The 140299-nt window shown below is 37.3% G+C and overlaps 11 protein-coding genes, 5 long non-coding RNA genes and 6 pseudogenes across 27 annotated transcripts in view; 10 read left to right on the forward strand and 12 right to left on the reverse strand.

Moving 5' to 3' along the window:
• Positions 1-6749: 6749 nt before the first annotated feature.
• LOC148914917 (uncharacterized) lies at positions 6750-7156 on the reverse strand. The gene is made up of 3 exons (XR_016122838.1): positions 7086-7156; positions 6891-6977; positions 6750-6793 (listed from the first exon to the last, which is right to left on the reverse strand). It is a non-coding gene; the product is annotated as an uncharacterized LOC148914917 (long non-coding RNA).
• Positions 7157-7565: 409 nt separating this feature from the next.
• On the reverse strand, positions 7566-10351 carry LOC148914918 (uncharacterized; annotated as a pseudogene). Its single transcript, XR_016122914.1, has 5 exons — positions 9837-10351; positions 8980-9114; positions 8842-8904; positions 8684-8746; positions 7566-8592 (listed from the first exon to the last, which is right to left on the reverse strand). The product of XR_016122914.1 is annotated as an uncharacterized LOC148914918 (transcript).
• A 10230-nt stretch (positions 10352-20581) lies between these two features.
• LOC103339212 (uncharacterized) lies at positions 20582-29864 on the forward strand (annotated as a pseudogene).
• A 6472-nt stretch (positions 29865-36336) lies between these two features.
• Positions 36337-37583, forward strand: LOC148914919 (origin of replication complex subunit 1B-like). The gene is made up of 4 exons (XM_089043245.1): positions 36337-36409; positions 36918-37013; positions 37085-37152; positions 37278-37583. The coding sequence occupies exons 1-4, from the start codon at positions 36356-36358 to the stop codon at positions 37282-37284; spliced, it is 225 nt and encodes a 74-aa protein (XP_088899371.1). The 5' UTR covers positions 36337-36355; the 3' UTR covers positions 37285-37583.
• A 1443-nt stretch (positions 37584-39026) lies between these two features.
• Positions 39027-40826, reverse strand: LOC148914920 (uncharacterized). The gene is made up of 3 exons (XR_016122772.1): positions 40730-40826; positions 40356-40607; positions 39027-39342 (listed from the first exon to the last, which is right to left on the reverse strand). It is a non-coding gene; the product is annotated as an uncharacterized LOC148914920 (long non-coding RNA).
• A 2818-nt stretch (positions 40827-43644) lies between these two features.
• Positions 43645-45718, forward strand: LOC107881858 (uncharacterized; annotated as a pseudogene). The gene is made up of 3 exons (XR_016122804.1): positions 43645-44403; positions 45382-45531; positions 45621-45718. The product of XR_016122804.1 is annotated as an uncharacterized LOC107881858 (transcript).
• A 973-nt stretch (positions 45719-46691) lies between these two features.
• LOC148914921 (uncharacterized) lies at positions 46692-47344 on the forward strand. The gene is made up of 4 exons (XR_016122469.1): positions 46692-46788; positions 46915-46999; positions 47107-47202; positions 47287-47344. It is a non-coding gene; the product is annotated as an uncharacterized LOC148914921 (long non-coding RNA).
• A 620-nt stretch (positions 47345-47964) lies between these two features.
• Positions 47965-49181, forward strand: LOC148914922 (elongation factor 2-like; annotated as a pseudogene).
• A 1724-nt stretch (positions 49182-50905) lies between these two features.
• LOC148914923 (uncharacterized) lies at positions 50906-51504 on the reverse strand (annotated as a pseudogene).
• Positions 51505-55191: 3687 nt separating this feature from the next.
• Positions 55192-57215, reverse strand: LOC148914924 (uncharacterized). The gene is made up of 3 exons (XM_089043338.1): positions 56555-57215; positions 55819-55917; positions 55192-55556 (listed from the first exon to the last, which is right to left on the reverse strand). Exons 1-3 carry the CDS (start codon positions 57213-57215, stop codon positions 55192-55194), a joined length of 1125 nt encoding a protein of 374 aa, XP_088899464.1.
• A 1344-nt stretch (positions 57216-58559) lies between these two features.
• LOC148914925 (uncharacterized) lies at positions 58560-60324 on the reverse strand. The gene is made up of 3 exons (XR_016122867.1): positions 60032-60324; positions 58912-58954; positions 58560-58767 (listed from the first exon to the last, which is right to left on the reverse strand). It is a non-coding gene; the product is annotated as an uncharacterized LOC148914925 (long non-coding RNA).
• Positions 60325-62021: 1697 nt separating this feature from the next.
• Positions 62022-66034, forward strand: LOC103339197 (uncharacterized). 3 transcript variants are annotated; one of them, XM_008242480.3, is made up of 7 exons: positions 62022-62172; positions 62378-62748; positions 62916-62968; positions 63353-63417; positions 63520-63598; positions 64686-64982; positions 65481-66034. In XM_008242480.3, the coding sequence occupies exons 2-7, from the start codon at positions 62405-62407 to the stop codon at positions 65636-65638; spliced, it is 996 nt and encodes a 331-aa protein (XP_008240702.1). In that variant the 5' UTR covers positions 62022-62172; positions 62378-62404; the 3' UTR covers positions 65639-66034. The 3 variants fall into 3 exon arrangements, with proteins under 3 accessions (XP_008240702.1, XP_008240701.1, XP_088899654.1); XM_008242479.3 differs by having other exon boundaries at positions 62400-62748; XM_089043528.1 differs by lacking the exon at positions 62022-62172 and adding an exon at positions 62248-62266 and having other exon boundaries at positions 62400-62748.
• Positions 66035-72959: 6925 nt separating this feature from the next.
• LOC148914926 (receptor-like protein EIX1) lies at positions 72960-77142 on the reverse strand (annotated as a pseudogene).
• Positions 77143-79639: 2497 nt separating this feature from the next.
• LOC148914927 (protein FAR1-RELATED SEQUENCE 5-like) lies at positions 79640-80998 on the forward strand. The gene is made up of 2 exons (XM_089043339.1): positions 79640-80557; positions 80666-80998. Exons 1-2 carry the CDS (start codon positions 79640-79642, stop codon positions 80996-80998), a joined length of 1251 nt encoding a protein of 416 aa, XP_088899465.1.
• Positions 80999-93361: 12363 nt separating this feature from the next.
• Positions 93362-97561, forward strand: LOC148914928 (uncharacterized). 2 transcript variants are annotated; one of them, XM_089043195.1, is made up of 6 exons: positions 93362-93967; positions 94135-94187; positions 94579-94643; positions 94746-94824; positions 96091-96410; positions 96884-97561. In XM_089043195.1, the coding sequence occupies exons 1-6, from the start codon at positions 93528-93530 to the stop codon at positions 97079-97081; spliced, it is 1155 nt and encodes a 384-aa protein (XP_088899321.1). In that variant the 5' UTR covers positions 93362-93527; the 3' UTR covers positions 97082-97561. The 2 variants fall into 2 exon arrangements, with proteins under 2 accessions (XP_088899321.1, XP_088899322.1); XM_089043196.1 differs by having other exon boundaries at positions 93366-93967; positions 96091-96387.
• A 930-nt stretch (positions 97562-98491) lies between these two features.
• Positions 98492-107571, reverse strand: LOC103339195 (Ubiquitin-associated (UBA) protein). The gene is made up of 8 exons (XM_008242477.3): positions 107356-107571; positions 107122-107222; positions 104363-104503; positions 102140-102206; positions 101234-101385; positions 101019-101120; positions 99917-100039; positions 98492-99045 (listed from the first exon to the last, which is right to left on the reverse strand). The coding sequence occupies exons 1-8, from the start codon at positions 107378-107380 to the stop codon at positions 98878-98880; spliced, it is 879 nt and encodes a 292-aa protein (XP_008240699.1). The 5' UTR covers positions 107381-107571; the 3' UTR covers positions 98492-98877.
• A 3817-nt stretch (positions 107572-111388) lies between these two features.
• On the reverse strand, positions 111389-114803 carry LOC103339194 (F-box protein At2g26850-like). Of its 3 annotated transcripts, none has more exons than XR_016122887.1 (5): positions 113934-114803; positions 113735-113814; positions 113449-113621; positions 112515-113256; positions 111389-111933 (listed from the first exon to the last, which is right to left on the reverse strand). XR_016122887.1 is itself a non-coding variant. In XM_008242475.2 (5 exons), exons 1-5 carry the CDS (start codon positions 114606-114608, stop codon positions 111746-111748), a joined length of 1191 nt encoding a protein of 396 aa, XP_008240697.1. In that variant the 5' UTR covers positions 114609-114783; the 3' UTR covers positions 111389-111745. The 3 variants fall into 3 exon arrangements, 2 of the variants coding, with proteins under 2 accessions (XP_008240697.1, XP_008240698.1); XM_008242475.2 differs by having other exon boundaries at positions 113182-113256; positions 113934-114783; XM_008242476.2 differs by lacking the exon at positions 112515-113256 and having other exon boundaries at positions 113934-114794.
• Positions 114804-118389: 3586 nt separating this feature from the next.
• On the reverse strand, positions 118390-125150 carry LOC103339193 (pre-mRNA-splicing factor). Of its 4 annotated transcripts, none has more exons than XM_016796491.2 (7): positions 124853-125150; positions 124471-124618; positions 123190-124080; positions 122942-123100; positions 119514-119614; positions 119076-119144; positions 118390-118946 (listed from the first exon to the last, which is right to left on the reverse strand). In XM_016796491.2, exons 2-7 carry the CDS (start codon positions 124604-124606, stop codon positions 118464-118466), a joined length of 1839 nt encoding a protein of 612 aa, XP_016651977.2. In that variant the 5' UTR covers positions 124607-124618; positions 124853-125150; the 3' UTR covers positions 118390-118463. The 4 variants fall into 4 exon arrangements, with proteins under 4 accessions (XP_016651977.2, XP_088899323.1, XP_008240696.2 ...); XM_089043197.1 differs by having other exon boundaries at positions 119076-119168; XM_008242474.2 differs by having other exon boundaries at positions 118522-118909.
• Positions 125151-125194: 44 nt separating this feature from the next.
• LOC103339192 (pentatricopeptide repeat-containing protein At1g80270, mitochondrial-like) lies at positions 125195-130888 on the forward strand. The gene is made up of 3 exons (XM_008242472.2): positions 125195-125395; positions 126150-126726; positions 129411-130888. The coding sequence occupies exons 1-3, from the start codon at positions 125361-125363 to the stop codon at positions 130656-130658; spliced, it is 1860 nt and encodes a 619-aa protein (XP_008240694.2). The 5' UTR covers positions 125195-125360; the 3' UTR covers positions 130659-130888.
• Positions 130889-133219: 2331 nt separating this feature from the next.
• On the forward strand, positions 133220-138283 carry LOC103339190 (uncharacterized). The gene is made up of 8 exons (XM_008242471.3): positions 133220-134567; positions 134697-134829; positions 135132-135347; positions 135680-135835; positions 136098-136350; positions 136883-137283; positions 137720-137836; positions 137925-138283. The coding sequence occupies exons 1-8, from the start codon at positions 133552-133554 to the stop codon at positions 138258-138260; spliced, it is 2628 nt and encodes an 875-aa protein (XP_008240693.2). The 5' UTR covers positions 133220-133551; the 3' UTR covers positions 138261-138283.
• On the reverse strand, positions 134897-138888 carry LOC103339191 (uncharacterized). Of its 2 annotated transcripts, XR_016122883.1 has the most exons (4): positions 138675-138888; positions 137889-138050; positions 137198-137303; positions 134897-135360 (listed from the first exon to the last, which is right to left on the reverse strand). It is a non-coding gene; the product is annotated as an uncharacterized LOC103339191 (long non-coding RNA). The 2 variants fall into 2 exon arrangements; XR_514653.3 differs by lacking the exon at positions 137889-138050 and having other exon boundaries at positions 138675-138867.
• A 294-nt stretch (positions 138889-139182) lies between these two features.
• Positions 139183-140299, reverse strand: part of LOC103339188 (DNA gyrase subunit B, chloroplastic/mitochondrial) — a 12278-nt gene continuing 11161 nt past the window's right edge. Inside the window, exon 21 of the mRNA XM_008242470.2 lies at positions 139183-139641. Within this exon, the coding sequence (XP_008240692.2) occupies positions 139573-139641 (69 nt within the window). The 3' untranslated portion in view covers positions 139183-139572. The remainder of the gene's footprint in view (positions 139642-140299) is intronic.

Here is a 140299-nt window from a genome sequence, read left to right on the forward strand (position 1 = left end):
GGATGAACACTTTCAATTTGGTGTAACTTATTTTGTTTATTCGATTTTAGTATAAGCTGATGAGTATTATTTTTCTAGTTTAATATTGTTTCCCTCCTTTCAGCTGAGTTACTGTTACTGAAGGTTGAGTTTTGTTCTGAAGAATTTTATGACAATGTGCATACAAAGTGAGTTCTTGAAGTTTGGAATAGCAAGTTGCAATTCCACATCTCTAACCTCATCAATTCTTGAGAAACAGTCCCAATATCAATTCCAAGTGTTGAAGTGTATTATAATTCATGTACTGGATTTCATTTGTATATCATTCAAATATTAGAGCAGATCTGATGGTTAAAGCATAAGTTCATCTATTTTTTAGAGTTATCAAGGATTGATGTTAAATTCTCTCTTCAAATAAATAGTTCCTGAAGATCCCTTTGCTGCAATTTTTTCGACTTTGTTAGCCGAATACAACATCAAAATTTCATAACCTCTCCTATATATCTTTCATTTTCCAACACATCAAACCATCATTGAGTTCAATGTGCCATCAAATTTCAAAGTTCAACAACCAAATTTTGACAGGCCTACTTACCAGCCTGCATTGAAGTTTTTACAGTTCAAATAAATAGATAGTTCTTGATGATCTCTCTGCTGCAATTTTTACAGTTCTTGACGTCCAGTTAATTTTTCCATAACACACAAGTTCAAACTTGGGAACATGAGTTACTAATCAAAATAATAACACAGAATTCCAGTGTTGCTGCAGACATAAAGACTTGCGGCAAAAAGCTTTCACTACTACAAAAATCTTGAAGATATTTTTACAAGAATTGTGCCAAATGAAGCCTAGTTCAAATTCAATGACTAAAGCAGGATACAACTAATACGAAATTCAGAAGCATTGATGACAAATTTCCCATCAATGGGGTTAATTTTTCATTCTTCAATTTCCCATCAATGGGATTAATAATTTTTCAATGTCACCAAAATTAACATATTAAAAAACTTTAGTTGATCACTTGGTGTCAAGATTTCAAAGAGACAGGCTAGCAGCCCACACTCAGTATGTGTGGAGTTTTATTACAAAAGATATGGGTTTATTTATAAATTTGTATAATATATATATTTTATTTTATTTTGTCAAGATTCCAATGTGGGATTTTTTACATTCTTCAACACTTGGGAACATTTATCTCAAATCTTGCCAGTATGAATACAAGCAGACCGGCATGGTTTCTATGAGAAACCCATTGCCCATGCGGGCTTCATGCTCAATTGTCATGACAACGACTATTCTATGCTTATACAATATTAAGATTCAATCAGCCCTAGGGAAGCCAAACTCGCATACCCACCCCCATTGTTCGATTCACTTGCCATCAATATAAAAAGGAAATTAATTATCTAGTGATTTTTGAGGATTTAACATTGCAAATCACACATCTTCCAAAACACTTTTATTTTGGAAGCCAAGTGAGAATAAAATAGCAAATACGGTGTCCAAGGCAACCTTTTGATAATTGGATTTAGGACAATAAAAACAAAGGAAAATTAGGTATTAGACATAATTAAGTTTACTAATTAGGAAGTGAGATATTAGGTATTTTAGTTTGGGTTTTAATACTTAATAAAAAATAGCTATTTTAGATTAGGCCCAAGGCTGGCCCAGATTCGTTGGGCCAGCTTAAAAATGTCAAATAAAAAGACAATTCTACCATTTTCTCTTAAAAAGCCTGGCCCATCTGTAAACCTACAAATTAAATGACGCTTTTGCCTCTCAACGTTTAAACGACGCGCGAGTTCTTCTCTTTCGTTCGTTTTCTTCTTCGTTTCAGAGCTGGGTTCTGCCATTGGAGCTCAATTTTCTTGTAGGTTTTGCTTTTATTTTCTTCGTTTTTCTGTCTTCCTTGTTACGCTACGTTTCGTTCGATTTTCATGCTAAATAGTATCGATTTTAGGTGATTTGTTCTCTTTAGTTCGGGTATTTCGAGCTCAGTTTTGTGGCTCGATTTTGCGGCGCGATCTTGTGGCGTTCAATGCTAAACCCTATATTCTTCGTTTCGTGATCAGATTTGATTTTAAGCTGCTGTTTGGTTGTGGAGATTTTTGGCAGATCCTAAGTTTTGAGTATGAGTACTTTAGAACTGTTTTCGATTATATCGACTTGTATGTTTATGGAATTTAGTTTTAGTACTTTTATCGTGGTTTCCTTTTGGTTTCTATTCGAATTGTTTTGATTTTCTGTCATAAACTACATCATCTGCAGATTTCTTGTTGAGACGAAAGCTGCGATGCATTCTTGTTCGATAATTCAATTTAGAATAATTTTGCAAGTATATTGGAATGTTACAAGCTGCTGACCTACTTAAATGTGATTTGATATTAGTTTTAGTAGTTTGATTATGCCTTTACCTTTTGGCGGTGATGCAGATTTTGACGAGCTATGATGCAGTTTCTTGTTCGAGACCAGCTGTGTGATTTCTTGTTCGATAATTCAATTTCAAAATAATTTTGCAAGTATATTGGAACATTACAACTGCTGACCTACTTAAATGCGTTTTGATATTAGTTTTAGTACTTTGGCAGCGCATTGCAGTTTCTTGTTTCATAATTCGATTTCGGACTAATATTTGGAAGTCTATTGGAATTTACAGCTGCTCATGTACATTATTCTTGATTTAAATTGTTTTGTTTTTGTTTGTTGTTTTGTTTGCATTTTCAAGGCTAATGGAGGTGTGTGTCATTGCCAAGTGCACATATAAGTCGGAAACCATTATGTTTTCAGTTTCATCAGAGTCATCCATGGTTGATATTTTGAAGACTTTGTGTCTAAGGTTTAGGGTTTGCGGTTGGGTTGTTTTACGTTACGGTATTATTGCTTGATTATCAGAGTTGTTTTCTAGAAACGGATAGCGATTTGGACATGATGAGGTCATTTTTGTTTGTATCAAATGAGAAGAGTGTTGATATTTTAGTGAAGGATTTATGCGGGAGCAGTGAATATAGTGGTGATTTTTGTGCAAATAAGGAGTTGATAGCATGTGAAAAGGGCGAGTCGTCGTGTTCTAGTCTGTCGAAGCAGAAATGAATTTTGGGCAGGTCGAAGAGAGCAAGTGCTAAGCCTTTGTTGTCGAATGAGTGGGAGACGTACATACATCATGTAGGGCGAAGTTTGACGGTGGTGCAGAGGAGTTCCGTTTGAAATTGTGCAAGTACGCTCTTGAAGTAGGATTTAATTTTTTATATGCCGGCAATGACAAGAAGCGGGTGGTTGCTATTTGTTCGAATAAGAAATTGGAGGGTTGTAGCTGGCGTGTTTATGCTTCTCGTTGTGAAGCTACTGGCTGTTTTGTAATTCGGACATTAAATAATGTGCATACATGTGTGGGTCGGATACGGGAATCAAAGAGTAAGATGATGAAGTCTCGTGTGGTGTCTTCCCTCATTATGGACAGAATTCGTGCAAAACCAGAGCTGAAGCCAGTTGAGATTATACACGAGTTCAAAGATTATTATGGTATAGACATTTCATACTACCATGCATGGTTTGGCAAAGAGTTAGCTAAATTGAACGTTCACGGTGATGAGTCGAAGTCCTTCAACGAGTTAGTGTGGTATGCGGCGCCGTAAAAAACTAACCCTGGTTCTCTCTGCACTCTTGAATGTGAAGCTGGAATTAATCGCTTTAGACGGTTTTTTGTGTCGTTTGGCGGTTGCATTGCTGGATTTCAATATTGCATACCCTTGTTGTTCGTTGATGCTACGTTTTTGAAGAGCAAGTACAAGGGGCAGCTTCTCTGTGCTTCCGGAAAGAATGGAAATCAAGGTATGAGTTCTTGTAATGTATTGCGATTCCATTTGTTGCAATTTTTAGCAGACTGCATTGCAGTTTCTTGTTTCATAATTCGATTTTCTTAGTAATTTTTTTATGACTGTGGGAATGTTGCAACTGCTCATGAACTTAAATGTGTTTTAAACTTAGTTTTAGTACTTGGATCATGGATTTGCCTTTTGGTTTCCTTTCAAATTTGAGCAGATTTGTTTTCAAAAACTGCACTGCAATTTCCCTTTTTTGCTTATACTTGTGCTCTTGGTTTTGTTTTGCGAGGTTTTATCCTCTAGCTTTTAGGTTGTTGATTAGGAGAGGAGGAGAATGGACTTGGTTTCTTCAACATTTGGCTTCTATTTTGCTACCTATGGGAGAGTGGTGACCTTTTTCGGATCGCATAATCAAGGTTTGTTAAATGCTGAGGTTTGTGTTTCTGGATGGCCTCATTCTTACTATTACTATCACCTCAAACAGAATTTGATATGAAGTACAGAAGTCAGGTTATGGAAATTGCTCGGGATCGTGTTATCAATTTATTTAGTAGGTGCATATCTTATTCTGGAGGAAGAGTTTACGGTAGCAATGGAGAGTTGGTGATTGTTGGAAGTTGAGTAGAAGACATTTATATCTGATTTGTCTAGAATCACTATCTGACGCATATTTCAAAGGAATGCGGTATGGGGAGATGGCAAATAGTTTAGCGGAGTCATTTAATAATTGGGTTGGTGTGTTTCGAGATTTGCGGTGCTACCTTTGATAGAAGGGATTCGACAAAAATTGATGGTATTGAATTCTCAGCGACGAATTGAAGCGGAGAAGTGGACAACAATTTTGTGTCGGAGATGGAAACTAGGCTGTGGGAAAATCACGGAGGCGGTAGGACTTGGGTAGTTCGTCGTTCTAGTTTCCTTTATTTTTAAAGTATTTCTTGATTATTACTGTGATGGTTGATCTTGAGCAAAGGACTTGTTCTTGCCGTCTTTGGCAAATTGACGGTTTTCCTTGCATGCGGTAGCTGCAATTCTAGCAAAGAAAGATTCAATTTATGATTCGTGAGTGTTACTATAGGGTGACTTCTTTGAAAAGCCTATGAGAGTCCTATTTTCCTATTCGGATATTGGGAAAGGCTTGGCAGCATGTTTGCATTTGGTTGTGCTTGCCAATTACAAAGAGGCCGGTAGGAAGACCACCAACAAAGAGGATCAAAGCTTTTGGTGAATTTAAAAGGCCATTGAAATGCAGTCGGTGTAGTGTTACTGGGCATAATAGGAAGACTTGCAAGGCTGTGATATGAACATTCCTTCTCAGTTGACGATTGCTTACGTTAGATATGGTTTAGTGAATGTATAGTCAGTTTCTGCATTGCACTTTTTGCAGAACCTGCATTGCAGTTTTAGTTGCTTTTAATTGGCTACACAGCTTCTAATTGGATATTATGATTGTTTTTTGAAGTTAATGAAAATTATACAATTGTTTCATGAGTGGATATTCGTTTTTGACTGCCATTGAATGCTTGTTTTCAGATTTGAGCGATTTTGTTGAAGAAAGCGCTGCTGATTTCTGTTTATTTATTTGTTGCAGATTTTGAACAGAACTTGTCCCATAATTCAATTTCAGAATACTTTTTGCTAGTCTATGTTGTGATTTGATATTAGTTTTAGTACTTTGATTATGCCTTTACCTTTTGAGCGTGGTGCTGATTTTGACAGCTGCGTATGATTTCTTGTTCGATAATTCAATTTGAATAATTTTTGCAAGTATATTGGAATGTTACAACTGCTGACCTACTTAAATGTGTTTTGATATTAGTTTTAGTACTTTGATTATGCCTTTACCTTTCGGCGATGCAGATTTTGACCAGCTAGCGCAGTTTCTTGTTCGAGACGAGCTGCGGTAGCTTGATTTTGTTCGATATTTCAATTTCAGAATAATTTTCAGAATAATTGTTGAGACAGAAACGCCTTGCGATTTTAATTTATTCTGATATTTGACCAGAAAATTCAATGCAGTTTGTTGTTTCCCTTTCGTTTTGTTGCATCCTATTCCAAGATTATATTACAGTTTATATGTATAGGAAATATGTTCTTATATACCATAATTAGAAATATTTACAAACATCCACAAAATTAAGATACATATTGTCTTGAGTTAACGAAGGCAAATCACTAGAGCGATTAATTACAGTGTTTGTGGTGTAGGAGTTTTGTGACATATTGTGCTCGATATTCATTCATGAAATTCTTGTCCACATTTTTTGGAATGGGTTGTCCTTGTGCTATTTTATCCATGTAGAACATAGCGAACATGCGCATAATCCAACTTGCAAATGAATACGAGATTAGCTTTTGGTTTTGAATGATTTCAAATTGTAATGAATGGTTGAGTAGACACAATTCTTACGAAGCAATTTTGTTGAGCACATTCATGTCATCCTCAAATGGAAAGCGATATGGATTTTGTAGAATCCAATTTAGAGTGAGTTCTTCATTTGGGGACAAATCAACCTGTGCAGGTGTAGGGGGCCCTTCTTTTTGCTTCACAAGTTTTGGTATTGTTTTAGTTTCTAAGAACTCTTGTGCTTGTGGTCTGATATATTATAGCCACCCTTCCACAATATTAACTTTGTTTAAAGAAGAAGAAAAAAGAGAAAAAGAAATAGTGTCGATTGCATTGCATATTATAGTTTTAATGCGAAATCGAGTTTCTGTTTGTGTTTGTGCTGAGAAATTAAGACAGTTTCATTCCACTTACAAAATTTTGAGCAATGTCAATACACTTTTCTTCTTTTCTAGATCCCAACGATCTAAGTGGATTGTAGTGTCTCCACTTTCGTTCCATTTTGTGAAATGTGAGAAGTGTAAAGTGGAACTCAGAACTTGAAATGATCGGGAAGAAGAGAACATTGCATTTCCCGAGTTTTCAAGTAAGTGTTCATCTGAGGGCCCTATGCCAATTTGGTTCTAGAAAGGTTTGCATGTAAGCCTGCCATCATTGAATGGCAATTTGTTAGTATATATTTTTCGAAAACTGCAGTGCCGTGTCTGTTTAAACAACTTTGAATTTTCAAAATAATTCTTACCCAAGTCCATGTAGACATGTACTGTGGACTATCTGTCTGCATGGGCCCTATTTTCTCCTCCTCTATTTGGATATAGGCCTCAATAACCTGTTTCACATTGATTGGAGAAAAATGGAATTATTAACGGGTAATATAGGTAGCACAAATAAAAAATGCAGTGCAGTGTGTGTTATAGAATTAGTATTTTATACTTACGTTTTGTGACAGTTCCAGGTCCCATACAATATCTTTGATATCATGGTTTGTCACTTTCTCATTATCGAGTCACCTTGCCCAAAAGCTATCACTGCGGATTCGAATACATGAAATTCACAAGATTAGTTTTAGTTTATTGTAATTAAAAGATGAAAGAGTTGTTCTTTTGGAATAGAGATATTACCTAGGTTGAGTACTTAAGTAGTATTCTTGAATTCTGTCCCTGTCCTCCTTTGGAATTTTCTGCCAAACCCTCTTTTGACCCCATCCTAGTTTTTTCTTTGTTGGCTTTTTTTTTCCTTCATCTTCATCATTTGATTCTTGCATACCTACAGGTATTGAATCATGAAGGCTCGTTCCTTTTGGGGGATCAGGAATTGGATTTGTGGCATCGGTGAGATGCCTCTTGTATGCTGCATGATTGAAAGAAACTAATTAGAAACTACATTTGATAAAAGAAAGCTGCAATGCGATTTCCGTTTATAAAGTAAGCGCAATGCAGTTTGCGTTTACATAAGCGAGATAACACTGCATTGCGATTTCTATTTGTTCTGATGCGAAAGCAGAAAAGCAGCAGCTTGAGCTGCAGTAATTGCATACCACCTTCTGATTTTGAGGATCCTCTTGTGTTGATTGCTCCTCGGAAGAGATAATCTTGAATTGTGGTAGTTCTTCATCATCCTTTTTTGCCTTCTTTTTTGGTTTCTTATTTTTTTCGTACACATAGCAAGATGCTTGAAACCTCTTTCTTTCTCTATTCTTCAGCCTTAGTACTCTTGAAGGAACATCAGGTTTTGGAGCATCTTGCTTCTTCTCTTCTTCTTTCTCTTCTTGTTGCTTCTCTTCTTCTTTCTTGTCTTCTTCTTTCTCTTCCTCTTCTTCTTCTTGCTCTTCAACTGGTTTGTGTTGGTTGTGTTGTAGGCAGATCCATCTCCATTTCAAAGACTGTTGGGTCTGAGAACAAGCTTTCAATTTCTACCTTGTACTTTTCTTCAATCTCCTTTTTCTTGGCAATCTTCTCCTTGTCAATACAAGTTTCCTTGCCTTCCAATTCTGCAATCCTCCTTTTTAGATTTTGTATTTCCTGAAGCTGAACTGTAGATTCCACTGTCATGGTGGCAGTCAAATATTCTTCATTATCTAATTTCTCTACGTATGTTGCCAACTTCGCTTCCAACTCCTTTGATCTCTTTTCTCCTTGGATAAATATATCCCACAATTCCTTCATTTTCTTCTCACTGTCTTCATTTATTTCATCCTTCCACAGTTGTAATCTTTCTGGGCAAATGAAGGTAGGATCTTGACGTTGGCGATAGTTGATTTGGTCTGTCATGGACTTCACCAAGAGGTCTTGAATTGCAAGAGGTTCATTTCCAGCTTCATTCTCAAACATTTTCTTCTTTCCATCCTCTTTTAATTCTGGAGTTTGATCAGCATTATCAGGTTTTCCTTGGTCTTCTGCTTCCTCTGCTTCTCTTTGTTGTCCTTCATCTTCTTTTTCTTTTTTCTGCATATTGAGCGGAAACTAATTAGAAACTGCACTGCATTGGAGAAATGGAAACCGCAATGCATAATTCTTTGTTTAGAGATTCTTATACCTTGTCAAGAGGGTCTCCCTCTTCTCTAGTAGTTTTTCTCCTTTTATATGCTTTCAAAATACCCTGTACAATGAGATTGAATGATTCAAAAACTGCATTCGATAAAATGACTGCAATGTAGAAAACACAAGCGCAATGCTGTATCTGATTTTAATTACCTTGTCAACAGTGTCTTCCTCTTCCCTGGTAGTTTTTCGCTTTTTAGGAGTTTTAAAAATACCCTGTACAATGAGAATGATTTAGCATGGATTCACATTCAAGATACATTAAAGTAGAACATGCGATAAATTGCATACCTCGATGTCATTCAAGTCCTTTATTTGGTTGAATCTTGTGTGGAGTTCCACAAGACTCCATTTAAGAATGGCAGGAGTTTCTTTCTCCTTGCCCAGGATTGGTTGTATTATGTTTGTCCTCTCACACAGTAGAAACTGCACAGTTCAAAAACAAGATATATCATAAAACAGAAACTACAGAAGAACATGGCGTGAAATGAGCAACATTCAAGAAGCACAGAAACTACAATGCAGTTTGTCTTTCACTAAAATGCAAAAAAGAGAATACACCAGAAAATATGCATCAACTTGACATGAAATTGAAAGATCAGCATAGCCAAAACAAGAACTACAAAACATAACAGAAACTACATAACAACATGGCGTGAAATAAACAACATTCAAGAAGCACGAAGCGCAATGCAGTTTGTAGTTCACACTGTCTGATTTGTCTTTCACTAAAATGCAAAAAAGAGAATACACCAGAAAATATGCATCAACTTGACATGAAATTGAAAGATCAGCATAGCCAAAACAAGAAGCTGCAAAACATACGAAACTACAGAAGAACATGGCGTGAAATGAGCAACATTCAAAACCTGAAGCGCAATGCGGTTTGTAGTTCTTTACAATCTGATTTGTAGTTCACTAAAATGCAAAAAAGCAGAATATACCAGGAAATATGTATCAACTTGACATGAAATTGAAAGATCAGCATAGCCAAAACAAGAACTACAAAACATAAACATGAAATTGAAAGATATATCATAAATTAGGTTGGAAACTGCTTAGGATAAAAGCAGAAACTGCATTGCACTAAAGGGAAACTGCATTGCCTAAAACTCAAAATGCATTGCATAAGCCACTTGTTTACTTACCAATATTAGGATAATGCAACCCGAAACAGCTCCTATAGAGCCTTCTCCACCCTTCTTTGCTTTTGCTTTTGCTTTTGCGACCAAGGATTCATTCATGTAGGCTGAAACAGCTCTTGCCCAAGAATAGCTTGAAAGTGTGTGTAGATTCACACAGTGCTCAAATACTTTCCAATGCAAAGTAGATGAAGCGTTGGCAAAAAGGAATGTCATGCAGAGGTGAACCAATACTAGGCTGACCACCTCCTTGTCGTAGTCAACTTCTTCTTCTTCTTCTTCTTCTTCTTCTTCTTCTTCAGCTTCTTTCTTTTCTTTTCCTTTGTTCGTTTTCTTCTTTTCCTCTGCCTTGGCCTTTTCTTTCTTCGGTTGGTTTGCCAAGGAAATTGTCTTTAATAATTCTGCTTCTACCTGATTTTTTGATGGTTTTCCCTTTTCTCCGAAGTGCCTTATTCTGAAGGTAGAAGTGTACTTATCATTGACAAGTTGGACAGATTTTCCTTCATTTGGCAGTCCTAGAATCTGACTCACTGCATTGCTTGTGATCTTGAATGCTTGATTGCCAAATTTGAAGGACTTTGTATCCGGATCAAATTTCTTGAGCAGCTGTACTAAGTCAAGGTCTGACTTATTCATGTTATTCATGTCGATTCTCTGGTTGTAAAACAACTCAATCAAGTTCCAGAATGGGGTATTCTTGAGAAGCTTCTTCTGCCTTTCATTGAGCTTGTCTTTTACATCCGTAATGATGCTTTGTTGAAAGCGTTGCAATTGCACCGAAATTGGACATAGTCTGGGTGCTTTGCTTTCCGATCATAGTTTGGCTTTGACTTTGGCTTTGGTTTACTCTTTTGAGCCATCATTTTGAATCTTCGCTTTGGTTGGGTTTTGAGCTTCCTCCTTTTGTGGTGACATTTCTTGTGCCATTTGTGATCTGCAACAAGAAGGGATGAAAATACTATTAGGACAAGTAGAGATAAACTACAAGCAAAAGAAGCGCAATCCGTTTGTAGTTCAACAATCTGCTTTGTCTTTCACTAAAATGCAAAAGAGAATACACCAGAAAATATGCATCAACTTGACATGAAATTGAAAGATCAGCATAGCCAAAACAAGAACGCAAAACATAACGAAACTACAGAAGAACATGGCGTGAAATGAGCAACATTCAAGAAACACTGAGCGCAATGCACTTTGTGCTTCATTGCAATGCAGTTTGTCTTTCACTAAAATGCAAAAAGAGAATACACCAGAAAATATGCATCAACTTGACATGAAATTGAAAGATCAGCATAGCCAAAACAAGAACTACAAAACATAACAGAAACTACGAACAACATGGCGTGAAATGAGCAACATTCAAGAAGCACGAAAGCGCAATGCGGTTTGTAGTTCACAATCTGATTTGTCTTTCACTAAGATGCAAAAACAGAATATACCGAGAAATATGCATCAACTTGACATGAAATTGAAAGATCAGCATAGCCAAAACAAGAACTACAGAACAACATGACGTGAAATGAGCAACATTCAAGAAGTACGAAGCGCAATGCGGTTTGTAGTTCAACTACAATGCATTTGTGGTTCACTAAAATGCAAAAAAGCAGAACATACCAGGAAATATGCATCAACTTGACATGAAATTGAAAGATCAGCATAGCCAAAACAAGAACTACAAAACATAACGAAACTACGAGAACAACATGACGTGAAATGAGCAACATTCAAGAAACAGCTGCAATGCGGTTTGTGGTTCACTAAAATGCAAAAAATAGAATATACCGGAAATATGCATCAACTTGACATGAAATTGAAAGATCAGCATAGCCAAAACAAGAACTACAAAACATAACAGAAACTACAGAACAACATGACGTGAAATGGAAATAAGTATAAATAATTTAGCAGAAACTACAATGCAGTTTCTGTTTTTGTTCGATCTGCAGTTTTGATGCTCTTTTTCTTTCTTTTGTGATTTTTACTTTTAGAGGTTTTCAAACCAAAACTAAACCCAAAACCTAAACTACATTGCAGAATGAAGAATGAACAGTAAGTAAAATTTCAGAACCCTAAAATCGAACGCAAATTTGTGTTAGGGTCATTTTCTTACGATTTTCCCCAAGAGAGTGCTAAACCCTTCAATCGTCGTCGTTGCTGGTAAGTCGTCGCTCGTCTGGTCGCCGTTTCAGATTTTGGGAATAGGTTGGGCTAGCGTGAGAGAGAATGAAGAATCGGCTCCGATCGTTGGTGGTCTTCGATGATGGTCGCACGAATGGGTTTGTGGTCTTCGATGATCGTTGGTGGTCTGGAGGTTTTGGAGGTGAAGTTGCAGAGGTTTCTGGAGGTGAAGTTGAAACGTCGCGCGAATGGGTTGTGATTCAATTTTGGTTTCGGTTGATGTCGTTTTGGTTCAGTTTTGGCTTGATGTCGTTTTTCAATTTTGGTTTAAAACTAAATACTGAAAATGGCATATGTTGTAATTTTCATATTTTGTAATGGTATTTTTGTTACATTTTGGTTTTTTGCCTTTTGCTAATTAGACTAAATTGTATTTCTTTCTACTAAATTAGTAAACTATATTATGCTCCCTAAAAACAATTACTTTATAAAAAGGCAAAACATTACTTTTGGTTCCTGTGGTTTATCACCTTTACTATTAAGGTCCCTGTGGTTTCAATTTGAACAGTTTCGTCCTTGTGGTTTCAATTTCAAGTAATTTAAGGACAACTCTCCATTTCTATTCAATTTTTTTTAACTTCTGTTACTTGTCAAGGGGTGATTTGGTCAAATTATTAAAAAATTCATTTCTTTTCAAAATAACAAATACAAAATGAAAACATTAATAATAAATAACAAAAATTCATTCCTTTTTTAACTCTCGTGCTCTCCCCCTCTCTCTCACGTGCCCTCCCCCTCCCACCATAACCACCATCTAACAAGTCACTGCCCAATATCACCCACCCAGCAGCCAACCCTTATCACCCTCCCAACAGAAAACTTCTCAAGACAAGACAACCCACCTATCTCTCTGTTTCTCTGTCTCAAGTCTAGCCCAAAAATTCAGTGCAAGCAAAAGACCACATTGCTCAAAATTTATTACAATATAGCCAATAGATCTACAAAAATAAAAAATAAAAAATTATAAAAAATCGCTCCAACCCAACCCACCCACCAAGAACTACTCCTATTTCAATTTTATTTTCACTTATTATGGCTTATTTGATGGTGTTTTTGAGAAACAGAACTTGAAGTTAGGAAGGGTAAAATCTATAGCTATCTCCAAGTTATTAAAAATCGATTGATGAACGAAGCTGTATATTGAAGAATATCTAGTTTTAGGTTATGATGGTGGTGGAGGGATGATTAGCGGGCTGTGGTGGGGTGAGGTGGAGGGCCAAATCGGAGAGAGAGGGATGAAGGGGGTCGGTGCACTAGTGTTGGCGGTAGGGATGGGGTTGGGGTGGGTCACAACTAGGGGTAGGGCTGAATTTGGGGATAGGGTGCTATCGGGTAGTGGAGAAATGATGAGGAGAGGCGAAGATATATTTTTCATGTATTAATTTTTCCATTTTGCATTGTTATTTTTAAAAGAATTAATTTTTTAATAATTTATTGACTAAATTACCCCTCTAACAGTAACCGAAGTTAAAAGAATTTTGACAGATCGAGGATTTTCCTTAAATTGTTTGAAATTGAAACCACGGGGACAAAAATGTTCAAATTGAAATCACAAGGACCATAGTGATAAAAGTAATAAACCATAGGGACCAAAAATGACTTTTTGCTTTATAAAAATATGCAATTTGAAAATTAAAATATTGTTTTCACTTTCCTTTACAGTGCATTTGGACGATGAAATTTAAAAGTACAAAGGATTTCATAAATGACAGAATTTAAAATGACGAAAATTAATGTTCTAGAATTTGTAAAGTTTCTTGTTTGGGTGACGGATTTATAACACGGAATTTGACATTTATTTATAAAGTCATCTTTTTTAAAAACTCAATCTCTCTTGGAATTTTAGAAATGACGACTTTTAGATAGAATTTAAAGTTGGGATTTATGATCTCCAAATTCCATGTTTTTTCCCACGCGGAATTTCTAAATTTTTATGTTTTTTTTATTATCCAAACACGGGAATGGTTCATGTCAATTTAGAAATTCTGACTTTTTTCAAAATCCCAAGTTTATTTCCCTCATCTAAACGCACTGTTAATATGTGACACCATTTTTTAAATTATGGAAAAAAAATTGAAAGCTCCCATTTAGTTATATTTCCATACACCTCCCTTTTCCTGTGTGCAAATTTTTTATGGAAGAATGTATTTTCTACCAAAAACAAAATCAGACCCTCTCTTCCCTATAAATGTAGAGCATTTCTCCATTTTCAGACACCATGTGCATCTGATGTCTTCTCTCCTTTGTTTTGCCTTGTTGCCTCCATTCTTCCTTATTTAGTCATTATAACTCTTTTTGTTTGTTTGTTAAAAATAGAGGATTATGTGAGGTTAGCTCTTCAGTGACGTTAGAACTCTCTCGCTATCTCTTTCTCTTCTTCAAAATATCTAGGAGTGCTTCACAGATAAGCATTTCATCGGTACTCTCTACCTCCATACAAGAAAAGGTGCCATTTGTAGCAAGTGAAAATAATCATTCACATAATTTATATAGAGATGTTGCCAATTTCTCATAGGTTTTTTGAGTGACTTATTGGTCTGATTCGTGAAGCAAATATAGTGGGAATAGTGTTGTGGAGAGATTTCTAAAAACTCTACAACCAAACTTTGAGAGTATAAATCACCTAGCAAGTCATATCTAATATGAAATCAAAGTAAGAGTGAAAGCATTAAATAAACTAGGGATTTATGCAAGTCTCATTTGGTCCCAATCTTTATAAGTCTATGAAAGTGTGCACCAAAGACTCTCTAAATCCTATTTGAGAGAAAGATAAGATGTTCATACCCTTGGAGCAAATCTTGAAACCAAGAATGGTGTTCAAGTAGAGGGAGTGGTTCTTTTGTCGTTGGCTCTCCCTTTGATCTTGATTCTCCACCTTATAGCTCTCCAAATAGGTACAAAGTTATGCACCTCCCCAAAGATCTTCACCAAGGATTGAATGGGATGAGAGAATGAGTAGACAACAAGTACAGAGTGGTGCTAGCACCTCACTTGATGTGATAGATTGAAGGGGTAGGGAGAGAGAGCTTGTTGTTTTCTCTCTTCCAATTTCACCAACCTGAAAACCCTAGGATGACAGAATTCCATAGCTACACACTTTATAGGATCAAAAATGTCATTAGAGTGACCAAAATGCCCCCAAACCCTAGTGTAGCCACACCCCCCCTTTGTGTGTCATCTTTTGCTATCTTGATCTAACACATTAATCTTATAATGTGTCACTAATTTGCCTAAGTCCATATGGTCAAATTCTTCTTGAATTTCCAAGTCACATGGGACCTGTAATTAAAGTTTCATAACTTTAATTGAATAATTAAATTAATCTAATCAATTTAATTACTTTAGTGACTTGACTAATTCAAGCACTCACTTGTCTAATGAGTGTTGGTCCCGGTTATCCTTAGTTGACCATGTCAAGTGTTGGATCAACTGTTTGACCTTTGACCTTTGACTTTTGCATTGACTTTGACCAAGTCACAAAATCATTCACTCTCTTTATAATTTCCTAATTGATTCCTTTTCAATGTGCGATCTTATAGGTTCTAATTAGCAAGGCAGTAGGTATGAATGATTCACTCTAAATCAAGTGTGAATAGTATCCCTCCATACAATTCTCCCTATTGGCGAAGGCTAATTATAATTAGTCATTATAGGGCTTCCCCAAGCCATGAGTGACACCTAATAGTATGTCATGGCTATCCAAGCTAAAAAAAATTCATTTAGAGAACTTAGTCAGTTTGTGATTACAATGCAATTCGATCCTTTTCTAATTCAATACTATATGTCATATTCTCAGGATATGGTAAACTTGTGTCAAAATTCCTAATATCACATCTCTAGATTATATGATTCAATTTGATGAAATTGCAAACGTTCTTGTTTCAATTTTCATCTAATACTTTGGCCAAAGATTCACGAATCATATCTTTAGAGTATTCTCTCTTCTTACTAAGTGCAAAGATTCATTGTTGTACATTCACGTGTCTTTGCGTACACACTAAGAATCCTAAAGAACACTTTTAAGTCATATCATTTTGATATGACCATATAGTGCCCTCAAAGAGAAACAACATATACACAAGACAACTGTGATGTCTCAAGTATAAGGATTAATTTTCATTATCACAACTTAGAATTTTTTGTTTCACACTTGTGAGTAAGACTTCCATACAAGAATTCTAGAGTTGATCATGTTCAGTGGAATCCATCTTCTATAGAGCACCTATACATCTGTCTCAGTGTCTCTACACGAATTACTTAAGTCTAGTCATCCTCCCAATTGAGCAGACATAATGTGTACTAGTCTTTGTGGGTCACCATTGTCCAATTGGTGATCCTATGACAAGGAATATTTTAGGATACAATATTTTTATGCATAGTAAGGTCTCGTGCATTTAACTTCTTTAGACTACTTTCCATTTATATCTTAATCCATGGACGTGTTACTTTGTGTACATTATGTATCTAAAGCAATGTTTTTGCCCTTTTGATTATTATATATTATTTTCTTAGAAATATCCATTTTATATTGGTTTCTATGGCATGTCTCTAGCACAAAGAGCCCTGAGCTTGTCCACCACGGCACCAAGTGCTTCATTAGGCTTTCTCAAACCTCTAATAATCTGCTTGCCTTCTGCACTTGTAAGGTTAACAGCACTCTCAAACTTAGGCCCGAAGCACTAGGCACGCTTGATTCGGAAAAGCAGAAGCCTCCTCCCAACAACACGCCCTTCGGCAGTTGCGTTTGGGCCCGATTGCGGCTCAAAAGATGGAAGATCTTCCCCCTCCTCTAGCTTTATAGTCTTCACCTTCAAATGAATCTGCTGGAACCTTCTGTCCCTGGTAGAAGGTCCCAAAGCTATTTCTTTCCCTGGTCTCTGTAAAGATGAGCACTTATTGTTAGAAAATACAAGGAAAAGAGGGAACTCTTTTTTAAGCATAGGGTTCAAGACAAACCCGAGTCACTGGCGCAACACCCATCTCGGGCATTCTCTCATCCCTAAAAGGTGAATCCCTCATTGATCTTTTTTCACAAGTTTCTGAAATTGCAAAGATATACATGTTAATCCTCAGGAACCTCCTCCGAATACTGAACGAAATAGGCCTGAAAGGAGAATTCTACCATCTTCAAGGGCCGATTCAGATTGACATCTGGAGTTAGGGGAGCAGAGGCTCTTTGGTTTCTCTGAAGTGGTACCTCTTCTTCATCATCATCATCCTTTATCAGATGAGCCTTCCCTTTATCTTTGGGAGTCGGATTGAAGCAGAAGGTCGAGAAGGGTTGGGTGAAGCTAAAGTTCTTTCTATTCTCTACTCTTCCAGAAGAATGCCACCAGAAGATGGAGCATTGCCTCGACCTGTGAACAGGAGAAATAGAATCAGCTTCTTTCAAATAAAAAGGAATCAAAATTTTGGTAAGAACCTTACCAACATCCTCAAGGCCACTCGGTCCACCTAAGAAGGTTTCTATCAAACACCAAAAACAATCCAGATTGTTAGAATATGGTATACCATATTTAAGCCAATGGTCAATTGTTGAGGTTTAGAAAGTTACCTATCACCTCCATTCCTTGAAGACGTTTTAACTTCCTCATCATATATGCCTCTTCCTGTTTTGTCATCAATCTGGCAAAAGGACAATCCTTGAAAGCCAAAGTGTAAAAAAGTTTGGCAGATTCAGGGAGCCAAAAGAACAGCTAGTTTTCCAAGAAATCATGAAAGGCTGGGGTACAGAGAGGTGATGGATCGTAGGGAGGCATCCTCACATTATTGCTCATGTTCCTCTAGGACTTTCTTACAGCCTTAATATCTTAAGGAGTCATGCTCAGATTCCACCAAGAACTCCCCTTATTCACAGAATTATACTTCAATTCTAGAATAGCCTGAACAAGCCCAAACTTTCTACTGAAAAATTGAGGATTGTACGCCTCCACTCCATACTCACACCTCTTGTTAGTATGAACCCCACCAAAGAAGCGATCCTAGCTAGATAAACAAGAAAAGCTAATACTAGTGTGAATTTTGGCTCTGAAATCAGTCAACTTTTTCCAATGCCAGGGAGCTTGATGAAGCCTTCTCTTTACAAACCAAGGCATATCGTAGGATAGTGAACGGAGCCATGTTTCTTTCTCCCTCTACCTACAATCTCTAAAGAAAATGAAGCACTCCTCAGTACTATCCAACCTTTGGAGTTGATAGCTGTTGAGGCCCAAAAAATTCACGGTTGGGCCCGAATAAATTCTTGGCCCAATACGACACATCATTGAGAAAAGACCCAATTTGGAGCACGCAAAAGTCCGTCATGCACGAGTCACACTCCACGTGCCATGCCAAATAAATAATCCGTCATGTTAGGAATCGAGATTAAGAATATAAAATGCATTAACTCTGCAAATCCATGTTAATTATCTCGTCAAGCATCATAATTAAAAGCATGTCAAGCGACATGTCATGCCAAGCAGGAAATCATTATTGCACACCCAACCACGCAACAAGCCTAAGTGGGCCCAAGCCACTCGAATGCCCGGGGCTTGCTTGAGTGGATTGTGGTATGGATGGTAATAAGTTGTCATGAGGCCCATTGATGGGCCGAGAAATGGAGGTTCCGAGTTGCTTGGGAGCCTCGGAACTCAAGCCCATTTCTTAGGCCCAAACATGTGGGTGAGCACAAAGGAGAAGATAGCCCATTACCTTAGCCAAAACAGCCCATTAACTTAACCAAAATAGCCTAACCCTTGATAAGGTTAGCCCATTTGTTTGATGAATTAACTTGTTGTCTTAGAAGCAGCAAAAGCCCCAGCACATGGCTGAAGAACAAAGCCACATAGGGAGCTTGGGGGTCCACATGTGCAGAGTTGTTGGAAAGCTCCAGCACATGGGAAAGAACAAGTTTCAAGCAAAAAACATCTGAAGGACTAAAGGATTTTAATGCGCAGGCTACCAGGAGGAGAGGCACCCTTCAAACCAGCATGTATACCTATTTTCTTTCCTTCATCAGATCTAGCCATGAAAGGAGGAAGGAAAGAAAAAGGGAAATAGCTGAGAATGGGAGTCTCCCACTGAGACAGCTGAGAGAAAGGGCCTTGAAAACCCAAAAATTCCTAATTTTGTGCAAATGGGCAGAGAATATTTAACCAAGATGGGAAAAGTCAAGGGAGGAGAGGGGAAAGGAATGGAAAGATTTGGCCAAATTGGATAGAAACCAAGAGGGGTTCTTGGGAAGGAGGAGCTTCCAGCGGCTATAAATGAAGCACCTCCTACCCAACAACCATCAACCACATCCAGAGAACAAGGTTCCTCTCTTACCTCCAAAACCCAGCAATTTCGTGCTCAGTTCATCCTTCTCCCCCTTGTTTTTCCTCTTGGCAGATCGTTCGATATTTGAGAACCTTTGTCGAGCTGCCGGAAAAACACTTAAGCCACCCATTGCCTAGCCTCTCTCCTCTTCTCAGCCAAAACCTCTGATAATCCTTTCCTCCTTTTCCTTAGAACCCTTGTTTTTCATAGAAACTCACAGCTCTTTCCTTTTAAGGCTAAACTCATGACAACTTTGCTCCCATGCCACAAGCCTCTCATACCAAGCTAAGATTCTACCTGTAAGCACTAAAAATTCATCTATAAGCTGTTGTTATTTTTGTTGGTTAAGAAAATCATAACAACAACAAAAAACACACATTCTTCCTAATTTTTATTTGGTCTTCCAAATTTTTTTTCCATATATTTGTTTTGTTGTTGTTGTGTTTTTTGTTATAAACTTGGCTAATTGTTCCAAATTTCTATGGGGGTACAATAAGGGTTTAGGCAGCTTATCAATTTCTGGTTTTGTAAAAGTAATGTCACATGCTCACCTTTATAGGATAATTTTTGAGATATTTAGTGGCTGTTTGGCATTGCTTATTTAGGGTGATAAGTGATTTTTTAAAAAATTTTGAAGCCCCTTGGTACTATGAGAAAATTACTTATTGTTAAAAAAATGTTTGTTAAACTGCTTTTTCTCACAACAAATCTAACAGCGATTATTTTTACAGCACAACAATGTCAAACTAGCCCTTGGTCATATACCTATTCTTTTTTTCTTCTTTTTTTGGTCAAATAGTCATATACCTATTCTTAGCACTAATAATGTAGATAAACCCTATACCATTTAATGTCTATAAACAAACCAACAACAAAAAAACTCAAAAAATGACAGTTGGACCTATTGAATTTAATTTTGATTATTAAATTACTTAGATGCCCTATTGAGTTTTTTAAGTTTTTTTTTAATGAGGTTTTGGGGTTAGGTTTGTTTTAAGAAATTCAGGGTATTTTTGTAATTTATAAGAAGTTAAAAGTCTCTTTGTTATGTTGTAAATTTTTTATATATAATATTGGGAATAATATTGAATCTCTCTCCCCCTCTCTCAACTAAATAAAGGTAAAGAACAAGGATTTATTGGTGTTTTATTATCTTGTTTCCTTTTTTATTGACGGTGTAAATACTTTTTTATTCGCGGTATAAATAGGATTTCTTGTCAAGCAAGACTGACTTATAGAGCACTCTTGTAATCTCTGTAAATTGCTTTGATAATCTTGGGTTTAGGAAAAATTCAAATATATTTCAGTGATCATGCCGTATCTTGTTCGTGAGAATCTATTCCTCGGCAACATCCGCGATGCGGCAGAGGTTATCCGAAATGGCAGCAAAAAGATCACACATATTCTCTGTGCAATTCCCACAAAGGAAATCAAGAAGGTCTATGCTGGCGGGTCTGTTGGTGGGTCAACTTCTGTTGGTGATGGGTCGAAAACTTATTTGCTTTCCGATAAGATTTCGTACTCGTTGGAACGTGCAGGCAAGGATTTGAAGCTGGAGAGGATGGGGGTTCCGCTAAGATATATGGACGATGAGAATTTATTGGATTATTTGGATGCGTGTGTGGATTTTATTGATAAGGGTAGGAAAAAGGGTTCTGTTTTGGTGCATTGCTTTGCTGGTGTTTCCAGAAGGTACATATTGCTTTCTCAGTTCATGATTTTTAGTTTTTAGAATAACAAGAGTCTACTAATAATGTCGAAATTATTCGGAACAGGCTTACATTCTGATAGCTTTTTCAGTTTTCTGAATTGTCAAGTTTAAAGTGTTTACACCCTTGTTTGCATTTGTTTGTTGCATTGCATCTATCATTACAGCATATCTGATGAGAACAGAGCATTTATCACAAGAAGGTGTGAACAAATCATTGCTTGTTTTAAGTACCGCCAGTCTTCGTATATAACTACAAGTTGCTGTTATATTTTTGGAATCCAAATAGCTGCTTTTGTTTCTTCAGTTCAGATAAAAATTAGTTTCACAAGCTTGTATGACTTTAAAAATGGAAGATAATTTTGACACTCCAAATGTCTCCTTCCACACTACTTTACTCTCTCACAAGAGGAGTGCGAAACTCATATGGTCCTCTTGTGTGAGAGAGTAGAGGCGTGTGGGAGGTGATAGTTGGAGTGCCAAAATCATCACCCTTTAAAATATATGAATTCCTGAGAAATTGAATTGAAGAAAAGGCAGAGTTGCAAATGCTTAACTGCTTTAGTCTTTATCTTCCTCCTATGCAATCCTACAGATGCACTAGGATCCCTGAGGCAAAGCTGTGAGTTTGTTTGCCCCAATGATGGTTTTCTAGATCAGGGTGATTCAAGGCACTCTTATGTACCATCTTGTACAAGGTTATATTACTTTCTGCTAAGCCAGCCCATAGTGAATTTTACTCTTTTCTTTTCTCGTGTTGCAGCTCAAAATGTACGAGGAAATGGGCTTCAAGGTTGATCGTGCCAGCCCCATATATAAGTCTTTTCACCTGAAAGTATTGGGTACAGTTTTTTTTTTCTTCTCCCCCCCACCCGCCGTGTCTAAATTTATTGGTATTGATTGAACATCTTGCATTCATGTTTTGGTAGAATACAAGATGATGAAAGTGCTCCATGGGACATGGAGACTAGGCTATAATTCTTGTGCCGCTGACTGACTAGAAATTGTTGTACGCAGGCTTTTCTTGGGTCTCATGATATTAGAGGCAACAACTCTTATCCCAGCTTTTTAATACCAACTGATGAGGCACATAAGGCCATCTCCAGCCATGGGCTATATCCCAAATATAGCCTTAAATTAATGCAAAACCCATCTCAGCCATGGGCTAAATAAAATTTTGGCCAAATTTGGGATACATTTGCCTTTAGCCCTCCAACCTGCCAAATGTAGCCAAGCTTTGGCCTAGGCCAAATTCATAGTGGACCCCACCATGTGCTTTTCAATCATCAAATATTAAAGCACTCCCCCACTTGCCTTAATTAAAGCATTCTCAAAATAATAAAATATGAAGGATCCTAAAATATAGCCATGCATGGCTGGAGATGGAAAAATTTAGCCCTACACTATTCTTTAAAAAATTAATATTTTGGGGGGCTAAATTTTTAGCCCTGGACTACATTTAGCCCTATGGCTGGAGATGGCCTAATATGGTAGTCGCTTGCTGTTTGTAAATAAATGAGGCTCAAATTTAAACAAATGAAGTACTAACACATCAGTTTGTATATGAGTTGGTGTGCCTAGGATTACATGTAAAATTCATTGATAGGAAGGTATTAAGGAGCCATTGGTTACCAAATTGGTTGTATATCATTGAAGTAGGATGTGAGATGGTTGGTTCAGCTTTTGGTGGGTTATTGCCTCAAAAAATGTTATTTTGAGAAGCGAGAGGGTTTGGATTGAGCATGAAGACACTGCTGGATTATGAGAAATCCCTAGCGAAGCTTCCAACATTCTGAAAGGAACTCAAAAATGCCAAAGGTTTAGAATTCCAAAAACAAGATTGTCTCAATTTAGTTCACTCCATTTATACATGACTGAATCTCGAGAAAACCCTATAGAGTTAAATTGTAGCCCTCAGAATAAAAATAATCTCACTTGTCAAATTAGCTTGGGGAAACTAGCACAAAAAAAATTGCTACAATGCTGCTACGGTATCCATGAACTGTACCTCCCAATCTGTTTTTTAAATTGTTTGTCATTCTCCTCTACCTTACATAACATTTTAGCAGAAGAGAAAAAGAAAAAGAAAAAGAAATGCTTACCAGACAACCACCGGCGGATCTGTTAAGGAGCAAGGAGGTGCAGCTGCACCTCCGCTCGCTGAAAAACCATTGTAGGTGTTTGAAATTGCCCCTTTGCTTAGCTGGTGGTGGTGTACAGATTACCTTATTTCCATCATTTAAGTAAATGTCTTTGTCCTTTTACTTTCATTTATTTTTATATTATTCCATTTACTTAAGTTTACAATGTAAATAATGAAGTACCCCCCATTTGGATTCAAATAAAAATACTAGAAAATCAAATTCCCCCCAAATCAAAATTTGAAAAATCGGTTTTAGTGCAAAATACGATTTAGGCTAAAAATGATAGCTCATTAAGTCAATATATACTTCATAATAAAATCCCATAAAATCAAGTTTTCTTATTTGATGTGTAAGGAATAAAAGCCGCCAAAAATTATCTTGAGAAAATGATTATTCCGAAAAACCATTTTTCATACTTAGTCAATATTTTTATATATAACAATTTTTCATGTATGATATGAATGCATGAAGGAACCTAAGGTCAATCTAGGTAAAAATCCTTAGATGTTCAATCCAGAAAGAGTTTTTAGCTTTTCAAAATTGCACCTCTTCTAAAAAATTCCTGGATCCGCCAAAGTGCAGACAACTGTGAAGGGTGTTGCAACTGCATGGCAAATGTTCTTGATGTTTATTACTATGTGAAAAGTTGTTCGTCCCAGAATAGGAGACATTATAAGTTATGCCTACTCATTTTCACTGGAGGTTTCAAATTGAGTGGCAAATGTGAATTTCTGTTTTCCCTGCTATAATAGAAATATTTTATCCATACTTTCAGGTGAATCTTATCGTCATGGGGATAAAATAGACAATTCTAAATTTGGGGCAGATCCTGGGTTGCCTAGTGAAGCGCCTCTGGAGTAAAAACAGCTCAAAATGGAGGAAAATCGGTACACCAAAGATTTGCAAGAAATGCCGAAGAATTGTTGCATTGCAGGACAATGTTGTGGATCACATTCCAGGCATGGGTGGGAAATCGTTTGAGTGGCAAAAGCGAAAAAGTAGCAACTTGTCTGAGGGTTCTGAATGTTCATCCATTTTTGTTGAGCCCTAAGGTGGATGACAGCAGTGTAATGTGCCATATTTATAATCTGTATGGCTTACCTTTTCCATTGCAGTAATAGTTAATCATGCGAAAGTGCTCCCTTGTCAAAAAAAGTTTCCTTGGGTTCTTTGATTTGATTGTTATTCTGTAAGTATGCTAGCTGAGTGTTAAAATGTGAACCATTGAATCATAGTTCAATGGATGGCTAGGATCTTAAGCTGAGGTATGAGTGTTTGTATTTGCCATGTGTCTCTTATCTCATAGGGTAGAGGTTTGAATGGTTAGATTGAGCTGATGTAAGAGAGGAATATTCTTATTCCTAACGGTTTCTATATCAAGCATGTAGTGTGCGTGTTTGAGTGTGGAATTGAAAAGTGAGATTACAGACTCACATTTTTCCTATCATTTTTCATCTGCTCATTTGAAATCTCTCTGTGTTCTTCATTTCTTCTCTACTCCTGAGCTCCCTATTCTAAAATCCAAATCTAAAGTAGATAATAGTCTGCTATTTCAACATGGCCTCAGAGCCAGGTTCCTTCGTCTAAACTGGGTGTGGAATCTGTGAAACGATTGAGTGGTCTCGAGCTCGAATCGTCTGGAAGCTGCGATTCCTCTGTGGTCAAGTCTAATATGGCTGGATCTAGAGGTGGTGAGCTGAGAGCTCCGATCTTCAATGGTGAGAACTATGAGTTCTGGAGCATACGGATGAAAACCATCTTCAAGTCTCATGGGCTTTGGGAATTCGTTGAGAAAGGGGTAGAGATCTCAGATTCGAAGGGAGCTGCTGGATCTAATGAGAAGAAGAAAGACAAGGAGGACTCAAGTGATGCTGTGAAGATATCTTTCACAAAGGCACTTATGAAAGATGCTAAGGCTCTGGGTCTGATCCAAGGAGCAGTTTCTGAGGAAATTTTTCCTAGGATTGCTCATGAAGAAACCTCGAAGGGAGCCTGGAATCTCTTGATGCGAGAATTTCATGGAGATAAACAGGTGAGAGGTGTAAAATTACAAAGTTTACGAAGAGATTTTGAATATACTAGGATGAGAGATGATGAATCTTTGTCTGCTTACCTTGCAAAACTATTTGATCTTATAAACCAAATGAGAAGTTATGGTGAGGAATTATCTAAGGGACGAGTAGTGCAAAAACTGTTGATTAGTTTGCCTGCAATGTATGATCCGATATGTTCTGTGATTGAGCACTCGAGGGATATAGATACAATTGAAGTTCAAGAGGTTGTTGCCTCATTAAAAGGTTTTGCACAGAGATTGGAGAGACACACTGAGCCTAAAACTGAGAAAGCATTTGCTAGTCTCAGTGTGAATTCTAAAACTGATAAAACTACAGGAAAGCGAAGTGCAAAAGATCATAAGAATTGGAAAGATAAAGGAAGAAAATGGGATAACAAACCCATTGATGGAGCTAAAAATCCTTGCAAGCATTGTGGTAAGCTGCATTTTGGAGAATGTCGTTTCAAGGGCAAACCAAAGTGCTATAATTGTGATAAGCTTGGTCACATTGCAAAGGATTGTTATAGCAAGAAATCTGTGCAGCATGTTAACTATGCAACTCAAGCTTCTACTGCACCAACTATGTTTTTTGTCAACAATGCAGCTGATAAAAGGCATATGGAAGATGTGTGGTACTTGGACAGTGGTTGTAGTAACCACATGACTGGCAGGGAAGATGTTCTGATTGATATTGATAGAAGTATAACTGCAAAAGTTGCAATGGGAACAGGACAGTTAGTTGATTTCTTGGGAAAAGGAAGCTTGGTAGTTGATACAAAGATGGGAAAAAGATATATCAAGGAAGTAATGCTTGTATCTGGTCTTAAGGAGAATTTGCTTAGTGTTGGACAGATGATGGAGCATGGATATTTTCTTATCTTTGGAGATAGCAAAGCAGATGTCTATGATGATGGCTCACTGTCTAATTTGGTGGCTAGAGTTCAGATGAAAGGGAATAGAAGTTTTCCTTTAAATCTGCACACAGAGTTACAAGTAGCATTAAAAGCAAGTGTATGTCAATCAACTCTGACTTGGCATAGGAGAATGGGACATCTAAACTTCAACAGTTTGAAATTACTGCAGAATGAAGGAATGGTGCTAGGACTGCCAGAGATTAAAACCACAAGTCATGTGTGTGAAGGGTGCACTTTTGGAAAGCATTGCAGGGAGTCTTTTCCAAAAGAAGCTACAAGCATAGCTGCATTTCCACTTGAGTTGGTACACACAGATGTGTGTGGACCAATGCAAACTGCTACAAAGTCAGGAAATAGGTATTTTCTCACATTCATAGATGATAGAACTCGAATGTGTTGGATATATTTTCTGAGATACAAGTCTGAAGTATTTAGTGTGTTTAAAAAGTTTAAAGCTATGGTTGAATTGCAAAGTGGCTATAAACTGAAAAAATTAAGAAGTGATAGAGGGGGTGAGTATACTTCTACAGAATTCAGCAAGTTTTGTGATGACATGGGAATGGAAAGGCAGCTGACAGTTGCTCATTCTCCACAGTAGAATGGTGTAGCTGAAAGGAAGAATAGATCAATTGTTGAAATGGCAAAATGTATGATGTTTGAGAAGAAAATGCCTTTGGAATTTTGGGCTGAAGCAGTTAACACTGCTGTATATGTATTGAATAGATGTCCTACTAAAGCTTTAGAGAAGAAAACACCCTTTGAAGCTTATAGTGGAAGAAAACTAGGGATCAAGCATCTAAGAGTGTTTGGTTCCTTGTGTTATGCTCAGATTCCAGAGCAGCAGAGACAGAAGTTTGATCAAACTAGCACAAGGTGTGTGTTTCTTGGTTATGGCAGCTGTGAAAAAGGTTACAGGTTATACAATCTTGAATCGGGCAAAGTGATCATTTCTAGAGATGTTATTTTTAATGAGGAAAGTAGTTGGGACTGGAATGCACAAAAAGAATCCAGCATTTCAATTCCACTCACTGATGTTGTTGCTGAGAATGGAAAAGAGATTGATGAGGCATATGGAGTTCAAACAGAAATGGCTGAAGAAAATGAAGCAGTAACACTGCTGAAGGTCACAGTCCTCGTGGAGTTTGATCACACTCCTAGAAAATTTAAAAGTATAGCTGAAGTTTATGAAAGATGTAATGTGTGTATAATTGACCCTGAGTCATTTGAAGAAGCTATCAAGGATGATTCATGGCAGAAAGCAATGGAAAATGAGATTCATATGATAGAGAAGAATGACACTTGGGATTTGGTTGATAGACCATCGGATAAACCAGTTATTGGGGTTAAATGGGTGTATAAAACCAAGTTAAACTTGGATGGTTCTATTCAGAAGAATAAAGCAAGGCTGGTGGCAAAGGGCTACTCTCAAAAGCCTGGGATAGACTTCAATGAGACGTTTGCACCAGTGGCAAGGCTTGACACAGTTCGGATTTTGGTAGCTTTGGCTGCACGAAAGGGTGGAAACTGTTTCAATTGGATGTTAAATCGGCTTTTCTGAATGGAGTGTTACATGAAGAAGTTTATGTTGATCAACCACCTGGTTTTGTGGTTAAGAACAGAGAGGATGGAGTTTACAGATTGGAGAAAGCTTTGTATGGTCTTAAACAAGCCCAAAGAGCTTGGTATGAAGAAATTAACTCTTATTTTGAGAAGTCTAGTTTCAGGAGAAGTCTTAGTGAGGCAACTCTGCATGTGAAGTCTGCAAAGAGTGGAATTTTTATAGTTTCACTTTATGTGGATGACATCATCTATACTGGAAGTTCTAAGGAGCTACTGTTGGATTTCAAGACTGAAATGATGAAACAATAAGAGATGACAGATCTTGGCCTATTACATCATTTTCTGGGGTTAGGAGTGATACAGACTGAAGCCTATATTTTCTTGCATCATAAGAAATATGCAAAGACTCTTTTGGATAGGTTTGGTCTCAAGGATTGCAAGGCATGTGCTACTCCTCTTGCAGTGAATGAGAAGTTGTCTAAGCAGGATGGTAGTGAATAGGCAGATGAGAGTTTATACAGGCAGGTAGTGGGAAGCTTGTTGTATCTGACTGCAACAAGGCCTGATATTATGTTTGCAGCCAGTCTATTAGCTAGATTTATGCATGGTCCTACCAGAAAACACATGGGAACTGCTAAGAGAGTTCTTAGGTACATTCAAGGTACACTGGATTATGGCATAGTCTATGAAAGAGGAGAGGAAGCAGTGCTAATTGGCTATTGTGATAGTGATTGGTCAGGGAGTGAGGAGGATATGAAGAGCACCTCTGGATATGCATTTCACCTTGGTTCTGGTGTCTTTTCTTGGGCATCAGTTAAGCAAAGCAGTGTGGCTCTCTCCACTGCAGAAGCTGAATATGTGAGTGCAGCTAAAGCAACTGCACAAGCAATGTGGTTGAGGTTTGTTCTCTCAGATTTTGGTGAAGAACAGATCAGCTCAACATCAATTCTCTGTGATAATACCTCAGCTATTGCTATAGCAAAGAATCTTGTGCACCATCACAAGACAAGGCATATCAATAGGAGATTTCATTTTATCCGAGATGCCTTGCAAAATGGAGAAATTGATTTACTGTATTGCAAGATAGAAGAACAGACTGCTGATATTTTTACCAAAGCTCTAGCCAGAGATCGGTTTGAGTATTTGAGGAAGAAGCTTGGTGTTATTTCAGCTAAACACTTAGAAGGGAGTGTTGAAATATAAGTGTAATTAGCTGAAATGTTCTGTTTAGGTTCTGTAAGTATGCAAGCTGAGTGTTTAAATGTGAACCATTGAATCATAGTTCAATGGATGGCTAGGATCTTAAGCTGAGGTATGAGTGTTTGTATTTGCCATGTGTCTCTTATCTCATAGGGTAGAGGTTTGAATGGTTAGATTGAGCTGATGTAAGAGAGGAATATTCTTATTCCTAACGGTTTCTATATCAAGCATGTAGTGTGCGTGTTTGAGTGTGGAATTGAAAAGTGAGATTACAGACTCACATTTTTCCTATCATTTTTCATCTGCACATTTGAAATCTCTCTGTGTTCTTCATTTCTTCTCTACTCCTGAGCTCCCTATTCTAAAATCCAAATCTAAAGTAGATAATAGTCTGCTATTTCAACATATTTCATATTTATAAATGCTCTACAGTTGTTTAACTGGGTTATTATATGATCAAATTGTCACTTGAGATTACATGTCAGCTGCGAATTGATTTTTCTTGTTGACCAATTAATCCAGTGTGTTGACAAATGATGGAATTTGAAACATTGAAAAAAGTATCGAATATAGACTTTGACACTCGGACAGAATCCACATCCTTTTCACATTCCTATTTCTGAACCTATAGGGCTTTTCTTGGTCTTTTCCTTTCTTTATTTTTCTTCAGCCGATTTTGGTTTCCTTATACCTTAACTTGAATGAAGTAGAAGTAATTTCATGTGGAGGCATCTTTTGTTCAATGTGATTTGTCATAGAAACACGACATAATTTAATCTTTCATATGTTTTCTCATTTTGCAGTTGAAGATGGAGCACTGGAGGGCAAGTTGTCATGTGCACATTGTGAAGCTCGCTTGGGTTACTTCAATTGGTCAGGCAGCCAATGCAGTTGCGGGAATTGGATCACTCCTGCCTTCCAGCTTCATAGAAGCCGTGTGGATGTCAGCACTGTCTAATATCCGTCAAGGCAAAGCTTGAGTTGAGGCCCTATCAGGGTGAAGTATCCAAAACCCCTCTAAGCAATCAACGAAAAGGATGTAGTTTATGGAGTTTCTCATACTGTGTACCCAGATCAAAATTGAGCAGCTGCAGCTAGAGAAAATGCTTCCTTGATCTGTGTTATATGAGATTTTGGGGATTTGGGTTTTGTTTTTCTCATTTTCCAATGCGAACTTAGTTTAGGTGCTGAAAATATCGTTCTGCATTAACAGGATAAGTTGAGCTTTGACCATATTATATGAACAAAATCCCTGATTGGGAAAGTAATTACTCTTTCATCTGTTATATATGAATTGCATTTGATCATTGACAAGTTCTATTGACCATCAGCCACAAATACCAGTTTCCTTTTTGTTTGTGTTTTTGTTTTTTTATATATATTTTTTATTTAAAGAAAAGTATTAGTTATTGTTATAGGCTATGCACATCTAAGAAAATGTAGTTATACCAAGTGAGGGCCAAAACGTAAAGCAAAAATGACAGGCTAAGTCAAAAGGGGACTCCCATATATTTAACAGTCCTGGCGTGCATTTGAAAAGCAATTTAAATGGATCTCAAGAACGAGGGTTCTTGTAGATAACTCCCAACGCAAAACCAAAAAAAAATTACTTTTATAAGTATAAAAGGATCAAAATTGGTGGAGATGTTGCAATTGATGGAAGAAAAACACGTATTTTTGTGTAAGAATAAGAGGTTCAAAATGGGAGGTGCTGGAGAGAAAGTGATTGTGTGATTGAGCTACCACCATGCCTCACCTCACTTTTTTTAAGAGGATGATGCTGCAGCTTCTGCGTGGGGGCTAATAGTTTTTAGATGAAGGGAACAGAAAAGAAAGAAGATTAGTATTATGAGTAGAAGAATGTGTTCTTTTAGCACAAAGCTTAAACATGATTTTAGGCCCTCATAAAGGAAGACTCTTCACTAGGGTCTTACGTAAATTTGTGGTCGTCTTAGTTACCCTACAAGTACAAGACTCTTCAATGTCTTAAGTTCAATTATTTTATTTTTGGGTAGAGAAGAATGAGAGCACACCTCCTCCAATTGATTTTGAGAAAAGTTTTGCAGGAAGGCCTGAGGGTGTCCAAACAGAAACTTCCTTCATTGAACGATGGAGGTGAGAATGAGAGGCTATCAAGAAATGGCTCTCAGGCTTCTGCAAGAAGTGCTACTGTTGATGAGTGTAAAGCACAAAATACCACATTCACAACTGATGACAAGAGTACTGAATGCAGTACTTTAGATGAAGGAACAGAGGAAATGACTGATACCCAATGCAATACTCAACTTGCTGATCGTACGGTGAGTTTTTTTTATTTTGTCATCACTTCTTCAGAGTAAGCATTCATTGAGCGTTTTTTGAGATGGGACTCTAAAAATTTTATTCAACTGTGAAAGTGCATCATCCTTCGATCTTAGGTAGCCAAACCCTACTATTGGTCCTTTTTCCCGTCTTTCATCCTTTTACTAACCGCAGGGGTCAGCTCTGCTCTGAGGAACGAGGAGGAATTATTGGATCAACACCAATGCCCCGATCGGATGGTGTCTCTTGGCTCGCAGAGAGAATCCTTTCAATTTCTGAGCAAAATTGAAAGTTGGATCAGTTTGGCGGGAGCGAACGGGCCTAATCCAGGCCTTGGTTGTCAACTTCTTCTTAGTACTGATCCTCGTTGTTGCGTAGGCGTGCCACTATTGAGTATATAACCAGCCCAATAGATCTGGTGTGGATGTGAGCGACTGATGCCTATGGAGTTTGCGCCTCCTTTCTAGACTTCTTAACAAGTCATTGTGCTCCAGGGGGGGTACTGGCCTAGATAGATTCTTTTTTATGCCTCAATTAAGAGGACTTCAATATTCTTTCCTTTGTGAGTATCGCCCTGACAAATATGAGCAGTACCTAAACAAGCAAAAGAGCAAGACCAAGTTTGTGGTTAGTAGAAACCCTTGCCTGGGTTTTATTAACCTGCTTCAATATTTTTCCTGTTCTCAAACTAGATTAAGAGTGGATTCGGGCCCAATAGTACAATCTCAAGCCCAACTCAACTTCCTATCCTTTTCTTTTACTATTTCTTTCGGGCCCCTATCCCCTCTCTGGCCCGAATATTGGTCTTTTTGGACTTTTCGAAAGGAAAAAAGGCGGGAATTGAATGAAAGTTATCTATAGAGATCCTTCTGCAACTTATATTTACTTTGAGCTTTAAACTAAATAATAGAGGGTTCTTTAGTTAATCCATTAATTATCCTTAAGTCTGAATCACAAGGTAAAGAAAAAGATGCTGGAGATTTCTCAATCCAGTCAAACAATTACATGAATTGAAACAACATATGTCTTAAAAGAAAATCATACCATGGATATGGCAGAGCTACTAGAGAAAAACGCAGGAGTCGTCAACTGGTTGTCTAAAGAAAAAGTAGGCAGGTTGTTATATTGGAATCTTTTCAAGTGTTTTTTGAGACATTGCGTCTGGTTTTGGAGAGAGAGTCCCCTTCTTCTGAAGTAGACCCTTATAATTTATAGAGGTGGAAGAACTTGTAATGATGGAAACTGCGACAAGACCTTTGGCTTGTGGTTCAAGGTCAGCTGCTAGTTTGTTGATCCTAACCAGTTCGTAGAGGGAATGATGGAGGATTTCTGGCAAGAACCGTCGGTTTCCCTTGTGGAGCTTTCTTGATTTGACTTCTTTGTAGTTGAAAACCCAGCTGGCAATTTTGACCTTCTCTGGTTTTGGGGGCTTCAGTATGACTTATTTTCTTGCTGGGCGAGCAAGAGGTCAAGTCGTCATTAAATGCGATAATCCCCTTCGGCCTCCCACGTGGGCTTAGAGAACACGCTTACCAATCTTTTAACCTGTAGTGTGAGATAGAGATCTGACTTTTCCTGACTTGGGCCTTTTTATTGATTCATTCAAAGAGGCCTAGTTGGGAAAAGGGTGACTTTTAGAAAAGACAAATGCGAATGGGCATGGCTTTATTCTAAAAATATGTTCTTTTTTTAAACTTGGGACCATTTTTGGCCCGTCTACCAAAATTGGGTACAAACACCTACAAATAATAACATCTAAAGAACTTATGCGCAAAAGCACTTCCATGTTGGTAGACTGAGTCACCAAAATCACTTCTGTGGAAACAATCACAAAACCAGCTCTTGACACCTCAATAAAAGGCAGAAGGATTATCCTGAAAGTTGGTGGGGTGGGACGTAAAAAGCTTAAACTAGATTTGGTGGGGTGCGCCAGGCCCATGCAGAGTGCAACGCCTGGCGACACTTGAGAGCCCTAGTAACAAGCCATGGTGGGCACTCCCAAAGAAATTAGATATTAAGGGGTCTTTGGTACGGCAGACTGTTATGGACTAGACTAAGTCCTGTGACTGTCTTGAATTAGCTTGAATAGGCCTAAGCTGGATTAAATACTAACCTACGTTTGGTGTTGTGTCAGTCTAAGAAGTTGGATTTTAAAAATAGTGAAGACCTATGTTTGGTGTTGTGTTGGACTAAAAAATAACTCTTGTAATATTTAAATTTAATTGGTGATTTTGACTTAAAAAAATATTTTAATTTAATTAGGGATATTTAATTAGGGCTGATGTGTGAAAAAAATAATATAAAATTTATAAAATTATAAAAAGGAATTCCATCCTCTCATTCTTTCCTCTTCCTTCCTCTCTCTCTTGCTCTGCCTTTCTTTCCCATCTCTCTCTCTCTCTCTCTTTCTAAATTTCCAAAGAGAAAAACAAAAAAACAAAAATCCAATTAGCCCCACACCACAACTTTTCACAAACCAATTACCACACCACAAAATTAAAATTAAAAAAAAAACAAAACGCCCAATTGCCCAAAACACAATTGGGATTGTAATGATCCCTTTCTTCTTCTTTGGCCTTTACCAGAATGATGGCCGCTCAAATCGATCAAGTGGAAGTAGCTGAAAGACATCTTCATGCGATTCGACATGGACTCCAATGGTAGCCTCACCCAGCTTGAGCTCGCTGCCTCGCTCCAGCCTCTTGGCCAAGCCCACCAGCTACCAGCTCCAAGTCCTCCTTGCCAACGGAAATGGCACCGTTGAGTTCGACGAGCTAGTCACCGCCATCTTGCCTGACATGAACGAGGAGATCCTCATCAACTAGGAGCAGCTCATGGAGGTCTTCCAGTCGTTCGAGAGGAAGAGAACGAGAGAGTGAAGGTCTGTGTTGGTCGACTCGTGTATTCAAAATAGCACGCTCGCTATTTTGCAAACCGTGATTTCATCCTCATCGTATTGAACGAGCGAGTCCGTGTTTTTTTAGGAAATGACCCTCAGTGCCACCCCTTTAATAATTTGGGAAATGACCTCCAATGCCACCCATTTACTAATTTTAACTAAAAATACCACTCATTCTCAATTTTTTTACAACTAACACCTTTAAATATAAAATTATTGTCCACTTATTGTACCCATATCAGTTTTTCAGAAATTGGCTCTCTCTCTCTCTCTCTCGCTCTATCTCTTCAGCCCGCCTCTCCCTGGTGTACTCTCTCTCTTCGACGCAATGCTCTTTCTCTCCACAATGGCTGCTCATCCAAGCGAACTCCATCGCTGACATCCACAAGGTACTGTTCATAACCATTTTCTTTGAAATTTGGGGTTTTTGTGAATTTGGTTTATGGTGTATGGATTTGTAAGAAATTGGTTTAGGATTTTAGTGTTTAGGGGTTGCTCAGAAATTGGGTTTGGGTTTATGGGTTTCTATGAACTGGGTAATAACTCACACCCACTCTCACTTTGTAAGGAACTAGGTGGTACAGTAGTATTTTCCATAATTAGCACACTAAGTTTGTTTGGTTCAGATGTTTAATTAGTAAACATAACCAAAGAGAGAAAAGAAAAAAAAAGTTGGAAAATAAATTGAAGGATAGATTTTGAAGGGCTAAGTCAGTTTGGTGCAATTGAAAATGTCATCATAGTTTTGCTAGCAAAATCTGGTTTTCATTCCCCCAAAAGCTAAGTTTTAAGCCTTCCTGGAAGAAGTGAAGCAGAGAAAAAGGGAGAAATAGATTCATCTATTGAGTGTTGTTTCGCAACTTGGGTTTTGTTGATGGTTCTAATGGCAAAGCTAGTTTGCCATTCACATCTTCTGCTCATCATAGTTTTCCTCTATCTCCATCCTTCAAGCCACTACAACAACACACTCACCACAAACCCTTCAAGATCCAGAGCCTTCTCAACTACCCATCAGCCTTAACCTTCAGCCATAGAAGCAACATCGAGACTTCGCAAAATTGAACCAACTCCATCTTTGACTCTATCCTGTTATGAAGGCAACATAACCCAGCTGCACATTATTGGCAACAATCGGTTTCTCCACGCCTCGTGATTTCTCACAGACTATTTCTTTGCCACTCTTGTTGGCTTACCAAGCTTGGAAAGTGCTTTCACCGTTTCTCTTGGTTTATGGGGCCAATGTCAAGTATTGGGCATTTGTCTTCACCGAGATTCTCAATGTAAGCACAAATTACTTAAGTGGTACAGTTCCTTCCAACTTTCATATCCGAGGAACCTTCGACTCTCATACTTGACCATAACAAGTTCACCGGGTCAAGTTCCACCGAGTTCACTTCTAGTCTTGGTTGTTCTTAGTCCTGAAAAACAATATGCTTAATGGCTTTTGCCATATTCTTTGGCATCTTTACAAACTCTCGTAGTTCTCTGCCTATCAAGTAACTTCTTGTCGGGAAGTGCCTGATCTCAGAAATTTGACAAACTTGCAAGTTCTTGATTTGGAAGACAACTATTTTGGGCCTCATTTTCCAAGTATGCCTTCCAAGTTGGTCACACTTGTGCTAAGAAAGAACAAGTTTCGCTTGGGAATCCAGATCGCATTAGGCTCCTGCTATCACCCGGACATTTCATTGAATGGGTTTGTAGGGCCATTTTTGTCATCACGGTTGTCACTGCCTTCCATTAAATATCTTGACATTGCTGGAAATAAACTCACTGGACTTCTCTATAAGAACATGACTTGCAATTCTGAGCTTGCTTTTGTCAATTTAGAGTAGTTTAGAATATTACTTTTGTCAGAGAAAAAAAACATGGCCTTTCATTGGCCAACTGGTCCTATAATGAGAGTTTGTGTCATAGAAGAGCTGGTTTAAATACCAAATAATACATGTTTCGTTTTTTTGTTCTGTTTTTGGTATTGGTTTTGTTTCATTTTCTTTTATTTGAAAAAATGAAAATTAAGCAACCTTTAAACCAGTATTCTTTTTTGGTCAACCAAGGAATTAGAATTGTCAACTTCTCTTCTTTCCTCAGATCCTGAAGTTTCAAAAGAAATACTCTACTACATTGGTATTATGAAGCACCAACATCTCATGTAGCTTAAACTCTATGTGCTTGCTTTGTTTAGGAGCGTTATTATCTTGCTTTGAGGCTTTAATTCTTGTCACTTACAGGATTTATATGTACCTACTTTGCAGGAAAATCACTTGTTGGAATGGCAGAGGTTGAAGCAGCCATACAAGAAATGTTCCAGGCACCTCATATTCAAGTGAGTCAGATTATATCTTACACTCATGATGAAAAATGATTTCTGTTGGTGAAACTTCTTTTATTTAAATGGTATGTTACATCTTAGAAGAGGTGATCAATATCCTTGAGTGAGGCATATGACGCAGTGATTACTACGTTAATATGCATTCCTAATATGAAATACATGAGATCCAGATAGCTACATAGTTTTTTGGTCGAGTAACAAAGATGAAAATGGTGTCAGTTGGAGTTTGCTAAATCTTATAAGTGTCATTCTTTAAAGGAGTAGCATGGTGAAAAATGGCTTTCAGGACCCAAATTATCTGATGCTGGTTTAAAGTAGTGAATTTCTGCACTAGTAGCATTCAACTCCATACAACTTTAGCTGCATAAATTGTTATTGGGTTGAAAGGAAGTTTTATTTATCTATGTTGTATCTGGAAGAACAAAAAAATTTAATAAAAATTCTCTCTACCTTCTTCAGAGATATATTAATGCTAATTCTTTTCTTTGTTTTTTCCTGGCAGGTGATGAAAACTTCTTCCAGGCTGAGTAAAATATTTTTGACTGCCATGGTTTATGAACTCTACAAAACAGGAATGGGGGAAACTACTTTTGAAAAGGTGAACTTCTCATGCTTTCCCCTTATTGCATAAATTTACACACCTAATTGGTTTGTCTATTTCTATCACAGATTCTAAAGTTTGTTTCATGGAACATTTCATACCAACGCTGCTGGTACCTCTGCTGGATGCATTTACTGTAAGTATGACATCTCACTTCTAGAAGATTGCTTTTCACTGTGGTGCAAGTTGATTGCATAATGACAGATAGCCACCCACAGCTGTGAAACAACTTTGCGCTAATGCAGTTGTAATCTGTTGCAGAATTTGAAGAGATATTAATAGTTTAAATAAATTGGTAAGCTTTGCTTATTCTTTCATTTTTTGGGGCATAAGAATCAATATAGTATGCTATAGGTATGCATATTGTTAGCAGTTTTAGGACATACCCTAATTTGATTCCTTTTGCTGGTATTTCATTGTTCTGAGGCCGAGGCTGAGTTTGAACTATTGCATTTTGTTATATATTCCAAAACCAAAGTTATAAAAGAAAATGGTTTTCCTCTTTGTTAATTGAGAATCATCTGCAGTTATGATTTCAGATCTGTAGATAACTTGTTGTTGCTGATATTGCTACACAGAGGAGAATATAACAGCTTGGAAAATGTGCAAGAAGAGAGCACTAACTCATACACCGAAGAACAAATTGATGAAGTTAAGATCAAATTAGTAGAATTTGTGAGCTCTCCATTATTTATAATTATAGGTAGGAAGTGTGTATATACTAGAGCAAATATTGGTTGACTATGTAATAACAATTGAATTTTCAAGTTTTATGAAAGAAATAATTTTTGCTTCGCGGGACAGTATTGTTAGGGTTCGGTGACGATTTATTTTCCATGTCTAAATTGTAGTCTGTAATGGATGTGTGTGTATTGTATGTAGATTGACTTAATATTGTTGTCCTATTGCATGTGTATTGTACTAATATTGCCTGTGTATTGTATACATATTGCATGCATATTGCCACCGTATTGCATGTATATTGTGATGTTATTGCTGTCGTATTGCCATTATATTGCCCTAATATTGCCTCTCTAGTGTATGTATATTGCCCTAATATTGCTATTATATTGTATGTATATTGACTACGGCTCATCAATGGGTTTACGGTTTAGGCCATACTTCATTCAAAAAGAAGATGACGAGGAGAAAGAAACAACGTGCCTTTCAAAAACAGGCAGTCAGTGCATCATAATTGCACCGTAAGACATGTAAGAAATTATTTAAAAAAATAATAACAACTAAAAAAAAATTTACAAAAAAAGGAAGGTATGAATAAAGAGACAGAGAGCAAGAGTGCGAATAGGGGGAGAAAGAGACAGAACGAAGCTAGAGAGAAACAGAGAGAAAGAGAAAGAGCTGCGCTACAGAAAGAGAGCAAAGAGAGAGAGAGACAGAGTTGCACTAGAAAGAGAGAGAGAGAGAGAGAGAGAGAGAGAGAGAGAGAGAGAGAGAGAGACAAAGAGAGACAGAGAGCTGTAATAGACAGATACCAAAGAGAAAGAGAGATGTGCCAGAGAGAGCTGAGTGAGCTAAGAGAGAACAAAATTTCTGAACATGTGAAAAATCAGCAATAAGTGGACAATAATTATATTTTTATAGGTGATATTGTAATACTATTGCTATCGTATTGTGGTTATATTGCTCTAATATTGCCTCTATAGTGTACATATATTGACCTAATATTGCTATTATATCGTATGTCAATGGCCATTTGGTCTAATAACAGTCTCCACTTCATTAAAAGTAATTCTGAATTCAAATCTCATAGACACGACAATTGTTATTCATCCTTATATTAGCATGAATTGATGTTGACCTTTGAAATGATAGTTGGAGTTGCACATCGATTCATATTCAAAAGGAAAGTAATTCTCTCCCTCAATGAATCTTCGTTCAAAAGAAGGCAACTATCGAATATTGGGTACAAAAATGCAAGATCTACAGTAAATTAATTAGGCACAAGCCACATATTACAAAACCAGGATGATTTTTGGCATGCTTGAAAAGACAACAGAAAAGAAAATTCATTCAAGCTTCTCACTAAACATGGCCCAAGCACTCGACCATGGTTTCAATCCAAACCTACCCAACAAGGGCACACCACATGTCCATCGTAATAGAAGAGTGGCATTTACAAAGCATGACCTGCAATATGTTTCTTTTTCTCCTAAACAAAATTGTTACTAAAATGGAACAAAAGATCCCTAACATACAGCAATACAAGCAAAGATAGTCAATTGTCATACACACAAAATTAGTCCTCATCCATCCCTGCAGGCTGATCTCTCTTACTAGGGCCACCTGCTGGTTTTGCCATTATAATCTGCAAGATAGTCAAAGCACTATCAACAACCTTTTTTTAATGAAGGTATTAAACATTAAATAGGCTGCAATCAGATAGATTCATCATTTCTCACACATTTTTAGCTAGCCAGAAAACCCCCAGCATATACATTTTCTATTTACTATCAAGCCTTCTGCACTGAAGCCATATTCATTATAAAAGTTCAACATTTCCCAAAAGTAACTTTCAATTTTATTTTATTTTTCCAAGTTAAAAACTAACATTTGCGACCGTGCATTGGAGATCAAATGAAAGATTGGCTGGATGTTTCTATATAAACTTGCAGGCAGTTAATGGGTGAAGAACTTTCTGGTTTGAGTGCCAAAGATCTACAGAGCCTGGAAAACCAACTGGAGACAAGTTTGAAAGGTGTCCGGATGAAAAAGGTGCCTAGTCCTGATTATATAGTCTCAGTTACTACTGTCAAGATCCCTTCTTTATGTAGCACATGCATGACACTCAGTCATTTTTCTGCAGGACTGATACTAAATGATGAAATAAAAGAACTGAACAGAAGGTTACCAAAGAAAACTACCTCAGTTTCTCCTAGTCCATTTATGTTAATTCAAGTCCTTGGGGCCTAATTTATACCTATTTTATATCATTCTTTTTACTTATTTCAGGGAAATCTCATACAACAAGAGAATATGGAACTGTATAAGAAGCTAGACCTTGTAGGTAAAGAGAATGCAGAACTGCTAGAGAAGGTATTGTCTAAAAGATTGTATAATACTATTAAAATATATCCCTTAAGCTCTACTCTTCTATTTAACACATATTATACTTCACTAAAGGGAGGAGACAGGTGACAGGTAGAAGGAAAGAGAGATAAGCTAAATGAGATATCACTAAGCCAAAAACATAAGGCCATTATGTTAATTATAATATAAGCAAATGTGAAGGTTTCTCCTCTGGAAAAGGCTGAAACATAAGTTTTTAATCTCAGGTTTATGGAGCAAGGGGTGTGAATAAAGAAAACAAAAGTTCCCAACCTCCATATACCATCACTAATGGATATGATTTGCAAACACCCATCCATCTGCAGCTAAGCCAGCCACAGAATCAAACTCAGCCTCGGCTTCAGAACAATGAAATACCAGCAAAAGGAATCAAATTAGGGTATGTCCTAAAACTGCTAACAATATGCATACCTATAGCATACTATATTGATTCTTATGCCCCAAAAAATGAAAGAATAAGCAAAGCTTATCAATTTATTTAAACTATTAATATCTCTTCAAATTCTGCAACATATTACAACTGCATTAGCGCAAAGTTGTTTCACAGCTGTGGGTGGCTATCTGTCATTATGCAGTCAACTTGCACCACAGTGAAAAGCAATCTTCTAGGAGTGAGTCATAATTACAGTAAATGCATCCAGCAGAGGTACCAGCAGCTTTGGTATGAAATGTTCCATGAAACAAACTTTAGAATCTGTGATAGAAATAGACAACTGCTCGATGGTCAGTTAAGCAGCCATCTGTTATCCTAAATATCAAAGACGGGGTTTTATAAGCTTACATTGTCATGATTTCTCCGAACTCATGTTTTATTTAATAATTGATTTTGTGGTCTTATAGACAACCTCTCAGATCAGCCACAACCACTTATTCTAATTTAAAATACCAAACAGTGCACAAACATCTACTATAAGCTAACCTAAGATTCCCAAAGGTGAACGAAGCCCAAACGTTCTGTGACAAAATGAAGAGTTTGATTTCTGTGAACAGTGGCTGCGAGCCAGTGACAGTGGGTGTGCGTTATTACCTAGTTCATAGAAACCCATAAACCCAAACCCAATTTCTGAGCAACCAAACCAATTTCTTAGAAATCCAGACACCATAAACCTTCACAAAAACCCCACATTTCAAAGAAAATGGTTATGAACAGTACCTCGTCAATGTCAACGATGGATTTCCGCTTGGATGAACGGCCACTGTTGACGGGAAAGAGCATCAACGTCGAAGAGAGAGAGGTACACTAGGAGAGAGATGGGCTAAAGAGAAAGAGCGAAGACAAGAGAGAGAGAGCCTCTAAAATCGATATGGGTATAATAAGTGGGCAATAATTTTATATTTAAAGGTGTTAGTTGTAAAAAAATTGGGAAGGGGTGGTATTTTTAGTTAAAATTAGCAAAAGGGTGGCATAGAAGGCTATTTCCCTAATAATTTTAACTAAAAATGCCATCCCTTCCCAATTTTTTTATAACTATCAACTATAAATAGAAAATTATTGTACCCTTATTGCTCTCCTAACACATTTTCTGAAATTGACCTCCCGCCCATCAGCTCTCCGTCGCTCAATCTCTTCATCTTCACTGGGTCACTCGCTCTCACTCTCTCGCCTCTCATCTAACTCTCGATTCTCTCGTCGCTCACCATTACTTCGCTTCGCCTTCTTCTGTCCCAAATAAATCTGTGCATCAAGAACAACGCCATCATTCACAGCAAATGTGCAGGTACTGTTCATCGGAATTCTTTTACGGCTTAGGGTTTATGGGTTTGTTTGAAATTGGTTGACGGGGTTGTTTGAAATTGGTTTAGGGTTTGGGGGTTTCTCTGAAATTGGTTTAGTGGGTTTTCTGAAATGGGTATAGGGTTTAGGGGTTTCACTAAAATTGGTTTTGCTTTAACTCTGTTTGCTAACTTAAGGGCTTGCATATTGGATATGGATAAGTTCTCTATGTTTTTCATATTCTCTTGTGATTATTTGGAAATTCAGTTTGGGGATGAATATTCAATGTGTAAACAAAGGGCAAGGAACCATATGTGGTGTAATATGAGTTCTTTAAAAGTTTGCTGTTTTGTGCTTGATCATTGTATGCTTAAAACAAAGCGGGAAATGAGTGAAGATGGGAACATGCCACCAGCAGGTGTGGTTTAGAGAAATGGGGCCATGGATTTTGCTATAAGCTAACTCTTTAAGCTTTTGCTTGTCTTTTTTGTCTATGGATAGTTAGACAACTCTGTTTATGAGGTGAACTTTTAATTTTTTAATTGTACATGTGTAAGAAACATTTTTTACAGTTTTGATGGTTTATTTATTCATTTATCTTTCATATTGATAACACATACAATACATACAAACCTCTGATTTTGTTAACGAAAAACTGAAGGGATGGTGCCAATGTCATTAATTTCCTTACATTTGAAAGGAGGGCATATTGGAGTCATGATTGTGGTTGCCACTAATTGATAGGATGTTCCATGACATTATACGTTGAAGTCAATAAATTGTTTCCTGCTGTCTTCTTGTTGAATTGTTCAATTAGGCTTCACTACTGCACATTCCTATTGTAGCTAAGCTGTCATGATTATCTAGTGTTTGGAGATGTGTCTGTAGATATTTAGTTAATTGTCAATGATCATGTAAGGTAAAGACTTAAATCCTTGTGAGACAGAAATTGGAGTGAGTGACCAGTAATTTGAAGGACACATGAAAAACAGAGTGAGAGACAAGTAGTTTAATGGCATTTTTTAGGAAGCCTTGTGAAGAGAAAATATAAAAGAAGGAAGTGGGAAAATATAATGGCACTCTCTCTTTCTCTCTTTGTAGTCAATGTTAGGGTTTGTTGAGGGGGTTCTTGAAGGTGAAAGAGAGGGTTGCTTCGTTAAATGCTCTCTCCCTTCAACAATCTCTCCCGCCTCTTTTCATGTTTTCAATGGACGCCTTTCTCTTCTTCTCTGCTCTTTTAGGGCCTCAAAAAACCCAAATTCTTGGTTTCGGTTCCGACTTTTTTCACATACTTCCTCCTCATTCTCAATCCTCTCACAGACAGAATTTGAGCTTTTGTTTAGGTGTTTCTGCGATTTCCAATTCGGGTCTGTCTGCAAAACGAGTGATTCTAAGGTAGGTTTTGTATTTGTTATTGACTAGTTTGTCTTTTTGTACGGTTTTCATTTGAAAAGGATCATTTCACTAACCTATGACTGATTTTGTGAAGTTTAGTAATTAGAGAGATTGCAAATTTCTGTATTTTAACTGTGAATTACTTCATGCTTGGATGAAACTTCTATTGGTCTGATTGATTTTCATGCTATGGATGACGAAGTGCCTCAACTTGCTATTTGTCATGTAGGATTGGTTCGTTCGTGATGCGTGTTTTCAGTTTCATTTTATGATGCATATTTAGTGTGGGAATTTATTGTGGTTCATGTGCTGTAATTTGTGTTTAATTTTCACTTAATATCCTATAATAGGCCGTTGAATTGTGTATTGCTTGTTATTGTCCAGATTGCAACGGACTGAATTTTTTTTAATAATAATGCCGTGCAGGGAAACATGGTTTCGCCAATTAAGTTGATGATTGGAGAGGAAGATAAGTTCCAAAGAAAAGCATTGGCGCAATCCCATACAAAGAGTGCAATAAGTACATGATTGGAGAAATTCAGTGAGCAACAGCTACGAACCTTCGAAGAGAGTTGTTTTGGGCATCTCCTACTCATCGAGGACCTGAAGTGGACGTCGCCAATTGTACACGGATTGTTGCTGAGGAAAGCTGATCCGAAGACTGTTTCCCAAGTGAACGGGATCAAATTCATTGTTGGCAATAAGGTGATCCAATTCACACCACAGCAATTTTGCGCCGTGACAGGGCTAAGGTTTGGAAACCTTCCCTTTATTCCGCTTCCCAGTAATGACAACTGCTCATTGAAAAGGAAGTATTTTGGCAACAATAAAACAGTGAGCCTGTTGGAATTAGAAAGCCTTCCGCGACTGCGCTGATGCGGATGATGCATTGAAGCTCGGCTTTGTATACTTCGCTGTGTTTGTGCTGTTGGGCAGTGAAAAACATGTCCACATTGACATGCGATATTTGAAGTTGGCGGAAGACCTTGAAGATTTTGGGAAATATCCATGGGGTGCTGTGTCTTATGCGAAGACAAATGCGTCACTGCTGAGGGCACTGTGTGCAGATTACCATGAGTGAAAGGGCCCAAAAAAGCTTCGAAAACAAACAAATCTAAAAAGCAAGTAAAGACAACGGCAACTGGTAGACCAAGAGAGTACCACCTGAAGGGTTTTGCCTTTGCACTTCAGGTGAGCACATTTCGATTCTGTTGAAGTTAAATATCATTTGTTTACAGTAATGGGTTCTAAAACAGTAATAGAGAGAGAGAGAGAGAGAGAGAGAGAGAGAGAGAGAGAGAAATTGAGAGCTGCATTGGAGGAGCTAAAACATCATTTGTTCATGTTTATTTTCTGTAATTATTACTTATTTGGGGGATTGATTGGTTTAGTTGTTGAAGGATGAAGACGAATAAAAGGAACTCTGTCCACTGTTATTGTTTTTTGACAGATTCTTTTGACTAATGATATTGTGTTTGTGTGTGTGTGTTGGTAGATATTTTGTGTGAGAGAGACAGAGAGAGCGAGAGAGAGAGAGAGAGAGAGAGAGAGAGAGAGAGAGAGAGAGAGCAAATTGGGTGGCTGTTCTGGGCGGCTGTGGTATTTAAAAAAAGAATTCTACAAACAAATAAAATAATTTGCAAAGTTAAAAAATTGATGGGAAAGGGGAGAAACATTCAAGGGAGGGGGTCAGGGGTAGAAGGGAATTCAAGAATAGAAAATGGACAGAAGGTTTTATTTTATTTAATTAGTAATATTATTCTATTTTTGCTGAATATTATATCATTAATATTGATGATGAGCCCCGTGTTTTTCTATCAACAACCCTAAGTTAACACTAATTACCTCATTATAGAAATAAGTTGTCAGAAAAACAAGTTTACATTTTCACTCCTTTATGTAAGTGGGGGATATTGGATATTAGGAAATAATCTTTTTTCCTGATTTGTGTTGAATGCTCTTAGACTAATGACTAATGTGGCCCGAACCACTTTTAGCCTCTATGCATCTCTAGATGGCTGTATTTCTTTTAACTTTTGTCAATCATAGGGCAAGGTTTAGACTGCAATTAATACATGCTAATTATTTATCTTTATTGTATTCTTGGCTTTTCATGCCCTATTTAAGGTTATAGCATGTGATCTCTAAGGCTTTTCTTCCTCAAACCAGATTTGGGCTTACGAGGTATTTCCAGCGTTGGCTGCACTACATTTGGTGGTGCACGAACATAATGCCTACATCCCTCGTATACTACATTGGAGGAGCAACACTTTGCCGCGTTTTTATGAGCTAATGAGCCAAGTATTCGAGAACCGTGAGGTTAGTTCAGTTTGTAATGATAATCTTAGGCATATGAAAATCTAATATAATCAGTTTACTGATATGTCTATTGTCTGCGTAAATTGCAGGTTGATGTGCAACTTATTCGGCCATCTGTAATTGAGAAGCAGCAGCCGTATTGGACTTGGGGTGACAAAGTGTTGACAACACTGAAGAACTTGTTCAGCTTGTTTGGCGATGACGCTGAACACAAAACCAGACGTCTGCCTCAGTAGAAGAAAAAGATGAGGACATTGAAGAAACTGCAAGCCTTCCGTCGTCTTCTAAGGCAAGCATTACCTATTTTCCAAGATATATGTCATAATACAATAGGAAATTAGCTGCTGTTTTGTTCGGATATATTTTATTCCAATATTGTAACACTTGCATTCCAACTGAATGCAGGGTCAAATGGCGTCCACTGAGTTACGCACTTTGAAGCGTGACTTTCAAAGGATGAAGGATGACTTCGCCAAAGTTTCAGTTCAAATCGAGCCCTTCGCAAGTGAGTGGCTGAGTTGGAAGAAATCTGTACGGAAGGCGTCATCCAAAGTTGAAAGAAATAACAAGTGTGTCGAGGATTTCCGCAACACACTTGCTGCAATGGAGCATTATTTTAAGGTGGAGATAGAGCAGCTGCGAAAACAAGATGGTGGGGTGAAAGAAGCTTGGGAAGGACGTGAGGACCTCGGTACTCCTCGTATGAAGGAAGGAGGCGACAATGACTTGTCGCCATTACATGACAATGTCAGTCCGCCTACAAAACCGGCAGCAATGGAAACACAAGTCCCCAGTGATGGAGCCGAACCTTCCGCAGCCATGGTCACTCTAGTTCCTGACTTACAAGTGCATGAAGCAGCTGCGCATGCACAATCCGAGAAGCTGCCTACCCCGAAGATGTGGCCGGGTGTGACGAGATCTGCCAAAGACTTATGTTTTTGTTAGAAGATTGGAAAATAGCGACAGTGTGCCATCAGCAGCTCCGATGAATCCTCCAAGTATACCTACAATTAGTATGGCTGCTGATGAAGAAGGTAGTTTAAGTGTTGAAAAAAAAGAAGTGGAAGGTAAAGGGTGTAGACGAGCGCCCGGCCCAGACATTGTTAAGTCCATTTACTGATCCTTTGAGGAAGAAGAGGACAATGACTGTGTCGGATGCGCTGCAACCCCGCCATCTTTTGATCCATCAAAACCGCTGCCCATTGAAGATGTGAAGGCAGTAATAGAATTTTGCACTGCGTGGAAAAATGATATCAGGTTCGGATTCTTGACCTTCGAAATCCAATCCAAGCCGTATTAATATGCATATGAATATTTGTCATTACCGAAGTCCGAATTATGAGATCAATCCAAATGTAACGGTTGCAAGTTTGCCTTTTGTAGTGTGCAGGTGCAGCTTGAAGCATTTTCCGTGGGCGCTGATTTTTTCTATAAACTCATCGATGAAACGGCATGGATTAGCTCAAGGGTAAGAATACACAAATCTCTTCTTTTTTATGATAATTCAATTGTTTTCTCTCCTTTTTAAGTGTACAATTGTCTGAAAATGTGCTCATATTATATGTCAACTTTCAGCACCTGGAAATGGCAACCTTTCTTATCCGCAAACGGCAACTCTCTCATCCGTTGCTATTTGGAACCGACTGGACAACGGCAGATTATGCCTTGCAGGTACACTTTTTACCATGTTACATTCACTGCTTCATTTGCTTTTGGTTGTCATTGTGTAATATGGTTTCATTTCAACGTCTGCAGCAATTCCTAGAGCCGTTAAAAGCGACTGGCAAGACACGTGGATCGAAGAAGGCAGCTATTCGCCCAACACCAGTGACCTTCCACCAACAAGCTGAAGAATGTACATCACTTTGTGAATGGTACGTGGCAACACGGCTATGCCCAATCTTGGAAAAAAGTCCGCAAAGTCTATTTTCCATATAATCTTCGAGAGTCCCATTGGGTTGCAATCGAAATTGATTTCGTCCGACATACTGCAACTCGTGTATGACTCCTATGTTGAATATACCAAACCTTCGAAGCTGGTTACACTTCTGCAACCTGTTAGCGATACGCTTGCACGCGTGCTCTACAATATGAAGTTTTATGAAGAATCAGAGGTTGAGGAGGTGAAGCAAAAGGGGCTGCAGATGTCGAGCTTTACGCCATTCTCAGTTTGCATCATTGGAGGTGTGCCACAACAACGAGATGGGTAAGAATTGTGAATTTAGTTAATTTTAGTTAATTTTTTCAAATTTTTATATAAATGCAGTTGTCATTTTCCAACTTATTGGCCTCACAGTACGTCTTGCGGAATCATGACCGTTCAATTCATCGAGCATCTCATGCTGGGCTTTCGGTGCATAAAATTGACCCGTCCAAGATCAAATATTATCGACTGAAGCTTGCAATAGAAGGTTTAAGGGGGGAGGCATATTTATGAGGTAAATGTCTTAATCTTTGTCAATTGACCTCAGTGACGACTTATGACTGGGGAATTCACTTTGCTCATTATTTATGTTAGGAACTCCTTTGTATGAAGATGTAGACGTGGAAGCTTTGCTGGCCCTACTTTCGCTTGTAATCCTACCTTTTTGCCAGAGCTAGTTGGTTTTGTTAGTATTGCGAGGTGTAATATTGTACAATCTAGAAGCAGTGGCTAATTGCCTTACATGGCACACACACTGTTTCGATTTTGAAGGTTAACTATTTTGGACACCTCCATATGTAAATATTGTTGCTGTTTATGGATGCTTTTGTAGTTGCTCTTTATGGATGCTGTTATAGTTGGTGTTAATGGATGCTTTTATAGTTGCTGGTTTTGGATGCTTTTTTTAGTTCCTGTGTATGGATGCTTAAGAATGGTTCATTCTCTGACTTGATCGTAATACTTCAGGTACAGTTTTCTTACTTTTTACTCAGCTAGTGGAACTCGCAAAACATGGAAATTGTGTGTTATTTGTGTATGCGTTTTAAATTGTTGTTATGCATTTTGTCCACTAGGGTTTTTATGAGTTAGTTTATTTATTTAGGAGCTTGTGTCTTGTTGCTGAAAAAATTTATGGATTTGTGTTTATTCCTGTTTTGCTTGCTCATTCATTATGAGCTACAGAACCAACCTGTATTCAGCTTGCATTGGCATAAGAAAACATGAGGGGTATTTGCTTTCAAGTGTGTGATGTGGTTCTTCATGCTGCTGCCATCCACAGAGGAGGTGGTGAGGTCATTCCCACTGCTAGGACACTCATCTATGCTTCCCAGCTCACTGCCAAGCCAAGGCTCCTTGAACCTGTCTATCTTGTTGAAATCCAAGCTCCAGAGCAGACTCTGAGTGGTATCTACGGTGTTCTTAATCAGAAACGTGGGCCCGTGTTTCAGGAAATGCAGAGGCCTGGTACCCCACGCTACAATATGAAGGCATACCTCCCCGTCATTGAATGTTTTGGGTTCTCTGGTGAATGAGGGCTTCGACTTCAGGGTAGGCCTTCCCACAATGTGTCTGTGATCATTGGGAGATGATGATGTCTGATCCATTGGAAGCTGGATCCCAGGCTTCACAGCTTGTGACAGATATCCGTAAGAGGAAGGGTTTGAAGGAGCAAATGACCGCACTATCCGAGTTTGCGGAGAAACGGTGAGTAATTTGTTTGATTATATCCAACAATTGGAGGACGGAGTTAGTTTGAGACAGTAGTTCCATTGCAGTGCCTATTTTTGGTTTTCAGTTATTTGGTTTTGTTTAATGCGTGTAACAACCCTGTTGTTGTAGTCACCATCCTCTATTTTCTTTGTTACTTTGCTTGTTTTCTTTTGGCTTGTCATATCTGTGTGCAAGATAGCTGCATTTGGCACTATGAACCGATTCGGTGGCAGTTACAAATTAACAGAGGTCTTAATTCTGGAACTCCCATTCATAAACTCTATCTATGTGTGTCATATGTGTGTGCCAGTTGTTTTTGCAGGTCCGTCTCAACCAAGTGTTGATTGCAATATTCTAAAGAAGATGACCATACACTGTTAATTTGATGTAGGCACACGTATGAGATGGCTTAGCTTGAATTGGTTTGGTTGTTCCAAGTTGTATGTACACAATCTCAGAGTCAGTACCGAGTTGGTTTACATTTCATGTATTTGTCCGTGGTTTTTTTCCCCCAATATTATGATTATGGAGATGAAGTAAATATTAATGTGGACTTTATAGCATGTTTATTTTGTCATAGATAAGATTAAATGTAACCACTAATGAACTGATCCCTTTATTTGTTATTGTTTATTTATTCCACTTGCGTGTGCATCACATGGACATCTTAGGATTTCTTTACATCAAACTGCCTCTTAAGAGTCATGAGAAGAAGAAGAGGAAGAAGAGAAAACAGAAGGACCTAGCTGGAGCTTACAAGTAATTAAACAAAAGTTCATTTAGTTAAAGTCAGGGAAGAAAACATGTTTATGGCACCATTCCAAATTCATCGCCTCGAATTGCACAATGCCAATTTGGTCTCCTTCGTAATTCTAAGCAGGCAAAACACTGGTGTTGGAAGGAGATTGGTGTTGGAAGGAGATGTAAAAGGGTTATTGTGCATTCCATTGGCCAAGCTTGAATGGATTTTGTTTTCTATTGTATTTGACCCTTCTTTTCAAGCATGCCAAAAATCATCCTGGTTTTGTAAGATGTGGTTTGAGCCCAATGAATTTACCGTGGCTCGTGCATTTTTGTACCCAATATTTCATAGCTGCCTTCTTTTGAAGGAGGATTCATTGAGGGAGAGAATTACATTATACGTTGAATATGAATGGATGTGCAACTCCAACTATCATTTCAAAGGGAAACATCAATTCATGGTAATATGAGGATGGATAACAATTGTCCTGTCCGTGATATTTGAAAGAAAAGGATTACTTTGAACGAAATGGAGACAGTTATTAGACCAAATGGCATTGACATACGATGTAATAGCAATATTAGGCCAATATACTTCACTGTAGAGGCAATATTAAAGCAATATAAGTTCAATACCATAGGCATATGATCACAATATACTTCTCATATGGTGGCAATATACATGCAATATGTATGCAATACCAATACAATATAAAGCAATATACATACAATATGTATACAATACGAAGGCAATATTAAGCAATATACATACAATATGTATACAATACCAAGGCAATATTAAGCAATATACACGCAATATAACAGCAATATGAAGTCAATCTACATAGAATACACACACATCCAAAAGTACGACTACATTTGACAGATGCAAACCAAATCGCCTCCGAACCTTAACAATCCTATTCCGCGAAGGAAAAACGAAGGCACCAAAAGATCCATGTACTCGGGTGAGATGAACTGCAGCAGCACTTACCCTTACTACAGGTCCATGAAAAGATCAATGTCTTTGTGCTTTCTCCTCGCTGCATGCACGAGGCTATGATGAGCCATTCCCTTAGCACCCATATTCAAGACTCGCTGACACGTGTACATCAATTTCACTCCAATTGTAGTCTGGTGAAATGACCGACGCATAATCTCGAAACATTTCGAAGCCGTTGTTGAAACATTCAACCATTTCATGGTTATATTCTTCAGATTTGGTGAATTTTTCGACGGCATTTTTCTTTATCTCTTCCAATTTCAACTTCAACGACTCTAACTCTTTGCTCCGACTGTTTGCTTTTAAAGTTTGCTTCACTTCTCCAGCATATGCTTTGTTCAGCTTGTTGGCCAAATTTCCCATAACTTGGCCATGAATATCACATTTAGTCTCCCACCAATCTGTTGCCTTAGACAAATATTGGAGGTCGTGCTTGACGGCTGAGATTTTGTCAAGCGGATCATCGCTTCTCAGCCTCACTTCCAAATGAAGTGGGATCATGATTGGGAGTCGGAGGTGGAGATGGGAATGGCACATGCCATGGCTGGTCCCCCGGGTAACTGCCATGCTCGTTTGGAGGGCGTACATCCGACATCTTGAACTATTGATGGGGACAATTCACACCTGGCGACTGAATGTTTGCATTTGAGTACGACTCATTACCTTTCTGAGGTTGAAGAAGTTGGCTAAGTTGCAATTATTGATAGGAAGGTTGAGTTATATGTAGGAATTGATATGAAGTACATTCGGTATGTAGGTGGTGCATTCAATTGATGGGATTGCAAAGTAGACCATTAACTCGTTGGGTGTAATTCACAGCAGTAGAGCATTACATTAACAACAATAAAATGGGCTGACAAACGGAAAAAAGCTAACCTTCATGGGAAATTGGAAATTGTGGATTTGAACCCAAACTAGGACCATGTAACTAAGCATTTATTGCGAATTTCAGAACAGTAAAGTGGAACATAGCAAAATAGCAAATTAGCAAAAGTGCAAACTTGGAAAATGAGAAATAAGGAAACTTGGAAAATTGGAAATAGAACAAAAGGAAAATTGGAAATTTGGAAATTTGGAAAATTGGAAATACGAAATATTTAAAATACAAAAAAATGGAAGCTTGGAAATTTGGAAAAGTGGAAATAGGAAAAAAGGAAAATTATAAACAGGAAACTAGGAAATAGGATAAAAGGACACTTCAAAAATTGGGTCATTGGAAACTAAAGACCCTTGGAAAATTGGAAAATTGGAAATTGAACAAAAGGAAACTTGGAAAATAGGAAAAAGGCAAAAAAGGAAACTCTGAAAACATGAAAATTGAAAAAAGGAAAATTCGAAAAATCGAAATAGGAAATAGGAAAAAAGGACACTTGGAAAATAGGCAAATTCGCAAATTGGAAAATTGAAAATTGGATAATTGGACTATTGGACTATTGGATAACTGGATAATTGGAAATTAGGAAATAAGGCAACTTTGAAAATAGCAAAATTGGAAATCGAACAAAAGGAAAGTTAGCAAATTGGAAAATTGGAAATAGGAAAAAAAGGAAACTTAGCAAATAGGGCAATTGGAAAAAAGCAAATTGGATCATTGGACAAAAACAGAAAATTGGATAAATGGAAATAGGAAACACGGACACGTGGAAAATAGGCAAATTGGAAACGAATTGAAATTGTGGAAATGGGAAATAAAACAATTACCATATTGGACAATTGTATTTACTTTCTCAATTAGGCAAAGTAGGCAACTTATTTTAATTACATAATGGGAAAATAGGAACATTGAAAAGATTGGAAAACTGGAAATAGTATAAAAGGAAACTTGGGAATTGCAAAATACGAAAATGGGAAATAGGAAAAATAGGCAAAAATAATGAAAAATTGGATGACACATGGAAAATAGGAAAATATGAAAAATGGAAACATGGAAACGAATTGAGATTGCTGAAATGAGAAATAAGACAATAACCATATTGGTCAATTTGAATGAGTTGGTCAATTAGCCAAATAGGCAAATCCCTTATTTGAATTACATAATGGGAAAATTACCAAGTTCGGAACATCCAAAATAGAAATATATTAGAAAAAGTCATACAGTGAAGGTAATAACTCCCGCCCAATACTATCCCGCCTAAGACTCCGCCAATCCCTCCCGCCAATTACTCCCCTATTCCTCCCGCCAATAACTCTCTCAGTTACTCCAGGTCATTAAAGGCTATTAATCAACCTAGCTGTTTGAAATGAAAACTTCCATCACATTAACTGCAGCCATTACCTTCCCCACGGATTTCCCTCCCATCGCATTTAGACCCCTTTATTTCCAATTAAGTCGTACACCAGCCTACAATAAATATCGAAGACCATGGACCATAACCTCACACCAAACCAAACGATTTCAATTACTGAAGGAGGGAAGAGTGAAACAGAAGGCAAGTCACCCAATTCACTCACTGCAGACTTGGTCCATGGCATGCAGCAATGTGAGGCAATACAATGTTTTGGAAAAATCTCCATGCAGACATAGTTTCAAAAATTGTGGAGGGCCAAGCTAGATGGGGTGTCATAAAAAACCGCACAATTCGCTCTCGTTATCATGCCCGCATGCATCTCCTACATATAAAGGCAATGAAAGGAAAAATTGAAATTGCCCCTGCCACTGCAATTATGGTATTCAAGGAATCAGAAGAAATGGCCAAGTTGAAGCAACAAGAAGTGGAAAGCGGATTCGAACTATTTCGTAAGTTTGCAAAAATAGTGGATCCGGCAGGAAACTGGGACAACATGACTGTGGCCGGGGTCATGAATTTCATGGGTCGTGGTCGCCGCAGTTGAAGAGTATGCAACTTCGAATTTGTCAATAGCAGGGAAATGGAACTATGAGGTCGCCTCTTTTTGTATTATGTAACGATGGGGTGGCCTGTTGTTGTATTATGTTTTTTTTTGGTCGAATGTTGTTGTATTATGTAAGTTTGGAAATAGGATTTTATGGAATGATGATGCCTCTTTTTGTTTTTGTGCGTATATTTATCGGTGTCCAGTTGAGTGGCGATATAGCAGCAATAACTATACAATAAACATGCGTATAATGGCAATATTATGTCAATAAGAGTGCAATAGAGTAGTGATAGGGTTACAATATGATCATATTACAGTACGTAGTCATCAGAATGTTTTTAAAATTATTTGGTCCAAAAAAATACAAAAATACAAAAAATAAAAGTAATTACAACCTGGAAAAAGGATGAATTATACATCCCTTAAAAGACATATGACCTACATTACAGACCTTCAAAATGAACTCTATATATATAATGCATGCCTTGTAGCACCATCACATCCCCCCTAAATTACAGAAACATGACACCCCAAAACCTCATGCTCCTTCCTCTTTCAACCCCTAAATTATCCATTGGACATGAGCAATGTATTGGGGTTAACATTCGTAATGCTCCTTCAACAACGATATGTAGTCAAACACATAGGACATTTCACCTTGTATTTGGCCCACATGTGGCCTATGCATCGGCCAATTTGTAATCACAATGAAGGTTAGGGAGTATCACGGTAACTGTGTCATAAAGGAATTAAAACAACTTGAATGTTTTGGATCCATTTGGAATTACATTCCAGGCCTTTTAATTTCGCACTCAAATTATAATAGCAATATGGAAGCAATACCAGTGCAATATATGTACAATAGAATGGCAATCTGACGCCTTAATACAAAGATGTCAGAGCAATGCAACCCACATTATGCAAATGTAAAAGAATTCCCATTGAACATAACACGAAACCCACCACAAATAAAAGTAAAGTTGACATGACCTACCAAAGCAACAGAAATCATATTGTCTAAGATACATTGCGCACTGGAATAGTGTTTTTACAGGTGCTTTTATTGTGGCCTGCGGAACCACACCTTGAGCACTTTCTTCTAATGGTGCCCTCTCCTTGCGAGGGAATTCTTATCTTCTTTCGTCTGCCACTGGCATGACCCTTGCAATGGGAGGCAGCACAACTCGACTTCAACATCTTCAGGAATATCCCACATTCCGTGAGGCTGTATTGGGTAGATGCTATCCGAATAAGCATCCATCCAGGTTTTCCGAGTGTAATACCGAGAAGCCTTTGAGTATACATTTACTTTCAAGAAGCGGCAAACATGCAACTACATGCTTGCAAGGTAGCTGCTCAAGCTGAAACTTTCTACAACTGCAAGTGTTGTTCGTCAAATCTACGAGGCCATCCATATGACCGTCCAAAACATGAAACTGTGCATTATTCACGGTTTAACCACATTCATCCTTGCAGCATCCTCCAACCTGTTCCTCAACTTCTTCTCTCCAAAATTGGGGCACAATGTTGTTGTGCACTTCAAAGCCAACTCACGACGTTCGGTGAACCATTTGACAAGGAGATTCATAATTTCCCCTATCAAATGAACCACTGGCAGCGTCCTTGCAAACCTAAGGACTGAGTTGATTGACTCCGCAATATTTGTTGTCATTACATTGTAGCGGCGTCCATCCATGTGAGCTCTAGACCACTTATGTAACCCTGCCTCTTCAAGATATTGAGCAACATGTTCCTTTCGCTTGATCTTGCGAAAATGACAATCAAATTCAGCAATGGAATAAGATTTCGCACCTGCTCAAAGTGCATAAGTATTGGATCACGCTTTTCAACTTGCAAGTGCGTTTCATGTTCCCCTTCATATGATAAAGCATATGCCATGTTGCAGCTTGGAAAAACTTTGTTCCACACATTGTATACTAACATTTCGATCGAAATAATAACAAGATTGGGACACTCACCAATGGCTTCATGAAGTTTAGTGAAAAACCAATGCCATGATGCATCCGTCTCCAAATCCCGATCCCAAAAGCAAGAGGATATATATTTCGATTACCATCGAATGCATTTGCTACAAACATAACACCCTTGTACTTGGATTTTAAATGAGTGGCATCCACAGCTATCACTGGCGCGCATGGAAGAACAAAACCCTCTAATACATGCGCCAACCGCCATAAATAAATACACAAAGTGATTGTTCTCATCAGTTTGGATGTGTGTTTTTGTGCCGGGATTCATACGCTCAATTCATAGCAATAAGTCTGGAAGAATATAATATGCCTCCTCAGTGATCCTTTAATGGACAATAGAGCTAACTCCCTTGCTTTCCAAGCTTTGAATAATGGATTCTCAAACCAAAGTTGTGTTTCACATCTCTCATAATGTCACTTGGTGTGTATATTGTCCGAGAATCCTTCAACTTCCTTTTACATGAAGTGGCTACAAGTGCTGCGGTTGCTTGACGATGGTTGTCACTTATGAACCTCAAATCACATTCATGGACAAGTTGTACACCTCACAATCATGAAGTTGTATTCTCCAAATCTGATGCTCGGACCCGCATGGGCATGGACGCTGACAACACACCACAAGCAACCTCTTTGTGCAGGAGAATTGCACCTTAAATTGGCGGCCTCTTATTGCCGCCAATCAGTAACTCGTCAACAATGCTTTCTTACTAGAGAAAATTTGCCCAACTGTAATTTTCGGATTCCAATCACTTGCGAACACCCGCTATACAAATATGCTTCCCATCATTTACACCGGCTTCATTGTACTGTTCTGTTCACCTATTTGATTCCAATAATGTTCACGAATAGGTTCAGATTCTCCTCCTAAACGCATTATTGGCAGTTGGGCGGATGTGTTCAAGCAGCCCAAAATATGAGGGGCAGAGTACACTGACACTTCATTTCTTTCAGTACCATTATCACCACCATGCATGTCCTCCACCTCGCTAAAATCAATCATATCCATAAAATCTGTCCCTACTTCACCTCCCACATCATTGCCATTTGTATTATTCCAACTTACTTCATTGCTTTCAACAATGGCAACTGAAGAACGACCCATCCGACTACTATTTGTCGTGATATGCATACTATCAACTACATCATTTGTGAGTCCTTTATCTTCTATACTCACGAGTAAGGGAGCTAGTTTTGAAGGTGTTACCTCAGAATTGTACTTCATAAAAAAATTGACATCATCATCATCCTCAATCTTTATGTGCTTCCACTCATTCGAGGCCACCAAAACTGAGAATTTTAAGCAAACCTTGTCTTCCCTGCTGTTTGTATTACCAATCTGATGCACACGGTCCAACAGTTCAGCAAATTTGATGGTCCGTGGAACTATTAAGCCTTTTGAGTCACCCCCTTCGTATTTGCACATCTTCTTCGAGGTGACCCATTTTCCATTGTAGCACACGAGAATAACAATTATCTCCATGTCTGACCATGACAAAACAACAGTTCATTAACACAATATAACCACAATAACCATGCAATATAACAGCAATATAACCACAATAACCATACAATATAACAGCAATATAACCACAATAACTATACAATATAACAGCAATATAACAGCAATAGAACAAAGAATAATGACAGTAAAATAAGAGGAACACTGGTGTAACGATCAGAATCACACTATACAGATCTACTACATCAAATGGAAAATCCCAAGTTTCAAGATTCACATATCCACACCAATCTAAGTGCAATTGGTACAAACCCAGATGAATGAGCATGGATATTCAACAAAACCTAACCCAAAGCAATTAAAGCCAAAACCAATTTCACACAGACCCAAACAATCAAAATGTAACCCATTTCACATAATCCCACTGATATTAAAAGAAAATAACCATCAACCCTACCTTTTCGAGGTCGGCAATCCACTCATCGCTTCACGGTTGCAACCACTATTCGTAAGACATACCTAAAGGGAGGGGTTCGCGATTCCAAACAGAGAGCAAGACCGAATATTGGGAGAAAGAGACATAACGAAGCTAGAGAGAGAAAGAGCTGCGGTATGAGAAAGAGAGCAAAGACAAAGACAGAGAGTTGTGCTACAGAGAGAGAGAGAGCCAAGAGAGAGAGAGCTGCGATAGACCTATAGCAAAGAGAAACAGAGCTGTGCCACAGAGAGAGAGAAAGCGAGAGAGAGAGACAGAGAGAGAGACAGAGCTGAGAGAGACCAAAATTTATGAACTTGTGATAAATCAGCAATAAGTGGCCAATAATGTTATATTTATAGGTTATAGTTTTACAAAAATTGGGAATGGGTGGTATTTTTAGTTAACATTAACAAAGGGGTGGTAGTGAGGGTCATTTCCCTTTTTTTTACTCATGGACTATACAATCCCATTTATGTTAGTCCCTCTTTCACCAAACGTCGGTTTCAAAGTGTTATTTAACAATGTCCTGGCTAGTCTAGCCTACCAAACATGCCCTAAATTGATTAGAACATCTAAATTCCCTTTGCAGCCTTCTGATCATCATAGGTATAATTCATCCAATTATTATAAATAAATAAAATTAGAAACTGAACCAATTTATTTATTTATTTATTAAGTTGCAACAAATGAAAGAACATAATATAATGGGTGAACTGCCGAATACCCCCCTGAATTATTACTCTTGTCGAAATCTCCACCTAGAATTATTTTTTCAGCCAATTTAGCTCTCAGACTATTTTAAATAGTCAATTTAGCATCTGTCGTCAAGTTTTTACACTTCCATCCAATTTTCTATTAATTATAAGTATAAGTTTGTCATTTTATAAGGACAATACCAAAAAATAATAAAGAAAATGTAAAATCATGATTTCTTCTCTCTTTCTCTTTCTTTGTTCTTCTCCCTTTTCTGTCTTCTTCCTCTCTTTCTCTTTTCTTTCTTCCCGTACCATCTACTCCAGCTCTTTCAAATTTCTTAGCTCCAGTTGTCCTCTCTTTACAAATATCCAGAGGCTCCACTGCTGTATCGAAATTTGTCTGTTCATGCAACAAAAGCATTTGGAGGGAGATTAGCAACGAAAGATTAATAACGAGAATTTATAAAAAAATAGCCAAAACTTGACCCTTAATTTCAAAAATGTCAGCTTTTGTAAAATATTTCAAATATAGCCAAAAGCTCACCTAAATAAACTCAAATGCCCTCAAATTTAAAACCCACATAATCCTGAAAAAGAAACTTTATTAAATAAAACTTTGGAATACTTTTAACCCACGTTTGTATAGAAGAACATAAGTTGATTTATATCATCCTATTTATTGACAAATGAATAAATTTGTTCTTAAAGGGTGGTGCCATAGAACAAACTCGCATCAAAAGTAACCCAAGTAAACTAAAAATGTCAAACCAGCACAACATCAGTAAAATAGCTAATACTTAATAATCTGCAATCTGAAATATGCAGCATACAAAATCTAGCCTTCCACACCATATAAAAAACTTGGATAAATTTGGAATTCCAATGCTAAATTAAAAACGAACGGTGGAGCAAGTAAGAAACAACCCTGCCACTACCAACAATATTATCAAGTATTTTGCATAATTTTTAACCACCAAACAAAACTAAAGCATATTAATAAAATAGGAATCCCATGATAAGTTCCAGAACGCTGCTCCTAGAAAATTACATACTAAAATGCAAATTAAATATAAAAGGGAAGAAAAAACCATAGAAATTAGGCAAGGAAGTTTAAAGTGTAGTATCTGCAGATAGAGGAAACTTTTATGTTGATGTGAATGGAAAAATTATGTCTTTTGTTTCTTATCCTTCACAATTTAGATTCACAGTATACAATTTTCTGTTTAATTCACCAACAACAAAAAAATGTTGGTTTTCAATGGTTTTTGGATGTCTGCCATATATGTGATATAATATAGTATGGAGAATAAACGAAGAATCAAGGAAGAACTACACTCATCATTTGACTAGGGCAATAATACGTCTGCAAATGTACGTAGAAAGATTCCTAATCTAATAGAGTTTTCTTTATAGGTTTATGTGGGTTTTAAATTTGAGGGCATTTGTGTCTATTTAGGTGAGTTTTTTGCTATATTTGAAATATTTTACAAAAACTGACATTTTTGAAATTAGGGGTCAAGTTTTGGCTATTTTTGATAAATTCTCATTAATAACAGCCAAGAAAAGGCTAAAATTGAAGGAGCGTGTGTAAAACATAATACAAGAAGGAAGAAGAGGAGCTTGTGTAAAACACAATACAAGAGGAAAGGAAGAAGATTAATAACAGCCAAGAGGACGGGCAATCTTCACACCTCATAGAAATATGCCAAACAGACCCGTTATTTTGGGGAGGAGTTGATAACTTGATGCAATCCCTAAATCCCATTGACCCAATCAAGAACAAGTAGGTGTTGATGAAGATGAAAACATATCTTGATTCTGATTATATGTTTATTTACACGAACCAACCATTGGTATTCACTCAAAAACCCTTGTGGATGTGGGATTGGAGATAGAGAGTCTTGGGAGGAAAGGGCTGGGGAAGACGTAGATTGCCTTCCCCTTTCTTTTTTTTTCTTTTTTTTTTTGTTGTTTTTTTGTTTTTCCAATTTTGTAGTTTTAAACTTAAAAAAATTAAAATTTTAATTCAACAATGAATCACGTGCCTAACATGTGACATTTAGATAGAAAATTGGATGAAATTGCATGAAAACTAACGACATGAGCTAAATTGACCATTAAAAATAAGGGACATTTTGGAAAAACCAAAAGGAGAGAGAAAATTTTTAAAAGAAGCAAAATGACAAACTTCTTATTTATTTTTAGATTTCTAAGAATCCAATACATTTGTATGTCTTTGATTTGAAAGTTGTAGTTTTGTGTTTTTTGAAAAGTTTCGCTTTTCCAAAGTGAAAATTTTTTATCTAAAACCTAAAAACCTTAAAATAATCTGAGGGCTAGATTTGAAAAAATAATTCAATGTGGAGATTTTTTTTTTCCTTTTTATTTCAGTACCCAAAACCCCAATCAAATTTTTAGAGTTTTGGGTTTGCTACCCATTTGATTGGTGGCCCTACTTACCCGAGGGTAGAGAGCGTGCCTTGTGCTACTTCATCGTAGTGAACGGTCCAAGAGCGTCACATCTCTTAGTGAACGGTCCAAGAGCATCACATCTCACCTGACAAAGATTTGTTCAAACAACCAATCTCTTTAATGCTCTGCTTAGTTACAAGCTCACGCTACTAAGCTCGGGCAAAAAAGAAAAAGCTCAGCAATTGTAAGGTGTCATGTAATCTTTATAAGCATTTGTATTGTTGAGAGTTATTCCAATGTGGGACTTTGGCAATGTATCAATCTTATCATATTGCATCCCGCCCCCAACAATTTTCTTCAAAATTATTTCTGTAACTAGAAACTATATGTATTTCCTCCTCCTGTCTTCCCATCACGCAACTAAACAGTAAAAAATAGAGTCCACATTACATATGAATTTAAACAAAAAACCGAATACAGGTTATGTTAATGTGGGAGCCGCCTGGCAGAGGGTGGGTTAAGCTCAATGTGGATGGCACTTGCATGAATGCTTCTAGAAAGATTGGTGTTGGTGGTGTGCTTAGGGATTGCTTTGGGGAGTGGTGTGGAGGTTTTGTTGTGAATTTGGGGAAGGGGCACATTTTGGTTGTTGAAACCTAGTTTGGCCTCAGATTAGCAGTGGCAAAGAGCTTCACTAAGATCCTCATAGAAATGGATTCTGAGAGTGCTGTGAATCTTTTCCAGCAAAGGGATTCTCTATGTTTTCATCCTCTATCTGCTTTGCTTTCAAACTGTGGGAAGATGCTTAGGCATTTTGAGAGTTGGAATATCCAGCATATTTTAAGAGAGAAGAATGGTTTGGCAAATTGCCTTGCCAAATGGAGCCATAATCTAGACTTGGATATTGGTTAGGCGTTCTGTTTTTTTGGAGATAGCTGATTATTTTTTGGGGTCACTCGTGTCGTTTAATTTGTATTGGTTAGGTATTCTGTTTTTTTGGAGTTTGTTCCCCCCCTACCCCCCAACATTTTATCCAAAAAAATCTTCTTTGTTATGTTGTAAATGGGTTTGGATGTATTTCTCAAGTCCATTTCATATATAATTTTTTTTTTATAATTTAGGTCTTTATATTGAGTATAATAGTGAATATCCCATAATTTTTTTTCAATTTTGAGAAGAAAAAAAAAATTATTTTGAAATATTAAAAAGTATTTTAAAACATCAATAAGAAACCAACGCAAAGCCCGTCCTCTCACACGCCTATCAGGATAATTTTTTTCGTTTTCAGAATAAAATACTTTCATCAGATAAAAAAATTTAAAAAGAAAAACTTAAGACCCAAAACCCGTCCTCTCTCTCTCTCTCTCACTCTCACACGATGACCTAAATACAGGTAAAGAACAAAGATTTCTTCATGTTAAATTAGGTGTTCTATTATCTTGTTTCCCTTTTATTGACGGTGTAAATACTGCCCTTTTTTATTCAAGGTATAACTAGGATTTCTTGTCAAGCAAGACTGACTTATAAAACACTCTTGTAATCTCTGTAAATTGCCTCATATTGTTCGACTTTTCTTGCTTTGATAATCTTGGGTTTAGGAAAAATTCAAATATTTTTCAGTGATCATGCCGTATCTTGTTCGTGAGAATCTATTCCTCGGCAACATCCGCGATGCGACAGAGGTTATCCGAAATGGCAGCAAAGAGATCACACATATTCTCTGTGCAATTCCCACAAAGGAAATCAAGGTCTATGATGGCGGGTCTGTTGGTGGGTCAGCTTATGTTGGTGATGGGTCGATAAGCTTTCGTGCAGGCAAGGATTTGAAGCTGGAGAGGATGGGGGTTCCGCTAAGAGATTCGGGCGATGAGAATTTATTGGATTATTTGGATGCGTGTGTGGATTTTATTGATAAGGGTAGAAAAAAGGGTTCTGTTTTGGTGCATTGCCTTGCTGGTGTTTCCAGAAGGTACATATTGCTTTCTCAGTTTATGATTTTTAGTTTTTTAGAATAACAAGAGTATACTAATAATGTGGAAATTATTCAGAACAGGCTTAAATTCTGATAGCTTTTTTAGTTTTCTGAATTGTCAAGTTTAAAGTGTTTACACCCTTGTTTGCATTTGTTTGTTGCAGTGCATCTATCATTACAGCATATCTGATGAGAACAGAGCATTTATCACAAGAAGGTGTGAACAAATCATTGCTTGTTTTAAGTATCGCCAGTCTTCGTATATAACTACATGTTGCTGTTATATTTTTGGAATCCAAATAGCTGCTTTTGTTTCTTCAGTTCAGATAAAAATTAGTTTCACAAGCTTGTATGACTTTAAAAATGGAAGATGATTTTGACACTCCACACTCATTTACTCTCTCACACAAGAAGAGTGCCAAAATCATGTGGTCCTCTTGTGTGAGAGAGTAGAGGAGTGTAGAAGGTGGTAGTTGGAGTGCCAAAATCATCACCCTTTGAAATATATGAATTCCTGAGCAATAGAATTGAAGAAAAGGCAGAGTGGGTTACAAATGCTTAACTGCTTTAGTCTTTCTCTTCCTCTTATGCAATCCTACAGATGCACTAGGATCCCTGAGGCAAAGCTGTGAGTTTGTTTGCCCCAATGATGGTTTTCTAGATCAGGTGATTCAAGGAACTCTTATGTAACATCTTGTACAAGGTTAGACTACTTTCTGCTAAGCCAGCCCATAGTGAATTTTACTCTTTTCTTTTATCGTGTTGCAGCTCAAAATGTACGAGGAAATGGGCTTCAAGGTTGATCGTGCCAGCCCCATATACAAGTCTTTTCGCCTGAAAGTATTGGGTACAGTTTTATTTTTTCTTCTCCATCTTCCCCTCCCTCTAAATTTATTGTTTTTCATTGAACATCTTGAATTCATGCTTTCATATTTTAGTTTTTCAAGTTTCGGTAATATACAAGATGATGAAAGTACTCCATGGGACATAGAGACTAGGCTATAATTCTTGTGCCGTTGACTGACTAGAAATTGTTGTACGTAGGCTTTTCTTGAGTCTCATGATATTCGAGGCACCAACTCTTATCCCAGCTTTTTAATACCAACTGATGAGGCACATAATATGGTAGTATCTTACTGTTTGTAAATAAATGAGGCTCAAATTTAAACAACTGAAATACTACCACATCAGTTTGTATATGAGTTGGTGTGCCTAGGACTATATGAAAAATTCATTGATAGGAAGGTATTAAGGAGCCATTGCTTACCAAATTGGTTGTATATCATTGAAGTAGGATGTGAGATAGTTGGTCCAGTTTTTGGTGGGGTTATTGCTCAAAGAATGTTATTTTGAGAAGCGAGAGGGTTTGAATTGAGCATGGAGACACTGCTGGATTATGAGAAATTGCGAAGCTTCCAAGGTTCTGAAAGGAACTCAAAAATGCCAAAGGTTTAGAATTCCAGAAACAAGATTGTCTCAATTTAGTTCACTCTATTTATACATGATAGAATCTCAAAAAAACTGTATAGAGTTAAATTGTAGCATTCAGAATAAAAATAATCTCACTTGTCAAATTAGCTTAGGGAAACCAACACAAAAAATGGCTACAATGCTGCTACGGTATCCATGAACTATACTTCCCAATCTGTTTTTTAAGTTTGCCATTCTCCTCTACCTTACATAACATTTTAGCAGAATAGAAAAAGAAAAAGAAAAAGAAATGCTAACCAGAACAGCAGTGACAACTGTGAAGGGCGTGGCAACTGCATGGCAAATGTTCTTGATGTTAATTACTATGTGAAAAATTGTTTGTCTCAGCATAGGAGACATTATAAGTTATGCCTACTCATTTTCACTGGAGGTTTCAAATTGAGTGGCAAATGTGAATTTCTGTTTTCGCTGCTATAATAGAAATATTTTATCCATCCTTTCAGGTGAATCTTATCATCATGGGGATAAAATAGACAGTTCTAAATTTGGGGCAGATCCTGGGTTGCCTGGTGAAGTTGCCTCTGGAGTAAAAACAGCTCAAAATGGAGGAAAAACTGGTACACCAGCATTCCGCTGCAAGAAATGCCGAAGAATTGTTGCATTGCAGGACAATGTTGTGGATCACATTCCAGGCGAGGGTGAGAAATCGTTTGAGTGGCGAAAGCGAAAAAGTAGCAACTTGTCTGAGGATTCTGAATGTTCATCCATTTTTTTTGAGCCTCGAAGGTGGATGACAGCAGGTAACTGTGTCGTATTTATAACTGTATGGCTTACCTTTTCCATTGCAGTAATAGTTAATCATGCAACAGAGCTCTCTTGTCAAAAGAGCTTCCTTGGGTTATTTGATTTGATTGTTATAATATAAATGCTCTACAGTTTAACTGGGATATTATGTGATCAAATTGTCACTTGAGATTACATGTCAACTGCGAATTGGTTTTTCTTGTTGACCAGTTAATCCAGTGTGTTGACAAATGATGGTATTTTAACATTGAAAAAAGTATCGAATATAGACTTTGACACTCGGACAGAATCCACATCCTTTTCACATTCCTATTTTTGGACCTATAGTGCTTTTCTTGATCTTTTCCTTTATTTTTCTTCAGCTGATTTTGGTTTCCTTATACCTTAACTTAAATGAAGTAGAAGTTATTTCATTTGAAGCATCTTTCGTTCAATGTGATTTGTCATGGAAACATGATATAATTTGATCTTTCATATGTTTTCTCATTACACAGTTGAAGGAGCACTGGAGGGCAAGGGCAAGTTGTCATGTGCACATTGTGAAGCTCGCTTGGGTTACTTCAATTGGTCAGGCAGCCAATGCAGTTGCGGGAGTTGGATCACTGCTGCCTTCCAGCTTCATAGAAGCCGTGTGGACGTCAGCACTGTCTAATATCCGTCAAGGCAATGCTTCAGTTGAGCCCCTATCAAGATAAAGTATCCAAAACCCCTCTAAGCAATTGATGAAAAGGATGCCAAGTTTATGGAGTTTCTCTTACTGTGTACCCAGATCAAAATTGAGCAGCTGCGGCCAGAGAAAATGCTTCCTTGATCTGTGTTATATGAGATTTTGGGGATTTGGGTTTTGTTTTTCTCATTTTCCAATGCAAACTTAGTTTAGGTGCTGAAAATATCGTTCTGCATAACAGGATAAGTTGAGTTTTGACCATATAATATGAACAAAATCCCTGATTGGGAAAGTAATTAATTTTTCATCTGTTATATATGAATTGCATTTGATCATTGACAAGTTCTATGACAATCAGCCACAAGTACCAGTTTCCCTTTAGTTTTGTTTTTTAGTTTTGTTTTGTTTTTTAGTTTTTATATATGTGGAACCAATTAAATCAAAACCCTAGGTCAAATAATTCCTTCCATTTGGGGATTATTTGACCTAATTGGGAATTACTCAACCTAATTGGGAATTACTCAATTTAATTGGGAGTTCAATTAAATTGAATTTAATGGGAATTGATTTGAATTAAATGAGGAGTTACCTAATTAAATTGGGATTTGATCTGATACGATTGACAAGTTCTACTGAAATTATTTCACAAACCCTACACCATACCCACCCGGTTTTCTAAAATACCCTACCTAACTTAGCATCGGAGGCCTTGGCCAACACCGAGTCCTTTTACTGTTTTTGAGAAAGAGAAGTGAGAAGGAATCTTAGAGAATATTCTCGTGAGGAAATTTGTACAAACAATATATATATATTTTATTTAAAGAAAGTATTAGTTATTGTTATTATGCCGAATGAAACTGTATTGAATTTGTGTCTCATGTTCTTCAGTTTATGAGATTTACAAAGGTATGCACATCTAAGAAAATTTAGTTATACCAAGTGAAAAACAAAGGGGACTCCCATTATTTAACAGTCCGAATGCAATATACTGCAACTTTGCATCCACAAATTTGTTCAAATGTCTTTCCTGGCGTGCATATGAAAAGCAATTTAAATGGATCTCAAGAACGATGGTTCTTGTAGATAACTCCCAACGCAAAAAAAAAAAAAAAAACAAAAAAACAAAACAAAAAGAACTTTTATAGGAATAAAAGGATCAAAATTGGTGAAGATGTTGCAATTGATGGAAGAAAAACAGTACTTTTGTATAAGAATAAGAGGTTCGAGATGGGAGGAGGAGGATGATGCTGCAGTTTCTGTGGGGGGTGGCTAATAGTTTTTAGATGAAGGGAACAGAAAAGGAGGAAGATTAGCATTATGAGTAGAAGAATGTGTTTTTTTAGCACAAAGCTTAAACATGATTTTAGGCCCTCATTAAGTAAATTTGTGGTCGTCTTAGTTTCCCTACAAGTACAAGACTCTTCACTGTCTTAAGTTCAATTCTTTTATTTTAGGGTAGAGAAGAATGAGAGCACACCTCCTCCAATTGATTTTGAGAAAAGTTTTACAGGAAGGCCTGAGGGTGTCCAAAAGAAACTTCCTTCATTGAACTATGGAGGTGAGAATGAGAGGCTATCAAGAATGGCTCTCAGGCTTCTGCAAGAAGTGCTACTGTTGATGAGTGTAAAGCACAAATACCACATTCACAACTGATGACAAGAGTACAGAATGTTGTACTTTAGCTGAAGGAACAGAGGAAATGACAGATACCCAATGCAATACTCAACTTGCTGATCGTACAGTGAGTTTTTTTATTTGTTCACCATTTCTTTAGAGTAGGCCACTCGTCTTATTGGTGTATTGATGAAGAGAAGAAAAAGGGCAACTAGTAAGATGGACATCCAGTTGGAAGAAGGAAAGAGGAAGGACCCTTCACTTTGTTTCACACTGTTGAAACTAAACTGAAAATTATGCAATATCTGATTTATGCACAATTCTTGCAGGAATTATAGGGAGTTTAGTAAGATATACAACCAGTTATTCCTTTTCTCTTCAAATGTAGCCATTGAGAAATAAAGAAGCGAAGTTGTAGACAATCTAACTAATTATATTTCTAACAAGAATTTTATCGTTTGACAGGTACCAGAGACGGATTTGAAGCCCGTACCATCTGCAAGGGATGTAAAAGATTTTGGCTTGGACCCAATTCATAGTGATGAGGAAAGCCCTTCAATGTGGCCTTCAGAATTCAACAGGCTGCAAAGGGAGATCATTGAACTTTGGGAGGCCTGCAATGTGTCATTGGTTCACAGGACTTCTTTCTCCTATTTAAAGGTGATCCGAGTGATTATATTTACTTGGAGGTTGAGCACAGGAGATTGTCCTTCCTCAAAGATACATTTGCTCGGGGCACAGGAGATTGGCAAACCTACTGTGGAGTGACACAGATAATATTTTTATTTGATTAAGAATTGGTAAGCACGATGAAAATCCTATCAATCTCTTTGGCCTGCCATCATTTGATGTCATTGCTGTACGGGGCTGTAGTTGGTTCCCACCTGTTTTCTTTAACGTGTTTTTGAAGAACTGATGATGAAAACGTCTGAGTCATGACCTACATTTGCTTGGTCCATATGGTATCTTTTGTGGCTTGTTTCAAAAGACGTTTTATGTGGGGAGTGTAGGGTTTCCTCCAAACAATTTAAAACTAGTTCACAAGAAGACTGATGTCTCTCCATATTGCTGTGCAAGATATCCATCATTAAAGCTAGAAGTTGTGGTCAACTTGATATATTGATTGTGCTTTCTGTATGTAATTATATTTGTATTAAACTAATGTTCTATTTTCATTTTTCTTATCAGAACTTTTTGTATTCCGCTAAGGATGAGAATTCCCAGTTGAAAGCCATTGATTTTGGCTTATCAGATTTTGCCAAACCAGGTTCGTCCTTTTTTGAATAATCCAGCTCTTTGTTATTATAAATGTCTCAGTCTTTTGGAGTTTGGAGTGGGATTTTAATACTCATTCTGGCTTACAGATGAGAGGCTTAATGATATTGTTTTTTAGACAAGAAAGGATGTTGCATGAAACATGAACAGGAAAAACTGTACTCTGTCCTCTCACATACGAGAACCATGCAGAAGAAAGAAAAAACATAGAAAAGAAATTTCCAAGGTAAGCACAATGAAGATTTTCAGAGATCGCCATTTGAGACGACTCGAGAATCATGTGACAGAATTAAAAGTAAAGAACATGGAGAAACCTGCTTGATCAAATTGTGAAAAGACCAGAAAGAAAATATTAAAAGGTCAAAACATATTAAAGAGAAAATTCCTGCTTTCCATTAGGGGAATTTATATTTCTATTTGGTGATCTTTTAAGAGGTCAGCAAATCTGCCGGCCTCTGTTTTGTGCTTCTTTGCCAGTTTTGGATATTCACTTGAGTTAAAAAACAGTATGTTAAAAAAAAAAAAAAAAATTAAGTGAAGAGAATAACATATTTTTTCAATAATGTTGAAGAATCAGCTGGAACAGTTTTTGGTCCTGAACCTCTCAACTCATTCCCTACTATCTAGTCAATTCTCTCTGCAAATGCTTCACCAATGCTTTATCCGACATGACTACATTATGCTGCGCATTTGTTGTCGCTTCTTTAAAACAGCTTGCAAACAAGAGGTTACTTCTTGATTGTTTAACATTGCTATGTGCAGGACTCATGGTATAAATTATGGCAGTTCTAGCATTAATTCCCCCCAAGGAGGACTGCAGAATGCGGGTTAGCTTCGAATCTCGGTAAGGAACATGCCCATTTCTTCCCTTGCTGCATGAGTTGTGTTTATACCATATCCAACCGAGTACATTTGGCACTGGAAATCAACACACGGACCGCGCAAGTCTGCTGAAGATAACATCGACGACACAATGGTGCCCCTCCGATGACTACAAAACCTAGGACTACGGACACGTGTCACGTCCACAACAGTTTGCACGAAGTCCCACATCGAAACTTCATGCAAAACTCTTATTTTCACTTCCCTATAAATAGGGAACAATGCCCAAGTAAAAAGGGTAACTACTTTCCCACCTTTACTATTATTCTGCCAAAATTACCACATATAGCTAACTTAAGCATTGGAGAGCCTTCGGCAAGTACCACACTAGTATCTGAAGCTTGACGACTGCTTCTTCTCTGTTTCCTTCTGCAGGATCTCTCAATGCTGAAGATTTGCAATCTCATCCCCCTGCCAAAGGTCTAACACTCTCTACATAAGTTGACCCTCCCAAAAAGAGCATCAACAGTTTGGTGCCATCTGTGGGAAGCGACTTCAATCCCACCTCTCTACCAGTCTCGCTGGCTCCATCTCCCATCCGACCCCATTGTCTCTTCTACCCCTCACACTCCGCTATGTTGAGTGAAGCTAGCCTTGATACCCAACACCATACCCCTCGTGGGGATTCATCCCGAAAGAAACCTTTGGCCGATGCGCACCTCTAAGTCGAATTGGAGCGCCTTCGTGCCAGATCGCAAAGATGACAAAGAACTATGAACACCTTCGTACTAAGAATCTCGAATTGGAGCACGACTACCGAACCTTGAAGCATAATTGGGAGAACACTCACCACCAATTCACCGAGCAGAACCTCATCCAGGTTGTTGAACGCACCCAACCGAACCAACCAGTCGTCTCTCGCCATCGTGCCCTAATTCAGTCTAGGCCTGACAAAGGCAAAGGCCACCTACATCCATAAGCGACCAAGTCGCGGCTTCTCCATATCTCCCCACCAAGGGATCAGCCTCATGCCCCAACCAAGGTTTACAAGGATTGCAGGATCGCATCTTGGAGCATCGACCAAAGCTCATCCCTATTCCTGTCGACCTCAATGACCCACGGGTGGCACACCTAGGCCCCCTACCAAAGCCCACCCGCTTACCAACCTAGGAGGGAGTTGGGGACTCGGACGATTGGGAACCTTACCACCCTGAGGACTGGGAGCCTTACCATTCTGAAGCTTTTGAGGAGTGGGAAATTTATCCACCTCCACCCAACCAACACAACAAGCCTCCGGCACCCGATGCCCTCCGCCATGCTGACCTTGCTATGCAACTCCTCTTTGAAAAGGTCCGACATCTCGAGAACGAGCAATACCGCAGCCATCAGCCTCTCTGGACGAAGCCACGCCCCAGCCCCTTCACTGAGCATATCCTTAACTATCGTCAAGAGAAGGATGTTCAGCCACTTCGCATCGCCTTCTACACAGGTAAGGACAATCCCTTGACCCACATCCATTATTTTCAATCTACCCTAGACTGCAAGGGTCTCAGTGATGAGGGCATGTGCCTTATTTTCCCCTCCACCCTCAATGGCGCCGCTTTGAATGCTTCTACCGGTTAAACCCAAGCACTATCAACTCCTTTGACAGCTTGAAGCAGACTTTCCTCGACCATTTCATGATTCAGACTGATTGACTATACTCGGCAGATGACCTATATATGCTTTGGCATGGTAAAGACGAACCCCTGCGGGATTACGCCGCCTGCTTCAGCCATGAGTATTCCCTGCCCCAGACAGACGATCGTGCTACCTTTAATTCTTGCTTTATTTATCACTTTTATTTTATCGCACTTTAATTCTCGTCTTTACGTTTAAATGCACATTTAGCTTAATTGCACTATTTTTACTTAAAAACCTAAAAATCATAAAAACATCCGTACAAAGCCTAACCATCCTCGAGCCTGAGGAAGTGAAAGAACCTAGGCCAAGATGAAGTTCCTTGCTTGGCCGATCAATCATTTGATCAGAAGTTAGAAGCGCGACATATCCATCTACTCACATTCCATTCAAGCCCAAATTCATGACTTGGTGGTGGCACGCCCAACACTCAAAAAAGAAGGACCAAAAGTTCCTTCTGTAGGCTGACTTCCGAAAAGAGGGAAACAGAATAAAAGGATCAAAATTGGAGGAGAGAAAAAGTGACTATGTGATGAGGTCCAATCTTAAGGAGGACACTGAGGGCTAGTTTGACATTGTTGTGCCTTTAGAAAAACTGCTTCTGCTATGATGCAAGAATAAACAACTGTGAAGTGAAGCAACTAAGGGCCAGTTTGGCGTTGCTATGCTGTGAAAATAATTACTTTGAGATTTGTTGTGAGAGAAATCAGCTATAAAGGAAAATAGTTTAGCGTTTGGTAATCTATATTTGTAAAAGTTCTGTGAGAATGAAAAGAAGTGTCAAGTGTTTGGTAAAATTTTGTATAGAATTGCTGTGACAGTGTATAATGAAAAAAAAGCGTATGATGATGAAAGTTTTTAAAAAAAAACTAAAATTATCATTAAAAAATAAATAATGTATAATTTAAGTTTCTTTTGCTGTTTGGTCCAATCAGATCTTGGACCTTCAATTTTTTCAATCTCAATTTTGTTGAAGTGAAAGATTCATGCTTTGTTGGGTAATTCCAATACCCAGGAGGAACAATAGTCAAATGAGAAGGAATAGAGCATGAAAAGGAGAAGGATAGAGCATGTAATTTGATGAAACAAATAAGGACAATATGGGAAATCTGAAAACTCCTTCACTCCGCATGCTTCTTCGTGCAATAGTTTTTAAAAGCAACCTCTTGCCGGCTTTTAAAAACTACTACGCGTGACCCCTAATTTTGAAAAAATGAGCTTTTTTTCCTTTTTTATCAAACGACAATTAAACCTTTTTAAAAATTTGCAAAAAAAGCTACTTCTAAAAGAAGCATAGCAATCACAAATTAAGCCTAAATATTTGCAAAAAGTAAATGATAGACTATCTAATTAATTCATATAAAAGACTTCAAATTTTGTTTGTGATGACAATATTATAACTTTGAACGATGAGGAAGAATATTTCATACAAGGGTTGGATAGCACAAATCCTTGTGATGCTTATCTCTAGGAAATTATATCAAGACTGAAGACAAAACTAAGGAAATCATGAGTTTAACTCTAGCATTTGTCTGCACAAAACCTTTTTGCCATCAACCTAGTAAACCCATTTTTGGAAAAGGCTATGTATAGCCTAGAAGCTGTATTGATTTAATGTCATCTTCTTCCTTGCCAATATACATTTATGGTATACAAAGTTTTATCATGTCCAGTTTCCTTGAAATATTAGTACAAAAGAAATATACGAGCACCAGGGTTGTGGGTTGACACGATAAAACAACTCAAACCAAAACATAATTTTAATTATTTCTTAAGTCTTGACAAACGCTGGGAAAAAATTCATTCAAAAACAAATATCAAGGTTTACATCTTCTGCTAGGATATCACATGTGCTTTATTACACCTTGTTCAACTGGGTAACACTCTGTTTCACATGTGCAACTTGTTCTGTGCTCTATGATCTTTTCTGCAGATAAGTACCAAAGGCTGGGATAAAATCAAGGACAACATCTTTCACTTTGTCAAGGAAGTGAAAATAGGCATGTTTTCAGGACCTCTTCATGGCCAAAGTCCCAAAACTCCCCAGAATCCTGCACATAAACCTATCACCATGCTGATGATGAACTGTAGCTTTTCAAGTTTACTATCATCATCCTCTCCTCCATCTCCATTTGGAATTTGAGTTGCTTCTTTATTGTCTTGGCAACCAATTGGTAATGGACACCCGCTAAGACCGGCATTGCCCTCATAAATTGATGGGTCAACAAAGGTCCTGAAACTAGTTACCTGTTGGAATTTTCCCAGACAAGTTATTGTATGGCAGGTTCAGATGATTCAGAAATGTTAAAGAAACCATGCTCTGTGGAATTGAACATGATAGTTTGTTCATTGATAGATCAAGAGTTTCTACCAACCCCAAGTTTCCAATATTTGCTGGGATATTTCTCATCAAATGATTCATGGACAAATTACCTATGCAGTGGGGAATATTTCCAGAAAGATTGTTGTGTGAGAAGTCCAATATATGGAGAGTGGAAAGACCACATAATTGTAAAGGGATGCTTCCAGTAAATGAGTTGGACCTCAACCTTAAAATCTTTAAAGAGAGCATGCTTTCACCAATGAAAGCTGAAATCGGCCCAGAAAACTTGTTATCACCAAGATCAAGAATCTTCATATCAGTGCAGTTTTTCAAGAAAGGAACTTCACCTGAAAAGTTGTTGCTAGAGAGGAAGAAGACTCGGAGTGAAGTAAGAGAGCCTAAGGATCTTAGGATTGTACCAGAGAGATTGTTGTTTGACATGTCTACAATATACAACGATGGTATATTGTTCCAAAAATGAGGAATGCTTCCACTCAAAGAGTTCCTAGAAATGTCTAGATGTGTCAAATTGGGCAGCACTTGACTAATGTTATGAGGAATTGGCCCTGAAAATAGATTGTCTCTAAGAAACAGCATGGTAATATTTGAGGACTAGAGTGGGAATGGGCCCTCATAGCGGTTTGAACTCAAATCAACAACGGAATAAAAGCTAAATCTTAATGAATTGGGCATCGTGCCGCTTAGTTGATTATAAGAGACATCTAGATAATCTAATTGCAAATCCAACTGCAAAAACCAATCTAGTATGGTGTTTGAAATCCTAGCATTATTGAGTGCCACCGTGGTCAACTCAGTCTGATTTCTAAGCCGTGTAGGAAATTTGGGACCTAGTTGGCATGATCTAATGTACAAGGATCTTAATTTGAAAGGAGGTATCCAATCAGAACTTATGTTGAAAACCAAGCAAATGTTTGGGGATAAATTGTTTTCAATTGATACTCTTCTCAGGCCTCCAAGTTTCGCGAAATGAGCTTCTATAATGGCACCTTCCCATGTGTTGCCATAGATATCAAGTGAAACCAGCGATAAAAGCTCCCCAAGACTTTCTGGGATGATCCCACTCATTTGATTCCATGCAAGGTCAAACTCCTCCAAAGATGTTAAATTTTCAATCGATTTTGGGATTGAACCCTGAAACGAGTTATACGACAAGTTGAGGTATCTCAAGCTTTTAAGATATCCCAAAGCTCAGGCAATTTTCCTGTTAGATTGTTATCTGTCAAATCCGACATCTCTAGTTCAGTGAGATTGAACAACCAAGGAGGTATTGTGGAGGTGAATTTATTGTTAGGGAGATCAAGAACTAAAAGGGATGTGAAATTGATGGAAGGAAGCGTGAGAGTGTTTGGGGTTGGTCAAAATTCACCCAATTTGCCAAGGAAGAATTCAAGAGGCCAAGAATTCCTAGCGGCCGGAAAATCCCTAGCGGGCGAGAATTCCTAGCGGTCGAGAGTTCCTAGCGGCCGAGATTTCTTAGCGGCCTGAGAATTCCTAGCGGCCGAAGAATTCCTAGTGGCCAAGAATTCCTAGCGGCCGAAGAATTCCTAGTGACCGAGAATTTTTAGCAGTCGAAGAATTCCTAACGGCCGAAAATTCCTAGCGGCCAAAGTGCTTTCCCAAAAAGGTGGCCAAGGTCTTTTCTTTAAAGGCCATGGTGCCTTCTCAAAAATGCAGCCGAGGTGTTTTCTTCAAAGGCCGTGGTGCCTTCTCAAAAATATGGTTAGTCGTTTCCCTTTGCAAAAGTGGTCAATCATATCCTTGCAAAAGTAGCCTGGCATATCCTTACAAAAGTGGCCGAATGCTTCCTTCTCAAAAAGTTGGGTCGGGCACTCCTGGAATACCTTGGCCGGCCACTCCTCTTACAAAAAGGTGGGCTAGGGCGAATTTTCTCCTTGCGCCCCTTGGTGCCCTCCTCTCAACACTTGGGCAAGCAAAGTTGGGCCGGGGGAGTTGAAGTTCGGTGGGAGGTATCTTCGCCGAGTTCCCAATATTGGAATATTTGAATATGGTCCAACGTAGGGCCAAGCCCAACATCCAAATATTTGGAGCTCCCATACCACTAGCGGAGGGTCGGTAGATGGTTAACCAACTCTAGAATTCTAAAAACTCAAGGGGCACGAGGTTCAACCAAATGTCAAGATGAAATCTCAGAGGTCAAGGCCCAAGCCACGAATTCACACCCAAGATGCATGTGATGGAGGCCTCACAAGGAAACAAATCAAGGAGATTGATGATAGTTCAGCATATTCCAAAACATGAGAGAATCAAGCAATCAGAATATTTCCACCAATGTGATCCCAAGAATTTAAGCGGCTTCAAAAGGAAAGAGTTTTAAAAGAGTTGACATTTGGCCATTCAATGGCCAGCCCATGGGCTAACGGAAGCCCTATATAAACCTCACCAAACGAAGGATTTTAAAAACACATGGACAGACAAACCTATTTTTCATCTCGCACTTTTCTATTCCTAGACTTAGGATTTTACTTTTCATGCACCTAGTGTAGTGAGTTCTTCCTTTTCTTAGTATAAGTTTAAATTCTCGTTCAATTTATATTTTCTTGTCATTTAAATTCAAGTTTATTTCAATTGCTTTACTTTTCATTGTTATCGCACTTCAATTAAGTTTAATTTCAAGTTCATTTTACTTTATTGGTCTTATTGCTTTCATTTCGTTCTTACTTTATTTATCGCTTTGATTCACTTTATCGCACTTTAATTCTCGTCTTTATTCTATTTATCTTTCGCACTTTACTTTACACATTTGTCTTTAAATTACATTTAAGTTTAAGCACCTTTACTTTATGCACTTATTCTTCATTTGCTCACATAAAGCCTTGACCCCGAGGTAGTGAAAGAACCTAGGCCGTGAGGAGGTTCCTTGCTCGGCTGAACAATCGTTTGATTAAAATCAGATCTCAAACACAATACATCCATCTACTCACATTCCATTCATGCCGAAATTCGGGGCTTGGTGGTGGCACGCCCAACACTCAAAAAAGAAGAAGGACCAAAATTTTCTTCAATCGGCTACCCCAGCCGAAAAAGGGAAACAGAGAGGAAGCATGGGAGGTTTACAAGAAGGCAAATGCAATTCAACAAGTGAAGGGAGCATATTAACCATGGGAAGCCAATAGGATGTAGTCTTAGCAAGGTTCACTCCTTCCAAGTTAAGGTACTTTAAGGAAGAAAGAGTTGCAAGCCACTGAAGGTTAGTCTCAATTGGGTGACCAAAGTCATTACCAAGATCAAGATAAAGCAAGCCTGAGAGATTTCCAAGATTGAGGGGAATGATTCCACCAAAAGATGTACTAGAGAGATTGAGGTATTTCAGTTTCTCTAGTGATCCAATGAAACTTGGAAGTTGGACACCTCCAAAGTTATTCATGCTCAAATCCAAGTAAACCAAATCTTTCAAAACAAGCAAAGAAGGGTTGATCTCACCACCAAATGCATGATCTGTTGCTTCGTCAACATACCCATAGCGATTGCAAAGATCAAGCATGTTGACACGTCTAGTTATGTTGTTGCAGCCTACACCACTCCATTTGCAGCAATCTTCTCCCACCCAAGACGAAAGCCGATCAGAAGGATCTATGAGGCCTTGTTTGAGCTTGAGAAGGGCTTTCCTCTCTATATCTATGCATCCCACATTATGATCAACACTGCAGAAACCAAGTTGAATGGTTTTAAGGGATAAAATTCCTGGCAGTATAAATAGTGAGGCAAGTTGGATGGAAGCACTGCAGCAACCCATAATTCTTATGCAATGGGATGATACAGACATGCCTTGTATATATAGGAATCAATGAGAATTCAGATGGTTGAGCTTTCGTACTCTTTGAATAGTTTGTAATTATGCAAAGACTTCCAAGTCAATTTGAGTTGCGGGGTAAATGGTTCAACCCCATCAGCACTTCAGCCAGATGACTTTTGTAAAAGCATGAAGTAAAATGAGTCATTATCATTGTAGGTAGCATTCCAGGCATATTGCATTCTCCAAAGTTGTTTTATGCAGTTCCCATGTATTAAGGAGCTTGATTGATTCTTGTCTGGTGCATAAGTCAGTGTCCTTGTTTCCTTACACGTATTATAAAACCTCTTGTATCCGCTTGTATCAAATTAATTCAATACAAATAGATTATTTTAAGGTGAAAGTAGCAATTTCAGTCAAAACAATACTTGCGTTGCATATTTTTCAAATAAACTATTAGAGGTCCTGCTATATTTCTTCTTTTTTATTATTATTGTTTTTAAATTCTCAAATGCTACAACTTTCATATAAGTTTTTATAAAAAAAAAAAGACTAAGTTGCACTGACACGGCAATAAGGTGGAGTGTACGCGTGTCCTCTGACACTAGGACAAGGCGCAGACATGTGTTGGACATGATCAATGCCTTGGACACGTTCAAGACACTCCTGTGTCAAACAATGGTCAAGACATGGCTCGGAAATTCTTGAAAAAAATTCTGAGTTGCAGAGGAGGCTTTGTGTGTAGGAATCAACACATGTGCTGCTGCTGTTTGTGCCTAATAAAACACGGTCATGAACTGATTGAAGAGACTTCCCTTTGGCCCGGGCGCCTAGCGTTTTGTCGAGCATTTCGCCCTCCTAAGAGCAAAAGAAAAGCTGCAAAGGGAGAATTCTCTCGGCCTCGCGACCTCAGTTTTGAAGACCGAGGCCGAAGGCCGCAAAAGACACGGTCTGAAAAAGCTGTGGTTGAATCGCTACGTGGCCTCAAGGCCCCACGCTCCATTTAATGAAGTAATGCCTCTGACTTCACAGCAAAACCCACTAGTCACAAGAAGCATTCAATGCACGAGGGAAGTGACTAAGTCAGGATTTGGTGATGGGAATCAGGGTGGTTAGGCGCAGACAATCTTACAAGTAATCTTACGACTTAGGGTCAGATCATCAACCACCAGTCCAGGAAATTAAATGCGTTCCCACGGCCAATGGGGCAGAACCCACGATCAAGGCAGTGACCGAGATTTGCCGAGATTTATGGCGGTCACACTACCATGCTTCTCAACCCCAGACCACCATACTTCACGATCCCAAATGCTAATTTGACTACCCACTTGCCCCGGTCAGGCTCCACCAGCAGGTCTTGTCAGCCTCGAGTGTCCCTACAGGACTCCTATAAATACTAAGCTCAGGACTACGTTCAAAGAGTTCAAACACCAAAACCAAAAGCCTCCCACGGAGCAAATTATATTTTCCTGTAATGCACTTTCAATACCTTTATTTGCTTTCTTAGGAGTAGTGGTAGACTGTAAGGAAAATCCATCCATCAATATATCATACGACCCTTGATTTTCAAGGCGCCGGAGCACCATCTCTGTTATCGCCTCACTCACCCCATATATCATACGACCGTCGCTCTCTAAGAAACGCGCCGGAGCACCGCCTAAAACCCGCCACCAACACCACCACTAAACGGCCTTATAGCTCAGGCCATGAACCTGACGACCGAGATTCGTTCCTCACTCGGCCACAATCGTTTGATTAGGAGTTGAATGCAAAACAGGCGCAACATTTAAAGCATCTTCTACCCGAACCTCATCATCATCTCAATGCACGGTAAACCGTGCTGGCACGCCCGAGCACAACCGCACCGCATCCAAAAGAAGGACGTCACGTGTTGACGCGCATCCCCTAGGCCTGGAGCACCAGGCCGCAAGATTTGCGACGGACAAACAGCTGCATCTTTTTCTTTGAAACGGTAGGCCTTACTTGCTTGATTCTGGAGATGAAATTGAGTAGAATTTCTTAATTGTATTGCAAATGCCATGATATTTGCAGCCTTGCATTTTGGTAGTGGAAATGTAAGAGGTACTTCAATGTGTCATTTTGAATCCAATTACCAATTGGTTAGTCCTATTTTGCAATTATTGTATCCATATTGCCATGTTATTGTATTGCAAATGCCATATTTGATTTGAGAACATATGTGATTTGTCAATGCAATTGACAAACAGTTACTTCTAATTGCATTATATTCTTGTAATTGACAAACAGTTACTTCTAATTGCATTATAGTCTTGCAATTGACAAACAGAACAGTCTCTTTGCATTCTTGTCGCGCAATTGCCATTATATGTGCACAATTATGAAATGTAGAATCTCTCAGTAAGGACTAATCCTTCATAATTTAATTGTATGTTTATATTTCTACTAAATGCAATTGATGTGTATCCATTTATTTTCATATTAATTATGCCATGAAAGACATGTTGCCTATTTTCAGGAAATGTATGCAAAAGCAAGTAAAACGAATGGAATTCAGGGCCAAAACTCTGTACCTAACAGTGAAGGTTATTTTGCAGAGGCTGAGTCACTTGAAGAAACTGAAAATGTCCCATCTTTACAGATTTTGGACAGTAGAACAGAAGAAAGTACTGAGAAAAGCAGACAGTTTGAGTATGATGGGTTAAACTTCCAAAATATGAGCATTGCTGATTTAGTGGAGAGAGAGTTTGCAAAATTTGAGGAAGCAGAAAGATTTTACTGCAACTATGCTCTTGCAATTGGTTTTAGCATAAGAAGAAGTCGTTTGAGACGTAGCGAGGGTGGGGTTGTGATGGGAAGACAATGGGTGTGCTCAAAAGAAGGGAGTAGATCAAAGAAATGGATGAATAGATATGATATGGTTCGTACACCAAGGAAAGAGACTAGAGAGAATTGTCACGCTACATTTGCTGTGAAGTATTGTCCTAAACGGGATGCTTATATTGTGACTAAATTTGTAAAGGAGCACAGCCACCGACTTACTAACTCACGTGAGGTGCCTTTTCTTCGTTCACACCGATATGTTACGGAATCTAACATAGCACAATCTATGTCTATGAGAAAAGCCTCTATTAAAACCAATCGGACATACGACTATATGGTTGACCAAGCAAGTGGATACATGAAAGTGGGGTTCACTAGTAAGGATCTATATAACATGATAGATTTCGAGCGTCGACAAGTGGTATTGGATGGTGATGCACAAGCAGCAATAAGCTACATGAATGCTAAGGCAATAGCTGACCTAGAATGTTTTTGCATGTTTAGTGTAGATGAGGAGAATAGATTGGCAAATTTGTTTTGGAGAGACTCTCAATCTCTACACGATTATTATTGCTTTGGGGATGTGGTGATATTTGATAGCACGTACAAAACCAACGTATATGACAAGCCTTTAGGGGTGTTTGTTGGTGTAAACAACCATAACGCGACTATAGTTTTTGCTTGTGCATTTCTTGTTGATGAGACTGTTGATACATATCGTTAGGTACTCAAAACTTTTTTGACTTCTATAAAGGACAAGAAGCCTGTATCTATTGTCATGGACAGGGATGAGGCAATGCGCGTAGCGATTGATGAAGTTTTTCCTGATGCACATCATCGTTTATGTACATGGCACATCATGAGGAATGTGAACACCAATGTGAATAACCCAGAAATTGTAAGGGAGTTTAGCTATTGTGTGCATGGTGGTTTGACACCAGTGGCGTTCGAACAATATTGGCAGCAAATGATAGATACATATGATCTAAAAGGCGATTGGATCGAGATGATGTACCGGAAACGAAAACGATGGGCTGAAGCGTACTGCTCGGGGTAATTTTTTGGTGGGAATACCACCACACAACGTGTCGAAGGTATGCATACGAACTTGAATGATGGAATTGGTAGAGGCATGAAGTTAGTGAAGTGTATTCCACGGATTAAAAGATCATTATTGAGGTTGAGAAATGAGAATGTGAAGGATGACTTTGATTCCAACAATTCACACCCACTCCTTCATACGCACCTCCGATCACTAAAGGAACATGCAGCTTCTATTTTCACTCAAGACATTTACAAGTTGATAAGAAATGAGATAAACAATGAGGCAAAATTAATTCTCATGCAACCCGTAAGAAACAATGAAGATCCTCTTGTTTACACATTTTCCAAATTTGGAAGACCCGATGACAAATGGACTATAGTGTACTACAAGAAAGAGCAACATATGTAGTGTTCGTGCAAATTATTTGAATCCAGTGGAATTCCATGTTGTCATATGTTTGGAGTCATGAAATGTGATCATATGGATCAAATACTTCCGACCTTAATAATGAAGGGATGGACAAAGGATGCAAGACGTAGGAGTGAATTTGTAGTCAAGTCAGATGATGTTCCCAACAAAACTATTCAAATAGCTAGGTTTAGGTCATTAAGTGCTGATTTTAACAAGCTTTGTTTTTATGGATCGCAGACAAAAGTAGCTTACAATAGGCTAAAGGCTGAATTTGGGGAATTAAATACTTTGGTTGAGACATGGAAGAAGCAACATGAGCAAACTAGTCTTAATCTAGGATGCCATAATAATGTTGGAAGCGACCCCATAGTTGCTAAGACAAAAGGAATGCAAACAACGGGAAGCAAAGGCAAAAAGGCCCCACAATGTGGAGAGTGCAAGGTTACTGGTCACAACAAAAGAAACTGTCCAAATCACATTGTTGGTGAGAGCGTTAAGCGGAAAAGGGGTTATACAAGTAACAGGAGTGATATTCTTTCTAGTTTTGGACCATAAGATGATACAACTGCTGGGAACAAAACATTTTATTCCTCCTCGAGTGTTGTTCATGGGACTAAGACGTTGTCCTCTTCTTGTACAACCCCTAACTTGGGCTTCTCATATGGCAAAGTGTCTAGTGGCTCCACTCGTTACACCTCTGATGCTTTCACCTTTAAGACACCCGAGTATAGTGTATTGGACTCACAATTTGACACACAAGCCTCGCCACCTAGAGATCGTAATAGATTTTGGGTTCCATTCACCCCAAGAAAATGACATGGATTGTAGTACTTCCACTTGAAGCCACTTGCTTTAACTCGACCATTGATTGATGTGGATTGGTTGCCGCAGGCATTTCGCTAGTTATCTGCCCCATATGTGAGGGAAACATCCCACAACTTGGAGCAGTTTAGGACAACACTTCGATATACCAGTACTGATCAAGTGAATTGACATCCGTGGGGAATCAATGATGCGAACCTACATGATTATCTGAAAAAAAGCATTCCTATGACAAAACAAAGGATTATACTGCAAGGACCAGCCCCATACTTGGTATTTAGGAGAAAGGGTATCTGTGCAAAGCCTGGGTACATCAGAGCCGCGAGTCCCAAAAAGACCCCCTAGAACCATGCTTAAAGACATGAAAGTACTTGCTTTGGACAAAGAAATCAAAGCATCACTTAATGGCTTTAATGCAGAGGACTGGTTGGCTAAATCCACTGATTATTGACTCTTTCAAAATGAGTATGTCATATATAAGCATTATCCAACTATCATCAATAATGTAAGTTTTACCTTTGATAATGGTCTTTCGTAATATAGTTTTGCATTATGCAAAAAAATATTTAATTCATATCACATCACTATGCATAGTGCAGAAGAAGGTGTGTGCTATGTTGGTCTAAAATTTCAAGCTAGTGAAATTAAAATTCCTTCATGGAGTGTTCGAGTGGTGGGATGGGGGGACACAGATGATTGTGAAGTGTTGGATATTCCAAGAGGCAAGTCTAGCACGTGCCTACCACTCCTGAAATATGTAAGTTTGAGGTTAAGGATTGGATTTAAATGTTGAAATCAAAACTACACGAATATATTAACTTTGTTTACACATAACTTGTTTGTACTATAGGTAAGTGCATCGATAGCAACACAATTATTGGATATGATTAGTGGCCTAAATTCCTTGCTCTTCACTAAATACATGGCTGCTAGGACAATCATAAGCGAGCTTCGACAGGTATTGTTGGATTGAATTGCTTGTAGGAGTTTTTCCAAATTAATGCAATATGAATTGAAACTCCACTCGTTATATTGTGACAAATATGCGTGATATAATCGCAAATGTAGTGCCTTTAATTAGAATTATATGAGGAGGACTGATAATTTATGTGAATTGGGTTTGTAAGCATAAAAATATATATGTGAATGCAATGCAAGAGAGTAGTTATGATGGTTATGTGCCATAGTTGTTACTTTATTTTAAGTTAAAGATTAGGCGACATTTATAATTGCAGTAATCATCAAAGGTTATGACTTTGGTTTTGTACGGGACACACACTCAACACAACCATAACCCCCTTGCTAGAAAAGAAATTGCTGATGCGGAAGATGAAAATGAAATTGATGATGAGGGTGATGAGGAGGACGAGGAGAACGATAATGATTTTGAGACATCATGTGAGGATGGTGAGGAGGATGAGGAGGATGAGGAGAACAATAATGATTTTAAGACATCATGTGAGGATGGTGAGGAGGATGAGGAGGATGAGGAAAACGTGGAGGATGAGGAGGTCGAGGAAAACGGGGACTAGGACGAAAATGACCCGGAAAAAATTGTGAACATAAGTGAGATTATATATTTTGTGGTAGATGTTAACGGGTAGCTTATGTAACTTATTTGATGCTACAAACTTATTATATAATGATGTCAAATATGATCGCCTATTGTTGTCTGTGAATGGATTGAATGAGTTAATTTGAAAGGAAGTGACCATAAGATCGAAAGGGCACTGATAGGTTGCCTCGCCTAGGAGGAAAAGGAAATAATTCAATTGACAAACAGTGTGTTGGAAATTGAACAAGCATAATGTAATTGACAAACAGTGAGTTGGAAATTGAACAAGAATAATGCAATTGACAAACCGTAAGTTTGAAATTGCAAACGTGCATGCATGCCTTTTTTCTTCACTTTTGGCTTGGTTTTCCACAGGATTTCACTTCCCATTCGAAATAGTTTTGTAACCCCAAAGCTTATGTAACTTGGTTGATGCTACAAACTTATTATATAATGATGTCAAATATGATTGTCTATTGTTGTCTGTGAATGGATTGAATGAGTTCATTTGAAAGGAAGTGACCATAAGCTGGAAAGGGCACTAATCGATTGGCTCGCCTAGGAGGAAAAGGAAATAATTCAATTGACAAACAGTGAGTTGGAAATTGAACAAGAATAATGCAATTGAAAAACCGTGTGTTTGAAATTGCAAACGTGCATGCATGCCTATTTTCTTAACTTTTGGCTTGGTTTTCCACAAGATTTCACTTCCCATTCGAAATAGTTTTGTAACCATAAAGTTTATATATTTTTTGTTTTTTGGTTAAAAACATGGGATTTTTGTCCTGTGTTAATATTTTGTAAACATCTATTTAATTTATAATTAAATAAAAAAAATAAATGTATAAAGCGAAGGTGGGACAGTAGAGAAGTAAATTACGTCCTTATCCTTGAAAACAAAAGGGTTTACAATAGGAAGGACTCGTATTACACTGTTGGACATTTGTGTTCCATTATATTATAAAATCAATTCTTAATCGTGTAATATCGTAATTTACAAAAAAAGGACATGTAGTACAATATTAAGGTAAAGTGGAACATTCATAAGTTAAATTAGGTCCCTAAACTTGTAAACACGGATGTTTACAATATTAAGGTCTCATATTACTTTGTTTTGGACAGCTGTGTTCCATAGAATTGTAAAACCCATCCGTAGTCTTGTAATATCGTAACTTACAAGGATAAAGACATCTAGTACAATATTAAGGTAACTAGGGACATTAGGAAAGTAAATTGGGTCTTTATACATGTAAACACAAATGTTTACAATATTAAGGTCTCGTATTACTCTGTTTAGGACAGTCATGTTCCACAAAATTGTAAAATTCACCCTTAATCTTGTAATATCGTAATTTATAATTGTAAAGATATATAGTATAATATTAAGGTAAAGTGGAAAATTCAGAAGTTAAATTGGGTCCTTATACTTGTAAACACAAATGTTTACAATATTAAGGTCCTGTATTACTCGGTTTTGGATAGTTATGTTCCAGAAGATTGTAAAACTCATCCTTAATCTTGTAATAGCGTAATTTACAAAGATAAAGACATGTAGTACAATATTAGGGTTAGGTCCTTATACTTGTTAACACGGATGTTTACAATATTAAGGTCTTGTATTACTCTTTTGGGATATAGTTATGTTCCAGAAGATTGTAAAACTCATCCATAATCTTGTAATATCTTAATTTACAAAGAGAAGGACATCTAGTACAATATTAAGGTAACTAGGGATATTAGGAAAGTAAATTGGGTCCTTATATATGTAAACACAAATGTTTACAATATTAAGGTCTCGTATTACTCTAGTTTGGACATTTATGTTGCATAAGATTGTAAAATCCATCCAGTCAATTGTAATATCATAATTTACAAAGATAAGGACATCTAATACAAAGAAAAATGACCCCCAATACAAACAAAAATGAACCTTGGAGGAGTAAATGTAGTCATTATCCTTGTAACCAAGTTAGTGGTTACAACATTCAGGATTCGTATTATACTAAAATGGACATACTCGTTCCATTACATTGTAAAAGTAATCCTTAATCTCGTAATACCATCATTTACAATAACAAGGAACTCTTGTACAAGAATAGGGTAAGCATGGACCTTGGTGGAATAAATTTGGTCATTGCGCTTGTAAACATGGGGGGTTTACAACATATAGGGCTTTGTTTATATTGATATGGACACATGGCTTCCATAAATGTATAAAAGGGATCCTTATACCTGTAATAGCGTAATTTACAAAGGAAATGACCCCCAATACAATGTTAAGGTAAGAATGAACCTTAGTAGAGTAAATTCAATCATTATCCTTGTAAACAAGGTGGTGGTTACAACATTAAGGATTTGTATTATACTAAAATGGACATACTTGTTCCATTACATTGTAAAAGTCATACTTAATCTCGTAATACTATAATTTACAAGGGAAATGACCCGCAATGCAATGTGAGGGTAAGAATGAACCTTGGAGGAGTAAATTGGGTCCTTGTTCTTGTAAGAACAAATAGTTGCAGCAATAAGCACGAACAGTACACTATTATGGACATAGGCATTCCACAAATTAGTTAACGATATCCTTACATTTGTGAATTACATTACTTGTGTTTTACGTAATGCGATGTGGTCATTTTTTTGTTAATATTTAAAAATAAAGTAAAAAAATATTTTCTTTAGGTTTTGTGTGATTTGCACTAAAAGTCATTGTTTTTACTTTTAGGTACTTCAATCATGGAAAGGGAGAAAGATCGAATAGGAGGCAGGAATTGCACACTGTAGTTTACCAATTACCAAACGGGCAGTAGGATTTCGCACATTTGAATTAAAAATACATAGGTACTGTTTGTCAATTGCCAAACAGAAGGCAGTAATTGCACATTGTAATGCAATTGGATTCCAGAAACAATAAATTACAGTCCCCTGATTTGGCAATTACTGTCACCCAATATGGTAAATCCATTGAGCACCTAAACATTGGAATGACCGTCATAACTTGCAATATTAACTTCATCAATTGTTCGTACATATGGTTACCCAACAAAGTTAATATATTAACTTCACCAAATTGCATTTTCACATCCTCTGTTACATTTTCACACCTTGTGCTAGTCATAATCTATAATATGGAAACCGAAAAACCAATTAGGACATTCGACCTAGATGTACAAAAAAAGGTCTCCTACCTAACCATGGTTTTACAAAAAACAAACAAGTTGTCATGTTATACCATGGCGACCCTTTTTCCAAAAATATAGAGTATGCACCAAAACCAATACCATCACAACATTAGATCTAAGCTCACAAAAATATATACTAGTCAGTCATTAGAGTCCCATGACCCAACCTTGTTAGCGGCACCGAGGTCTAGGCTGACCGCGGCCTGTACGTGTTTCTGGTATAGTCATTGCTAATTTTTTTTGTTTCCGAATATAAACCCTCTTTCTTCTAACGGTGACATCCGCCACATCCTTGTCTTTAACCTCAACCTTACCAATCTTGTTCCCACTCATTTGATTCCATGCAAGGTCAAACTCCTCCAAAGATGTTAAATTTCTAATCGATTTTGGGATTGAACCCTCAAGTGAGTTAATCGACAAGTTGAGGTATCTCAAGCTTTTAAGATATCCTAAAGAATCAAGTAGTTTTCCTGTCATACTGTTATATGACAAATTCAAATTCTCTAGTTAAGTGAGATTGAACAACCAAGGAGGTATCGTGGAGGTGAATTTATTGTGAGAGAGATCAACTAGAAGGGATGTGAAATTGATGGAAGGAAGAGTGAGAGGAAGCATGGGAAGACTACAAGAGGGAAAATGCAGTTCATTTATAGCAATCTTCTCCCACTCAAGACAAAAGCCATCTGGAAGGATCCATGAGGCCTTGTTTGAGCTTGAGAAGGGCTTTCCTCTCTATATCTATGCACCCTACATTATGATCATCACTGCAAAAATCGAGTTTAATGGTTTCAAGGGATAAAATTCCTAACAGTATAATTAGTGAGACAAGGTGGATGGAAGCACCAGCACTGCTGTGACCCATGATTCTTAAGCAATGGGATGGTTTGTAGGACTAAAGATATGAGTACGCAAGATTAAGAAGTTCAGAGATGCCCTGTATATAGGAGTAAATGAATATTCAGATGGTTGAGCTTTTGTATGCGTCGTAGCGGACACGCTATCAAGTTATTTTTGAACAAGAATACTGATAGAGTAGCCTTAATCCTTAGTTGCCACATTTTCCACAAAATCACTCAACTGACTCAAAGTTCCACGAAACCACTCAACTGACTCAAAGTTGGACTCCATCCTGCGAATCTGATTGATTAGGGGTAGAATAGTCAATCTCTGCAGAAGTGGGGACAATGTTGATCGGAGTCATGCGACCATCATGTGGAGGGGAGAGCCAGCTGTCAGCTCATATACAAGTATATATTCTCACCATTTATGATATGTATTCGACCTCTATCAATGACTGCCTTTTTTCCTTCCAGAAGACTAGTCTAAACCCATGAAGGTCTAGCTCCACCAACGGCATTAGTGAAATCAACATAGGGAAAATAACGCCCTTTTAGCACTCGGGCCTAGAGAGCATTAGTTAAGGTTCATAATTTCCTCCTCTATTTGTTTTTGTGCGATGAGTGTTCTTGAGTGTATTTGGGGCTTTGAGTTGTGAGGTTGCCAAACAATTTATAAACATCCTAATTTGTTGATAGTGGATGTGTTTGGACATGTTGCTCTAGGACATACCTCAGTTATACTTATTGTGAGGAACTTCATTAAATCTTTTATTTTCGGACACAAATGGATTGAAGCAATTGTTTCATTAAGGCACAACAAAAGTATAAATTCATATTGCAATAACCAAATTACAAAATTGTAAAGGACAATTCTAAACTTTGCTTTATTTGCTTGCATACATATGCCTTCGCATGTGCAGCTTCTTCTATGCTCTAGGATCTTTTCTGCAAATAAGTACCAATGGCTAAGAAAAAAATCAAGGACATCATCTTTCACTTTGTCAAGGAAGTGAAAATAGGCATGCCTCCAAGACCTCTTCATGGCCGAAGTCCCAAAAACTCCCCAGAACCCTGCACCAAGCCTCCAAGCCTACACCACTCCCATCACTCCGTTGTGACCCATTCTATTTGTTGTTGAACTACAAAAATCATTACGAAATAGTATTTACAAATCAATATAACTGAAACAAACATATATTAGATTATACAAAGAATCTGCATAAAATAAGGACACCTAACTTTGTTATTACATTGGGAGAAAACCAAACAAAAATACAACGTAATCCATAGTACAATGATTTATGCAAATCAAATACTCGATCATTGTCATCATCCAAACATGTAAACCAACAAGTGAAATTATGAAAACACATACAAACAAGCTACAATCAATACTCATCATATCTCATTCTGAGGTTGTTTTGCATGTTTTCTCTCATGGATGACTTCAACAGAGGGAGCCAAAGTTGTATCAACAGTTGCAAATCCTTTCACATTGTCATCTTGCTCGTTGGGAGTTTCGTCTTCTTTGTTTGGCCTACCTTTTGGAGGTTTAGTATTTCCAAGGTCTTCTTGTCCCCCATCACACCCCATATCAAACATGTTATCATCTTCCTTATTCAGTTTAACTTCCTGTTCATAAGGGCATGGAGTGCGCAATGTTCTTTCTTTCTCTTTATTTTTTGATGATAACTCATACATAACCTTGGAGAGCGATTCATCCATACGAGCAACAGTGGCTACCAAAGTTGCCACATCCTTTCTTATTGAACTTAACTCTTTGGCAAAGAGAGTCATTGTTTTGCATCATCTCCAAGACCTCCATATTCAGTTTTCATAACAACTACCTTATCACTTTCAAACCCCCCTCTTTTTTGTAGCCACTTCTTCATTTTTTTCAATCTCTACTTTTCCCTACACAGTGAGTGGTAGCACAGACCTATATCCACAAGTACACTACCATGAGCTATAGCATCAAGGTAAAACAATTGATGGAATAACAAGCAACCACCGATGTAAACTTGATTGTTCTCCTTAAATGACCTAACACTATCTAATAAAAATTTGAATGAATAACTTGCCCAATTTTTCCTTGCTATTGTCTTGTTATCTCTTAACGGAAGCAGATGTTTTAGATTCACATACACAGAAGTGGTTGGACATAGCAATGTGCATAGAGAAAACATGACAAAACCAACTTTGAAAAAGTCACCTGCTTCTTCTGTCCCCACCATTATCTGCTTCAACTCATTATTTTTTAAAAGCTTCTTCTCACCCAAAAAAGAATTTCGCACCTTTACAATGTGTTGGTCATCCATGGATCCGGTGAAGTCAACTTCCTCTCCTCTATCCTTAACACCCATTATGCGAACAAAGTCATCCACAGATATCTTAAGTGTTTTCCCGTGTAGCACGATTGATGATTCAGCAGGATTCAATTTATCAACCAAAAAACAACACATTGAATGAGATAGTTTTCCGCACTTCATTCCCAACAACGAAACAAATCCCATTTCTTCAATGGCTGCTTTTTTCTCATCGCTTAAAACATTTGTAGTGTCCTTTCTATCCTTCAGACTGCATCGTGTGGCTATCTTCAAACAACTCTTGTTCAAGGCGTTCATTGAAGGTGTTTTAGATTCATACTCTGCTTTCTGAGTAGCATCCAACTTTTGCCACATATTAGCGATTTCCTTCTTCGTCTGAGGAAGAAAATAATAAAATTCAATCAATTCATTATAAGTTGTGAGCTGTAACGTCTCTATTTAAATATAGTGTTTACAATTTATTACCTTCGTATCCACTTTCTACACTATTTTTTGTTCCTTCATTTCATCGCCCTTTATTTTCCTATTTAAAACATTCACATTTAGTTACTCCTATAAAAAGTACTTAATATACTGGAAGAGTCATTTAACACTTACAGAAAGTTAAAATAACATGTCAACTCATATCAAGGGGAAAATAATATTTCAACTCATATGCAATGGCCAAAGGAGATATGTAATTGCAGGACCCTTAGGCATTGCATGTTTGTGCTATAATATATCTCCCATTCAACGTAATTCCCAGGCATTCAAAACAATCTCAATGCTTGTTCTCATGTTATCCACTTTCATGGAAATTTTATAATTTTTAATAATATGTGAACGAAATTAACTTCTACCCATTATTTTTTAAATCTTTCAATTCATTCCATAGTTTGAACATCCAAGAACACAACATATTAAACAAAACAAAAAGTAGTCTTATCAAATAAACAATCGAAAAATAACATGTCTCATATGTCAATTGTCAACCAGGTGCTATGAAACTGCATTACCCCTAGGCAATTGCATTTTCGTGCTATAATATATTACCTTCTATATATCCAATATAATTATGAGGCATCACGAAACACTTTTAATGGTTGTTCTTAGCCTCCTGACTCTAATGACTATTTTACAATTTGTAATAAGGTTACACCCACAGAAATGAAATTCATATTACGTTTTCAAAAATAAACTTAAAGAGGTGAGGTTAGGGTTTAGCAAAACACAAGTCATATTACGCAATACTAATTTTACAAAAGGTTAGGGTTTATCAAGAGATAAAATGAGATTCTTCAATACTACCATTACAAAACTTCAAACTAAGTGCTTTAAACCTTAAGTAAATAGCTACCAATCAATGGAGGAATCTTCACCACATAACATATGTCAACTCATATGCAATTGCCAAATCATAGAAACAAATTGCATGAACCCTATATAATTCCATTTTAGTCAGTCATACCGAATAAACTAAAATAATAACATGTCTACTCATATTCCAATTATCAAACGGACTTTTATTGAACCATATACGAAATTGCATTCTCGCCATTCATATCAAACAAACTCAATTGGAAAGTAATATGCCAACACATATGCCAATTGACAAACAGAAAGCTATGAATTGCATGACCCCTATGCAATTGCATTTTCGTGCTCCAATAAATCATCTTCTATACATCCAATTCTTATGCATAATTTTACAATGCTTGTTCTCTGTATAAAATATAAAATTACAATGCTACTAAATTTCATTCAAATTTTACAGTATAGAATAAGGTTACCCACCCACACATATTCAATTCATATTTGGTACAAAACTTAGTTGAAATTAAGGTTTACCCATAAACAGAAATTAACTTAAAAATTCTTGAGATTAGTTAGGGCTTAGCAAGAGAGAGATGAGATTAAGGTTTACCCATAAACATAATTAACTTAAAAAAGAGGTGAGGTGAGTTAGGGCTTAGCAAGAGATAATTGAGATTGCTCAATACTAACCTTAGAAAGCTTCAAATCAACTGATACCCAATGTTTTAACCCTTAGGAAACAACTGACAACCACTGCAGGAGATACCAATGGAGGAGATCGCAATATTCAGCAATAGAGCTTTTTGGGTTTTGAAGAGCAGCGCGCTAAAATATTCAGCAGTAAAGTTTATCACATAACAAACTGATTACCTCCACCTGTTATAGCAAGTTTTCTTTTAATTTTTTTACAACTCAATTGGCATGTGCACTGCACATGCTTCATAAAGAACAAATGAGGCATGGGTGCAACTGGTGCACCGTAAAAGGTGGGTAAAGACCACTAAGGTTTGGCCTATCTGCAGAGACAGAGCATGTCTATTTTTGTTGGTTTCTAATAATTTTTTCCAATTGGATTGGCTGAGGCTTTGGTGGCCCAAAGAAATGGTGACTCAGCAAAGACTTGGGGAATTAAAAGGCCAGAGGATTTAATTTATAGGGGTAATAGTTTTTAGATGAAGGGAACATAAAAGAAGGAAGATTAGTATTATGAGTTGCAAGATTGTGTTTTTTGTTCTTCCAAATTTCTATGGGGGTTAAAAAGGGTTTAGGGTAGGGGTGGGCATGGGTAGTGTTAGGTCAATTTTAGTCCCAATCTGATATATAGTTTTTTTATGAATTATTGGACTCAAAATCCACTCATTATTAAGCCAACTCAACTCAACTCAAATTTTTTGTAATAGGGTTTGGCGTTGGTCAAGTTAACTCAAAATTAAGCATGCTTTTAAATTTTGGCTTCAACACATACATAGCGGTTTATGATTTTTTAAACTTAAGACTTGCTCATTTTTAGGCCAACTCAACCCACTATGAGCGGGTTGGATGATTCAGTCTGATTAACTCAAAATAAAATTTACTTTAAATTTTGATTCCAACCCATACATAGCGGTTTATGATTTTTTTAACTCATGACCCGCTTATTTTTAAACCAACCCAACCTACTATGATCGAATTAGGCAATTTAGTTTGATTCACCTGAAATTGTGCCCATCCCTAATTTAGGGCGCTAATCAATTTCTGGTTCTTTAAAAGGAATGTCACATGATTTGCACATCGTCACGTTTATAGGATAATTTTTTCAATTTTGAGGGGAAAAAAATACTTTTGAAGTATTAAAAAGTATTTTAAAAAATTAAAAAGAAAACAACCCAATACCCATCATCCCCTTCGGTGAAGGGCCTTCACCTATCAGGATAATTTTTTCATTTTTCAGAATATATATACCTTTGATCTATTCAGAAAACAATAAAAAATAAAAACCTAAGACTCATCATCCCCTTCCCTCTCTCTATCTCTCTCACACACTAGCCGACCTAAATAAAGGGGGAGAACAAGGATTTCTTGCTTTGATAATCTTGGGTTTAGGAAAAAATCAAATCTTTTTCAGTGGTCATGCCGTATCTTGTTCGTGAGAATCTATTCATCGGCAACATCGGAGATGCAGCAGAGGTTCTCCAAAATGGCAGCACAGAGATCACACACATTCTCTCAGTTCTGAGTTCTGCATCAATCTCGTTTTTCTCCGAATGGAAGAAGGGTCTTACAATTCCCACTAAGGAAATCAAGAAGGTGTATACTGGCGGGTCTGTTGGTGGGTCGGCTTCTGTGGACGATTCTGGTGATGGGTCGAAAAGTTGTTTGCTCTCGGATAAGCTTTTGTACTTGTTGGAATATGCAGGCAAGGATTTGAAGCTGGTGAGAATGGGGGTTCCGCTGAGAGATATGGAGAATGAGAATTTATTGGATTATTTGGATGTCTGTTTGGATTTTATTGATAAGAGTAGAAAAGAGGGGTCTGTTTTGGTGCATTGCTTTGCTGGTGTTTCCAGAAGGTACATATTGTTCTCTCAGTTTTATAATTTTCAGTTTTTAGAATAACAAGAGTCTACTAATAATGTCGAAAGTATACGGAGCTTACATTCTGAAAGCTTTTCCAGTTTTCTGAATTGTCAAGTTTAAAGGGTTTACACCCTTGTTTGTTTGCATGTATTTGTTGCAGTGCAGCTATCATTACAGCATATCTGATGAGAACAGAACATTTATCACAACAAGGTGTGAAAAATCATTGCTTGTTTGAAGTATCGCGAGTGTTCGTATATAAATTCACGTTGCTGCTTTTCTTTCTTCTTCAGTTTAGACAAAAATTATTTTCACAAGCTTGTATGACTTTAAAAATGGGAGATGATTTTGACACTCCAAATGTCAGCTCCCACACTCCTCTACTCTCTCACACAAAAGGAGTGCATCAGCTTTTTTTAGGCTGATTTTGGAACCCTCATATAGTCCTCTTGTGTGAGAGAGTAGAGGAGTGTGGGAGATGTTGGAGTGCCAAAATCATCTCCCTTCAAAATATATGAGCAATTGAATTGAAAAAAAAAAAGAATAGTGGGTTACAAATGCTTAACTGCTTTAGTCTTTTTCTTCCTCTTATGCAATCCTCCAGATGCACTAGGATCCCTGAGGCAAAGCTGTGAGTTTGTTTGCCCCAATGATGGTTTTCTAGATCAGGTGATGCAATGCGCTCTTATATCACATCTTGTACAAGATAACATTAATTTCTGTTAATCCAGTCCATAGTGAATTTTACTCCTTACTTTTATGGTGTTGCAGCTCAAAATGTACGAGGAAATGGGCTTCAAGGTTGATCATGCCAGCCCCATATATAAGTCTTTTCGCCTGAAAGTATTGGGTACAAGTTTATTTTTTCTTCTACATCTTCCCCTCCCTCTAAATTTAGGGGTATTGATTGTACATCTTGCATTCATGCTTTCATATTTTAGTTTTCCAAGTTTTGGTAATAGAATACTGTATGAAAAGTTCATTGATAGGAAGGCATTAAGGAGCATTGGCTTACCAAATTGGTTGTATATCATCGAACTAGAATGTTTTTTTGACAAGTGTGAGGGTTGGAATTCTTTCGGATTGAGCATGGAGACACTGCTGGGTTATGAGAAATCCCTAAGAGAAGGCTTCCAAGGTTCTAGATTGAACTCAAAAATGCCAAAGGTTTAGAACTCCAGAAACAAGTTTGTCTCAATTTAGTTCACTCTATTTATTAATGTAAGAATCTCCAGAAAACCCTAATTCAGTTGAATTGTAGACCTTAAAATAAAAATAATCTCACCTGTCAAATTAGCTTCGGGAAACTAACACAAAAAACTGCTACAATGGTGCTACTGTATCCATGAACCATACCTCTGAATCTTTTAATTTTTTAATTGTGTGCCGTTCTCCTCTACCATACATAACATTTTGGCCCCGTTTGGTTTACGGAATGGATTTGAGGGGAAATCATTTCCCATGTCATTTCCAAGGAATAGGAATGAAAGATTCCTTTCCCACATTTGGTAATGTTGGGAAAGTAATCGTGAGATTTCACTTTGTTTCCTTTCTCGTGTTTGTTTTGAGTAGGAATGAAAAACAAAGTTTGTATAATTTTCCAATTATACCCATATTAAATCAAATAAAAAAAGAATGCATTTAATGCGTTGTAATTATAAATTGTTCATAGGGACAAAATAGTCATGAAAATTGTGCATTGAATGTTGGCTCATTTTCCCAAACTTTCCCATGAGGAGGGAAAACAAAACCCAAGTTAAGAGGAGGGCTTCACTTTCCCCCCTACTTTCCCATGTGCCAGGCAACCATTTCTCATGCTTGGACTTAGAAAGCAATTGAATTCTCATTCCCAAGCCTCCTTCCCCATGAACCAAACGGGGCCTTTAGGAGAAGAGAAAAAGAAATGCTTACCAGAACAGCAGTGACAATTGTGGAAGGTGTAGCAATTGCATGGCAATGTTCCTGATGTATATTACTATGTGAAAAGTTATTTGGCTCAGCATAGTAGATATTATAATATATGCCTACGCATTTCACTGGAGGTTTCAAATTGAGTGGCAAATGTGAATTTCTGTTTTCGCTGCTTTAATAGATATATTTTATCCCATTCTTTCAGGTGAATCTTATCATCGTGGGGATAAAATAGACAGTTCTAAATTTGGGGCAGATCCTGGGTTGCCTATTGAAGTTGCCTCTGGAGTAGAATCAGCTCAAAATGGAGGAAAAACTGGTACACTAGCTTTCCGCTGCAAGAAATGCCGAAGAGTTGTTGCATTGCAGGACAATGTTGTGGATCACATTCCAGGAGAGGGTGAAAAATCGTTTGAGTGGCGAAAGCGAAAAAGTAGCAACTTGTCTGAGGATTCTGAATGTTCATCCATTTTTGTTGAGCCTCTAAGGTGGATGACAGCAGGTAACTGTGCAATATTTATAACTGTATGGCTTACCTTTTCCGTAGCAGTAATAGCTAATCATGCTGAAGACCTCTCTTGTCAAAAGGGATTCCTTGAGTTTTTTCATTTTATTGTTATATAATAAATGCTAACAGTTGTTTAACTGGGATATTATGTCATCAAATAGTCACTTGAGATTACATGTCAACTGCAAATTGATTTTTCTTACTGACCAATTGTTCCAGTATGTGGTATTATGAATAATGAAAAAAGTTTCGAATATGGATTTTGACACTCAGACAGGATCCACATCCTTTTCAGATTCCTATTTCTGAACCTATATGGCATTTCTTGATGTTTTCCTTTTCTTTATTTTTCTTAAGCTTATTTTGGTTTCCTTATACCTTAACTTAAACGAAGTAGAAGTTATTTCTTTTGGAGGCATCTTTTGTTTAGTGTGATTTGTCTTAGAAACACGCAATAATTTAATCCTTCATATGTTCTCTCATTTCACAGTTGAAGAAGGAGCACTGGAGGGCAAGTTGTCATGTGCACATTGTGAAGCTCGATTGGGTTACTTCAATTGGTCAGGCATCCAATGCAGTTGCGGGAGTTGGATCACCCCCGCCTTCCAGCTTCATAGAAGCCGTGTGGACGTCAGCACTGTCTAATATTTGTCAAGGCAAGGCCTGGGTTGAGGCCCCATCAGGATAAAGGGTCCAAAACCCCTCTAAACGATCATTTCAAAGTCTCAGAATACTATTTAAGGTATAAAGTCTCCAAGACAATCAGCAACCATAGACAAAGAGGATGCTAAGTTTATAGAGTTTTTCATACTGTCTACCCAGATCAAAATTGAGCAACCACAGTTATAGAGAAAATGCTGCCTTGATCTGTGTTATATGAGATTTCGGGGACCTGGGTTTTGTTTTTTATCCTTCCAATGCGAACTTAGTTTAGGTGACTGAAAATGTTGTGTTGGAGGTATTTTGGCATGAACTGTTATGATTATAAACTAAGTTACTATGGAGATCGCATATACTGTATAAGGTCCTGTTACAACTATCCAGTTGCATAACAACAGGATAAGTTGTTATAGAAGTCAAGTTTTAACCATATAATATGAACAAAATCCCTAGATTGGGGAAGTAATTACTCTTTCATATGTTATATATGAATTGTATCCTTTACATCGTTTCTAGTGTTTTTTTTTTTTTTTTTTTTTGAAATGACAGTTTACCAGATTTACGAAGGTATGCACATCTAAGAATCTAAGAGAATTTGGTTAACCAAGTGATGGCAAAAGAAAACTAAAGACGCAAACCCTAAAGCGCTCTCTCTCTCTCTACTAGTCCCTTACCCTTCCGCACCGCTTTTGGGGGGGAGGCGGTCTGCCCCTCCTCCCCTCCCCTCCTCTTCCTCCTTTTTTCTCCTTCCCCCTTTTCTCTCCTCTTCCTTTCTCTCTTGTTTATCTCTCCTTGTTTCCCTCTTCCTTTACTGTATCCTCCTCACCCTCTGTGGTGATTTTGCCTCACCCTCTATGGTGACTTTGCTTGGGCTTTATGCTCATTTCCGGAGGTTCTTCGTCTATTGTTGTCGCTTATCGCCTGGTCTCCACCACAGATCTCCGCTCCTCGTGTTCACGGATGCCTCCTCTGCCAATCTTACTTGGCGGCGTGTTCGGGTATGAGGATGCCTTTAAAGTGCAATATGCACTATTTACTTGGATTATGGGAGCTCATTTTGCGCGGGTGGCTTGTTCACCCCATTCTTCCGTTCATATGTTTGGTTGGCTTTGTTACCAGAGACTCCCAATACCAGAGACTCCCTCTTGGTGACTCTGGATTTGCAATGGTGGTTCAGCTGCTTTGCTGTGGTTGGTGCGGCGGCAACTTGTTTTAAGTTTTTGGGTTGTTCAGGTTTGAAACTTTGTATGTGGGCCTTGCTTGTCTTACAGTTCTGTTTTGTCATCTTTTGGGCCTGCGTCTTGGGCTTCTACCTAGGTTATTCAGCCTACAAACTCTTGTAATGTTTTTACATATTTAATGAAGGGAGTTTGTTGACCAAAAAAAAAAAAAAAGTGATGGCAAAAGAAAGTGGAACGTAAAGCAAGAATGACCGGCCTAGTCAAAAGGGGACTCCCATATATTTAACAGTCCGAATGCAATATACTGCAACTGTACATCTCAGGTTTTCTTTCAAAGAGAATATGGACGCTTCCAAATTCCAATATGATGCAGACAATTCTACAGCCTCCTACTTTTGCATAAATCGAGTATAAATACATATCCCAAATGCCATAGCTACAAGGAAACTAAAGAGAGAAGGAAATAAAATAGTAATCCTTGACTAAGATACTGCAAATGCCTTAATGGATTTCTGAGAACACATCATCATCTCCGGTCCTCTGAATGTGCAAATTTATATTGCCACCCTTAGATATGGATGGATCTTCCATCCCTGAATTCAAAAATATTCAGGTTCGTCTTCACAGAACTATAGTTTTGGAATCAGTGAGCCTGCGCTTCAAGAAGGATGTTTGTAGCTACGTTGACATCATTTCTTGCCTGCACCAGTGCCTGTCTGGCAGAATTCCTATCAAAACCCATAGAAACCAGAGTCGCAATGGAGGCCTCCGTTGGCTCTGTGGCAGAAGCCAAGGCAGAGGGATAATTTCTCTGAAACCAAACAATGAAATTGATGATGTGGATGGAAATTTCAGATCAGACCAGTACATAATATGACAGTGCAAGTCCAAAGCCTATAGCGACAGGAATAAATATACACACTCCTATATATCAAGCGAAAGAATTTTACAAAAGTCGTTCTCCCCCTTTTTTTATGTGACTTTTTTCTAATTACTTGAGGCTCTTAACATTATTTCTTTTATGCCATTCATTCCATGACGTCCTCAATAATCATACCAGTACCTACCTATTTATTTATTTCTTATTTTCCTGGATCAAGATTCAAGTTACTCTTTTGAACTTGCATATTACTCTCTTCATTGTACATAACCGGAACCATCGCAAATGAGACCCATCATCTCTTTGGTTAGTGCCACACCCACCTGGGCAAATTGTTTCATCCCTAATTCTTACTACCACCAATCCATCTTAAACATATATGTCCCAACTACACTCATTTTGCCTGCATGTTTTTGCTGGCCAACATTCCATATAGGGTCCACAAATTTTTCCCTAACTTGATAAATGTTATATACACACCTCTGTGCACACAAATCTGTATGCTAACTACATTCATCTACTCCTCAAAACCCAAGGGAAACATTCTGGTCGCTATCCCAGTTTGACTAAACTTGCATTCAATATGCTAAGTCTTAGTCCTGCATTGTCTAGACCCTTTAACAACCATGTTCTTCCCATAAAGTTAATATTTTGTTTAGAAAGCTTCCGTCATTCACAGATAATAGAGATTACTCAGTCAGGTGTCCATGTCCATCTAACTTATATCTACAATTCAGAAAAATTATATGTACTAAAGTCAATCGCAGATCCAAAGCATTGAGGGAAAACAAAGAATTCCTACCTCTACTTGCCGAGCTGTGAATGGTGTTGCACTTCCCACAATATTTCTAGTTGGCGCTGCTGGCGGACTCCCCGTTGATGGCCAAGAAATCCATGAAAAGAAAGAAGCAATGACTTCTGGGAACTGTAATATGAGAAGAGTCATCACAGCCATGAATTACAATAATTAAAAATCTCAATTGCAAAATCTGCAACTAAATTGACTCATATATGCTTAAGTAAACAGATTTGTAAATGCGAGAAATTAAGAGGGGGAAAAGTATATTCAGCAGGCAGTCTTAATTACACTACTTTTCCCTACTAAAATTAACTCAGCAGAATACACGACCGAACCATATTGCACTTTTTTTTCCACTAAAAGTAACTTAGTAGAATGCATGACTCAATCAAATTCCATAAGTACATGTATCCATGCAGACACAGACACACATGAAACGAGCACAAGCACATACGCAGAAAAATGCCTTCTTCCTTAAAAGAGTGGAAAGTCTAAAAAGATGGTTTTAAATTAGATACATTGTATACAATGCACTACTAAGAATTGAAGCGAAAGTGATTCTGACTGAAACTGCTGTGTGATCTGTAACTGATATTAAAGTCCAAAATAAAGTATGTCCAGTTACTGAAAAAGCCACCATATTTCAGAGTGAGAAAGCGAAACTTTAATAGCAGCATTGGTAATATGGTTTATCAAACCCCCTTTGTTCAGGAAAAGAATTTATCTCAAATGACAGTTAAGTTAGGGACAGGACAGAGCACATAAATGAATGTGGACACGGAGTGGCCTAGAATGTGAAAGCGCTGAAGAGCTCATAATTGAACACATTAAGAAAATTAGATGGAGACTTCCGTTTTTAGGTTTTTGTTATCCCTCTGGCAATACCCCCATCCCTTAGCCACTTAGCAGATTTCCTTTTATATGGCCAACGCATAATCTTCTGTTATCTAAGAGGGTTCAGAGCGGTGAGGAAAACATTATTTACTGTTTGAACAGAATGTCAAGCTATTGACTGCATCAAATACAATGCAGAAAAAACAAATGCATGGTTTCTTGTTTTGATTGGATTTTTAAGTGAACCTCAAACATCAGATTGAAAAATAACCTTTGCTTTGCGGATATGGAAGACATTTAGATGATATAAGGAACCACAAAGGATGCCGAATACCCCTGGTAAGATTGATCTTTTCCAGGATGATAAAAGAAGCTGCAAGAGAGAAACCAAAATTAAATTAAATGTACCGGGGAAGGAAAGAACAGCTATGTACTTGTCATGCAACATAGATGGTTAGATGGTATACTTTATCGCACACTTTTTACCTGTAGACCAGCTAGATATATGAAAGACTTATCCGAGAAGCGCACACCAAATACACGAAAGCGTGTTGAAACTGGAATGTCAAAGAAAAAGGGTACAAAAGATGCAAATATAAGACCATAAGGTCCTGACGTCACCAGATTTACTGCAGGATCTGCAAAAGACAAGTGATTTGACTCCAACTTTATCAGTGCAACAACACAAATTAAAAAACAGAAAAAAGAAAGAAACACCGAAACAGTCTGCAATATAATACTTGAACTGTACATAGTTTTCTGTAAATTCCCTACAAAAATGAAACTTGGCAGAAGGGCCAGTTCAGCTAAGCAACCACCAGTAGGAGCACTGACGCTGCCACAGCTCACATCAAGACGCCATGATATTCAGAGTTGCAGTAACTATTGCATTAGAAAGGAGGACATCTATCTATTCATCATATCATGCTGTAAAATATAGAAGATTCCTTTTTTCCTAATTGGCATTCAACAACTTCATAAGGAGGTAAGGTTTGGCAAAGCAACAAACTGGCCACAGTGCAACTCCAGAAGACCTTTCTCCGAGGCCAAATTAGAGGACGGGTTTCCATTAGGAGGATTACAGATTCCACAAACCTCAACAAACATCAGAAAAAGTGATGGGCAAGAAAAGGGTGAACTAGTCAAATATATGCAAGAGGTCTAGTAATAGAACTTGCCAGAATCATATCTTCGCTAATGATTAAGTTCTTAGGGGCTTGAGATTTTCCAGAACATCAACGTAATGTCCAGTACAAAATAGGCCAGTGCATGCAAGAAAACAAGGTATAAGCGGCATAGAGACAGGGAAAGAAAAACCAAAAGGCAAGACAATAATGAAACATAAATTTACAACTAAGAAGAGTAAAAAAGAACTGAAGAAACAATCTGCACCTTTAAGATATGCTAGAGCAAGGATCTCAAAGAGTAATGATACAGTCACAGAGAACAAAATAAACACCTGCACATACAAGAGGAAAAAAATAAAAAACAAATCACCTATTACATTCTTTTTTGTATTTTATATTGTTGAATGACAGAAGTAAGACAACATCAGTACTAAACGAACAAGTCATATACATATATATATAGTTCCCTTCTATTGAGGGATCCCTCAAATAATTTTTTCAACGATCTAAACCATCTATTTTGTCTACATTCAAAGATAATCCTTGCAAAAAATTAAACAAATCGGAAACCGTTTCGTCATCCAATTGTGTCCTACAAAATCAAATAACACGAGTGCTTCAAGAAAGTACTAAAATTTCAATAACTCAATTGAGTGGTCAAATGATATCGGATTCAAGTGATTTTTTGTAGAGATGATCTTTGAATGATTATCTAAAAACAGATAGTTTGGATTAGTGAAATACAATGCAGAGTGGGCCCTACAAGGGTGTCCCTCAAATAAGCTTATTTGAGGGATCCTTCAATGGAAGCTCTCTGCATATATATAGGTTGGGGGTAGGGGCTAGGTGGGTGGAAGAACAGACCCCCTTGCAATTTGAAAACAGCCTACTAATTTATCATGTCTATCTACTTTAGTCCCCATGCAACACCAAGTAATCCAGGCCAAACCCCATAACTGACCAACAATGGTAAATGATATTTCTTAGAGGTACTAAATACAACTCCATGAATGAGCAAAAGGAATATCATTATCTTTTTGTTAGCACAATCATCGCCACTTAGGATATGAAAGAAAATTTTGACACTAGGACATTGTCCCTTTTAACGATTATAGTTCTGTTACATCAGATGTGAGCCACAGATGATGAGAACAGTATCTAGTAGAGTTAGTTTAAGTGGCTAAAGATACAATGTGAAACCTTTTTTTTTTTTTTTTTTCCTTTTTGGCTACGCATGTATGCAAGAAGAATATAACAATAATAATTAAATTGAGGAAAAATATTGGAAAGGTGAAAAATTTAGTGGGCCAGAAAGCAATATTGTAGGATATGAAAACATCCAACGTTATCATACCAGAAATCCCACTACCTGAAATTTAGTTATTGTAAGTTACTTAGTAGCAATTAAAGTAATTGGATTTCGTAATTCTAAACTTTTAGATTATACAAGCATTTTGACAACCATAGCAAACCTTACTCAGAAACCTAAGTAAAGCAATTTATTCCACAAAAACTTAATTGGTAGTCTCTGTGCTGGAGCAGTAAGCACAGAGATAGCACACCAGAGGTGGAAATACTACATGGATATTGGTACTTGCCGTTGTAGCATGGCTTATGTGGAAGTGGAGATTATAGCAGTTCGCTGAAGAATGTGGCTGTGTTGCAACAAAATTATTGTTGGAGGTTTTCTGCATTTTTTTGATGGTGTACAGATGGCAACTAGGAGCAAGGGGGAAGTAATAATGGCAGTAAGGTGGAAAGGACGAGTATAGTGGTTCTGGTACGAGCACTAGTGACAACAGCCCCCCAGACAAAATGTTACATATTACAATGTTAGGCAGAATTAAGAATAACTGAAGCAGTGTTCTCATTAATTTTGAATGATGATCTCGATAGTTTTAGTGAATCCAAGAGGTCAAAAAGTAGTGCAGCCAGTGTAATAGAGGCCATATCCCTGTTGCAGTGTAATATAAACTGTCAAGTCACAAACTCAATTTTCAGAAACTTCCTTTCCTTCATTGTTTAATAGCCAGATTACAGTGAAGGTTATACACTAAGCACTGTTGGGCAGTGATGCTGATAATGGTCAAGTTGATAGTGCACTTGGACGTTCTGTTTCTTAAATGCTTTCTTTATTTTGTTGGAATAAAAAAATTGTTCAAAATGCCTCTTTCAAACAAGAACAGTATTTTATTAACAAGTATCCAGACAGGCTTTATAACTTTTTATTTATTATGTAATCCAAATAAGAGCAAACTGGTCCCCTTCAGAAAATTCCAAGCATACCCTTCATATCTTTTATAACTTATCAATACCGATGAAATTCTTTAAGATTTTCAATAACATGACAACACTCACAAGACAGTAAGTATGTCACCAGCTTAGTCCTATCTTTAGGTACAAGATATTTGTGATATAACATCTGAACCAGGTGTTCCAAATAAACATCAAAGGAGAAGTCATGAAGAGTTTAAGCTTGGTTACTCACCGAGTACTTATTGGAACCTATCTGTCTCTCAAAGACCCTGAAGTAATATAGCAGATACAGCCCAAACATCAGTTCTGGTGTAGATGAAAAGGCAAAAATTGACACAATTAACTTCCAAAGGCGAAACTTCCCAAATATATCCTGTCAAAAAGACAAAAAGGGATTGGGTAAGAATTCATATAAGAGTTTCACTAATTAAGAAAGAAAGACATGATACAAATATAGGGAACTTTCTATCTCCAAGACATCACAGATTGCCATTGAGCACATAGACTATGCAATGAATCAGTTTGACCAAAGAGCATTGTGCATACTTGTCACGCACCTACAATTTATATCATATAAATATAAGTGTGTTTCAACTGTGCAACACATATGCAAGACACCGCTGAACACCATGGATCATCTGATCATGCAGTCAACACAGTCAACAATTTTGTGAACATATATATAGCATAGTTTCGTTACTGCAGCATACGAGGAGTGTTCCAATGCCCAATCAAATAATTTGTGCTTTCTTCTGTTTGGGGATTAAGTAAAGGTTGGTTTGGGGTTTAAGGCGCCCTAGAGTTTCTTCTACACCTTAATGTCATCAAATTAGTCAGGAAAAACTGCAAAAATGGCAGTGCTCCCATACTTCTTCCAAAAACCTCCACTCCACATAATCGTAAGCCTTTTCAAAATCAATCTTGAACACCAACCCTTCCTCCCATTTCTGCCTCATACGACCTCATTTGCTACAAGTACTGCATTAAAAATTTGTCTTTCTTTCTGAAAAGCTTCCTGGAATGAGAGATCGTGCTTCCCATAACCTCCCTTAAGCATGCTGCCAGAACTTTTGCCACCACCTTACATAAACGTGTCATTAGGCTTATAGGCCTAAAGTCCCTTATTTTCAAGGAATCTGTTTTTTTTTCTGGAACTAGACACATACAAGTTTCATTAGTCACTGCGTTGATGATCCCATTCTTGGAAAATTCCTCCATCACCTTCAAGATCTCACTTTTCAGCAAATCCCAGCATTCTGAAACAACAAAAATGAATGACTTATCCTTGCCACTATAAAATAATGTTTTTCTGAATCTTCATTGCTAGAGTACATCAGCTTCAGGAATTTTACAACTTCCTGTTCTATTTCCTCTTTATTACCTACTACTCCAGTCTTCTGCTTCCAATCTTTCTATAAAATTTATCTTCCTTCTTCCACTAGCTATCTCGTGAAAAACATTTAGTGTTTCCATCCTCATTTCTAGCTCATTTGACATTTCCTCTGTACCTCCATTTCACTTCTTCTTTGAAGGCCAACACTTCCACTTGAAATAGTAAAATATTCAAGATCAAATATAACCTCCATTCAAGCTAAACGTAAGAAGAAAAAAAAAAATGAACTCATGTGGCGAACCCCAGTTAAATCGATTAGGGCTTACTTCATTGCCGGTCTGGAAACCTTTGCCTACCTCTGAGATAAATACCAAACAATATCTCTCACAAGATTCATAGTTGACTATATTAATCACATTTCATATTTTGATTGGGGAATTTCACTAAAGAAGTAACCATACTGAAGAAATTGAACCATAAATAGGTTCTTAGGAGGGTATTCGTTGGACCAAGATTAATTAAACAAAGAACCGTTTGATACTGGTTGGACCAGTTCCAAAAAAAAAATTATCATCTTGATAGACATAAGTTTAATTCCAAAATCAAAACCAAACACTGGTAGGTTTCTTTGGGTTTTATACTTTTAGTTTGGTTACTATACAACTGAACTTTAGGCTGGTCAAGGTGAAATAAAATCCAACGAGTAACAGCCCTAATCAACCTAGGTTCCTCTAACATACAAGAAGACCTGCATGATAGGAGAGTTCAGGTGCAGTAATCATTGGAGATCTCCATGAGCTCTCGGATCCTTGAAATGTAACATTTTCCAATCTCCAGGTGGGAGAGTTCAACCAAAACTAAAGTTGTCTACACAATCCCAATTCAACTCATCACCAAACATCTAGACAAATCTGGTTTTGTGATACTGTGAAAGTATATTCAACGGAGATAGTGAAGTAACGTAGGATCACAAAAGAATTCAAGCCAAGTATTCGAACCCTACTTGAAAGAAATCCAGAAATAGCAGGGCAAGGTAGTTTTAGGTTTTCGACCTCATATTGAGTTTTCCAAACAGTAGAGTGAATAACCAAAATCCAAGTGTAATTGATAAGTGACAAGGAATGGCTAACAGTGATTAGAAAAATAATGGTGCCACCCAATAGAAAAACTCAAACTAAAAATAAAGTACATACCAATTAACAAAACGGTGAAATCACATGCAATCAATTCCATTTTAAGGTACCTCTACAGATGAGTAAAATCTATTTCCGATTCCCCCCTTCCCCTTCAAGGGAAAAAAAACTGGGGCTTAACTACGCATTATGAGCCAAAAATTCCATGATGTTGACCATCAGGTATTTCAACCCAAAAATAAAAATAAAAATAAAAAAGAACATTAACTCCCTTAGCATTTGAAAAATACAATAAAGCAACAGTTCATCGTGATGCTGATGAAAAAGCAAGAATGATCGATAAAAGCAGACTAAGATTCAACAGAACATTTAACAGCACAATCAATAACAGAACTAAAAAAGTAAATTTGGGACAAAACCCACTCGCAATCATCTTAAAACACAGTAATTCGTCAATATTTAACATTAAAAATAAACAAATTCATGGGAAATTAGAATTAACTAAAAATTTAAGAGAAAGAGCACCAGATACGACAATCCAAGCTTGCTAGAACGGCCCTGGAACCCGAAGAAGACGGTGAAGAGAGCGCTAGCAATGACGAAGGCTCTGGTAACAGGAGCATTGTCTGTGATAAAAGAAACGACAAAGCATTTGGGTCATGCAATACAAAGAGAATCGAGAGAAAAACAGAGAGAGAAGGGCATGAAACGAAATAAAGATGAAGGTTGAGGGTAATTCGGGGAGGAGACTCTACGTACGGAAACCAGAGGGGCCGCCGTTCATCTTCTCAGTGAAGCAGGAAGAAGCAACAACGACCTTCGCAGTTGACAATCTCTTCTTCTTCTTCTTGTAACTTCTCAGGCGTTTGGTTTTAGTTTTGATTTTGTCTTGCTTTCCAAACTCTCTTTCTTCTTTCCTTTTTCCTCCTGTTTTCTATTTCTTTTTTGTTTTTAAATTTTGCTTGACAAAAATTGAATGACGATCTTTTTTATGAAATACTCAAAGGAGTTTTTATCTGGAATTTTCTGGATTAATCATAAGTTGTTATTTTTGCAACTAACTTCGAATCTTTTTTTTTTATATAAATTATAATAAATTATTGCTTTGTATAAAAAATAAAATGAAAAATTTTGGTTACCAAATTTTTATTGCACTTGGTAATACAAATATTTTTTCTTTTGGATTAGAAACATTTTACTATTTATTATAAATAATTAACTTCATTGACCAACAAAGTAAACGAGATTCATAGTTTTTATATATATATAAGTGATATTAATTAAGGGAGGGGGAACCTAGGACCTCTCAGTGAATAAATAAATACTCTTAACTACTTGAGTTACAAACCTATTGCAATTAAATTCAGAGTTAACAGCTTAACAATAACAATGAACATATTTTTTTTGGTATGATAACAAGTTAACATATGTTACATTTTCTCGATAAGGATTAGAGATAGGTGGGAGGTGAATTGTTGGGAGAATACCTTTTATATTGTTGAGAGGAGGGAAACTCATTATGAATTGTGTGTTAATCATCACTTTCTTTGTTATTTGTAATGGCAGTCATAAAGGTGCCCATAATAATACCTACAATGACTATGAAGTTTTATGGCATATTGAGTTTCAGGATGGTTTGATATGCTAGAAAATGAAAAGAAAAAAGAAGTAGTAAGTTGTTATTTTTATTATTTTTATTTATTTATTTTTGTTATAATTGGGATAATAATTTTGAAAAATTATGAAAGGAAAAAGAATTGGGCTTAGGCCTGTATCGGCTGAACCAAACCATCTTAAAATGGAATTAGGCTTAGAGAAGGATCAAATTGCATTAAAATTTTAACTGAATAAGTTCTCTAATATTCTACTTAGTTTGGTAGCAAAGACATGTTGCTAGGTCTCATGGCTTGTGGAAGCCCTAGGAATTAATCATAATAGTCTTCACGTAGAAAAATCTTAGTCACTTTCTTTGTGTGAGTCTTAAAGAAGAACTTCATAGAGGGGGAAGGAGGAAGAAGCACCTATGGATGAATGACAATGAATATTTTTCTACATTATACTATAATTGTGGGAGTGATTTTCCTCCCTAGAGAATATTCATCACAAGATCCCTTCTTCTCTTTGCTTCTCTTTCTCCTTGCAAAACAACACGGAGTGAAAAGACCACACCCGATGGGTGACAGTAGCTAACAAAGTGTATGGGGATTTCTCTCGGGGAGAACCGAGTGACTAGAGCCAGTGTGTGTGTGTGTGTGTGTGTGTGGTGAGAGAGCGAGAGAGCCTGTGTGTGTGTGTGTGTGTGTGTGTGCTAGGATTTGTGAGAGTGGATTCTGCTGAGTTTCATATGTTTCTCAAACCTTGTGCGTAACCATGTATTTATAGGAGCCTTGAAGGCTAGGATTTTGGAAGAATAATTTCACACATGGAAATGAATTATTCTCCCCCAATTTGAATAGATTGAATTAATTAGGAATTTGATTTTAATCAAATCCCTAATTATGACAAGGATCCCTAATTTAGTCAAATAATTTCCAAATTGATTGGATTAATTATTTGACTTAGGATATATATATATATATATATATTTGCTTCCACAATAATATATATTTATTATAATAATTCAATGAATGCAAGGCTTATGCCTCAATACAATAAGGCTTACATGTGGTGAAATAATCCATAAAATATTTCGTTGTATGCCTTATCGTGTTAAAATATTAGAATGAGGTTCATCCGAAATCAGTCCCTTCCAAGGTGTAACTCATGATCCTATAGCAAGAAAGGAATTCAATGATATTAGCTTTGTTATAAAAAATATATATAGTTTTCTTTTTCCGTACAGTCAAATACTAAAATATTTATATTATAAATAACATATAAACAAATTGGAAAGCTTTTAAGATACAATGAAATTGAAGAAAACAAATTGATAGGTAAGTAAAAGCAAAATAAATAATAAGTAAGAAAGTGAGTTTGGTACGGTGAAGCACGTTAAATACGTTGTCCTAAAGCCTTTGTAGCCTCCCTACGTGCATGTACTGACGGTCTACAAGACTTTAAGATACGACCCGTTGTACACAAACTCAAGATCTGTTATGAGCAGGTTCATAGACGGATATAGGTATCTAAGTTACAGAACCATTGCCAAAATAATAATATAAAGTAGATAAATAAAGGAAGAAAAGGAGAGAATTAGTTTGTGGTGGTGATTATGGTATGTGATATACTGATAGTGTATTGTGTGTTTCAAATGTGAAGGAGGAATGGTCTTTTATAGGCATCCAAAAATATGTAACATTCACCAACCAGAAAATTAAGGCATTCAATATATAAGTAAAACCTGGATATTAAATATTTATAACCACAATAATAAATAAAATAAAACAGCCAAAATAATTAAATCAATCAAAACAGTTAAATTTTTAAAACCTTTTTTAAATTCCAACAAGCTTCACCTGCCTAGCTATGTTCCCAATACCTTCATTATATTGGAAAGAAAGAAAGAAACTATAATGTTGATTCTCTATAATGTTGTGTTGATCAGGTTGAAGAAATTATAGAGGTTTTAAGTTTTCTCTCATTTTGAGGCATCATTCCAACTTCATTGCTAGCAAGGGCGGATCCATGTTTGGGCTAAAGTAAATGTCTTTGTCCTTTTTTTTTTCATTTATTTGTATATTAATCTATTTACTTAAGTTTACAATGTAAATAAAGTACACCTCCCCTTCCCCCATTTGGATTCAAATAAAAATACTAGAAAATCAAATTCTCACCTAATCAAATATGAAAAATTGATTTTAGTGCAAAATACGATTTAGGCTAAAATGATGGCTCATTAAGTCAATATATACTTCATACTAAAATCCCATAAAATCAAATTTTCTTATTTGATGTGTAAGGAATAAAGCCACCAAAATTTATCTTGAGAAAATGATTATTCTAAAAAACCATTTTTCATACTTAGTCAATATTTTTACATAAAACAATTTTTCATGTATGATATGAATGCATGAAGGGACCCAAGGTCAATCTAGGTAAAAAGTCTTAGATGTTCAATCTACAAAGAGTTCTTAACATTTCAAAATTGCACCATCCGCTAAAAATTCATGGGTCCACCAATGTCTACAGCCAAATACTTTAATACTTCAATTACTAATTTTTTTTCCCCTCTTCTTTGGTTTATTCAGCTTTTGATTTGGCTCAAATAATATTTATATGTCTCTCTAATTTTGTTTTTTTTCAAAATTATTGATATTGCTTTTTTTGGAAATATTGAAATATGGACTCTCCCTAACTAAACCACTCCGCAAACCCAAAGTCCTCAAGCTTCAAATTGTTCTTCATCTGAGCCTCTGAATTTAGTTTTTCTAGGTTTTCTTTGTTTGTTGTAGGTTTCTTTGTTCAAATATCTCTAAATGATAAATCTAAACGAAATATACCGAATTAGTCAAAAAGTTTTAAATGAATTCTAAAAATAGTAAATTTTGAGTCCGCCAATCTAGTCCCCAAGTCATTCCTATTCCCGTCTTCACGAAAGCTCATTTAGAGACAAAACGAATTAAGGAAAGACTTCGACAAAAAGTAAAAGTCGAAAATCAAAATAATAAACTCTTCTAGAATATTCATTTCGAATTTATTCAGATTCTAATATCCATTTTCAGATTATCCATTAGTTTCAAATTCTTGGGTCATCCGTTCATTTGTGGCAAGCTCATGAACGCATGAACGTGCTCCAAATGAGAACCAGCAAGCTTTCTACTAACAGAACATATGATATTTCCTTAGAGGCATGTTAAACACACAGAAAAACTAGCCATTGAACCTATGAGAAACATGTAAAGCAGGGAGTTACATAACATGCATGTGACTGACTAATAAGAATTAGAGCATCCAACTCAAGACCGACAACAAATATTGGGTGACGAGACACAATTTTTTTTGATGCAAGGCTTCCGTTTTCCGATGTGGACTTCAACAACTATGCCTGTTAGAGGTTCCTACTCTGGGAACAAAATCATGGAGCATTATTTTCATCCTCTTAGAATGACTTCTATACGACTATAAGCTCTTCATTCACAGCTCAAGAGCAACAAAAAGGGGGAGGGGGGCTCAATTATTTACAGAGCAGTCATGAGTAAGAGTGGAAGGCTTATTCTAGGACTTGGGTAGGCCATAGGCGCTTCCACCTTGCAATTTCCTCCTCATTGTAAAGCTTTCGGATTCCTCCATAGAAGCCATCTGCTTCATCGCCTTCTTCTCGATGGTCTTTCCTGTTTATCGTCACTTGTCTCCATCTGGATCCAGGAGTGTACTGACTGAACTCCAGTGTTACTGTATCTGTTGAGGAAGAGTACGTCTTTGTCAGAAGCTTATATGTTTTAACTACTACTTCAAATACCAGCAGCAGTACAGAAAAATAGTCTGGGAAAAGCATACTATGAAAACTACTTCCTTCAAATATAGCAACAAATAAATAGTAGAAACAAAGAATGCATGAAAATGAGTGTTTTGCATATGTGCATAATATTAAGTAGTTGGTGTTGTGATGATATGAGAAAATTGAATTCAACAAAAGCTTAGCTGTTAGGGAAAATCTTTAGATAGAAATGTAAGATTTCAGATTTTATCATGATTAATGTGCCTCATGTTCCTCAAACTTGAGAAACAGAGAAGTTGCAGCCTCAAATCATCTATACGTCTGGATTTAGAATTTGATCTACTCTAAGTTCACTAATTCATGGGCATGAACACCCAACCTTGCTTCCAAAGCAGTACTGCACTTCAAGGTGCAAACAGAAAGGGAAATCACTCAATCGTTAGAAACAGAGAAGGAAGTTTCAGCCTCGGGTCATCTATATGTCTAGATTTAGATTTAGATCCAGTCTAAGTTCACTAATTCATGGGCATGAACATCCAACCTTGCTTCCAAAGCAGGATTGCACTTCAAGGAGCAAAAAGGGCAATCCCTCAATTGTAAGAAACAGAGAAGAAAGTTTCAGCCTCAGGCCATCTATATGTCTAGATTTGGAGTTTGATCCAGTCTAAGTTCACCATTTCATGGGCACGAAGATGCCAGCTTGCTTTTAAAACAGGATTGCTCCTCAAAGTGCACACAGAAAGGGAAAAATAGAAAGAATAAGAAAGGAATGTCAGCCACCAAGGTAGCAGCTAAAATGACATAATTTTATAAATATAGAAATAAAGGTTGTGCATGATCATCACAACAGATGGATGCATCATATCATGAGTCTGTTAAAAAGAGTAATAAATCATTCCATAGTGAAAAGCTATGATTCACATGTACTTTTTCTAACATTTGGAGCAAAAGTGAACCTTCTTAAAGTGTCTAAGCTGGTGCAGGACATATGAAAAGAACCCCATGCTGAAAGTGCTTGTATTCCAAACCATTCAGAGGAAAGGTTATCCAAAATACCCTTGATTTATACATGGAGGCATTAATGTGATCACATGCTCTGTGCTTAGTTGTTTACTTATCAACATGAGAAAAAAGTCTGTAATTCCCAGTAATGAAAATGAAATATAGAAAAATCATGAGAACTGCAGAAACTGAAATGATTTTCTCACCACTGGAGTGACAACGGCAGTGATTCTCATGCCCATCACACAACTCCAAGTGACCAATAACACCATACCACCAACCTAAAATACATAAAAATCCAAATTATTTTTATATTTGCCTACAAAGTAATGGAATTTGTGAAAACCAGTATCGGCATACAATGAACATTTAACACATCGTGAACCATTAAACATCTAACACTCGAGTTCCAGTAAAATTCAAACGCTAGTATAAAATTGAGCCAGGATTGAAGGTGGGATTTGGGAACACACCATAAGGGAATTCTTTGTTTCTTCTCCACTGGATTTCAATATGATCACCGGGTTTCAAGTCATGTAGACAGTCAGTGACATGAAGCTTATGTGAGGGAGTATCAACTGGGGCCGCTCTTAGTCTATCCCATGGAATATTATCCTCTGTTGCCCTCCTCCCATAAGGTGAATACCTGCAAAACAGAATCCATTTTGAATTTAAGAGAGGGCCATCCAAAAGTAAACCTTTCCAGAATCTAAGTTCAGTCTTATATCTTAACATCAATTACTCTCCCTGTTACTCTACCTTGCTTGAAATGTGTTTGTCCTTGAATCATAGCTCACTTGTGCATCATAACAGGACAGCATAAAGCCTACATTACCATTCTGCAGGAAAAGAAAATAAGGTTTTCATTGAATTGTTAAACAACAACAAAAAACGACATCAAATAAAAAAATTGTGCAAACTAAAAATTTGACTACAAAATATCAAATTGAAGCCATACCTCACGGTTATAGACCTGAGCTGGGAACCAGAACTTGCCACTTTCAAGAGAAATATACAGAGACATGACTGACTCAACCGGTAAACTAGTCCTCGCTTTGCAATCAGAAGTTGCTAATTTTGGTCTGATCCATGAAAAAGGCCAAAATTTACTCACAAGAGACTCAAAAAGACCTTTTTTCTTGGTTTGATCAGAGATATTTCTGACTCTGCTTCTTGAGGCCACATGTAATTGCCATTCTCTATAAGCAGCAGCCCCAATCAGTCTACCCCATTTCTCCATCATGTGCCTCTCCCATAAACGATCATCTCTGCACCTCTCCCTCAAAGAAGTACAAACTCCTCCCATAGTGCACAACCCAGATGGGGAAAGCTTCTCAAGAATGCATTCCAAGGTCAAGTCAGGCAAATCCAGGAGAGAGAGACTATCTCTCTCCTCCACATTCTCTACTTTTGAACTAAAAGTCATCATCTTTTTCAATTTGCAGATGATGGGTTGGAACAACTCAATAGCAAGCCTACTTTTCTGGAACCAGGACACAAGAAAACTTGAAAACTCACCCCAAAACCAAAAAGAACTCAATTTTAGCTTACCCTCCCATGCTTGTATTGGCTTGTGAGTGAAGGACTTGGAAATAAGGATGAATGAGACACAAGAAATTAGGAGGTAAAGCATTTGATTAATTGATTGGAGATTGGCATCAAATGAAAATAAGAGAAAGTTCTAGTTGCAAGTGAAACAATGGTGAATGCAAATATATAATGTGGGAGATGAGATCAAGGGTAAAAATGACAGCTATTATTTTTCTCTTTTGTAATTTGACAAAGAAAGATGAACCAATGAAACTTTTTTCCCTTTTTTTTCTTTTTTATGGGAACCAATGGAAGTTGAGAATGTAGTTATGAGCTATAGGTTGCCCAGAATTAATGGGTAGGCTCATGGAGTGGGCCTTTTAATTAAGAGAAGTTAATTTACACACTGCAACTGGTTGCTGTTGGGTAGCTAAAATTCCACTTTAAGATTAAATGAAATGGCATCCAGACACAGTGAAAACCCACCAGCAGGAGAACCAAATTGTACAGACAAGTGAGTGGGGGACAGCTGTCAGTTCACAGATTGAAAGGATTTGAGAGGGAAGTAAGAAAATATAATCTTAGCCTTCAATCTTCATGTGAGTTTTGGAGGAGAACCCATCAAAGAGTAGAGATTGAGAGAGCCACCTGTCATCCAATTTTTGAAGTTAGGTGAATTAACACAAGGCCTAATTGTAATAATAACAATGGTAGGTGAATAGGTGGTACTAGATCAGAATTAGGTGAATTAACACAAAGGTTGCCCCCTAAAATTGCAAACTAATATAGAAGAAACCCAAGTTTGTAGCAAAAGTTTTGATGATTCACATGTGGATGAACCTGAAGTTGAATGTGAGTCTTCCTTGTTTCATCCAATTTTTATAACAACTCCCTTTTGTTTATATTTAATATGTCAAGAAAATGAGATCATGCAATATTTGTCTGGCATATACATCTTGAGCGTGTGTCATTTTTAACCATTCGCATATATGAGGTTCGCATTTCATCAACGGTGATAAATCATATTATTTAACCTTGTATACACGTGTGTTTATGACTGACCTTAGTAAAATTCTTATCTCATTAATTGAGTCTTGGGGGTTTATACTTAGATAGGGATTGGTGGCACTTTTTGGTAAGAGATGTCACAAGACAAGAACATTATTAGAGCCTCAACCAGATTACTTGCCTAACTTCCACCCAACTCCAACACCTCCGGACCACAATAACCATGCAATAATATTGCTTGCACAAACGGTGCCAAAATGGACGACGTGACGTTTTATGACTTTGTTGAATTGAAATTTGTGAATACCAATCGATCACAAAAAGACATGCATGGGACTCTATGTCTTGGCCTTGTTGCCTCTGATGCTTCCAATGTCCTTCCATGTTTTTTTTTCTGCTTATGCCATGAGCTTTGATACAATGACACTTCCCCTTTTTCTACTTTTATTATTTTAAATACCATTAATAATATTAATATAAACATACCTTGTATTTTAATCAAACTTAAGAGATATCATCTATGTTCAAATTCCTAACTTTTTTTTATATTAAAAAAAATCACTTTTATTTATTTAAAACAGTCAATCTGATAATTCCTAGGTTTTTGTCCACAACTTAGAAGGAATGAGACCAAAAATGGGACATATTATTTTATTTGCAATTGTAGCTTCATCTTATGCATGTCATGGTAAGGACTGATATAATCAAGGGGTGACTATCTACCAATAACAACTATGCCCTAAATTTATTACTTCCCAAAATAATCTCACTAAGGGTTTTGAGTACCAGAATTTGTACACGTGGTCCGTTTTCTATAGAGTGGCAAACCAGTCACGTTAGAAAATGACATGTGTATAAACTTAATATTTAATATTTATTTCTTTAGCACATACCATATTCTTTGAACAAAAAAACCTTATTCCAGATATTCTAATTGAATGTTTCTAATACTCAATATTATCGCGTGATAAGAACAAACCTAACAAAAAAATTTCCCCACCAAATAGTATTTGAAAAGTTAAAGTAAATAGAACTAGAGGCACTAAAAATAAATTGGATGTTGGAGATACCAAAATCACCTTATTAGCTCTTTAATGATATGGGCTAATGAGATGGTATCTGAGGCTAGAGCTACATGTGATAGAATCTTGGTCTAGCCATAAAGTGCCCTATGATATTATCCTCCAAATCTTTTGGTGCACATAGCATTACATGCCCAAGCAAGCAATAGCCTCAAATCATCTCAAGCAGGGCACCATCTCTTAAACAACCACCATTATTGAGGCAGGGGGCTAATGGTATGATCTTAAGGCGTCAGCATTAAGATTTTGCTGGGCCACCAAAAGAGAAAGGGGCAATATTAAATTTTTTTTGTAAATAATAATAATAATAATTAATTGTCCAAAAAGAATTGTGTTGGCATGGGAGGGGACTAGGAAGAAACAATGTGTTAAAGATCTTCAGATCAAGTGGGGTCTTATGAAAAAGAGTTGGGCAACTAGTGTGGTGGAAGTTGGATCAAACTCAGGGGGGTGGGGTTGGTCCAACACCACGCAATTATTACATGAACTCAACTCCACTACTTCACCTTTCTTTTTTCTTTCAAGTGAAAATGTATTTCCATTAGCAAAGCTAAAATATGAAGCCTTTTACAATTGTAGTTGGTGATTGTTTTGTCCGTTGATAAATAACTCACTTCTTGGTCTTCGACCCCCTCAATCACTACGAACGTCCCCGATCAGTGCAATGGGATGTGTCTATTATGCCAAAAAGCCTAAAAGCTTGTTCGATGGCAAAAGCAAAGCATTATGGAAAAGAACAACCATGACAGTGATTGAGCTCCTACAATTTCAATATATTTTTATTATTTCTATTGATAATGGTAATGATTGGAAGTTTTGCATAGTAATTTTAAATCTATCATCGTACAAAACAAGGTTATTCACATGTTAGGCTCGTCATCACATATGAATTGCCCGTGTGTTTAACTTAAGCGACACTTACCTATTCATTTCTTTAATTTTCCCATCATGTTCAACAAAGAAAGAGTGTTTAAATTAGTAATTGAGAGGGGGATTATACCAATGAGCACTACAATGCAAAACCACTCTCTTTTCTTCCTTGTTCTGTTTCTTTGGCTAAGCTATTCACAGAATCACAATGGAGCTGAACAGGACAAAGAATGTTGTTAGTAGAATTCTCCCGCAGTGATATTTGCCCCCCATCGTCACTAATATCAATGGGATGTTGATTAGTTTGGAGTATTCAGCCTCCGTGCAGCATCACAATCTGTGACATGCCCATCCAAATCCAACAATTTTAACAAAGTTGGAAGACCAAAAAGGTCAAATTGCCATGAAGCCCTGATAGTTTTGATCATTTTCCACTCTGATTATACTCATACTTAACTAGCAGTTCGTACTACGTTTCTTCTTAATAGAGAAGACATGGCCTGTGAAGCTATGGTTCCTCCTAAGTGAGGTGGGTTGCAGCCAACCACAGCCATGGACTGATTCCATGCCTGAACCCCAGCAATCGTTACACGCTTGGCAATATTGAAACTACAAGAACAACATGCAGAAACCAAAATTGGAATTGTTTTGAGAACTATTTGGTTTCTAGCTTTCAGTTTTAATATTTTTTTTTCTAGCTAAAGGTACAGGGAAAGTATATTAGGGAATAAGCAATGAAGAAAGGTGGCGAGAGGAGAACGTGTGTAGCAAAAACTAGGTGGTGAGAAAAGTAAACCTAGTTTTTATTTTTTGCCTCATTCCATAGGCATTTTTTCCATTTCCTTCCAGCCACTCTTCCACCACCCTTGTTCATCCTCTCTTCTCCCCAGTATTTGCTCTCTATTTCTAACAAAATCTAAAACCTAAAAACAAAATAGTTATCAAACAAGCCTTAATGGCTTGACGCCAAAGAGAAACATTGTTTTCTGTAAGAGGGTCTAACTCGCAAACACACACATACAAAGTTGCTGTAAAGCGAGTAAAACAGACCACAGATGAACAAATGCACATGAATTAAGATGGCTGGAAAGCAATAGGAAAATGGAGCTTGAGTTCATACCGAGCATATTGCAATCGAATTTTCTAGCTTTACACATTGTTAGATTGTCATGTGAAACCATTTTTCTGCGAAGATCTACAACTCCCAATAAGAAAATTAGCATAGAATCATAAATGTGACTCTTGCACAAGAGTACAACAGAATATCCCGGTGTCTTCACAGTACGAAGGAATGTGAGGATGCTTAAAGACCTAATCCAACAGTACGGCCATCTCTTCTTCGCAGTCCAGCAGTGTACTGCTTCTCTAAATCCATTTGGAGTTCCTTCTGCTTCTGATCTTCGTTCTCGGGTTTCTGTTCCACCTTTACTTCGCCCTTCACACCCTACAATTGGCCATAGGCACCAAGGCAACCTCAGACTCTAAAATTGTGTTAGTAGGTGAAGAAACTCTATAGGGCTAAGTCAGTCATTTAGGAACGAAAAAAAGAAAGGTTCAATTTTATATTAATTGTACTTACACAAAATAAAACAAATGGAACGGAGGTTTACCATGAGTTTGTTGAATTTTTCTTGTCTTTCCCGATCAGAAAACAAAGTTGTATCCCAACGGTGGCCAACCTGTAAAAACGGAAAAAGGGGCATCTAACAATTTACACAGAGTGAAGCTAGACCCAACAGCTCAATAAAACCAATAACATTAATGGTGTATACTTCCAAAATAAAATTAAAATATATAGCACCTTTTTCTCAGCAAGGACTTTGGATATTTTTCATGTTGTTCAAGAAAAAGGATATTGTATGTTGCATAACCCCGTTATTTTTTAGTAAATAAGAATAATAATTGATAGGTATTTACAAATTCAACATAACATTTTTCATATGTAAGTGTTTCAAATGCAAAGCGCATGATAATAAGTTTGAATGCTGGAATTGTAATTTTGGGGATGTTATTTGACGAAACTAAAACTAACAAACCATAGGAGGTACCTCTTCTGCTGTTGTGCTCTTTTTGTTTCCCCACAGCAGCTTTTTCTTCTGGTCAGCAGTCATGCATCCGACAGGGCCAACACCAATAAGGTTCCTATTAACTGCATATACACAAACATATATTTTCACGTGTAGCCAGGGAGTTTAAATGTGTGGAACATATACTCCGTTTATAATTTAGTGTCCAATTTCTGATTACTCATCAAAGTTGAATGTCACATCAATATAAAATTATGATACTTGAGACAGATTTCTTAATTGACAAAGATGGATCAGCTCAGCTTAGCTACGTCATCAAATCCACAGGAACACATTTCACTTCACAAGTGTTACCACCTTTTGCCGGACATTTGTGAGAATGTGAACAAAATATGGATTGCCATTTCACTGAGTATGACAGGAGCAAAAATTTGTGTTACACTAACATGTGTTGTTTTGTTTAAAAATTAAATACTTACTGAGATAAGAAATAAGTCAATGTGCTGGAATTAATGCTGCCTTGGAGTTAGTGCTTGACTAGATGGCAAGTGGAATGTTGACTTAAGTTGAAAATAAAATATCGATTTATTGATCTATGTTGAAAAATAAAATATTCATTGACTAAACCTAAATTATGAAAATATTTATTGACCTAAACCAAAATTTGATATTGCTTAATTTGGGCTTTTATCATTGCTGCAAATTGTTATAGGCAAAGAACAACAGGAAAAGTCAAGGATGACAGGAGATAATTACAAGAAAATGATAGACGCTACTAGAATCACACTAGTACGATTTTAAGAATTGCAAGAGACCTTACGCATCACAACAGGAGTTATGTTCATCACATAATCCTATAGAAGCATATGCTTGCTGAAAATTTCTGTAAGTTTATTCCCGTCCCCAAATTTCTTTCACGCCTATATATATCTCCTAGACTGAATGCGGTACGTCATTCATGACTCCCAATCATACAATCAAGCCATATTAAATACCAAAAATCTACCCAATTTATCAATCCTAGATATATATATATATACACACACACACATAGATGAAACAAAAGTTCTGTAAAAAAAGAGAAGTACAAAACAATGGACAAGATGTCCACAGGAACAAACAACTAGAGAATTCTAAAACAGCACCAACTACCTAAAGAAACAACAGAGAACCAGCAAAGAAACAAAATCTAGTAGTAATCAGTGGGATAGGGTGGTCTTGATTATAACCATGCAAAGATCCCAAGTAGGCCCAACATCATACAACAGATGCAAATTAGATCTTGGCCCTTAGAGCTCTCCTTTCCATGTTTGAGGTAAAGTTTTAAAGGCTGTTTCCACTTATTCCTCCATCACCTTCACAGCAGTGACTCTCCAAACTTTTGGGTTAGGACTGCATAGATTCACAGGGATCACTGGACCAGCAGCAGATGCAGTGTCCAAGCACATAACCTTACATTCTGTTTCTCAAATCATACGGACAAGGATGGAAGAACTCAACCATTCCCTTAGTCATCCAGATGTAAATGCCAAGTTAAAATCTTACGAAGCTATGACTAAGAGACATATGGGTGAGATAAAGCTATGAAGTGTGCAGCTAGTAAGGATGAGATGGAGTCTCACCAAGCAATAAAGCCATGAAGTCTGTTCTTAGATAGGTTTTCTAAAGATGCACATTTCATGGCTTTATCTCATCCTTAAAAGAGCTCCCTGTGTTGCACTTGCACAAGCTTTCTTTGATATTCTTTCCAAATTTCAAGGAATACCCAAGATGATTGCGAGTCATTGAGATAGATAACTCACCCCAATAACTTCTAGCAGCAACTATTGAAACTCCAAGGAACAAGTCTCCATTTCAGATCCACCTTAGCAACTATCTTACTCTATGGCCAAACTGCAGTGGTAAACAAAATGCTTGGTGACTAAGCTTGTTGTTTCCCAATGACTGGCTCAACTATCTTACTATGGCAGTTTACTGGAATAACTTTAATGTTAATTCTTGTACTAGCTTCTCTCCTTTAGAAGTAGTTTATGGGCACAAACCACCAAAGCTTAGTTACTGTGTTACCGGGTCAAGCTCTATACCACAGGTTGACAAGAACTAAGGAATTGATTCCATTTTAAAGTAGTTGTGTCACAATTACATGAAGCTCAAAGGCACATGAAATTTTGCAGATAAGAAGCGGTGAGATCGTGTTTTTCTGGTAGGTGATTAGGTCTATTTCTGCCTACAGCCACATAGCCAATGCTTTTACGCTTTCACCTTGAGGTTATAGCCCTTTTCAGATTTGAGAAAGAATTAGAGCACTGGCTTACAAACTAAAGATTCCTGCTTCAACCAAACTAAAGACTGTCTTTCACGTCTATCGCCTTAAAGAGAAATTGGATTCCCTTCCCAAAGTTTGTTAAGAAGGACCTAGAGGTCAAGCCTGGTTAAATTAAACAGGGCCCAGAGATGCAAAGGCAGACAAAATATAACAGAGGCCTTAGTGCACCAAGTAACTAGAAAACACTACGAAGAATGTTCATTAAACCTGAGGTGGATTTCCAGAACTTGCCTTGGCGACAAGGTTACTTTAACAGAGAGACATTTTTATGGGCATAATTATTAGTTGTGCAGCTTTGGTTTCTCTCTTATCTCTTTAAGTAAATTTTGATAAGTTTGTTTCTGTGTAGCACTTTGGATACATTTACTTTTTTTACTTGGGTCTTTGTTGAAGCCGTACCTCTAGCAGTTTTTTTAAACTTTGTGTTTGCCTAACAAACAACTCTATCTTTCTCTTAGACCAGCAAATCTAGAAAAGACAACTACCCCCAAAGCCCCTTTCATCTAGCATCTATTACTTTTCCTTCAGCAAGAGACCAAATACATTAGGCTTGGGCCAAGAGATGTAAAATGACACGAATCATATTATGATATTAAACAATACATACATACATCCACACATTTTTCTTTCTTTAAAAAGAGACACACCACCTTGTTCTTGGGCCAAAGGGACATAACATAGTACCCTAATGACATAATACATTTGAGGAATTCCATCTCAATTGTCAAATCGATGCATTGATGAGATACATCTCAACAGTTCATATCTAAACAAACTTCTGAGATTCATGACCTCAACTTAGGTCCTCACTAAAAATCTACCGTGCACATACCCAGGTGCTAGTAATGAATTCAAAAAACAAGAAAAATAAGTATATAATCTTCGAGATTAAACACTTTCACTTTCAGTCATTGATCCTAGTACAAGAAGATCTCACAACCTAAGATTAATTACTTATGTTAGCTCCTTCAACTACTTAACATAACTGCGCTGTTGTGTGTATGTGTCAATATAATATATTTTGGAATGGGTATGTATAACAATCATATAGTATATTGTCAATATTCGGTTTCATGCCAAAAGTTGTCCTGTGGATGCAATATTTAAAAAAGGTACCACATACCCAATTCAGCAGCTTTCAACGCAGCAACTTTGGCAGCATTTATATCATTAGCAGCCTCCGCATCATTGGCCTGAGTTTTTTCAGTAGTCATTTCATCTTCTTGAACTTGCTTGGAACTTGAAGACTCCCTTCCATCCGCTGTAGTTGTGAACTTTGAAACTAAACAAAGAGTAACATATTGGAGAACAGACTTAGACTAGCACTTTTAAGGATTAAATTCAAATACAGAAACATAGATAAAGCATTACCATCTTTTCGACCATCAATGCCCTTCTCTGAGCTAAATAACTTTGGTCTTTTTGCAGTAGATTCTTGATTTTCGCTCTTTATATAATGTTTATCTGCAGACCGCTCTGATGTTTCTCTAGTAATTCTGTTGCCCCAACTAGTTTCCTTATCATCATATTTCTTACTTTGCTCTTTGGAAACGTTGTCATCATCCAATTCCTTTAATTCACTCTTGTAACCTTCTTTCATGCGATGTTTACCTTCATCTCTCCTGGAAATTGAGTCACTTCGTTGCCCCTTGGACTCTTCATATGAGAAAATCTGTTCACTTATATAATCACCTGAATTCCTACGGTAATCCTTTTTCTCATCCTGAACATCTCTGTCCAATGCATGCCTGTCTCGTTCCCTTTCCATCTCTTCAAAATGTCCATGTCTCCTGCCAGATCCAACTCTCTGAGACGATGAGTCCTTAACTTTATATTTCTGGTTCTCAGGAAATGAAGATTCTCTATCTTTATCTTTGTTCCTATATCCAGAACCATCATATTTATCACGAGAATATTTGTCCAAATTTCTTGAATATTCTCTTGACTTAATATGATCATAATAAGCACTACCCCTTGACTCCCTACCAGAACGAGAAGATAACTTCTGATAATTTTTATCTTCTTCATCAGCGTGTTTGTCATGTTTGATGCAGTCATCGTGCTTATAGTACCCATGCGAACTTCTGGAGGATTGTCTATCAGAATGCCGGTAGGAATCACTGCTTCTTCCATAATACCTCCTGTTTGAATCCCTCTCTAATTCCCTCCCATCATCTCTCCTTCTTGTTTGATATTCAGAGACTTTTCCAGGGTCTTCCCTTGAATTTTTTGGGCTACAGTTATGCTCATGCATAGGACACTCTGGAAAAAAAAAATTAATGTTAATGGAAACCTTTTTTTTTTTGCACGACATCAAAGACTTGTTACAATGACCCACATTTTGACTCGAAAATGATAAAAACAAAAAAACCCCCATATCATTCCACCTCTGAGCCACTAGATTACCCGACTGTGCATACATTTTGATAAAAATGAAAACTTGAAAGAAAGAAATCAATTGATACAACCGTCCTTCTACTAACTTCAAGCATCAAATTACAATATGCAGAGCAGTAAGTAGAATCAGCACCACCACTTATACATTAAGTGCTAAGTCAAATTGCCAAATTCACTATAAAAAAAAGCCTTTCGATAATCCTCAGCACCATTTTAACTTGTGAAAATGGAAACAAAAAAATTTGGAAAACTGACCATCAGAGGGAGATGAACCGCCAACTGGAGAACGGCGCCGATACTTCCTGTTGGCTGCATCAGTTGCAGGCTTGCGAAATGCTGTTTTTGCATCACCACCGTCTGCAGCGGGTGGAGAGTCTAAGTTTAAATCCATGAGAGCTACCACCTGACAGCACCAATTTCATTAGGTTAGCATGGAAAATGAAACTATTAAAACTCAGCTCACGTTAAGGCAATTTATAGGGCCCAAACACATACCCAAAACCCTAACCCTAACCTCAACCCTCTATCTCCTTCCTGGTTCGACAAAATAGAAAAGGGGGCGAGGGTTTTCTTTCTCAAAGCTTTTGATTGAGGAGAAGAAAGACGAAGAAATAGAAGACAGAAGAAGAGGACTCACCAATGCTTTGCTGTGCGTCAAAATAATCGTGCTCTCAGATTCGTCTGTTTGAATCGACGTTTGTGCGTGAAGGAACAGCAGAAGAGTTCCTTCTAGTGCGTCAGGGAAGAACAGTTCTTTCGTCTTTAGCTTTTGGAGTGGTTATTTTCTGTCTGGTTTGGGCCTTATCCGTTTGGGCTAACCTTTGTTTTCATTCATTGTTCGGCCTTCTCATATTTGGGCTCTGTATTTGGTTCTCTCCTGCCCATAGGGTTTTTATGCAATTTTTTTTTACCCAAAGCCAAAATGGGTAAGGGTTAATTTCTGCGGAGCTTCAGTGTATAGTTTTACTAGTTTACTAATATGGAAGCTCGCTATACAGTCCAAGCCAGCCCACCAAACAGGGTTTAGGGTTTAAAAGAGAGAGAGAGAGCGGGTCAGGTTCTGAGCTGAGGTTTCGTTTTTTCTTTAAATCGCACCGCCATTTCCATTTTCCCTGCTAGGGGTTTCTGATTTGCTTACTGTCGCCATGTGGGCTCTTCGTCGTGCTTCTCTTCCTCTCAGGTATATATGTAACTCTTTCGTTCTAGGGTTCCTGTGTTCATCGTAGTAGTTTTAAAGGTTTTAGGGACGGAATTTAAATCATGGGTTTCAGAGGTTTTAGGGGCTTCCTACTTAAGTGCGTGGATTATGGGCGTCTGTGTTTTTATTTTATTTTATTTATTTTTGAATTTTGTTTACTAGTGTTAGTTTATCTTGTATATGCAATTAATTAACCCCATCGGAAATGAATGAGAGAATATTCTGAAGGATATTAAAAATAAATGTTTTCTACATGCTACCTTTCTAAAAGCAAATACAAAAGCAGAGGAAAAAGAATGGAATTCATGGAGTGAAGGAGACTGGGTAAGTTAGTTTCTTTTTTACCTACCCTATTAGAAATTGCCTTACAGATTATGAGATATGGCAACATAATTTCTGACGTTGTATCTCTCTGGATATCTTAATATAGAGAATAACAACTAGAGAAGTTACCATTGTTTCTGTAATATTTCTTAAAGATACAATGTTATCTTTCTTTGGCCTCACAGGAATTCATAATATGATTGTACTAGTAGAAGCTTGACTCCCATTACCATCTTATGAATCTTATAATGTATATCATTTTTAGTATATATGTCCTGCTATTTTTATTTATTTCATTTTGCTTTTTTGCAGGCTGTGTGCTAGTAAAATTCTTTATTTTTTGGTTACGTTATGTTGCCTATTATTTTGTTTTGTGATATAATGTGATACTTAGTTTTCCTTTTACGTCCAGGAGCCAAGCATTTAACATAAGAAGTTCTCGTGCATGTTGTGCTAATTTGGAGCTACCAATCACCTACGGACAAGAGGATGCTTGTTTCCATGAGTCCTGTAAATCAATGCCTGATGGATGCTTGTCATCCAAGAGATTATACTACACAACACAAGTTTCTTGGAACTTCTCAGTGGATAGACGCAGCTTTTCTTCACAAGCTGGTGCAGAAAGCAGTGGAGAGAAAGATGACTTGGAAGATGGGTTTTCTGAACTAGAAACACTACCTAGTGCTGAGGCTTCCCAACATGAAGATGAATTAATTTCTGAACCAGAACTCTCTGAAGATGAAGAAGAAGTTGAGCCTTCTCAACATGAGTTGGAGTTGTCAGAGAATGGGGCTGATTCAATTGAGAAAAGATCACCAAGGAAAAGGAATGTTTCAGAACTGTTCAAGGCCATTTTAGCTTTCCCGGGGTTCTCTGTTCATGGAGCTCTTGATAAGTGGGTTAAAGCAGGAAATGATCTAAATAGGGCAGAGATATCGCTGGCCATGTTCCATTTTCGCAAGCGTCAAATGTTTGGGAGGGCATTACAGGTGATTTGACTTTATTTCTATATATACGTAAAGATGTTGATAATTAGACAATAATATCAATGGTTTTTCTTTGGTCTTAGCTGCATAAATTTGTTCTGTCAAAATCCTTTTGGATTTTAGTGTATATATTATACTATACAGATATCACAACATAGCTGATTATCACAGAAGAGACATATCTGAACATAGCTGCTGCTTTGTGAGCTTTCCTGCAGCATTGTGTGTGAATTTGTTAAATATAGCAGTTGCATCAAACTCAAATATCCAAAAATGTTTTGTATAGCTAGGGGTTGGTCTTTTTCTGTTGTCCAAAATGTTATGTTCCACTTGTTGGTACATAATATATTGTCTTTAGACTTTGGTTTTTCTTTTCTATTAGGAACATAATTTCAGTGTAAAATAATAGAATAATACAGAGGACAAGTTATTAGGAACAGAATTTCATTGTAAAATAATAGAATAATACAGAGGACAAGTTGTACAATGTTCTAGTAGAAGGTGCGGGCTAAACAATTTAGCAAAGACTGCAAAACCTAGCTAACCAACCTTACATTGCAAAAGACCAACAAAAAGTAGTGTGCAGCAGAAATCCAATCATAGAATTATAGCTTTTAAAGGTATAACAAGGGAAATCCGAAAACTAACTTTATCCCATGGAAGGTCCACCTCCTCATCCCCTGGTCACTAAAAAATTCTTCAACTCCTCTCCATTCACACCAACATAAAAGATTCCCATGACAGCATGTCTCCCTCCCACCATGCACATATTGTTTCCACCAAAAAACTTATACATCTCAGATAATAATGCAAATCTTTAGTCTTAGTTCTGTATGTTTGTAAATATTGAACAGGTCTTGATGCAGGACAGTACAAGGGTAAGTGTTTGAGTATGGTGTGGGTTTAGAATGATAGAAATTTGGAGAAATAAAGTCGAGAGGGAAATATCCATGGTAGTGCAAGAATCAGGAAAATAATGAAATTAATAACTGAGTCAAGAGTCTATTTATTTGGGTCTTATGAAAACACAATGTCTTTAAGTTTTCTAGGATTCTCCTATGATTTTAATATTTCAATGAATCATTTGCTATTTGTAGAAGTCATTGAACGTTCTATTTGAAGCCTAAAAATACGGCTATCTGTTGTGAGCAGATCAGACTGGAATGAATGAAAATTAAAGGCTTGTGGAAGGCTTGGTGCTTTGTGTGTCTTTTATCTTCTTCTCTCTCTTCTTTCTAAATTCTTCTTGATAACTCTGCCCTCTCTAAAATAACTGCAATCTCAACCTTCTTTGTTAATTTTTGAGTTGGCCGAATGGGCTTATTCTTAGGCTTCCAAAGAGGATGCTTTTCTAACCAAGCTGTAGCTACTGCATCAGGTGTACTTAGTTCTTGCTTACTAGGATTTTCTTTGTTTTTTAAGTAAAACAGACAATGGACTGTATGGTTTTTGTCTCGAACATGTCTATTTACAGATTAAGTTTTTGTGTCTAACAGATGAGTTATCATAATCATAAATCATTATATCTTCGCAAGACTTCGATTTCTTGATCTTTATGTTTGGAAAGTTAACAGAAATGTTACTTTTAATCTATCTATTATTAGAAAATAATCTTAAGTTCAGCCCTTTTGTACGTAAAGAGGATTCAGACCCAAAAATGAATGTGTAGAGGACTTGTAACCAGAAGGTAACGTGGCATGGCTGGGTTTTCTATTACTATTAGAATCATCCATCCTCAAAGTGAGAACTTTTTATGAACCTTTACTTTTAAAGTTTGACTTAATGCCCTTTTCCTGTTTGGTTTGAGCATGTCCTTAATTCAAAGATCTCTTTCTTTTTCTTAAGATATGTCACCTATAATGATTAATATATTTTCTACCATTGTCTAAATTCTAATTTCATAGTCCCATTAAATCCATTATTGTTTCAGAGTCTGGTGAAAGTCTTTGCTTCTCACATGTTTCTCTTTATTTTCCTTTTACTATATCATTATCATACAGTCTTGAGGACTAGTTATTATGTTCAAGACATTATGGTTTAACAATTATTGTCTACCATCGGTTTACAGTAATTTTTAGCGCTTGTAATTTGCTTTACAAAGAGGGTTTCAAATGTTGAATGTGGTTTGTGCTTTCTAGTTCTAGTACTGACTATTGAGTATTTCATTCGTTTCTATAAAGGAAAATGTATGATTACCCCCTGCAACGAGAGAAAGTGAATTGGGTTGCGAAATGCAATGGCATATAACTTATAAGTACTGATTATGTTAATAGACTTTCTGTTTATCGCTTTGATAAATTAAATGGTGACATCATTAATTTTATCGCTTTGAGTCCTTTTTCTTAATTTTTTATGGCAGATAAAGAAAAATAGGCATTGAAGTCATGAATTGTCAGATACTTTTGATGAAATTCTGTGGTTTATGTTGAAATGACTATGGCATTCTCATTTGGCCACTTATGCTCCCATTGTTTATCTTATAGTTTGATTTAAACCAGAACAAATTTGTCATAGTTGTACTTCCTGTTCAGTTTTGTTTTGTCAATAGATATATAATGAGAATGGTAGTATATATTCTTGGACCACAAGTGCATCTTCTTTTCTTGTGTTTGCTTCCTAGTTCCTTAAAAGCATGAATTCGTGGTCACAGAACTTTGATATTGTGTGATGCTTTGTCAACTTTGCAGCTTTCAGAGTGGTTGGAGGAACATAAGCAGATTGAATTTGTTGAAAGAGATTATGCATCTCGCGTTGACTTAATTGCCAAAGTACGTGGCCTCTATAAGGCAGAGAAATACGTTGAGACAATCCCAGCATCCTTTAGAGGTGAGGTAATTTACCGAACCCTGTTGGCATACGCTGTCTCTACCCACAATTTGAAGAAATCTGAAGAAATTTTCAACAAAATGAAGGACCTGGAATTCCCAGTCACACCATTTACTTGCAACCAGTTGCTACTCCTCTACAAGAGGCTTGACAAGAAGAAAATGGCAGATGTATTACTGTTAATGGAGAAAGAAAATGTCAAGCCGACGGCCTTTACTTATAAACTCTTAATAGATACCAAAGGCCAGTCCAATGACATGACTGGAATGGATCAAGTTTATGAGACAATGAAGGCTGAAGGCATTGAGCCAGACGTCACTGTAAAAGCCATCTTGGCTAAGCACTATGCTGCTGGCGGGCTTAAAGAAAAAGCTGAGGCAGTTTTGAAAGATATGGAAGGCGGAAACTTAAAAGAGAACCGTTCGGCTTGTCAAGCTTTGCTTCCTCTTTATGCTGAGTTGGGACAGGTTGATGAAGTGGAGAGAGTTTGGAAGTTCTGTGAGTCAAATCCTCGGCTTCAAGAGTGCATGGCTGCAGTTAAAGCTTGGGGAAGGTTGAATAAAATTGAAGAAGCAGAGGCAGTTTTTGAGAAGATGTCAAATACATTTAAGAAACTTTCTTCAAGGCATTATTATGTGCTTTTGAAGGTCTATGCAAATGGAAAGCGGCTCACCAAGGGTAAAGATCTTGTTAAGCGTATGGCAGATAGCAATTGTGACATCGGCCCGTTAATTTGGGATGCACTTGTGAAACTCTATGTGGAAGCAGGTGAGCTTGAAAAGGCTGACTCTATGTTGCAGAAGGCTGCCCAGACGAACCGGAAGAAGCCACTGTTCAATTCTTACATGACCATTATGGAGCAATATTCAAAGAAAGGTGACACCCATAACGCAGAAAAGATATTTTATAGGATGAGACAGGCTGGTTATACGGCTCGATTTCGTCAGTTCCAATCTCTAATTCAGGCCTATATAAATGCCAAAACTTCACCTTATGGAATCTGGGAGAGGATGAAGGCAGATAATATATTTCCCAACAAATCTTTACTGGCACAGCTGGCACAAGTTGATCCATTTAAGAAGACAGCGGTGTCTGATTTGCTTGATTGAGGAATTTGATGGCTTCTCTTGGTATCCAGTAGTTTACCATAGATGTCTACCTTGAATCCTTGATCTGTGAGCAACTATCTGCCAGTAAATTTGTAGGTTCAGCATATAAATTGTCTTTTCCATCTATTTCAATCTTATATTCGGAAACTAGTTTTTCCATGTTGGAGGATCATTTTAATGTAAGGCAAAACCTTGTGGCTATTTAGCGATGTTGAGCTTGAGTTTGACCATCTTGCTGCTGTGAGATTTGCAGGGTTGCAGGGCATGAATGTGCGACTTTGATTCTAAAGTACAATTCTTTAGATCCCTTCAAGTCATTCTTGATTTGAATGCATAACTCGACTGTTTGCTCATCAACTGCAGCTTTGTGCATGGTTGATTTTTTTACAATTTTTCGGTATGGAAGAAAATCCAAATGCAGGGGCTTGTATCTCAAGTGGCTAAAAAGCATTTACCTTGAGGTGCAATAGTAGAACCAAATATCTACCCGACCTGAACCTCCTCACAACTGTTCCACTTCACCTATACCTTCAGCAAATTTCATCTTTTGGAAACCCAACTCTTTCAAAGTCTTTGGCCTTGATGAACAATTCCAAATGCAATAAAATATGTGATATGTTATAAATACATGAAATGTGGATGATCACCATTACATCAATTACCTCCTATGTTATTAGTATTGTAATTAGTAGCCTTTAACTCATAATTTATGGGTTAGCTCCTTATCATTGTAAGCCTATAAATAGGTGATTAGCAAAGCAAAAGATGACAAGTTTTAGAGACTAATTTCTACTGTCTTCCTCTACTCCTCGTTTCTCTCTACAATTTCCCGTGATACATTTAAAGGGGTCTTCCATAAAAACATATTAATGCGAATCTCATAATCATGTGCTTGACATCAATTAGGCAACAATTGTTAATTCATTCCCAATATAGTTCGCGTATATAATGCCAGGGGTGGGGTTTTCGTTACTGAGTCTTGCTGGGCGTTGTAAAAAATCTTCTAACTTAATCCTTTTGGTTTGGGCTTTGCCCCCTATTTTACCCAAAAAAAAAAAAAAAAAAAAATCTTCTAACTTCTGGGAAATGTAGCTTAAATTCTTTAGTGGAGTGTTTTCTAGTTAATTAATTATTATTGTTGGGTCAAGAGCTTGAAGGGAAAAGATAAATAATTAATTAGAGCCAATTTTAGGATATACTCAGAGATCACACTTCTAGTCCGAATGAAACGGAGGGTTAAGTATGAAGTTTACAATTATTGGAATATTATATTCTATTAAGGTGAGGAAGAATGTAGGTTTGCATTGCACTTCATTAGGCGGAGACTACAAACGAAGCTCGTTTCGAACTGTGTTTTTTAGGAAGTATTTTTGCTCGTAAATGCTTTTAGAAAATAAAAAATTTATTTTATTATAATAACGTTGAAATTTTCATAAGAAATTTAAGTGTTTTTCCAAAAAGTATGCTCACTCAGAAGCACTTTTAAAGTTTACTATCAAATACTATTATAAACGCTTTTAGTTGTCAGAAATCACTTTTTAACCTTTTGAAAAGCACTCTCAAACATATAGTTGTATTTTTCTTTTTAAGAAAAATTAAAATAAAAAAGTGACGGCTAGCCAAGCATTCATCGCACGTGCACATGCATTTCAATACATGTATATTTCCCTGGAACATGACCACATGCATTTTCAATGACAGAAGTTAGAGGGACAAAGTAGAATACGAGCAATCTGCAAAGACGAAACAGATTTTTCTTCAAAGAAAACAAAAAATGTTAAACCAAAATTGCACTGTGCATGGGCGTGTATGAATGAATGGTGCTTGTTTTTGCGTCCAGGTTCATTCAAAGGAACGTAGATGCGTAAATAGGACCGCATGCACTGTGATGCACAAATACTATTCGACGGAGTTGAGATTCATTTCATTTGGAAAATGCAAGCTCTTGTGATTTCAAGCTTCACGCAAAAGAGAATCATGCTACACGAAAGAGCAAAACTTTGTAAATGCAAGTTGCACGTTTCATTTGGATATTGTTGACTTTAATTATTTGTTTAGGCAATTGAAAAGAAACACAAACATCATCAATTTCACTTGGTGAAAATAAAAAATTATGACTTCCTTCTGTTAACTTTTTATGCATAAAAATAAAGAACGAGAATCGAATTCTTACCCGCTTAGTCCTAAAACAATATCATGAATTTCACTTCTTTGGGGATATCGTCTTTAAATTAGAAGGCCTAAACTAAATTACCATTCATGTATCATTGATCAAATATTCATTATTAAGCAAAATTTTAATTAAATAACAGGGTAGTACCGACTAAATGGGGTGGAAAAAAAGGTTCATCCCATGAAAGTTGGGACCTAATAAAAATAATAGAGAAAGCAAGAAAACAACATTTTTTTTTTAATAAGACGTCTGTTATGTTTTTATACAAACGATATTGGGAGAAAGAAAATTCGAACAAATCACCCCAGATTGTACGGAAGTAAAATTATAATAACAGACGAACACAGTTAGAAAAGACGGGGAAGGAAGCAGACACTACCTTCCTCATCAAGTGGGAGCAAGACGGGAAATTCAATTTGGACATGTTGTAGTTTGGTCAGTTTGGACACATTTTTTGTTGGCATGTCCATGAAATCAAAACTTGTACAAGTCAATGGCTACCCTTCTCAATTCTCATCCTCGACTAAAACTGTCTGCAAACGTTAAAGTAGAGGTCTTTTCTTTCGTTTGTGCATCTATGAATGATCACCTCCAAAAAAACTAGCTCATGGAAAAATTTCCATTTTGCATTCTATACCAGTAAGTTAACAAAATATACATAGGAATTTAAGATTGCATTTGCATGCACCATCATCTCTTTCTTGATTTCTTTAATCCCAAATGACAACCCTCAAAATCACCAAAAAACACCACAAACATTTCAACAATCCTTTTCCTTCCACACCTGCATCTCTCCCTCTCATCCAAGGGAACCTCTTGTTCAATTCCCAAACAGTCCCTTCACACCAGCATTTCTCAATTGGCACTGATTTTCAGCTCTCTTGGAGCTCCAACAATGGTGGGTCTCTCTCAATTTATCACCAATCGCAGCCCAAAAGAGCCATTTGGTCCACCATTCCAGGACAAGCTTTTGTTTCCGCAGCATTGGCAGAAACAGAGGTGGAGGAAAGCAGGGGTTCCTTTGTTGTGAAGGACAGAAAGCTTCATTTGGTTTGCCATCACCAAACCATTCAGGATATAAGGGTGATCGATCAGTTTGATCACTCTCTAGAGGCTCAAGATCAAGATTCTCCATCTGGGTTTTTGGATTTGGACCAGAAAACAGATTCTAAAGGTACCCAATTCCCTATGGTGCTTGTAACTGGCTGGGTTTTCAACATGAGAAGGAAGAAGAAGCATTCTCAGAAATATGGAACTCTTGAAAATGCACAATTTGAGGGAAAGGGACCTTCTACTTGTGCAAGGTATTGGGTTTTGTTTGAGCAGAAAAACAATAATCAAATTGGATTCCAAGTGAAGCTTGGGCAACCCAACTTTGAATTCCGCACAAAAGCTTCTCCAGCTGCTTCAGGAAGATACAAGGGTTTTAGGAGAAGGCTGGGACAGTTCCAGAAACGCAGGCTTAGGTGGTTTTGGTCCTCTGCAAGGCCAAGAGGGTTTGTGTTTGTTTCCTCATCAGAGGAAGAGTTAGAGGAACTGAAGGCTGAAGAATTCAAAGAATTCAACAGGGTTTGCTTGACATATTCAAGTGAAGAAAATGAGAGATTTTATGGTTTTGGGGAGCAATTCTCTCACATTGATTTTAAAGGTAAAAAGGTACCCATATTGGTTCAGGAACAAGGTATTGGGAGAGGGGATCAACCTATTACCTTTGCAGCTAACTTGATCAGCTACAGGTAAACAGAAGGCTAGCTCAGCTATTCAACCATCTGATTCTAATTAGATAATGACTAGACAGTTTTTTATTTCAATACATTTCAGACTTAGACAGGTTTTGATTTCAATACATTTCATCGCCATTGCAGGGCTGGGGGCGATTGGAGTACGACCTATGCTCCTTCTCCATTCTATATGACTTCAAAGATGAGGTCTCTTTACCTCGAAGGATATGATTATTCCATATTTGATCTAACAAAGCAAGATAGAGTTCAGATACAGGTATTGTTGCATAACTTTTGCATCTTGCTGTCATAATGCCATTTTAAATTTGGAATTGATCCAAACAAAAGAAATTCAAAGTTGATTTCAAAATTTGAGGCCAACAGTCATTAGCAAGAACAAGGGAAGGATTAGCATTTACATATGATGTCAGAGGAGTAAATACAAGAGTTTCTAAAATAAATAAAGATCTAAGAGCTAGAGAAAAAGATCCATGATTCTTTTGAAGTAAAAAACAAAACTGGTCTCATTCAAGATCTTAAACTTGCAGTTTCCCATTTTCTGTATACTGGAGCTTGCAGATACATGGAAATTCAGTTGAAGGGCGGATATTGCATGGAACTTCACCATCTGAGCTCATTGAGTGTTTCACTGAGACCATTGGGAGACCTCCTAAACTTCCTGACTGGATTATTTCTGGAGCTGTTGTTGGCATGCAGGGTGGCACAGAATCTGTACGCCATATTTGGAATGAGCTCAAGACTTACAATGCTCCTATTTCAGCATTTTGGTTGCAGGTAATGCACGTCCCTGCACCAAAAATAATATAAATATGTTTAAATATATGCGGGCATACAAACATGCACATAAACAAGATATCCAGAACATACAAAACCATAGTTTTTTTTCATCTCTTTTGCTCAACATCAATTATTTGCTCAAGACTTGCAATGGTTCTGTATTGCAAATCTAAATATCCATATCAATTACTGAGCCATTTCAAATTATATGCATTTAAATTATAGTTTGCTTCCAAAGGAGGTACATTTTGGAAAAGTTTAGAATTACTGTAGTTGGAAGTTGCAGATATTTGCGTATACATTTTAACCCTGTAATAATTGTTGCACAGGATTGGGTAGGCCAGAGAGAGACATTGGTTGGCTCACAACTGTGGTGGAATTGGGAAGTAGATTCAATAAGGTATACAGGATGGCAACAACTAATTAAAGATCTTAGTGTCCAGCATATCAAAGTGATGACGTACTGCAACCCATGTCTAGCTCCGGTAAATATCATCTCCCTTAATGATGCTTCTCAATGAACTCTTCTAATACAATTCTCGCAATTACTCACCTCTTAACAATTAGTATGTTACATCACTGTAAGAAGGTTTATACCATCATTTATCCTAAGAGCAAACATACTCTTCTGATCTTGCTCTTTTCCTTCTTAAGTGAAATGATTGCAATGTCTCTCCTGCAGCCAAATCTGAGCTGATAGGAATAAAAACTGTAATTTTGTTTGAAAGCTTTTACTTGATTTCACAGTGTCATGAGAAGCCAAATAGAAGAAGAAACCTCTTTGAGGAAGCAAAGAAGTTGGACATTTTAGTGAAAGACAAGCTTGGAGAGCCATACATGGTTCCAAATACAGCTTTTGATGTAGGAATGTTGGACTTGACACATCCAGATACTGCAAGTTGGTTCAAGCAGATTCTTCAGGAAATGGTGGATGATGGAGTCAGAGGATGGATGGCTGATTTTGGTGAAGGCCTGCCTGTGGATGCCACCCTCTATTCAGGTTCAATATCTCAACTTGATTCTTCAAAACAGTCCACTTAAGGTGGCAATCACATTGATCATGCTGGGTTCTGATGCCAAGAGCAAAAGAATGAGCAAACTAGAGACTCTGGAGTAAATTAGTATTTATTTATATTTTTCGATTAGTCAGGCTTGACCTTTTTTGTAACAAATTTTCTCGAGGGTTATTTCCTTCTGTCTGTAATACAGTCATACTAACTACTAAACTATTAGTTAAGCCTCTTTCATAGAATCGAAGCATTAGGAATGGGTATGTTTTCTGTCAGAGCTTCTAATAAGGGTTTCAATCATCTTGCAACTGGTCGGTTCACTTTTCCCTTTTCAGCTCAAAGAAAAACAGTATTTTGTCAATTCACTCTCCCCTACGTTCTGAAAGTTCATTCAGTCCTATCAAACTGTCAAGATGTTCTTTCAGAATGACATAGCAATCAAAGCTAATAGTGTTTTGTTTTGCACTTAATATTTCCAAAAGCTATTTAGGGTATTCTAATGATTATGACTCACCGTTTCAGGTGAAGATCCTATTTCAGCCCACAACAAATACCCAGAGCTGTGGGCTCAAATAAACAGAGAGTTTGTAGACGAATGGAAAGCTAACCGCGTGGGTAAGGAGGAAGAAGACCCAGAGGAGGCCTTGGTATTTTTTATGAGGGCTGGTTTCAGAAATAGTCCCAAATGGGGGATGCTATTTTGGGAAGGAGACCAAATGGTAAGTTGGCAGACTCATGATGGAATAAAGAGTGCTGTTGTTGGTCTACTCAGCAGTGGAATTTCTGGGTTTGCTTTTAATCACAGTGATATTGGAGGGTACTGTGCTGTAAACTTACCGTTTATTAATTACCGAAGAAGTGAAGAGTTGCTTTTTCGATGGATGGAGATAAATGCTTTCACAACTGTTTTCCGGACACATGAAGTAAGTTCAATGTCTGACACCTGAAATACAAAAGCATCATTATTGTCATTACTCATCACCATTACTATGTAAAATCAAGAAAAACAAACTACAATCTGGCTACATCCTGGATCAAACCTTTTACTGAATGTATCATTGTCATGACTGATATTAGATGAAGCTAATAACTCTAACATGATTAAGCTTTCATTAGAGAATAAATAAGGTTGGTATATAGATCAGTTAATTTGCATGAGCTGCCGAATACTCAGCACACACTTACAATGTAAAAACAATTAGAGATAGTAGATATATTGCCAAGAAAGAAGCAAGGTTTGACAGCTATAACTAATAATGCTTTTCATGAATTTTTGTCAGAACATTTTAATTGCTCCACTTAAATGCAATAACATGTTTGATCTTATCAGCTACTGATTTAAATATCTTCTGCAACCAGGGAAACAAACCATCTTGCAACAGCCAATTCTACTCCAATGACCGGACTCTATCCCATTTTGCACGCTTTGCTAAAATCTATAAAGCTTGGAAATTCTACAGAGTCCAGCTTGTTCAGGTAATTCCATAATTCTTGTATACTAATTGTATATAGCATCTAGTAACTTCACCGGAAAATCTGACAAACTTCACTCCCTGCATTGCAGGAAGCCGCTCAAAAAGGTCTTCCTGTATGCCGCCACCTATTTCTGCATTACCCAGATGATGAACATGTGCACAGTTTGAGCTACCACCAGTTTTTGGTCGGTACTGAGATTCTAGTGGTGCCCGTCCTAGACAAGGGCAAAAATAACGTCAAGGCCTATTTTCCAACAGGAGAAAGTTGTACTTGGCAACATATATGGACTGGAAAACATTTTAGAAAGCAGGGTGTTGAAGCCACAGTAGAAGCTCCAATTGGCTGTCCTGCTGTATTTGTTAAGACTGGCTCCATTGTTGGAGAGACTTTTTTGAAAAATCTTATAGATTTGAAGGTTCTTTAAGAAAGCAGTCCTCAAAGAGGTTTCATTTCCCAAGGCACTTTTAATTATATGCATCACATTCTCCACAGGCATGTTTATTTCTTTTCTTATAACCTTTTGATTATGTTAATCGAATCGAAACATAAATGAGAAAATGTTTTGTAAATGGAAATGCTGTTCGCCACAAAAGAAATGGCTGAAATCTTTTATATCAGAACACAATTTTGATGGTTCATCTTAGTCATTCAGTCACAAAAATGGAGCTCCTATAACTGAACCATATCATTTTCAGTCACAGAAGATGAAATAAAGAAAATCACAAACAAGACCTCCTTTCTAATGCATTGAAAACCTTAAAGTTCAAAGCGTTCAGAACTCAGATGCTCAAATTCAAACAAAAATAACAATAAAATCTAATAAGGGATTTCTACTCACATTGAGGTAAATTGGGTGAAGGGCTTTACTGGATTGCCTTCAAGGCACCGCTGAGGTAAGAGTGTTTTGATTTTGTGGGCAGTCTTGGTGTTTTGGTGGTGTTCGTTTCTTCAAAAGGAGGAAGAGTTCATAATTTTAAGACTACTTTCCAACGTATTCGAATCCTTGCAGCATATTCTCTCCACTAAAGGTCCAAGGACGGAGTGTTGGTTTTTTTTCATTGTAGCAACAAAAAATAATGCAGTGAATTGTACTGGTTGTGCTACATGCCATTTACACGTGCACAACTGAACAATCTGAATTGTATAACACATTAAACATTTGGCAAATTTCTTAAAAACATACGGTGAAAAATCCAGCTATTATATAAAATTGGAGTTTATTTATTTAAACTTGGTTTTTATAGTCTTTTGTTTTCATTAATACAAATTAAAATATGTAAATAATACATGCACCTTTGCAAAATATTAATATGAAAAAAAAACGTAGAAAATGAATAAACCATAAGTTCTCTGAAAAGTATATCGTATTTATCTATAAATTACCACATCCTCAATCTGTTGGCCTTCAAATCTTCATTGCCATCTCAATATATTTTTGAGCCTCATTTACTCGCATTTCGCAACATTTGGACAAATAATAAGATTTCGAGAAATTGAACAGGTGGCCATGCCAATGCAAATAATATAAATCATATATAAAAATAAACAGCATTCTCTACACTAAATAACAAAACCTCTAAAACCCTACCTAAACTCTGCCCCGCTAAAAGGGAGCAAGTCCATGCATCAAAAAATACAACAAAAAAACCTTTGTTTGATAACTGTGATAAGAGTTTCCGCTTGTCTGCAAACTGGTAACAGTTTCACAACTCGTCTTCTCTGGATTAGTGGCTCCCTTAAATATCTAATTGTTCGAGGTTGACCATGCTTGCAGAATTCTTTATGAGTTCTTTCCGGTAGTCCACCTAAAATATAAACAAGCACAATTTCATGTCAATCCTGGCATTTTACTCGATGATATGTTCTTTATGAAAGCTGGGAACCAGAACCTTAAAACGGGTACATATAAGATTATACAAAATCAAAGGCAATTCAGTTCCATCATGTATACCATCCTTTTATATATATAGGGTCAGGATCGGGAGACACATTTTTTAACACAAATTTTGACACGCTTTTAAGACCTTTAGATCTTACCACTTTCAATGGTGGAGATGAATGCTAATATAACTTTTTCACTATTACACCTCTTGTATTCTTCCCTTTTCGGGAATGACAATATTTAATAGCTTTGTAAGTCTTTTTTTTCTCTCCCTTTCCTCCTTCCCGTGTTTCCTAACCTTTCTTCTTCTCTGACAAAAACAAGACCCTTCTTCCTTTATTTTTTTTTCTGCGAAAATCCTTCTTGTATTCTGGAAAAACAATGAGGTAGATGGTGGTCTCACCTACCCGCATATGCACTTCCAATAAAAAAGAATTGCCTTATCTTTTGTGTTATGAAAGTTATCAGAAAAGGAGAATTGTAATGCCTAGAAGAGAGGATTGTCACAACACACCAGAGAGGATTGTCATGCCTTAGATAATCAAACTGTAGATATATCTTGCCGGAACTAAGACAAATCC

The sequence above is a fragment of the Prunus mume genome, linkage group LG8 (assembly GCF_029339155.1).
Source record: "Prunus mume cultivar Tortuosa linkage group LG8, ASM2933915v1, whole genome shotgun sequence".
Taxonomy (NCBI): Eukaryota; Viridiplantae; Streptophyta; class Magnoliopsida; order Rosales; family Rosaceae; genus Prunus; species Prunus mume.

What these genes read in the sequence shown, in the direction of transcription:
- LOC148914919 (XM_089043245.1), top strand. Translation starts at nt 36,356, where the DNA reads ATGGCAGAGGTTGAAGCAGCCATACAAGAAATGTTCCAGGCACCTCAT. An exon ending in TCCAGGCACCTCATATTCAA is followed by an intron (nt 36,410 to 36,917) that starts GTGAGTCAGATT and finishes TTTTCCTGGCAG; the next exon opens with GTGATGAAAACTTCTTCCAG. An exon ending in GGGAAACTACTTTTGAAAAG is followed by an intron (nt 37,014 to 37,084) that starts GTGAACTTCTCA and finishes TTTCTATCACAG; the next exon opens with ATTCTAAAGTTTGTTTCATG.
- LOC148914924 (XM_089043338.1), bottom strand. Translation starts at nt 57,215, where the DNA reads ATGGAGATAATTGTTATTCTCGTGTGCTACAATGGAAAATGGGTCACC. An exon ending in ACATTATTGGAATCAAATAG is followed by an intron (nt 55,918 to 56,554) that starts GTGAACAGAACA and finishes CGCATGTATTAG; the next exon opens with AGGGTTTTGTTCTTCCATGC. An exon ending in TGTAGCAAATGCATTCGATG is followed by an intron (nt 55,557 to 55,818) that starts GTAATCGAAATA and finishes CACTTTGAGCAG; the next exon opens with GTGCGAAATCTTATTCCATT.
- LOC103339197 (XM_008242480.3), top strand. Translation starts at nt 62,405, where the DNA reads ATGCCGTATCTTGTTCGTGAGAATCTATTCCTCGGCAACATCCGCGAT. An exon ending in CTTGCTGGTGTTTCCAGAAG is followed by an intron (nt 62,749 to 62,915) that starts GTACATATTGCT and finishes TGTTTGTTGCAG; the next exon opens with TGCATCTATCATTACAGCAT. An exon ending in AGAGCATTTATCACAAGAAG is followed by an intron (nt 62,969 to 63,352) that starts GTGTGAACAAAT and finishes GCAATCCTACAG; the next exon opens with ATGCACTAGGATCCCTGAGG.
- LOC148914927 (XM_089043339.1), top strand. Translation starts at nt 79,640, where the DNA reads ATGTATGCAAAAGCAAGTAAAACGAATGGAATTCAGGGCCAAAACTCT. An exon ending in ATAGCACGTACAAAACCAAC is followed by an intron (nt 80,558 to 80,665) that starts GTATATGACAAG and finishes ACATATCGTTAG; the next exon opens with GTACTCAAAACTTTTTTGAC.
- LOC148914928 (XM_089043195.1), top strand. Translation starts at nt 93,528, where the DNA reads ATGCCGTATCTTGTTCGTGAGAATCTATTCATCGGCAACATCGGAGAT. An exon ending in AGAACATTTATCACAACAAG is followed by an intron (nt 94,188 to 94,578) that starts GTGTGAAAAATC and finishes GCAATCCTCCAG; the next exon opens with ATGCACTAGGATCCCTGAGG. An exon ending in TTTTCGCCTGAAAGTATTGG is followed by an intron (nt 94,825 to 96,090) that starts GTACAAGTTTAT and finishes CCATTCTTTCAG; the next exon opens with GTGAATCTTATCATCGTGGG.
- LOC103339195 (XM_008242477.3), bottom strand. Translation starts at nt 107,380, where the DNA reads ATGAACGGCGGCCCCTCTGGTTTCC. An exon ending in TGCTCTAGCATATCTTAAAG is followed by an intron (nt 101,386 to 102,139) that starts GTGCAGATTGTT and finishes TGTCTTTTGCAG; the next exon opens with ATCCTGCAGTAAATCTGGTG. An exon ending in TCCATATCCGCAAAGCAAAG is followed by an intron (nt 100,040 to 101,018) that starts GTTATTTTTCAA and finishes CTCATATTACAG; the next exon opens with TTCCCAGAAGTCATTGCTTC.
- LOC103339194 (XM_008242475.2), bottom strand. Translation starts at nt 114,608, where the DNA reads ATGCTTTACCTCCTAATTTCTTGTGTCTCATTCATCCTTATTTCCAAG. An exon ending in ACAAACACATTTCAAGCAAG is followed by an intron (nt 113,622 to 113,734) that starts GTAGAGTAACAG and finishes TCTGTTTTGCAG; the next exon opens with GTATTCACCTTATGGGAGGA. An exon ending in CTGCCGTTGTCACTCCAGTG is followed by an intron (nt 111,934 to 113,181) that starts GTGAGAAAATCA and finishes CTTCCTCAACAG; the next exon opens with ATACAGTAACACTGGAGTTC.
- LOC103339193 (XM_089043197.1), bottom strand. Translation starts at nt 124,606, where the DNA reads ATGGATTTAAACTTAGACTCTCCACCCGCTGCAGACGGTGGTGATGCA. An exon ending in GTTGAAAGCTGCTGAATTGG is followed by an intron (nt 119,615 to 122,941) that starts GTATGTGGTACC and finishes GTGTATATGCAG; the next exon opens with TTAATAGGAACCTTATTGGT. An exon ending in AAAAATTCAACAAACTCATG is followed by an intron (nt 118,947 to 119,075) that starts GTAAACCTCCGT and finishes ACACAATTTTAG; the next exon opens with AGTCTGAGGTTGCCTTGGTG.
- LOC103339192 (XM_008242472.2), top strand. Translation starts at nt 125,361, where the DNA reads ATGTGGGCTCTTCGTCGTGCTTCTCTTCCTCTCAG. An exon ending in CGTGCTTCTCTTCCTCTCAG is followed by an intron (nt 125,396 to 126,149) that starts GTATATATGTAA and finishes TTTTACGTCCAG; the next exon opens with GAGCCAAGCATTTAACATAA. An exon ending in TGTTTGGGAGGGCATTACAG is followed by an intron (nt 126,727 to 129,410) that starts GTGATTTGACTT and finishes TCAACTTTGCAG; the next exon opens with CTTTCAGAGTGGTTGGAGGA.
- LOC103339190 (XM_008242471.3), top strand. Translation starts at nt 133,552, where the DNA reads ATGACAACCCTCAAAATCACCAAAAAACACCACAAACATTTCAACAAT. An exon ending in GCTAACTTGATCAGCTACAG is followed by an intron (nt 134,568 to 134,696) that starts GTAAACAGAAGG and finishes TCGCCATTGCAG; the next exon opens with GGCTGGGGGCGATTGGAGTA. An exon ending in GGATGCCACCCTCTATTCAG is followed by an intron (nt 136,351 to 136,882) that starts GTTCAATATCTC and finishes TCACCGTTTCAG; the next exon opens with GTGAAGATCCTATTTCAGCC.